Source organism: Somniosus microcephalus, chromosome 3 (genome assembly GCF_052327205.1).
Source record: "Somniosus microcephalus isolate GS21.2 chromosome 3, FLI_Smic_1.0, whole genome shotgun sequence".
Lineage (NCBI taxonomy): Eukaryota > Metazoa > Chordata > Chondrichthyes > Squaliformes > Somniosidae > Somniosus > Somniosus microcephalus.
In genome coordinates, this window is record NC_140989.1 from 253,152,797 (window position 1) to 253,296,975 (window position 144,179).

Sequence of the window (144,179 nt, forward strand, 5' to 3'; positions counted from 1 at the left end):
GCAAACAGTCTGGTTCAGCCTCAGACAGTTGCCAGGAAGAGGGACAGATGCGCTGGCTGGGGAACGGAGTTTGTGGTGGGGACAGAAGACAATGGCTTTAATCTTCCCAATATTCAGTTGGGCAAAATTTCTGCCCATCCAGTACTGGATGTTGGACAAGCAGACTGACAATTTAGAGAGAGTGGAGGGATCGAGAGATGTGGTGGTAAGGTACAGCTGGGTGTCGTCAGCGTACATGTGGAAACTGACCCTGTGTTTTTGGATGATGTCGCTGAGGGACAGCATATAGGTGAGAAATAGGAGGGTACCAAGGATAGATGTTTGGGGGACACCAGAGGTAACAGTGCAAGAGCAGAAAGAGGAGCCAATGCAAGCGATTCTCTGGCTATGACTGGACAGATAAGAATGGAACCAGACAAGTGCAGTCCTACCCACCTGACGCCGGTGGAGAGGCACTGGAGGAGGATGGTGTGGCCAAACTATATGTACGTTTAAACACAGGGATAAACAACTCTTGCCAAACAATGAATTAGGCATGGGCAATCTGACTGTAGGCACGGCAGCACAATTCAGGTTTCCTTTTATCTCTCGACTCCTCCACTGCCTATGATTCGCCACACTGCTTGTACGACATCCAGTATTGAATGAGCAGAAATTTCCTCCAATTAATTATCGGAAAGTTCAAAGTCATTGTCTTCAATCCCTGCCACAAACTCCGTTCCCTAGCCACCGACTCCATCCCTCTCCCTGGCCAGTCTCAGGTTGATCCAGACTGGTCACAACCTTGGCATCCTATTTGACCCTTGAGCTGTACTTATGACTCCATATCCTCTCTATCACCAAGACCGCCTCCTTCCACCTCCGTAACATTGCTCACATCCGCCCCTGTCACAGACCATCCGCTGCTGAAACCCTCATCCATGCCTTTGTTAGCTCAAGACTCAACTATTCCAACGCTCTCCTGGCCAGCCTTGCACCTTCCATAAATGTGAGCTCATCCAAAGCTCTGCTGCCCATATTCCAACTCGCAACAAGTACCGTTCAACCATCACTCCGATTCTCACTGACTTACGTTGGCTCTGGATCCAGCAATGCCTCGATTTAAAAATTCTCGTCCTTGTTTCCGAATCCCTCCATGACCTCGCTCCTCCCTATCGCTGTAACATAAGAACACAAGAACTAGGAGCAGGAGTAGACCATTCGACCCTTCGAGCCTGCTCCACCATTCGATAAGATCATGGCTGATCTTCTACCTCAACTCCACTTTCCCATATCCCTCGATTCCCTTAATATCCAAAAATCTATCGATCTTGGTCTTGAATATACTCAACGACTGAGCCTCCGCAGCCCTCTGGGGTAGAGAATTCCAAAGATTCACCACCCTCTGAGTGAAGATATTTCTCCTCATCTCAGTCCTAAAAGGCCGACCCCTTATTCTGAGACCGTGGCCTCTGGTTCTAGATTCCCCAGCCAGGGGAAATATCTTCTCTGCATCTACCCTGCCAAGCCCTGTAAACATTTTGTATGTTTCAATGGGATCACCTCTAATTCTTGTAAACTCCAGAGAATATAGGCCTAATCTACTCAATCTCTCCTCATAGGACAAACCCCCCATCCCAGGAACCAGTCTGGTGAATCTTCATTGCACTCCCTCTATGGCAAGTATATCCTTCCTTAGGTAAGGAGACCAAAACTGTACACAATTCTCCAGGTGTGGTCTCACCAAGGCCCTATCTAATTGCAGTAAGACGTCTTTACACTTATACTCAAATCCTCTTGTAATAAAGGCCATTTGCTTTCCTAATTGCTTGCTGTATCTGCATGTTAACTTTCAGTGATTCATGTACAAGGACACCCAGGTCCCTCTGAACACCAACATTTCCCAATCTCTCACCATTTAAAAAATACTCTGCTTTTCTATTTTTCCTACCAAAGTGGATAACTTCATATTTCTCCACATTATATTGCATTTGCCATGTTCTTGCCCACTCACTTAGCCTGTCTATATCCCCTTGAAGCCTCTTTGCATCCTCCTCACAACTTACATTCCAAACTAGCTTTGTATCATCAGCAAACTTGGATATATTACATTTGGTCCCCTCATCCAAATCATTGATTTAGATTGTGAATAGCTGAGGCCCAAGCACTGATCCTTGTGGTACCCCGCTAGTTACAGCCTGCCAACCCGAAAATGACCAGTCTATTCCTGATCTCTGTTTTCTGTCCGTTAACCAATCCTCAATCCATGCTAATATATTACCCCCAATCCCATGAGCCCTAATTTTGTTTAATAACCTCTTGTGTGGCACCTTATCGAATGCCTTCCGAAAATCCAAATACACATCCACTGCTTCCCCCTTACCTATTCTGCTAGTTATTACCTCAAAAAACTATAACAGATTTGTCAAACATAATTTCCCTTTCATAAATTTGTGTTGACTGCCCAATCCTATTATTATTTTCTAAGTGCCCTCTTACCACATCCTTAATAATAGATTCTAGCATTTTCCCTACTACGGATGTCAGACTAACTGGTCTGTAGTTCCCCGTTTTTGCTCTCCCTTCTTTCTTAAATAGTGCGGTTATATTTGCTACCTTCCACTCCGCGGAAACCGTTCTGGAATCTATGGAATTTTGGAAGATGACAACCGATACATCCACTATCTCTATAGCCACCTCTTAAAACCCTAGGATGTAGGCCATCAGGTCCAGGGGATTTATTGGCTTTCAGTCCCATTCATTTCTCCAGTACTTTTTTTTTTACTAATACTAACATCTTTCAGTACGTCATTCTCAATAGACCCTTGGTTCTCCACTATGTCCAGGAAGTTTTTTGCGTCTTCTTCCATATAGACAGACATAAAATATTTGTTTAATTTTTCCACCATTTCCTTATTCCCCATTATAATTTCTCCTGTCTCAGCCTGTAAGGGACCCACGTTTACTTTCGCTAATCTTTTCCTTTTTACTTACCTATAGAATCTTTTACAGTCTGTTTTTATGTCTCTCGCTAGTTTACTCTCACATTCAATTTTCCCTTTATCAATTTTTTGGTCCTTCTTTGCTGAATTCTAAAATCCTCCCAATCCTCAGGCTTACTACTCTTTTTGGCAATATTATAAGCCTCTTCCTTTGATCTAATATTATCTTTAACTTCTCTTCTTAGCCACGGTTGGACCACTTTTCCTGTGGGGTTTTTGTGCCTTAAAGAAATGTATATTTGTTGTAAATTATGTATTAATTCTTTAAATGTTAGCCAGGGGATTTGTCACCACTTAGTCCCATTAACTTCTCCAGTACCTTGTCTTTACTTAGACTGATTTCTTTAAGTTCTAGACCACTTTGTTCCCCATTATTGCCAGAATGTTTTTTGTGTCTTCTACCATGAAGACTGATACAAAGTTTCTTTTTAAATTCGTTTATGGGATCAGGGCGTCGCTGGCAATGGCAGCATTTAGTGCCCATCCCTAGTTGCCCATGAGAAGGTGGTGGTGAGCCACCTTCTTGAACCGCTGCAGTCCATGTGGTGATGATACTCCCACAGTGCTGTTAGGTAGGGAGTTCCAGGATTTTGTCCCAGCGACATACTTCTAAGTTAGGATGGTGTGTGACTTGGAGGGGAACTTGGAGGTGGTGGTGTTCCCATGCGCCTGCTGCCCCTGTCCTTCTAGGTGGAAGAGGTCACGGGTTTGGGAGGTGCTGCCGAAGAAGCTTTGGTGAGTTGCTGCAGTGCATCCTGTACATGGTAAACACTGCAGCCACGGTACGCCGGTGGTGGAGGGACTGAATGTTTAAGGTGGTGGATGGGGTGCCAATCAAGCGAGTTGCTTTGTCCTGGATGGTGTCGAGCTTCTTGAGTATTGTTGGAGCTGCACTCATCCAGACAAGTGGAGAGTTGATGCGCTATCGATTCTAATAAAAGGCTGAGTAGAGTTCAGAACAACAGGCTTTTATTAACTACTGAATGCAACTACAAACAGATCAGGACTATGCCTCTAGTGGACGACCGAATGGCAGAGAGCTGCCGTGCAGCCGTCCTTATACCAGGTAGCCAAGGGCGGAGTCAGCTGAGGCATAGTCAGGTATAACAGTGAAACAAGAGTGAACGACAACAACAACAAGTGAACACAGTGAACGACAGTGGTTTACCACATTCACCCCTCGTTTAAAATTAAGTCCGGCGGGGTGAAGTGTATCAAAAGTTCGAGTAGGTGAGTCTGTCGGGCGGCCTCGTTTGCCGTCGAGATCTTTGTGGCGACAGTTGAGATGGTACAGCTTCCAACGACGCGTCTTGAACGGGATCGAGCACTGGCGTATCGTCCCCTTTGGTGTTGGGTGGGCGAGTGGACTCCGGCGGGTCCTGGGGTCGCGGCATGCCGTCTACTGGGGTGGAATGGACAGGGGTGAGAATTGGGTCTACTGAATTTTGGGCCGTGTCGAAGGGGGTCGTGGTGGAGGGCAATGGTGACGGGTCAGTGGACCCCGAGGGTGCCAGATCTCTAATGGAAACTGTATCCTCCCGCCCGTCCGAGTATGCCACGTAGGCGTACTGGGGGTTGGCATGGAGGAGGTGAACCTTCTCTACCAGGGGAGCCGTTTTGTGGGACCTTACATGCTTCCTCAGCAGGACGGGCCCTGGGGACGTCAGCCAGTGTGGTAGTGAGGTACCGGATGTGGACCTCCAGGGAAAAACGAACATTCGCTCATGGGGGGTGGCGTTGGTGGCAGTACACAGCAGTGACTGGATGGAGTGGAGCACATCAGGTAGGACATCCTGCCAACGGGAGGTCGGAAGGCCCCTAGATTTTAAGGCTTGGAGGGCCGCCTTCCAGACCGTCGCGTTCTCTCTTTCAACCTGTCCGTTCCCCCGGGGGTTGTAGCTGGTGGTCCGGCTTGAGGCAATACCTCTCATGAGCAGGTACTGACGGAGTTCGTCGCTCATGAAGGACGAGCCCCGGTCGCTATGAATATAGCTGGGAAAACCGAACAAAGCAAAGAGGTTGTGCAGGCATTTAATGACCGTAGCGGTGGTCATGTCCGGGCAGGGGATGGCGAAAGGGAAACGGGAGTACTCATCAACTATGTTGAGGAAGTACACATTACGGTCAGAGGAGGGGAGGGGCCCTTTAAAGTCGACACTCAGGCGCTCAAAGGGGCGGGTGGCCTTGATCAGGTTTGCTCTGTCAGGCATATAGAAGCACAGCTTGCACTCTGCACAGACTGAGCAGCTCCTGGTCATGGTCCTGACCTCCTCGATGGAGTAAGGCAGGTTGCGGGCCTTGATGAAGTGGAAGAACCTGGTGACCCCCGGGTGGCAGAGGTCGTTGTGGAGGCCCCGTAGTCTATCGATCTGCGCGTTGGCGCATGTGCCTCGCGATAGAGCATCTGAGGGTTCGTTGAGCTTCCCGGGCCGGTACAAGATGTCGTAATTGTAGGTGGAAAGTTCAATTCTCCACCTCAAAATCTTGTCATTTTTGATTTTGCCCCTCTGCTTATTATTGAACATGAAAGCGACTGAACGCTGGTCAGTAAGCAGGGTAAATCGTTTTCCAGCCAGGTAGCGCCGCCAGTGGCGCACCGCCTCCACAATGGCCTGGGCCTCCTTTTCCACAGAGGAGTGTCTGAGTTCAGAGCCCTGGAGGGTTCGTGAAAAGAAGGCCACGGGTCTTCCCGCCTGGTTAAGGGTAGCGGCCAGGGCAAAGTCGGATGCATCGCTCTCCACCTGGAAGGGGATGGACTCGTCCACCGAGTGCATGGTGGCCTTGGCAATGTCATCTTTTATACGGTGAAAGGCTGAGCGGGCCTCCGCCGTCAGGGGAAAGGAAGTGGACTTGATAAGTAGACGGGCTTTGTCCGCATAATGAGGGACCCACTGGGCGTAATAGGAAAAGAAGCCCAGGCGCCTTTTGAGGGCCTTGAGACAGTGGGGCAGGGGAAGTTCCATCAGGGGGGCGCATCCGGTCAGGGTCAGGACCGATGACTCCGTGTTCCACCACGCAGCCAAGGATAGCGAGGCGGGTTGTGCGGAATATGCAATTTTCCTTGTTGTACGTGAGGTTTAGGAGTTGGGCCGTGCGAAGGAACTTATCAAGGTTGGCGTCATGGTCCTGCAGGTCATGGCCGCAGATGGTCACGTTGTCCAGGTAGGGAAACGTGGCCTGTAACGCATTCTCGTCGACCATCCGGTCCATCTCCCTCTGGAAGACGGAGACACCGTTGGTGACGCCGAAAGGAACCCTGAGGAAGTGAAAAAGACGGCCGTTTGCCTCGAAAGCTGTGTACTGGCGGTCCTCAGGGCGGATAGGGATTTGGTGGTATGCTGCCTTGAGGTCAATGGTCGAGAAAACGCGATATTGCGCTATCTTATTAACCATGTCGGCTATGCGGGGGAGAGTGTATGCGTCCAACTGGGTGTACTTGTTGATTGTCTGGCTGTAGTCGATGACCAGGCGCTGCTTGTTGCCGGTCTTAACGACTACCACCTGAGCTCGCCAGGGGCTGGTACTATCCTCAATAATCCCCTCCTTCAGGAGCCGCGTCACCTCAGATCTTATAAAGGATCTGTCCCCGGTGCTGTATCGCCTGCTCTTTGTGGCGATAGGCTTGCAGTCGCGGGTGAGGTTAGCGAACGGGGGGGAGGGGGGTGTGATTTTGAGGGTGGAGAGACTACAGGTGGGGCACGGTGGGCAATTTAAAAACTGCTGGTTGCGGACAGTGAGTGGGGGAAAAGGTCCACCGTATGTCAAGGTGACACTCTTAAAGTGACAATGAAAGTCCAACCCCAGCAGAACGGCAGCACAGAGATGTGGCAGGACGAAGAGCTTTACATTTTTTATAAACGGAGCCCCTCACCGAAAGGGTCACTACGCAGTAGCCGCCGACGTCTGCTGAGTGAGATTTTGAGGCCATGGAGATCCGATGGCGCGCTGGCAGGACCGAGAAGGAATAATGCCGTACCGTATCAGGGTGTATGAAGCTCTCCGTGCTCCCGGAATCAAAAAGGCAAGTTGTGGTGCGGCCATTTACCTGGATGTCCATCGTGGACCTGGCCTAGCTGATGGGGTCTGGATTGATCCAGCGTAATGGAGGCCGCTGTGGAGTCGGGAGCATCGCTGTAAAACCCCGGTGAGGCGGTGGGTGAGTCGGGGGCCCGTTGGCAAAATGGCAGACAAAATGGCGGCGTCGGAGAAGGACAAAATGGCGGCGCCCATGACGATCCCGATCCCCACGAGGCTGGAGGAAGGCAAGATGGCCGCTCCCACGAATCGCAAGCGGCGCTGCTGAAGGTAGGGGTCTTCTGACTTCTGCAGACGCCAGCGTAGTGTCCCTTCTTACCGCAGGCAGAGCAAACAGCGTTTTTCGCCGGGCAGCGCGCCCTGGGGTGTTTGGTTTGGCCACAGAAATAACATTTCTGGCTCGGGCGGGACATCGCTGCAGCAGTTGGGGCCGGGGGCGGCGCCACGTCCCAAGATGGCGGCGGCCGCGACATCCACGAGGCGGCCGCGCGGTCCGGGGAGTAGGCCTCCATGTTCCGATGGGCTACGTCCAATGAAAGGGTGAGTGAAATCGCCTTCTTCAGGTCGAGCTCGCTACTTTCCAGCAGTCGCTGCCGTGTGTGAGTGGACCTGAGGCCCGCAACGAGGGCGTCCCGGATGAGCTCCTCCGTATGTTCCGTGGCTGATACTTGCTTGCATTCGCAGGCTCGGCCGAGTTCCTTCAGCGCCCATATGTATGCTTCTGTGGGTTCCCCGGGCTGTTGTTTGCGGGACCCCAGGAGATGTCTTGCGTAAACATAGTTGACCGGGCGTGCATATTGTTCCTTTAAAATGTCGATAGCCCCCTGGTAGCTCGTAGCGTCCCGGATAAGGGCAAAAGCTCGGTGGTTTACTTTCGAATTCAGCACCCTGAGCTTGTCGGTGTCGGTGGCGACGGTCTCGCCGGATGCAGCCAGAAAAGACTCAAAACAGTTCAACCAGTGTGAGAACTTAGCAGGCGAGTCCGGTTCTTGCGGGTCGAGTTCCAGGCACTTGATCATAAGTATCTGCAGCATCGTTATTTTTTTTAATTTTTTTTGTCAGTAGTTAATAAAATTGATGCGCTATCGATTCTAATAAAAGGCTGAGTAGAGTTCAGAACAACAGGCTTTTATTAACTACTGAATGCAACTACAAACAGATCAGGACTATGCCTCTAGTGGACGACCGAATGGCAGAGAGCTGCCGTGCAGCCGTCCTTATACCAGGTAGCCAAGGGCGGAGTCAGCTGAGGCATAGTCAGGTATAACAGTGAAACAAGAGTGAACGACAACAACAACAACAATAGTGAACACAGTGAACGACAGTGGTTTACCACAAGAGTATTCCATCACGCTCCTTACTTGTGCCTTGTAGATGGTGGAAAGGCTTTGGGGAGTCAGGTGGTGAGACACGCGCTGCAGAATACCTAGTCTCTGACCTGCTCTTGTCACCACAGTATTTATGTGGCTGGTCCAGTTAAGTTTCTGGTTAATGGTGACCCCCAAGATGTTGATAGTGGGGGATTCGGCGATGGTAATGCCTTTGAATGTCATGGGGCTATGGTTAAACTCTCGCTTGTTGCAGATAGTCATTTCCTGGCACTTGTGTGGCGCGAATGTTACCGGCCACTTATCAGCCCAAGCCTAAACGTCGTCCAGGTCTTGTTGCATGCGGGCATGGACTGCTTCACAGAAGTATTTGTTTAATGCCTCTGCCATTTCCTTATTGCCCATTATAATTTCTCCTGTGTCTGCCTCTAATCTCTTCATATTTACATACCTAGAGAAACATTTACAATCTGGTTTTATGTCTCTTGCTAATTTACCCTCTCATTCTTTTTTCTCTTTCCTTATCAATTTCTAGGTCCTTCTTTGCTGAATTCTAAAATCCTCCCAATCCTCAGGCTTACTACTATTTTTGGCAACATTCTGAGCCTCTTCCTTTGATCGAATACTATCTTTAACTTCTCGTTAGCCACGGTTGGACCACTTTTCCTGTGGGGTTTTTGTGCCTTAAAGGAATGTATATTTGTTGTAAATTATGTATTAATTCTTTAAATGCTAGCCATTGCTTGTCTACCATCATATATTTTAACATAGTTAGCCAACTCACCCCCATACCTACATAGATTGCTTTGTTTAGATTTAAGACCCTAGTTTCAGATTTAACTAAATCACTTTCAAACTCAATATAAATACATATTATTACAAAAGCAAAATACTGCAGATGCTGGAAATCTGAAATAAAAACAGAAAATGCTGGAAATACTCAGGTCAGGCAGCATCTGTGGAGAGAGAAACAGAGTTAACGTTTCAGGTCGATGACCCTTCGTCAGAACTGGAAAAAGCTGGAGATGGAACAGGTTTTTAAGCAAGTGCAGGGGCAGGGAAAGGGGGGAGGGGAGGAAAGCACAAAAGGGAAGGTCTGGAGAGATTAAGAGACATTAAGAGATGGTGCAAGGCAAAAGGAGATGGTAATGGGACAAGTTAAGAAACAAAAGATGGCTCTAGATGAAATGTAAATGGCACTGGCAGAAAGACAGTTGCCATGTGGGAGGGAGAAAAAAAAATTAATGGAAAAAAAAAGATAGGGGCACAGGTTATGGTCTGAAATTGTTGAACTCTATGTTGAGTCCAGAAGGTTGTAAAGTGCCCAATCGAAAGATGAGGTGCTGATCCTCGAGCTTATGTTGCGCTTCATTGGAACAGTGTACGAGGGCGAAGACGGTGAGGTCTGAGTGGGAGTGGAGCGGAGAATTAAAGTGACAGGCGACCAGAAGCTCCGGGTCACCTTTACTACAAGGTTATTAATTAACCCCTTCTCATTGCACAATACTAGATCTAAAATAGCCTGTTCCCTCATTGGTTCCTCAACATACTGATCTAGAAAACTATCTTGTATTCATTCCATGAACTCGTCCTCCACACTATTACTGCAAATTTGGCTTGCCCAGCCTATATGTAGATTAAAGTCCCCCATGATTACCGTGTTACCCTTTTTACATGCACCTCTAATTTCCTGATTTATACTCTGCCCAACATTACAACTACTGTTTGGGGACTTAGAAACAACTCACACCAATGTGTTCTGCCCCTTGCTATTTCTTCTTCTTGATTTTCAGAGCTAAGATCCTTTCTCTCTACTGTCTTTATCCCATCCTTTATCAGGGCTACCTCTCCTCCTTTTCCATTTTGCCTATCTCTTCTAAAAGTTAAGTATCCTGGAATATTTAATACCCAACCTTGGCCACTTTGCAACCACATCTCCGTAATGGCTATTAGATCAAACCTATTAATTTCTATTTGCATTATTAATCTATCTATTTTGTTGTGAATGCTTCGTGCATTCCGATATAATGCCTTTAGCTTTAAGTTTTTTCTATTTTTCCCTGATGACACCTTTGTCACTGATGCCTTAATTATCTTTGTTACTCTCTCTGTCCCTTCTTGACCCACTCTACTTATTTTTAACCAAAACTCTACTCGGCTCTAGAGCCTTGACATTTCTCTTGCTGCCTTTAACTTTACTCTTTCCTGAATCCTCCCACCCCCACTTCATTAGTTTAACCGCCTCCAACCTCCAAGATCTCTGCGCTCCTCCAGTTCTGGCCTCTTGAACATTCCCAATTTTCATCGGTTCACCATTGCCGGCTGTGCCTTCAGAAAATCATTTAGCAGTGAAAGAATTCTCATCAGTTTATTTGCAATAGCCACTCATGACAGAATGATGCTGCCATTTCAACAGCACAACCTTGTATAATGGGGCAAATTGAACTCAGCTGGAGGCTTTGCATGCTATCAAAAACTCTCTTCTATCTTAGCTTTCCAATTTCCAGCATTAACAACAGAGGCACCAATGGGATTGAAGCAGCCCTGGGCTTATGGCATTTGCAGAAAACCCAAACTGCTTAGCAGCATAAAAACCTCTGTATCCGGTTGAATAAAAGTAATCGTTTTGGGAACTGGCTAACTGTAGGCACTGAATTCAAGACCATGTTTAACAATGAAATAATTCTTATTAACCACAGCACTGACTAAGATGCACAAAAATAATGCACTTGTAAGGCAATGTATAATCACATTTATTCACCTCCCCACCCAGATTTTTACCCCTTACCCCCCGCTATCTTCGGAAGACAGTGCACCATGCTAAGACAGGGGTGTCCAAATCTTTGGAGCAGTGGGCCAGGTCCTTGTGACGCCTCGTAAGTGGGCTGTGTCTGATTAAGGGCTGATTAATACTACAACTTCAATGCACAGAAGCTACAGTTATCATGTAAATGCACACTAAAATTGCTTATTCTCTTCTTTCACTTCATCCACGCTCTGTCTCTCTCTCTCCCCCACTCTCTCGGTGTCCGTTTGGTTCAGTGAGCAACCTCTAAATCAGTGGTTTCTGGGGTTCAAGCCCCACTGCAGACAAACAATTAATCTAGACTGACATTTCAGTGCAATATTCAGGGATTGCTGCATTGTCCTTCGAAGGAGATATTAAACAGAGGCAACACCTGCCTGTCTAGGAAGACGTAAAAGAAAAACCTCTGGTAAAAAAACCTCTGGCACTCCCAGTCCTCTGGCCAACATTCTTCTTGCAATCAACACCAACAACAAATTATCTGGTCATTCTTTCATTTGCTGTTTGTTAGACCTTACTGTGCTGCATTTGCAACAACAGTGACTGCATTTGGTTGCAAAGTTAGGAGGTCCCAAGAGTGTGATAAGGTGCTATATAAATGCAAGTTCTTGCTCTTTCCTCCTTCACTTCACTCTCTCCTCTTCCAGATTACCCTCTCTCTTGGCTCTCCTCCTCTACTTTACTCTCTCGCCCCTCCCCCCCCCGCTTCTCTTTACTCGCACTCTCTTCGACTTTACTCATTCTCTCTCCCTCACTTTATTCACGGTTTCCCACCTCTTCCACTTTACTCTCTTTCTCACACTCCTCCTCCACTCTCACACACTCTCCCTCTGTCTCTCTCTTTCTCAGTGTCAAGTTGGTTAGTTGGTAGCACCCTTGTCTCTGGGCTGGGTCAGAATGTTGAAGGTTCAAGCCCCATTAGAGATTGAGCACATATTGTACACTTCAGTGCACTACAGGGGGAGTGCTGCATTACAAGAGCTGCCAGCTTTCGTTAAATCGGGGCCCGACATGCCAGCTCGGATGTAAAAGATACAAGATGAGCAGCAAGTTCTCCCATGCGCTGGGCAATATTCTTCCCTCTACCAACATCAGCACAAACAGAATACAACTTGAGGGCAACACCACACTGCCAACATGCAGTGGCACCCATGGAAAATGAACTAGGTTTGGAGAACCACATGGTTTAATAATCTGTATTTAAAACCTCAAAATTAATAAGTTACTTCTTCAGTTTAGGTTGAGAATGTAGTTCTTAATTAAAATTTTATAGATGTAATGAGGCATTTAGAAACAAAATGGATTTAAAAAAATGGAAATGTAAGTCAGATTAAGGCATTTTACCTGTAGGTTCAATAAAAAGGAAAGCTGCTGTCAACGTGTGTGAGTGTGCGTGTGTGTTCAATTTTAGTATACTATAGAACACTGGCTGCCTGTTTTTTTTTAATCCTCAGGGACTTATTATTTGGGTTGATTGGTTGTGTCTTAAGTACATCGGTTCAGCAGGAGGTCTCATTGAGCCAGTGATATGGTCAGATGCCTGTAGTATCAATGCTGTATTAAGTGGGCCACAGGGGATTAAAGCCAAACAGCTGTTGTGTAACTGGGAATCTGAGAAACCGGTTAATCGTGGTACCTTTAACACAACAGTAGCAGAAAATGCTGGAAGTGCAGAGAATGCCAAATCGACTTCTGGACGAGAAAGCAAAGTTAACTTTTCAAGTGGAACTCAGCAGAACTGAGGAAGGGTCCCACCCAAAATGTTAACCTATCTTTCCCTTTCAGATGCCGATTGGCCTGCTGGGCAACTGCAGAAAATTCACCTGCTATTTTGTGAAAGTACTGGAGTTACTCGACTCAGTACCCCAGCTACAGGTTTTAATCTGCACTTTCTGTTCATTCGCACTTTTTATCTATTGCGTCTACTTTCTTGAATTATTTTTGGTTGAAAGTAATCTCCTATAAAGCAGGCAAATCCCGATTATCACCCTATGATCAGATTACGAAGAAATTAGGATCAGGATTGTGATACTTAAGATCAACTTTCTACGAGCTGCAGATGAAAACTGACAAATCTTTGCACCACAGCTGATTTGATTACTCATTCAGAAATCAAAAGAAACCAATTGAAACACTCCTTCACAAAAAAAAATTGACTTTTAAATCATGTCAGTGCGTGTGTGAGTGAAATGATAAAGTAGGCTGCACGGATTTAGTAGTCTGAGCATCAGAAAACTATACAGCAACAATAGGACTACTTTAATCAGAAATCTACATAATCAGTGTTACAATTGGATCAGGAGTTCTAGAACGAAGGAGGTAATAAACAGATTGGCACACTAATATTTTTAGTTGGGTTCAGTCATGGCTGCCGAATGATTTGTTGGCTACATAACATACTCTATAAATATGTCTTCAACTAGTAATTTGGTTTAAAAAACTTGGCCGACAGGCTGAACAGGTTACGCAGAGAAAGGGAATGTTGAATTCATCACTTGAAATCCGGCATCTGTAATTTCTTTGAACCAATAACAGACAGAAATTTCAGAAAACATCACCTTAAATCTTGCTAAATTGAGATGGATTTGCTCATTACATAAGCAGTGGTTTGGCAAGGAGGTTGGAACCAGCCAATATATTTCAGATTTAAAAGAGAGATGTGTTCACACTAACAATCCGAACAAAAGAGCCTATGATTCCATGCAGCAGAGGTGCACTTCTCCCCCTCAACAAAATTAGCAGGTTTGCTATACACACAGACACAGAAAACTGAAAGGCAGGAAAAGACCAGCATCAAGCCTGCCCCACACCCCATAATGGCTGGAGCTTCATGACCAGGCACCTCCCCATGTAATCTCCTTGGAGAGGCAAAAGAGACACATACATACACACACTCACTAATGGCTCTTGTAGAAAACTTCTTCCAAGTTAAGAAAAAAAAAATCACATTTTCTCAAAACATTCTGTTCTAGCAGAAACTCCAGGCAGCAAACTACAAAGATTTGAGATTTGTTTCCCAATTAATGTCCCACACAAGTGCTGCACTCCACCATACAAAAATTAATAGGATTTTACACTGATACACTTTAGGGCTCCAGTAGTAGTGATACTGAATTTAGAATCCAGACAAGCCACGTAGAGGGCACCAGGACAGATTGGTTGATGGTAAACAGAATTGTCACTGGTGTAATAGATGGTGCTCTTCAGTAGGGCTCGTTGGGGAGTTTAGAAAGATTTAAGCTGCATAATACCAATCTCGCCTAAATATCTACCCCCTCCATCACCAGTGTACAGTGGCTGCTGTGTGTACTATCTACAGGATGCACTGCAGCAACTCACCAAGGCTTCTTCAGCAGCACCTCCCAAACCCGTGACCTCATCCACCTAGAAGCACAAGGACAACAGGTGCATGGGAATACCAACACCTCCAAGATCCCCTCTAAGTCTCACACCATCCTATTGCTTGGACATACATCATCGTTCCTTCATCGTCGCTGGGTCAAAATCCTGGAACTCGCTGCCTAACAGCATTGTGGGAGTAACTTCACCGCACGGACTGCAGTGGTGCAATAAGGTGGCTCACAACCACTTTCTCAAGGGCAATTAGGGATGGGCAATAAATGCTGGCCATGCCAGCGACACCCACATCCTGAGAATGAAAAAAAATCAGTGCTTAGTATTTTGAATGGATAAGAAAAAAGATACTTTCTCCAGAACAACCATTCATCACTTTGCTGGGCAAAAAAAACCATAAAAATGACTGAATACAAATTTTTAAATTAGTGTTAGAGCCTTTCACATATGCCCCACCAAACAGTCAACAGTTCAATCATCCAACTATAAAAAGTTTCTAGATTTATAAATCAAACATAATGTGTTAAACTAGGCAGAGATTTATCTGTATCTTCTGAGGCAATCTATACTTCAGACCTCAAATCTGAAAATAGCCTTTGGATAAAATAAGACATTATTATTAAACATAAGAAACCCAGCGCTCTACTGGATCTGGTAAAATACATAAACAGTTCAATCATAGCACTGTCTGAGTAGCTATAAAACAAGCTATTCAAATTTTTAATAAGCCAAATAATTGTACAATGCAATATTTTAAAATGGACTAAGACAACCATATATACTCAGAGAAAAATAAAATAAAAAGCTCAAATGTCAAAAAATATGAAACGAAAAAATCTTCCACTAAATCTCAAATTTTCAGATGTTCACTGACCGGCTGAATATTTCATATATCTATGTTTAATATATTAAAAGTCTTGTCCTACACAAAATTCCTATTAGTACAGCATTTACTTCTATCAAACTTCTCATTCACCCTTCTTAGTCACTCTTAATCACAGTCAAATTTATTATAATTATACCCCAATTATATTCTAATATATGCACACTTATTTTACTTACCCATGTTTGGCCAATTCTAGTGCATGATTGACTGCAGACCCTAATCCATGCCTTTCACTTCCTCAGCAGCTATAGTACACCAAGTAAATTAAAACAAACTAAAACACAGTTGAACAGTTCTGAGAGCTAGGCATGGATGTATGAAAGTATAAATATTTTAAATAAGGTTAATTTTAACCCAACCCGCCTGTTTTATACACCACTCGATTTTACTTTCCACCGCCCTCAATGGAAAGTAAAATGGGGAGGGGGTGTAAATCCGGCGCCTGATCCAATCCCGTCAATTTCTCACTGAGCAGGTTAGGTTAAAATCACCCACAATGATTCTTATAATTAAGATAATTTATAATTGTGACCTCCTCCCTTCAGCTCCCTCTCTTTCAGATGCAAAGCATTCTTAAAATGCCATGTTTCAGCTTCCTCGGCTCCAGCTCGCCTTTTGACATGTCAAACAAACCAAGCCAAGGTTCTGACTTGCAGCCTTACCTGCACCCAACCCCTGCATTCATTTTGAGAACACAGATGGCTGAAAGTAGCACACACCTGCATTCTATTTAACAGGGCATAACGTTTCCATTCTGAAGAGAACAGCAATTCTACTCACAATGTAATCTGTGCCACACCAGATTCACTCATCTATAACTGAAACGGTACAATGTGTATACAATTCCTCTCCCTCATCTCTCACTTCCTGTGCCTCCAATTTACTGTAGGCAAATTTCTTGAAGCTGGTTGGTTCACATATGAATTTGTTCCAATAAGAAAGTAACATGCTGATGAATGCTGGGCTTTCTCCACAGTCCGCACTCTCAACATCTTAGGAACTGCAGACACTGGTTTAGTTCTTAACTCTTTTCAATTAACCGAGTGATAGTTCTAGGAAGAGTATTAACTCAACTCTCAGCTTTTCAGAGGCTTTATTTTAATCAAGTTATTGTGATAAATGTAGACTATTTAGATCTGTTATTATGTTACAAGCCTTATTTTCAATGTTATGATACTTCAGTTAGAACGGCTCAAAGGATTTTGAATTCTTTGAGTGATTTGATTGGTTCAGTCTCTGCTTTTTTTTTAAACTGGTAGATATATCAGATCTCTGATTTGTTGTTTTACAAACTCAAAGTTTAACCAATTATCTGCAAGAAGTTTGCATATAATTTGCCATGTTGACATCTGAAGTGTGACAGAAATTACACACAAATGCACAAATTTTACACTACTAGCAATCTCCCATAGCATTGCTCAGTGAGTCAGAGGGTACACTGAAAGCAACATGGGTATTGTGTCATGTAATTCACAATGCATTATCAGAGCCGCTGATTTACTGTGACTGAATATTCCAAATTCGATTTGTATTTCATGGTATTCTGGGATTTTACTCGTGTTTTGAGAATCAAATTGTGAAATTAGTTATTTTTCAATGAAAACTGCCTTGACTATTATATGTTCCTTTGCCTACATCATTTTTAATTTCATACTTTTTAAAGCCCAGGATACAGGGTAATTTCATAGGCAAGATGGAGCAGATTGAAAGTAGGTATCTGGCAATTATCAACACTCAGAAACGGGCACGGGTTTAGTAGCACTTTGAGGGGTTCTGTGCTTTGATTAACACTGGGAGGTGGGGTGGTCCTAGCACTTGGCAGCACTGTAATAGGTATCCTGGAGTTTAGCAACACATGGGATTTGGGAGCATTGAGGGGTTGCTCCAGGAGCTTACAGTGAGGGTCCCAAGACAGCCATCACGGGATTTGGTGCATAGGGTCTAGCAACACTGGTGAGGAGGACATGAGGGCAAGAGCACCCAGAGTTAGGCAGCACTGATGGAAAGGGGTACCAGGCAATGGCAGCAATGTGGAATAGGATGAGGGAAAGGGGTCCCAGGGTGTGGGAGCACTGGGGATATATATATCCACACATGCAGCAGCTGGGAATAAGGCAGGCTGAGAACCACTGTCCTGCCTCACATCAGTAAGTGTGGTAGTTGGGCAAACTGGGAGCCGTATAGCAGTTAGCTGTAACTGATGGAGCTGTGTATTCTTTACAACAACAACTTGCATTTATAGAACGCCTTTAACATAGTGAAACATCCCAAGGTGCTTCACAAGATTGTTATTAAACAAAAGTGAACACTGAATCACAAGGATATATTAGAACAGGTGACCAAAAGCTTGGTCAAAGAGGTAGGATTTAAGGAGATTCTTAAAGGAGGAGAGAGAGGTAGAGCGGTGGAGACACAGAGAGTTGGAGATGTTTAAGGAAGAAATTCCAGAGCTTAGGGCCTAGACAGCTGAAGGCATGACTGCCAATGGAGGGGTGAAGGAAATCGGGGATGCATAAGAGGCCAGAATTGGAGGAGCATCGAGTTCTCAGAGGGTTGTAGGGCTGGAGGAGATTATATAGAGAGGGGAGAGGCCATTGAGGGATTTGAAGGATGAGAATTTTAAATTTGAGGCAATACTGGACAAGGAGCCAATGTAGGTCAGTGAGCACAGGGGTGGTGAGTGAACGGGACTTGGTGCGAGTTAGGACACAGGCAGCAGAGCTTTGGACGAGCTGAAGTTTACAGAAAGTGCAAGGTGGGAGGCCGGCCAACAGAGCAGTGGAATAGTCAAATCTGGAGGTAACAAAAGCATGAATGAGGGTTTCAGCAGCAGATGGGCTGAGGCGGGGTGGAGGTGAGCGATATTACGGAGGTGGAAGTAGGCAGATTTGGTGATGGGGAGGATATGGGGTCGGCGTAGTGTCCGTGTGTTGATAGAGACACTGAAGACAGGAGTTGGTTCATAGGTGTTTACTAAGCAAAGTCTGCAGGGGTACTAACGGATATAACACAATATACAGGCTTATATAGCCCGAGTGGCCATTACCGGCATTACAGCACATATGGGGCTCTTAAAGGCACATACACGACAATTCCTCCCCTTTTAGCTAACCAGTACATCATATTTTAAGTATTACATGTTATAAGAAAAATAATATACACATTGTTGTAGTTAATTAATTATAAGTCAGTCTCTCTGGAGGCTTCCTGACTCGGTCCGGATAACGCCTCGGTGGTGTAGTAGTTTCTGGTGGTGTAGTAGGTTCTTTTGGCAAGGCTGATTCGGCTTGAATGCCAGTGTCGGGTTAATCGGGTTCCAGTATCACAGGATCGGAGGTAGATATGGGTATCTCTACTTCATCGTTCGGCGTATAGAGTTGTGGTGTAGGTTGTCCCTTTTCGGATGACTCTATGATTTGGTCAGCATGGCGCCTTATTATGCTTTCTCCGATGTCCACGGTATACATCAGTGGTCCTAGTCGTGTGCAGATAGTTCCAGGCTGCCATTTCTCGGTACGGTAGTCCCGGGCCAAAACTTGTTGACCTATCTGGAAGGTTCTCGTTGGCCTTTCATTCATGCCTTGAAACTGCCGGTTCTCCACGTCCCTTCTGATGTTGGGCTTGACCAAATCCAGCCGGCATCTTAGGTTTCTATTGAAGAACATCATGGTGGGAGTTTGGTTGGTAACCATATGTGTTGCATTCCTGTATGCGAACAAGAAGTTATCCACCTTGTGCTGAAGTTTTATGTCTTCATTACCCATGGCCTTTATGGCCTTCTTGAAGGTCTGGACAAACCTTTCAGCCAATCCATTGGTGGCGGGATGGTATGGGGCGGACGCGTAGTGCTTAACCCCATTGTTTTTTAAGAACTTCCTGAATTCTTCAGACACAAATTGCGGTCCATTATCAGAACAGGTCTGTTCCGGCAGCCCATTCCTGGCAAATATGGTCCTTAATACTGTGATGGTTTTTTCCGTGGTGGTGGAGGGCATCTTTATTACCTCCGGCCACTTGGAGTGTGCATCAACCGCGATTAAGAACATTGAGTCCATAAATGGACCAGCAAAGTCGATGTGTACCCTTTGCCAGGGAGATGAGGGCCACTCCCATGGATGTAGAGGGGCTTGTGGTGGAGCGTTTTGGACCTTCTGGCATCCTAGGCAGCTCTTGGTCATTTCTTCGATGTCTCCATCGATACCTGGCCACCATACAAACGCCCTGGCTAGGTTCTTCATTTTCACTCCACCCAGATGCCCCTCGTGAAGCTCCTTTAGCACTTTATCCTGGAGTTTGGGTGGAATCACCATTCTGGATCCACACATCAAGGTTCTTCGGCACACTGACGGCTGTTCTCTTCTTTGCGAGAATGCTGGCAACAGTGGTTCGCCATGTGCTGGCCATCCCTTCACTGTTAAATCGTAGACCCATGAAAGAGTCGGGTCATTTCTCGTTTCCCTTTCAATGGCAGAATTTGTTACTGGTAGACATTCCACTATGGTAGAGTGGAACATCTCCATTGGGTCTACTGTAGGTGCCTCTTCTACCGTTGGCAATGGTAGGCGCGATAAACCATCAGCATTCCCATGCTGTTTTGATCCTTTGTATTCTATGTTGTATTAGTGTGCCCCTAAAAAAAGGGACCACCTCTGTCGCCTTTGCGCTGTCATAATGGGAACACCCTTTTTAGGGTTGAATATGGAGATGAGGGGTTGATGGTCAGTCAACAAGGTAAATTTTTGTCCGTGTAGGTAATGGTTGAATTTCTTTACTCCCCATACCAGGCTGAGTGCTTCCCTGTCGATTTGGGCATAGTTACGCTCAGCTGAGTTCAATGAGCGCGACGCAAAAGCTTTCGGCCGTTCCGAGCCATCAGGGAATTTACGCGATAATACTGCTCCTATGCCATAAGGGGATGCATCGCATGCCAGTCTGATTGGCAGTGATGGGTTGTAATGAGCCAAAACTTCTTTGGATGTGATTAAGTCTTTGCATTTATGGAAGGCACGTTTGCAGTCTTCATTCCATTTCCAAATTACTCCTGTTTGTAGCAGTTCATTAAGAGGGTGTAGAAGAGTTGACAAGTTCGGTAAAAATTTATGATAGTAATTTATTAATCCCAGGAACGACCTTAATTGTGAAACATTTTCAGGTGCTGGGGCTTTTATGACAGCTTCAATTTTTTCAGGTGACTTATGCAACCCTTCCTTATTTATTATGTGGCCACAATATGATATTTGATTTCGGAAAAATTCGCACTTGGGGCGATTTGCTCGTAGGCCCCGTTCTCTCAGCCTAGGTGCTCGTTGTCGTTTTCTCCTGTTACAAGGATGTCGTCTAGGTAGCATTGAGTCCCCGGAATCCCTTGGAGGACTTGCTCCATAGCTCTTTGCCAGATAGCTGGAGCGGATGCTACTCCGAAAACCAGTCGATTGTACTGGTACAGACCTTTGTGTATTTATCGTGAGATATTTTTTTTTTTTTTTTTATAAAAAGAGGCCTCTTCAGCCTCCATCTGTAGATATGCCTGTGCCAAGTCAATTTTGGTGAAACGTTTCCCTCCAGATAGTGAGGCGAAAATATCTTCTATCCTTGGAAGAGGACACTGTACCGTGTGAAGGACCGGGTTTACAGTCACCTTGAAGTCCCCACAGATGCGAATTTTTCTCTGTTCTTCAGATTTATCATTCTTCAATGCTTTCTTCATGACTGGGACGATGGGTGTTGCCCACTCGCACCAATCTACTTTAGATAATACGCCTGCCTTTTCCAAATTCTCCAGCTCTGCCTCGACTGCTGGACGAATTGCGTATGGCACCGGTCTTGCCTTAAAAAACTTGGGAATTGCTGCATCTTCCACTTTTATTGAGGCGGTGATGCCTTTCAAGGTTCCTAGTTTCTCTTGAAACACATCCTTGGCGTTGGCCAAGATGTCTTTTAATCGTTCAGGTATGACGTCATCATCATTTTTTTCCTTACTGGTCACCGTCAGTGCCTGAATGGAGTGCCAGTCTAAACGTATTTTCCTGATCCATTCACGTCCCAACAGCGGTGGACCACCATCTTGTAGAACGTATAAATACAACTTCTGTATTTCCTTGCCGTTGTATGCAACAGGCACCCTTATTTTTCCTTTGGGGTATACTTTCTGCCCCGTATATGTTTTCAAGATAATGGATGTGTCTTTTAAAGGTATATGCGGAAATAGCTGCTCGTAATCCCGTCGATTTATGACGGTCAGAGCTGATCCTGTATCTAGCTCCATTTTAACTGGGGACCCTGCTATTGTGAGGGTAACCTAAATGGTCTGGTAATCTTCTTTGGCAATTACATTATGTAATTTGAGAGAGCTTAGTCTCTTGCTCCCGGAGTCGCTATCGCTCTTCTGGTCTTCGGAGCTACTGTCCGTCATCATTTGTACCTTTCTGTGCTTTTCCTCATTGATTATTTTCCTGTTAGTGGATTTTTTGTTTCCAGATCGGCACACACGTGTAACGTGTTCCATCTTTCCGCATTGCCTGCATGCTTTGTCCTTGAACCAGCAGTCCCTCTGGTCATGGGTGGATCTGCCGCAGCGATAACATCTCTCGAAACTCCGTGTCATTTCATGGGTGCCGAAGTCCTGTGGCCTTTGCTGTATCTCTGCAGCTCCTCTTGCACTGAAAGCCTTGTCCAGTGTTAAATCTTTCTCAGAAAATAGCCTTTTTTGTGTTCCTACACTTAGGAGACCGCAGACGAATTTGTCTCGCAGAGAATCTGCCAGTCCTGCCTCGAATTGGCAGTGTAGGGTATCAACAATCTCCTTAAAATTCTTGTCCATTGGTTCGGCTGGAGTGATTAAGTTTCGTAACAGCTTGTATGTCTTTGCGCCCATTAGATCCAGAAATACTGAAGCTTTTTTCTCATCTTCTATTCCATTTGCGGTGCAATATACCTCCACTCTTTCCACATGTGGTCCAATCCTCGATCTCGTTATCAAAAGCATCAATATTGCCAGAATTAGGCAATTTAGAAAAGATATGGCACTTCCCGCGCTTTTCTGCAGAAAAGATATGGCGCTTCCCGCGCTTTCCCGCCGCTGCTGCCGATGACAACGCTGTTTTCCCGCGGTTTCCGTTCTTTTATTTATTTATTTATTTATTTATTTACAGTTCGAGACTCGTTCCCGCCGGACTCTCTCTGTCGGTCTGAACGCCGACCTGCTTGCAGCCGCGGCCGTCTCCCGAGTGCTCCCTCCCCGTCTGTTACTGCTTGCCTCCGCTTTCGCTGCTTGGCCCAGCTGTAGAGCCAGCCGCTGGAGCCCCAGCCTGACGCCCAGGAAGGATTACCGCAGTACCTGCCACCAGCTTGGCCAGCTGGTGAAACAACAGCTTCTTTCACTTCTTGATTCTTCTGGACGCCAGAGGAATTGATGTCCTTGAGGTGCTGCCGAATTGTAGGTAAGTCCGTTTCCACTTCGTCGCCACTGTAGTGTCCGTGTGTTGATAGAGACACTGAAGACAGGAGTTGGTTCATAGGTGTTTACTAAGCAAAGTCTGGAGGGGTACTAACGGATATAACACAATATACAGGCTTATATAGCCAGAGTGGCCATTACCGGCATTACAGCACATATGGGGCTCTTAAGGCACATACACTACAGTCGGAAACTCAGCTCAGGGGTCAAACAAGATGCTGAGGTTGCGAAATGTCGGGTTCAGCCTCAGAGTGGCCAGGGAGGTTTAGCCACTTCAGTTGTGGTAGGCGCAGGATTGTGAGTGGCACAGACGTGAGCTATTAGCATGAAGCTCTCTGCCATTAAGTCAAGCAAGGTGAGGGGCACGGTGACATTTACAGAGGCAACAATAAATAAATCTTTGCGAATGTTGGGAAAGAGAGAGTGCGTAGATGGTGGTTACTGTAGTTGCCAGAATACTTTGATGTTAGTCACCAACTGGTGGTAGACCTCTCATTGCTGACACACTGGGGCAGTCGTTTCTGATGACACTATGTGCCGCCAATTGCTCACTATTAGAGACCTTAAGAGTTGAGAAGACAGAGGAGCGAAGTGTGAACATGTAGCAGGTGGGAAGTGAACAGAGAGCGCGGAGTACGGTAGCATAGTCGTTATGTTACTGGGCTAGTAATCCAGAGGCCTGGACTAATGATCCGGAGACGTGAGTTCACATCCCACCATGGCAGCTGGGGAATTTAAATTCAGTTCATTAAATAAATCTGGAATAAAAAGGAAATCTGCCATCCGTACCCGGTCTGGCCTATGTGACTCAACACCCACAGCCCTCTGAAATGGTCTAGCAAGCCATTCAGTTGTATAAGGTGGCTCACCACCACCTTCTCAAGGGCAATTAGGGAAGGGTAATAAATGCTGGCTTTTAGTTCAAACTCTATTTCGTTTTATTGATTGATTTTCGTTGTTCCCGATGCTTGATTTGTTGTAGCACTTTTATGTTCCGATTTATTAGCATTTTATGAATGCAAAAAATGAGCTAATCAAAAAGTAAGACAATTAAGAATAAGGCAATCAAAGTGTGTGACTTGAAATACAGGCAATGCATTTCTCACAGTAAGTGGAGTGATCTACTGATTTATAAGGACGGGGTGTTATATGATGCAATGCAATGTATTATTTAGGGCACATTGCAAATTGGACTGTGATTGAGAGCTAGACGCACACAGCATTTTATGATTGCTTTGCATCTATAAGCCAGTGTGATGCATTCATTCATACTATTTTAATATATCTCCCATGTCATCGCTCACAGTAAATTGGACTATATGCAGCTTTATAAGAGTACTATACCATGTAATGCACAATTTGTTGTTCTTCTGTTAAGGTGGAGTTATATGCCTTTAAGATCACAAGGTCAAGTATCTAAGTTAAGAGAGCCTCAGGTCATTTGGAGTTCAATTGTTGCTTGGTGAGGAAACTTTGCAAATTGAAAAGTGCCCATCAGTTGCAAGCTTCAGCTCAGAAGCACAATGCATTTTTAAAATGGTTTTGCCTCTGTAACATGGCGTGATAAATGTAGTGCGACTACAAAAAAAACTATTAAAAAAAACTAAATCTAACCAATTATCTATCTGGGAAGATCAATATATTCCAAATAACCAACCAACTGGGAATCTGAAAACTTAAGGTTTCTGGTCCTTCAACCTGACCAATTTTACACCAGCCGTGACAGTTAAGTCACAAAATCACAAGATAATTACAGATGAGAAACCCCATTCGGCCCATTTTAGTTCATCCATCCAGAAAGTATCGTATGTACCTCAAAAAATCACCTCTCAAACACCCCTTTTCCAAGCAGAAAAGCCCAAATTTCTTCAGTTTTTCTTCATAACTTAAACTTCTGACAATAGGCATAAGCCTCATGACTCCACTGCCACCAGTAACTGAATGTCTCTCTTGTGCCTCAGTGACCAGAACTGGACATGTCAACTCTAATGGTTCTCAGACATTAAGTACCGTTACCAACATGCTTTACAAGAAAGCAATAGATCACCAATTATACAGGTAATTTCTCACAGTACTTTTCTCATTCAAATTGTTAAAGGGAGGTTGTTACAAATTCGGGTCTGCCAGAGCTATTTTCTCAGGTTCAGAGACATCAGTTGCTCCTCTAAGTGGACCCCATGCCCTTTATATGCCAGAGTGAACCCACCCATACAACAGCGTAACCTAATGGTGCAATAATGATACCCCTTTGTGATCTGAACTGGTTATGTGTCATTCACACATGTCTCTCCAATCTTTTTGAAGGTGGATCGAGAAAATACTTGGCAAGACGAGGTCACATATGAATTGTTATGCTACTTTATTTCCAAGCAACATAACATACAGAGCAACAGCTATAGTCTGACTCACTTAATTCAATCAGTACAACATGGCTTTGCATAACAGTACAAAGACAATGGAAATGCTACACTTCTCCACATCAATGGGTCTTTTTGCTTGATTTAAAACAAAGTAACTCCTAATTACTCTCCTACATTCTTCTTTTGAGCCTGGACAAAGCTTACCCTTGCAGCTTTCTGTTTAAAACTTGACTATCAATTAGTGTTTGTTACTTTTTATCTTCATGTTTGTGGCCAGAATGGACAGCCTGCCAAACAGTCCCTGTCAAGTGCATAGGACTCCCAACATAATGAGTGTTAGGTGTTCACTGATTACCAAGACAGGCTAATGAATTGCTTACTGTTTACAGTTTTTGGGGAAAATAACTTCTAATCCATTACCATAGTAACAACCTTTCAGACAGAGCAATCGCAGTCAACTGATCCATGAATGTAAGCAGATGATAGCTGCAAACATTTTTATCATGGTTTCTCTCATGCCAATACTTGAAGGAAGCATTACTGCACTTGGGTAGGGGGTGGGTGCAGAAAGCATGTGGTCTAGCTAGTTCTGCCTGGGAACATCTTGCTGGGCAAAAAAATCCATAAATCTTTGGATGACGAAATTAGTGAACGTCTTAATCTAAATGTACACTCTCGGGAGCCGCAAGCCTACATTTCGTTGTACTGCACTTGTGCACTAACAATGACAATAAAGTTGATTATGATTATGATTATGATCTTAGTATTTAATATTTTTTAACATCACTGATGTGAAACATGTATTCAAGAACATGGAGAGAGAGGGACACACTAGATTTTGAAAAGTCAGTTAACACTTAGGCTGCACTGTTAACCACTTGGCAATGAAGCATGATTGTACACTGCAAATTGCTTAAGACTCTGTTTCAATTACATCAGAAAGAAAAGCAAGATCCCAGACAAGGCATCGAGAGAACATTTGTGTCAGCACATACTCCATTGTAGCAACAATGCAGAAGAGGTTTCAGGGAAAAGCAGGCTCCTCCATCTTTTGAGCCCACTTGAAAGCTACCCACTGAAGCGCTAACCTTCCTTTACACAGCTTCCTTGTGGCGAATGTTCTCAAGCTTTCACCTATTCTTTAAAATCTTTCACCTAGTTCTCTAAAACAGATTATCTGATCATTATCACGTTGCTGTTTGTGGGACCTTGCTGTGTGCAAATTGGCTGCAATGTTTCCTACATTGCAACAATTCAAAAGTACTACATTGGCCGTAAAACACTTTGGGACATCCTGAGGTTGTGAAAGGCACTATATAAATGCAAGTTCTTTCTTTCTTGCTTCATTGTTGGCTTGCAAAGTATTATTCATGCTTTGGCAGAAAAACAGAAATAATCCATGTAAATGGCATCGTAAAACCAATGTTCTATACCGTGGAGCCGATTTACAGGAACATACATTAATAGCTGACTAAACGCACCATTGGAGTTTGGTGTCAGAAATCTGCAGTATTTTGAAGTAACAGGAGCCACTGGGAAAGTTGTTCTCATTGCTCAGTAAACATAAAAAAAACCTGCACAAAAAAAATAATAAAACAAAGGAAAATATGGTAAGCAAGTTTTCCCAACCGCACCAAGACCTAAATAAAAGAGTTAAAGTTGAAGTCGAAGCAAATAGCATGGATGCTTTTAAGGGGAAGCTAGGTAAGTACATGAGGGAAAAAGGAATAGAGGGATATGTTGATAGAGTTAGATGAAGTAGGGTGGGAGGAGGCTCTCATGAAGTATAAACATTGGCATAGACCAGTTGTACCGAATGGCCTGTTTCTGTGCTGTAAATCAAGAACATAAGAATGTAAGAAACAGGAGCTAGAGTAGGCCATTTGGCTCTTCGAGCCTGCTCCGCCATTCAACAAGATCTTGGCTGATGATCTATCTCATCTCCACCTTCCCGCACTATCCCCATATCCCTTAATTCCCTCCGTTCCCAAAAATGTAATGACCTCTGTCTTGAATATACTCAACAACTGAGCATCTCTGGGGTAGAGAATTATAAAGATTCACATCCCTCCAAGTGAAGAAATTTCCCCTCATCTCAGTCCTAAATGGCCTACCCATTATTCTGTGACTGTGACCCCGTGTTCTAGATTCCCCAGCCAGGGGACATTTTCCCAGCATTAACCCTGTCAAGCCCCTTAAAAATTTTATATGTTTCAATTAAATCACCTCTCATTCTTCTAAACTGTAAGAAATATAGGCAGAGTCTACACAATCTCTCCTCATAGGGCAACCCCCTAATCCCAGGAACCAGTCCACTGAACCTTCACTGCACTCCCTCTAAGGCAAGTATGTCTTTCCTTAGGTAAAGAGACCAGAACTGTACACAGTACTCCAGGTGTGGCCTCACCAATGCCCTTTATAATTGTAAGTAAGACTTCTTTACTCTTATACAGGAAACTCTCGTTTAAACGGCACCTAAATATCCGGAATTCTCTATTAACTGGCAAAATTCTCGCTCCGAAAACACCACCTTAATAACCGGCAATGTTGCAGAGTCCGAGTCTCCCGCGGTGGCCGAGTTAGTCAGTGGGGGTAGTTCTCCAAACTGCCACTACTCGGCCTCTTGGCGCTATCGGAAGTCGGAGCACCTCAAAAACCCTGTATCAGGAGTCTGACTCTCCCACGCTGCCGGTAGTCTCTTCTGATCCGCCATTTTACAGGGGTACAGTACTGTGTGTCTCCCACGCTGCTGGTACTCATTGGATTGCATTATGGAAATCCCAAAAGTTGGTCCAAGCAAGAGAGTGGTGTTAACTTTAAAACAGAAAATCGATATATGCCAACGACTAGAAAGGGGAGAGAAGCGTATCAACATTATGAATGAATTCAAAATTGGTTCGTCGACAATCTACGACATCAATTCGCAAAAGGATAAGCTGCTCAAGTTTTATTCAAGCTCGGAGACATCTAAGAGTGTAGAGAAATGGCGTACGCTTCATAAGCCTAAGCTTGAAGAGCTGGATACCGTGCTTTGTGAGTGGTTTTCTCTTAAGCGTTCAGAGGGTGTTCCGATTTCCGGACCCATGCTAATCGAAAAAGCAAAGGATTTCTACGCAAAGATGGAGCTCACTGACAAGTGTGCTTTCTCTGAGGGATGGCTAACGTGCTTCAAGGTACGGCACGGGATACGACGACTCGATATTTCTGGGGAGAAGAAACCAGCTGATCACGGCGCCGCAGAAGAATACTGCGATTATTTCAATCGGATTGTGCAGCAACATGATTTGTCGCCAGCACAGCTATACAATGCCGATGAAACTGGCTTATTTTGGAGGTTTTTGCCAGAATCAATGCTTGCTGGGGCTAGTGAGGCTAATGCTTCAGGTTACAAGAAAAATAAAGATCGTGTAACCGTGCTAACATGTGCGAACGCTGCTGGATCACACCTGGTTAAACTTCTCGTCATTGGGAAGTATAGAAATCCCCGTGCATTTAAAAATGTGAGGCATTTGCCAGTTGAGTACAAAGCTCAAAGAAATGCTTGGATGGATAAGGAAATCTTTTCGAATTGGTTCCATCATATTTTTGTTCCATCTGTGAGGGAACATTTCCGTAGAATAGGGAATAGGGATATTCCTGATGAACCAGTTGGCTTGGAATAAGTGTACAGTCAACCACCGTACTTTATACTGTACTGTACAGTCGTTTATAAGTTTTGTTTTACTGTTAAGTAATTAAAGAGTTATATCCATGTCAGCTGGGTCATCAGGATCTTGCACTTCAACGGATTCTTCAGGCACTTCCACTGCTTCAACTCTTTTGGAAGTTTTCTTAAACATGTCCCGGATGTCTGCTTGCTTAGTGGACTCTTGCCTTCTTTGTAGAAAGGTGGAATGCAGAATATGGAGGTGCATAACTTCTTGGGCAGAATAGCAAGAATGGCTTTCAGCAAATTTAAGTAATGAAACAAAATCTTCTGCAACTTTAGCCCAAGAAATCTCATCCTCTTCAGTTTCCATCTCACTTTCCTTTTCTTTCTTTGGATTCAAAACATTCTCCATTATTTCATCATCACTTAGCATATGCACAACAGCAACTTCTCTATCTGCATCAACCCACTGCTCAATATCACGTTCACTGAGGTGACGTAGAGGGTTTGCTGGGCCTACATTTTTCACCATGTCAGCCATTTCCATTACTGTAGTCCTCTTGGGGCAAACACTGAACCCATGAAATTCCTCCTCTGAAGAAGCACCTTCAGCAAACATTACAGAAGGCCACAATTTGCGCCAGGCTTGTCTCAAAGTGTGACCTTTCACCAAGTTCCAGGAACATGCAGCATTAAAGATGGCATCTTTAAGATTGTATTCCTTCTGAAATGCGTGAATACCTGTATTGTCATCTTGGCTTATCAGTTTACGTAGGGAGTCTTTCTTGTAATGACACTTGAGATTTTGGATAACACCCTGGTCCATGGGTCGTATGAGAGAAGTTACATTTGGTGGCAAATAAATGGTGAAAATATTTCCCGAAACCAACTCGGATTCATGCGGATGGGCTCTACAATTATCCAGCAATAAAATGCATTTGCTATCTTCAGGTTTCCCTATTCTACGGAAAAGTTCCCTCACAGATGGAACAAAAATATGATGGAACCAATTCGAAAAGATTTCCTTATCCGTCCAAGCATTTCTTTGAGCTTTGTACTCAACAGGTAAGTGCCTCACATTTTTAAATGCACGGGGATTTTTATACTTCCCAATGACGAGAAGTTTAACCAGGTGTGATCCAGCAGCGTTCGCACATGTTAGCATGGTTACACGATCTTTATTTTTCTTGTAACCTGAAGCATTAGCCTCACGAGCCCCAGCAAGCGTTGATTCTGGCAAAAACCTCCAAAATAAGCCAGTTTCATCGGCATTGTATAGCTGTGTTGGCGACAAATCATGTTGCTGCACAATCCGATTGAAATAATCGCAGTATTCTTCTGCGGCGTCGTGATCAGCTGGTTTCTTCTCCCCAGAAATATCGAGTCGTCGTATCCCGTGCCGTACCTTGAAGCACGTTAGCCATCCCTCAGAGAAAGCACACTTGTCAGTGAGCTCCATCTTTGCATAGAAATCCTTTGCTTTTTCGATTAGCATGGGTCCGGAAATCGGAACACCCTCTGAACGCTCAAGAGAAAACCACTCAAAGCACAGTATCCAGCTCTTCAGGCTTAGGCTTACGAAGCGTACACCGTTTCTCTACACTCTTAGATGTCTCCGAGCTTGAATAAAACTTGAGCAGCTTATCCTTCTGCGATTTGATGTCGTAGATTGTTGACGAACCGATTTTGAATTCATTCATAATGTTGATACACTTCTCTCCCCTTTCCAGTCGTTGGCATATATCGATTTTCTGTTTTAAAGTTACCACTCTCTTCCTTTTGCTTGGACCAACTTTTGGGATTTCCATAATGCAATCCAATGAGTACCAGCAGCGTGGGAGACACACAGTACTGTACCCCTGTAAAATGGCAGATCAGGAGAGACTACCGGCAGCGTGGGAGAGTCAGACTCCTGATACAGGGTTTTTGAGGTGCTCCGACTTCCGATAGCGCCAAGAGGCTGAGTAGTGGCAGTTTGGAGAACTACCCCCACTGACTAACTCGGCTACCGCTGGAGACTCGGACTCGGCAACATTGCCGGTTATTGAGGTGTTGTTTTCGGAGCGAGAATTTTGCCGGTTAATAAGAGAATTCTGGATATTTAGGTGCCGTTTAAACGAGAGTTTCCTGTAGATTGTAAATAGCCGAGGCCCAAGCACTGATCCTTGCGGTACCCTGCTAGTTACAGCCTGCCAACCTGAAAAAGTCTTGTTTATTCCTACTCTGTTTTCTGTCCATTAACCAATCCTCAGTTCATGCTAATATGTTACCCCCAATACCATGAGTCCTAATTTTGTGTAATAACCTCTTGTGTGGCACCTTATCGAATGATTTTTCAAAATCCAAATACACTACATCCACTGGTTTCCCCATTATCCATCCAACTAGTTACTTCTTCAAAAAACTCTTAACAGATTTGTCAAACCCGATTTCCCTTTCATAAAACCAGGTTGACTCTGCCTAATGATATTGTGATTTTACTCTGTTACCACATCCCGAAGAATCGATTCCAGCATTTTGCCTGCTACTGATGTCAGGCTAACTGACCTATAGTTCCCCGTTTTTTCTCCTCTTTTCTTAAATAGCAGGGTTATGTTTGCTACCTTCCAATCCTTGGGGACTGTTATAGAATCTAGGGAATTCTGGAAAGTTAATACCAGTGCATCCACTATCTCTCAAGCTACCTCTTTTAAAACCCTAGGATGCAGGTCGTCGGGTCCAGGGGATTTGTCGCCACTTAGTCCCATTAATTTCTCCATCACTATGTCTTTACTTATACTGATTTCTTTAAGTTCCTCATTCTCTCTAGACCCTTGGTTCCCCATTATATCCAGAATGTTTTTTTGTGTCTTCTACCATGAAGACAGATACAAAGTATTTGTTTAATGCCTCTGCCATTTCCTTATTGCCAATTATAATTTCCCCTGTCTCTGCCTCTAATGGGCCCATGTCTACTTTAACTTATCTCTTCCTATTTACATATCTATAGAAACATTTACAATCTGTTTTAATGTCTCTTCCTAATTTACTCTCATATTCCTTTTCTCTTTCCTTATCAATTTCTTGATCCTCCTTTGCTGAATTCTAAAATCCTCCCAATCCCCAGGCTTACTACTCTTTTTGGCAACATTCTATGCCTCTTCCTTTGATCTAATACTATCTTTAACTTCTCTTGTTAGCCATGGTTGGACCACATTTCCTGTGGGGTTTTTGTGCTTTAAAAGGAATGTATATTTGTTGTAAATTATGTATTAATTATTTAAATGCTAGCCATTGCTTGTCTACCGTCTTACATTTTAATGTAGATTCCCAATCTACCTTAGCCAACTTGCCCCTCATACCTACGTAGTTTGCTTTGTTTAGATTTAAGACCCTAGTTTCGGACTTAACTAAATCACTTTCAAACTCAATATAAAATTCCATCATATTATGGTCACTCTTCCCTAAATGCCCCTTTACTACAATGTTATTAATTAACCCTTTCTCATTGCACAATATTAGATCTAAAATAGCCTGTTCCCTAGTTGGTTCCTCAACATACTGATCTAGAAAACTATCTTGTATACATTCCATGAACTCGTCCTCCACATTATTACTGCAAATTTGGTTTACCCAGCCTATATGTAGATTAAAGTCTCCCATGATTACTGTTTTACCCTGGTTACATGCGCCTCTAATTTCCTGATTTATACTCTGCCCTACATTACAACTACTGGTTGGGGGTCAATACACAACTCCCACCAATGTTTTCTGCCCCTTGCTCTCTCTTAGATCCACCCAAACTGATTCTACTTCTTGATTTTCCAAGCCAAGATCCTTTTTCTCTACTGTCTTTATCCCATCCTTTATTATCAGGACTACCCCTCTTCCTTTTCCATTTTGCCTATCTGTTCTAAAAGTTATGTATCTTGGAATATTTAGTTCCCAACCTTGGTCACTTTGCAACCAGATCTCCATAATGGCTATTAGATCAAACCTATTCATTTCTATCTGCGCTATTAATTCATCTATTTTGTTGCGAATGCTTCGCGCACTCAGATATCGTACCTTTAGCTTTGACTTTTTTCTAGTTTTCCCTGATGTCACCTTAGTCACTGATGCCCTATTGTCACTCTGTCCCTTCCTGACCCCACTCTGCTTATTTTTACCCAAAACTCTGCTCTGCTCTAAAGCCTTGACATTTCCCTTGCTGCTTTTAAAATTACTCTGACTCCTCCCACCCCACCTTCCCGACTCCTCCCACCCTGCCTTCATTAGTTTAAAGCCCTTTCTACTGCCCTAGTTATTCGATTCGCCAGGACACTGGTTCCAGCCTGGTTTAAGTGGAACCCGTCCCAATGGAACAGCTCCCTCTTTCCCCAGTGCTGGTGCCAGTGGCCCAAGAAGCGAAACCCCTACCTCCCACACCATTCCTTCAGCCATGCATTTAACCTTCTAATCTGCTTATCCTGATGCCAATTCTATATTTTCCATGTACAAAAGTACTTTTACCTTTCCAAATAATGTATTCATTGGCTAATAAAAGAGGTGTATGGCCATCAGATAAGTACTCATATTCCTATTGGTTTGAATGAGAGAGGTGTCATTACAATTTGCCTCCATGACTCAACCACCTGACAAAAAAAAATTCCCAGCCTAAAAAAAGTAATTTTACACACGCAATTCACCCATCACTTGCCTGTACAGAACATTCAACTGCATGCCCCCTAAAGACATTACTAACTAAATCCTCAGTGCTGAAACTGCACCTTGGTCAATAAACTGTTACTGGAAGTACTGTACTAGTTTCCTCTGAAGTCTTTTTTTGAACTCTATTTGTCCTTTCATTGTTCAATGGAAGTGCCATGTGGGGAAGGGCTATCAAAACAGTATCACGCAGGACTTAAACGCTCTAAGTTTCACGTAACTTTTTTTTGTTAGTACTTTGCCTAATTGATTATTCATATTCCTTGCCAGTTTTCCCCTTTTGCTCAGCTCTGCTGAAGGTATATGGTCCACCGGGATGTGGTTCTCTAGGTATTGGGCACCCTCTGCTTCTTGGTCCAAATGGCCATTACTCTGGTGAGCCCAGACTGTGAGTGTTGGCAGGCTCTTGGTAGAGGCGTTGAGAGATGAGCCCAATCCTGCACTCTCCCAACATTTACATGTGCACACTTCCAGCAGGACTCGCTGGATAGCAGTCCGAAGTGACGTTCCCTAAATTCGGGCCACTCAGACCAATCATAGCACTCCCAACTAGCACCCCATCTGAGATCAACTAACTCCACACAGACTGGACATCAAACCTGGGATCTTCCATGGCTGCAAGGCTGTGAAACCCACTAGGCCATTGGGAGCGACTTCACTTAGCTCTTTACGAAAATGTTTCTACAACTGCTTTTTATGCTTTGTATTTGCTTACTAACTTTTAACTTTGTACACTGATCAACAGATGGTTGTCTGAAACAAAAACAAAAATCACAATATAATTACACAATAGGCTACCTTTTTATTGGCAATGGGATAACACTAGGAGTTAAGATTTTTCTCCTCCCAATCAACCTCCTTATGTCTGAAATAATGCCCCCGGCAAGTCTAACATGCATCAAATCACCAGTAATTCTTTCTTTCCTCATAAGACCATGCACCCACTCCTCCTCAGGGCATAGGTGGGATGGATGGTTTGTTCCCTGAACACCCAACGTTCCACTGACAGGCTTTCAAGATGACTGGGAGAGGAGCCTGGTTCAGATTCTGCATCCAATAACCTGCCCTCCCCTCCCCTACAAGTATTAATATACTAAGCACTACATTTATTTAATCAGTCTGTTTCATGTTGAAATATTCCACGAGATTGTATAGATTTTTTTTAAATTGCAGTAACCGTTAGAAAGGAAAAGAACTTGCATTTATATATTGCCTATTGTCAGTCAGAAACCTTCCAAACCACTTCACGTACAAATTGTTTTGCAGTGCAGTCAACATTGCAGTGTCACCAAATGCAGAAGTCACTTTGCACACAACAATGTCCTACAAACAGCAAGGAGGTGAATGTCCATTTAATGTGTGCTGTGGATGTTGGTTAAGGGAAGAATATTGGCCATGAAATCAGGAAAATATCCCACTCTTCTTCAAATAGAGTCATGGGATTTTTACAGTCCAACTGTTGAACCGCCACAACATGCAGACGCCTCATCCAAAGACCGGAATCTCCAACAAGCCTCAGCACTGCACGGGAGCACCAGCCTAGACCATGTGCTGAAGTCCTAGTGTGTGCCTGAACCAACCATCTACAGACCTAGAGACAAGAGCTACTAACTGCGACAAGCAAATACACATTTCACCTCTATTTGGCATCTCTGACTGAGCTCAGAAACTCAATGGCGTATGAAAGTATGACACTGTCCATCAGTGATACAGCACAATGAGTCATTCAGGTGATCCAATACAAGTCAGTCTGACATTTTTATTAGGTATCTTTCCACTTTGATTACAGTTAACCGCATATGACACTAGCCCTCTCATGATCTGAGACTTTGGAAAAAGGAGGGACAAACACCAAAGACTTTGGTTTAGGTTATAAACTACAGTTTTATTCAACATAACAGACAAGACACAATGCAGCAGCTCCTTGCTCAAAAAATAATCAAAGACTCTACACTTAACAAAGCACACTGAAAATATTAAACCTGAACTAGTGTCTGTGCTGTAACTCTCATACATGGGGATTCATAATGGCCCAAAGAGCTTCCTGAAGGCACTCTACATAAATTGCACTGTACCAAGAGCCGACGAGCTGGGAACATAGCATTCAGGTTACACCCTTTGAAGATGAAAACTGGGATGCAAGAGAACAAAAGGTACCTTCCACAGTCATACCAAGTTTATCAAATTAACATGATGGCTTCCTGAGCTCCAGCAATTTTATGTTACCCAGTATTTCACCTTGATTTTACTAATTACAGGACAAAGTAAGCAGTAAATGTTTAAGGGTTTTTACTTGCTCTGCAATCAAAACATTTCTGTAGGAGTATAATGCCTCTGAAGTGGCATTTTGCATATCAAACAGCAATCTGCAACTGCTCCAGCATGTGTAAAAACAAGTTAGCAGAAACCAAATTTAATAGGACCAGGCAGATTTCACAAACAGATACCAAAACTATAAGGACTTTGTTTTGAATTCTCAGAATCACTTTTGACTGATTTTCATTGACAAAAAACTCAAAAATCCTTTTCATCAAAATGAAAAATGCAGGTTAAGGTCATGTTAAGGTCAGCAGCGTAATGCTAAAAGTCTCTCTTTACAAAGTTGCTCGGCCATCACCTGGGAGTTAGCACTGTTGCCTCACAGCGCCAGGGACCCGGGTTCAAATCCAGCCTCGGGTGACTGTCTGTGTGGAGTTTGCACATTCTCCCTGTGTCTGCGTGGGTTTCCTCCGGGTGCTCCGGTTTCCTCCCACAGTCCAAAGATGTGCGGGTTAGGTTGGTTTGGCTATGATAAATTGACCCTTAGTGTTAGGGGATTAAATACGTGGGGTTACGGGGATAGGGTGGGATATGTGTCGGTGCAGGCTCGATGGGCCGAAATGGTCTCTATCTGCACTGTAGATTCTGTGATTCTGTGAGTTATCTAGTCAGCCCGAGGAGAGCAGGTGGAATCATTACACCACTGGGCATCATTCACCATTCTCTATATAACAAGCAATTCAGTTTTATGCTAAGGTGCAACAAAAAGTAATAATCACCCAATAATCAACATACTTTTCTTCCACATTTAGCACAAATAACGTACAGTTGGCTTTCAATGAAAATATAAATATTTTGTAACTAGTACAACTGCAATAACCATCAGTAATCAGGTGTTGGGAGAAACACCCTCCAATTCTAACTGCTGCGTCTGGTACATATTTTCAAAGACAGCAATATCAGCGGTCAATCTCCAGGATTACTTGCACTGTCTCAACCTGGCAGGATGTCATAGGGAACCATGCACTTGAAGCAATAGAGCAAAAGCAGCATCTTGGCAGCTGATTAAAAGAGAGCAATGGGCGGTTAAAACCTGTCGCCAGCAGGAAAGGACAAATGTTTACATTTTGCTGCAAAATATTTAAAAGGAAAAGAGCTGAAGAGATTTTTAAAAAACCACAAACTTCACGTCAGATATCACATAGCAGCCCTAACAGTAATAAATAAATGGTTGGCTGCTCCCTCATAGCAGAGAAGCCACATAAAAACATCCTTTTTATATCATGCATGTCTTGTTAAAATAGGGTATTTAATGATTTCCAACCTTAGAGGCAAGGTCTAACACAGCATGAAAGCGGCAATATAGGTCTGGAAAACACTTCAAATACTGCACAGATCAATTATATATCATTAAAATAAAAACACACATCTTCAGCTCTATACATCTGCGTTATTCGCTAAATTTCCCACGAGTATTTTAGCTCGTTTCAATTCTGCTCTCGTTGCAAACAGTGCTAATGTAGTCCTAAGCAGTCAATGGTTAACACAGTCAAGACAGCCATTTTAATGCCCCTCAAGCCATCCTTGGTACATACCCCCAAAGACATCGCCATTTTGGTAGTTCTTGCCCTTCTGCGCTTCCTCCTCGTTTTGAACAGTAGAGACATGCTTGGCTGAGGCACAGCCCATAGTTCTACGCAAATGGCTTCAACGTGCACCGCCCACAGATCATCTCTAAGATGAAATCTCCTCCCTCCCCGTTAGATGGTTGCAACCTGCGGACAAATGAATTAAACAGTCTTAAAATCTCCATGTTAAACATGTTCTCCTTCCTTTTCCTCTTCGCTGGAATAGGACGATGGGCATCGCAACCTCTGCCCTGCCTTGCCCCACCTCCCCCTGCCTTGCCCTTATCCGAACGGCATTTTAAATGACATCACCATTTCAGTCTGCAGAAAGTTCTCCTGGAACAGACAGGAAACAGATGAGAGACCCTGGCTTCTAATGATCCATCAGTCAAGCCCAGTGACACTGTTAGTGATCTCAACCTGCTGCTCTCCACTGAGAGCTAATACAGCAGACGAGGTGGGCAGTACTGTGCAGAGAAACTCTTTCACAATAAAGGGAGAGAAGCAAAAGCTTGATTGTGGATCAAAAAGGCAGCATTAAAGAAACCGTAAAAGTAACAAATTAAGAATGCACAGATATTTCACATTTACAGATAGTGAGATATGAACAGCCAACTGTATAAGGATATATATACTGTAAAACATCTGGCCAACATAGGGGTTTGCTGTGCTGATGGCTTTTGTATCTGGCAAACATCTGGATACAAGTAGCTCATAGCTGTTTTGTTGTAGCCAGCTGACACTTAGGCTTACTTTTGGGCACTAGACAGGATGCATGTGTGATTGCTTCAGTGTATTTCTCATGTTTTGGCTTTGGACTAATGGTAGCATTGTCAGGGGAAACTCCAACATCATTAATGGCAATTATATTTTTTTTTATTACACACAAACTATATTGATAGTGATGCTTCACAATCAGTGACAAACCAGCCACACCAAAAATGGAATAACAAAATCTATTTAAACTACTGTAAAGTCACAATCAGTTGTTTGAAATACAAATTTTAAAAAGTACAACAGATCTCATTGTCTATTGTTATCCTTTTTTGATGGAGAAAGTAGTCAACATTTTAAATTCGAACAACAGAGCCAACACATTTCCCCCACTCCAGCCTCATCAATATTGCAGCACAGCTTAGAATGGATTAAATTTCAGTGAAACTCATCCGAGTAAATTGCAATACGTGCTTGGTGTATCAGACTTAACCTGCATATTTAACCCTTATCTCAACATGCAAACAGATTGGAGTGCTGAATGTAACTAGTGTACACATAAACCATTCCCAGATTTTGTCACTAACCCATTTTCAATACAGTAGACCTGCCTAAAGTGTTGTTTCTCATTACAATGTCTATGGAAATGCAGTGATTATGATTTGATTTGATTTGTGAAGTATATAAAAATGAAAAGATTGCACGATCAGGTTTTGTGCATGAGCCCACTCTTTGCCCCTCCTCCAAATCTTCTCTCCTTAATCTTACACTCCTGAAAGGAATACAACTTGAGCTAAGGTTCCACAAGCAGCAACCGCAGCCCGATACCTCACCCAACTGGTCATCTTAGCGTGTGAGCTCAGGCAGGGTAACTGACTGTCGGAGTTTGGGGCGGGGGGGGACACTGCCACCGAGCTCAATCCTGACCATAACCGAAGATGTAATGTGCATTTCCAGTTAGGAACTGGATAGTAATCAACAGCATGGACTGTGATCCATTCCCCTTCAATCCAAGGAATGAGACTAATTAACACAAGACTAACCAGGATCAAGCCTGGGGCCTCCCCATTCTATATACCTCAGTCTTATACCAGCTGGTGCTTTTGCCATTAGTGGGAGGGGTCTCACCCACACTTCATTTGACTGTGTTAAGATGTGTTAAAAAAAAATTAAAGCGTGGTAGTTAAAAGCTGATTAATCAGAAATGTTAACATACTCTTGAATTCCTTCTCCCTACATGGGCAATAGAAATGAAAAAGAATCAAAACTCCAGTGGTTTGAATATTCCCTTCACTGTCACATTAACTCTTTTCGGTCACTAAGAGCTTTCTGTTCACCATCAGGGTTGTGATCATCTTTTTTGACTGTGTATGTTACAGGTGTAATCAGGCACACAATGCGTGCGCCTCCTTCCCCATCCTAAAAAAGGATGCTTAAATGGTGTAGCGACACTTGGAACCCACTGCATCGGGGCTGTAGATGTAAAGCTCATGCTAGTGCATTGTTGATCTCAGCTGCACTGGAAAACTCCTTAACTGGCAACATATAACCACTTTTTATGTGTATTCTCTATTGTTGTGACCCAATTTGACATTTCTATTGCAGCCAAGCTGGGCTGTTCATAGATCTATCCACAATAACCTAGGTTTGTACAGTTGTTCCATTTAATAGCGTTCCTCTTTTGGTTAGTTCCTCCCATACTAATTACTTTACACTTACCTATATAGAATTGCATCTGCCAAATTGCCTACAAGCTCTAAATCCTTCTGAATCTAGTTATCTATTATTTCTCATGAATGGACAGCATCCTATTTTATAATTTGGTAACTTGGAGATTTGGTTACAATATCCTCAACCAAAACACTTGTTAAAACAGTGACTGTCCCAAAACTGGCCGCTAGATTGTCCTACACATAATGTCGCTCAGCCTGAAAAAGCGTTCATTTATGGGTACCCTCTGTTTCCTGTTCCTAAGCTACGTATTTATCCAGTGCCATACTTTAATCCTTATCACATGACTATTTACCATAGCTATTGATAATCAATGCTGAACTTCAACAAAAGCTTTCAGAAAATCCAAGTACATAATAGGGTACATAATGTGCTACCCTTGCCCACTGGGTCAGTTACATCTTTGAAAATACTGCCAGGTTATTTAAGCAGCTCCTTCCTTTACCACCGAACCTATGCCGGCTGAACTGGTTTATGTTTTTCCATGTTCATTCATAAGAATCTTTCAAATTCATTCGTAAATTTGTCTATGGTTTCTGCAGGCTACATATCCCAGACCAGCTGATGTATATACACCTCAGGACTGAAGAGAAAATAAGCTTAGTTCAGGAAAGTCTTAATAGGCATGAATCAATTGCTGCCAATATCCTTGGATGGATGCCTGTCGAAAAGGGTTTGGGTGTGATCAATTGGTCAGGCTGTTCCAATCAATCACCAGCATCCTTTTGTGTTTTACACTCTAGGTTTCGCTGGCAGCTGTATTTGTGCGGGCAAATGCAGATTTCAATCTTGTGAATGGCTGGCCATCTAATGTAGTTAAGAGAAATACAGTTTTTAATTCCTGTTGTTCTGGGATATTCTGCCTGTCTGACAGCCAGACAGCAGTCAGTTTGAATCCAGCAAAGATAAGGGATGGATCATGGCTCAGTATTCCGCAGATTCAGTAAGGGGACTACATGGTAATATACAGTTATGTTAAAACAAACCGTGTTTCAAGGATTAGCACAGAGGCAAGCAAGTGAACATCTTTGTTGCTTTTGACATTAAGTTTATAATTATTGTAAATATACTGAGCGTTGTTCATTATTTAATGTTCAATACATTTGACCAGTGGTGTATAGCCTGAGCTGTGATCTGATAGATTGTACTTTCTTCCACCTACCAGTTTATAACAAAATGAAAATGAGTGTTATAAAGTAGTCTCCAAATGTCACTACGCATCATCACTTAGCACATTATAAACAGGTCACTGTGTTCTTACAGCTAATCGATGTACAAAGTTGCCAAGTTTATGGAGCGGTAACAATGAAACAAATAAACACCTCCTGCACACGGAATAGTCAACAGGCCAAGATGTGTGCGACTCTGCAGCATTAAGATAATACTGCACTCATCCTTCCTGTAACAGTATACAATACATCTGAAGACTTCCCACAATTAAGTTTTTTGGGGGATGAATTTCTGAACCATCAAAGTTCTGGGGAATGGGGTCACTTTCTAGTTTGAGCACCTCGAGTCAGCATTAAGCAATCCCACTTAGATACAGAGCAAAACCCCATAAGATTCTACACTCCCAAAACAGGCTTTATATTATGGTGCACAGAAGAGTATGCTCTAATGCACCAGTGTGAAGTTTCCATTTCTCCCATTGGGGCATCTTTACAATCTTCGAGTAAAAATGCCAATTTCGTGTCAATCCGTAGCAAATTTGGACGTTTTATATGCAGGGGTCCATACCTACTGAGAACTGGTTAAGCTCCGAAACCTTTACACCTGACACATTCATTCCACAAGTTTGGACAGGATTCACACTCAGGTCCCAGAAGTTAACCCATTATGACATCCAACCCCCAAATTATCCAAAGACTTGTCATTACTGCAATCATACTAGACATTTTCAGCAGTAGACTATTATAAGCTGTGGCGGCTTCATCTGAATCTCAGAGAATATTTGTATCTGGATTTCCTTTGAGCAACCGGCATGCAAAAGAAGCTTCCTGAGTGCCCCCTTCTGTCATACTGAACTCAGGCACGAGGGTTTCCCAAATGACCTTGGAGTGGTTCTGGATCATAGTCTCACATACCGTCAACATCTGATGAAAACCACAGCTAAGATAAAGACTAGGATCGACTTAATCCACAAATTATCTGGGAGCAGCTGGGGGAGCAGATGCTCACGCCCTGCAGACAGCCACCTTGGCTCCTGTTTTCTCAGTACTGATTATGGAGCACCATTATGGAGAGGAAGTACATGTTCAACTGTACTACGATAATCATCACAGGAGTGCTGAAACAGTCTCCCTGTCCTCGCACATATCTTGGCACCAGCTCTCAGAAGTGAAGCAGCAACAATCGGAGAATACAATCGGGTCCTAGCCAACTCAGATCTGCCCGTTAATGAAGATCTCCAAAAGCTGCGAGCTGCCGCCTTAAGTTCAGGAACCCCTTCCAGTTAGTGGCCAAATCTCTCAAAACCTTGGACATCTGACCTAAAGACAAGTGATGGAGGATGTGGGAATCTAAAGGCGAGGGTAGAATCAGGACCAGATCATGGACCACTTGGATCAACCGCCTAGCTTCCCCGCACCACGTAAAATATATGTCACTGCAAACCGCGTCAGAACTTCACATGGATGCTGCAGCCACCAGCTACATGAATGGAAGATGAAGGATGGCCCAATGCGCAACTGTGGAGACTACCCAAACCACAGAGCATCTTGTGAACCAATCCCTGGCGAAATAGCTTCTAGTCACTCTGTATCACCAAAGACCATTGAGTGGATGGCCAACTTGGAACTCGGCATTGAATGTTGCTTTTCAAGCTGTCATACAAAAGAAGATTGCTGTCAGATACCATCTACTCAATCACAACAAAACCACTAGTGCTCAAGAGGCTATTGTGGTCTATGTACACTAGAAATGAACGCCATGACCATCCAGAAGTAATCGAATCATTCTGGGGTTTGGGTGAAAGGAAGAAAAAAGCCTCTATGGTTTATCATCATCTGAATCTCTTTGGCTGTGGGATAACCAGCAGCACATTCCAGCCTATCATATACACAAGAGATTTTATTTTCCCCTTATTCCTGTATTTAAAGCTGTGTAGCAATTCCTCCAGGAGGTTTTGATGTACTGCCTCAAGCCCGCAAATGCTTCTTAATGCTTTTCAATATCTGCCGCCAGACGTTAACATTCCCGAGTGTGGCAGCGTTTGTTTCTGACATAGACCTTTAATTATCTGGTTTAATTGTACATGCATTGCCGGCACCAGATTAGATAACATTGCTTTGGTATTGGAGTGGAGGCCTGTGGTTGCTGCTTTTGAATGAGCTGTTTGTTCATTGTTCTTTTGTACAGATTACCTTAACAGAAGGATGAATGGTCGCCTCCTTGTTAGCCCTTGGCGGTGCTGCAAGTGGTCTAAATATGAAGCTAATACAATTTGTTTTGATTTCTTATCTCTATTTAACTGTGGATTTTCTTTCCCTTGTTTTGTACACCTTTACACTAAAATAAACATGATGAAAGAATGTCCAGAACGGTTTCTGACGTTGGCAGGGTGAACTGGGGTCCTTTTTCTTCATTGCCCTTTGGTCCAAGTCTTTGAGAACTGTTATTCATGCTTATTCATGCTGTTAGTGACAGGCAGCTGCTTTACTGGCCAGATTTTTGGTGATGCATATGGAGGGCATTAATCACAACTTTCTTTTCCACCACCAAAACATTTCCCACTGGAGTGTCAGCCTGATAATTAAAGGTCTGTGTCAGAAACGAACGCTGCCACACTCCTGGCGGCAGATATTGAAAATCATGAAGAAGCATTTGCTGGCTTGAGGCAGAACGTCAAAAGATCGTGGAGGAATTGCTACACAGCTGTGGAAGTCTCCTGAGTGGGATTTGAACCCACAACCTTCTGATTCAGAGGCAAGTGTGCTACCAAGCTATGCAGTTGATATTAAGATAGTGGACCTTCTACCACTCCAGTGGAGATCAGCTATTTCAGCACAGACCAAGGATCAAACTCGGTTAGTTCCCTACTGCGGTGAAAGCACTGCCCTCTAATTGCAAATGCACAGCAATGAGCTGTTCACAACACGTAGTAGATTATGTAACCAATGTCACGTCTTTTAATGTTACCCTTTCAAAACCCACAGACGTGTCCACTGGTGTCATGCGATCAGGACACTGCCCCTTCCTCCACAGTCAACACCCAGATGATGTCATCACACAGCAGCGAGACCTCTGATCAGTAGATGTGTATATGTTGCAATTAGTTCGGTTTCAGTTATTCCAACTCTTGTTAGGATTGAAAAAGCAAACTGCAAAGGTTTGAAAATCCAGCACCAAAGCAGTTAATAACTTTTATTCAAAGAAAAACAACTTTTGTGTTTCTTATCAATTTACATGCAGTAGAATGAAGCAATAAAGTACTTTCTTACATTACAACAGTGACTACATTTCAAAAGTACTTCATTGGCTGTAAAGCACTCTGTTGTCCCGAGGTGGTGAAAGGCACTATATAAATGCAACTACTTTCTTTATTGAAGCCCAAGAAGAAGTTGTTTTTCCATCCATTTGACTGAAGATTCTTGGTAGAGGCTTGAAAGTCAAGCAAAGAATAAGCCAACAAGAAGTATTCCTGTAGGTAGTGCATGAGCAGTCAAAATCTCTCCCGCATGTAATGCATCGTGATTCACCAGCATGTGTCTGTATTTCATGGTAGATTTTTTTTCCTGGAGAAAGGAATAGAGAAAAAATGTGTGCGGGACAGAGAGAAAGAATAAGGGGAAAAAGAATGAAGGGCAAGCGAGAGAGAGGGAGTGAGAGAACTGGGGGATGCGAGAGAGAAGGGGGAGCGGGGGGTGCGAAAGAGAAAGAAGGGGGGAGCGGGTGATGCGAGAGAGAAGGGGGGAAGCAGCGGGATCAGAGAGAGAGAGAACGGGTAGCGGGGGGACAAGAGAGAGAGGGAAGGGGGAGCGGGGGGAACGAGAGAGAGAGAAGGGGGAGCGGGGGACGAGAGAGAGAGAGAGAAAGGGGGGAGCGGGGGATGAGAGAGAGAGAGAGAGAAGGGGGAGCGGGGGGACGAGAGAGAGAGAAGGGAGAGCGGGGGGGGATGAGAGAGAGAGAGAAGGGGGAGCGGGGGGAGGAGAGAGAGAGAAGGGGGAGCGGGGGGATGAGAGAGAGAGAAGGGGGAGCGGGGGGAGGAGAGAGAGAGAAGGGGGAGCGGGGGGGGACGAGAGAGAGAGAAGGGGGAGCGGTGGACGAGAGAGAAGGGGGAGCGGGGGGAGGAGAGAGAGAGAAGGGAGAGCGGGGGGAGGAGAGAGAGAGAAGGGAGAGCGGGGGGGACGAGAGAGAAGGGGGAGCGGTGGACGAGAGAGAGAGAGAAGGGGGAGCGGGGGGAGGAGAGAGAGAGAAGGGGGAGCGGGGGACGAGAGAGAGAGAGAGAGAAGGGGGAGCGGAGGGACGAGAGAGAGAGAAGGGGGAGCGGAGAGAGAGAGAGAAGGGGGAGCGGGGGGGACAAGAGAGAGAGAAGGGGGAGCGGTGGACGAGAGAGAGAGAAGGGGGAGCGGGGGGAGGAGAGAGAGAGAAGGGAGAGCGGGGGGAGGAGAGAGAGAGAAGGGAGAGCGGGGGGGAGGAGAGAGAGAGAAGGGGGAGCGGGGGGACGAGAGAGAGAGAAGGGGGAGCGGGGGGACGAGAGAGAGAGAAGGGGGAGCGGGGGGACGAGAGAGAGAGAAGGGGGAGCGGGGGGACGAGAGAGAGAGAGAGAAGGGGGAGCGGGGGGAGGAGAGAGAGAGAGAGAAGGGGGAGCGGGGGACGAGAGAGAGAAGGGGGAGCGGGGGGACGAGAGAGAGAGAGAAGGGGGAGTGGGGGGACGAGAGAGAGAGAAGGGGGAGCGGGGGGACGAGAGAGAGAGAAGGGGGAGCGGGGGGACGAGAGAGAGAAGGGGGAGCGGGGGGAGGAGAGAGAGAAGGGGGAGCGGGGGGACGAGAGAGAGAAGGGGGAGCGGGGGGACGAGAGAGAGAGAGAAGGGGGAGCGGGGGGACGAGAGAGAGAGAGAAGGGGGAGCGGGGGGACAAGAGAGAGAGAGAAGGGGGAGCGGGGGGACGAGAGAGAGAGAGAAGGGGGAGCGGGGGGACGAGAGAGAGAGAGAAGGGGGAGCGGGGGGACGCGAGAGAGAGAAGGGGGAGCGGGGGGACGCGAGAGAGAGAAGGGGGAGCAGGGGGAGGAGAGAGAGAGAGAGAGAGAAGGGGGAGCGGGGGGACGAGAGAGAGGGAAGGGGGAGCGGGGGGACGAAAGAGAGAGAGAAGGGGGAGCGGGGGGGACGAGAGAGAGAGAGAGAGAAGGGGGAGCGGGGGGAGGAGAGAGAGAGAAGGGGGGAGCGGGGGGAGGAGAGAGAAGGGGGAGCGGGGGGAGGAGAGAGAGAGAGAGAGAGAAGGGGGAGCGGGGGGATGAGAGAGAGAGAAGGGGGAGCGGGGGGACGAGAGAGAGGGAAGGGGGAGCGGGGGGACGAGAGAGAGAGAAGGGGGAGCGGGGGGACGAGAGAGAGAGAAGGGGGAGCAGGGGGACGAGAGAGAGAGAGAGAAGGGGGAGCGGGGGGAGGAGAGAGAGAGAAGGGGGAGCGGGGGGACGAGAGAGAGAGAAGGGGGAGCGGGGGGACGAGAGAGAGAAGGGGGAGCGGGGGGACGAGAGAGAGAGAAGGGGGAGCGGGGGGACGAGAGAGAGAAAAGGGGGAGCGGGGGGGACGAGAGAGAAGGGGGAGCGGGGGTACGAGAGAGAGAGAAGGGGGAGCGGGGGGACGAGAGAGAGAGAAGGGGGAGCGGGGGGACGAGAGAGAGAAGGGGGAGCGGGGGGACGAGAGAGAGAGAGAAGGGGGAGCGGGGGGACGAGAGAGAGAGAAGGGGGAGCGGGGGGACGAGAGAAGGGGGAGCGGGGGGACGAGAGAGAGAGAAGGGGGAGCGGGGGGACGAGAGAGAGAGAGAAGGGGGAGCGGGGGGACGAGAGAGAGAGAGAAGGGGGAGCGGGGGGACGAGAGAGAGAGAAGGGGGAGCGGGGGGACGAGAGAGAGAAGGGGGAGCGGGGGGACGAGAGAGAGAGAAGGGGGAGCGGGGGGACGAGAGAGAAGGGGGAGCGGGGGGACGAGAGAGAGAGAAGGGGAGCGGGGGGACGAGAGAGAGAGAAGGGGGAGCGGGGGGACGAGAGAGAGAGAAGGGGGAGCGGGGGGACGAGAGAGAGAGAAGGGGGAGCAGGGGGACGAGAGAGAGAGAAGGGGGAGCGGGGGACGAGAGAGAGAAGGGGGAGCGGGGGGACGAGAGAGAGAGAAGGGGGAGCGGGGGGACGAGAGAGAGAAGGGGGAGCAGGGGGACGAGAGAGAGAAGGGGGAGCAGGGGGACGAGAGAGAGAAGGGGGAGCGGGGGGACGAGAGAGAGAGAAGGGGGAGCGGGGGGACGAGAGAGAGAGAAGGGGGAGCGGGGGGACGAGAGAGAGAGAAGGGGGAGCGGGGGGACGAGAGAGAGAGAAGGGGGAGCGGGGGGACGAGAGAGAGAGAAGGGGGAGCGGGGGGACGAGAGAGAGAGAAGGGGGAGCGGGGGGGACGAGAGAGAGAAGGGGGAGCGGGGGGATGCGAGAGAGAGAGAGAAGGGGGAGCGGGGGGGGCGAGAGAGCGAGAAGGGGGAGCGGGGGGACGAGAGAGAAGGGGGAGCGGGGGACGAGAGAGAAGGGGGAGCGGGGGGACGTGAGAGAGAGAAGGGGGAGCGGGGGGAGGAGAGAGAAGGGGGGAGCGGGGGGGAGGAGGAGAGAGAGGGAGAAGGGGGAGCGGGGGGATGCGAGAGAGAGAAGGGGGAGCGGGGGGATGCGAGAGAGAGAAGGGGGAGCGGGGGGATGCGAGAGAGGGACAAGGGGGAGCGAGGGAGTGAGAGGGGGTGGGCGCATGCAGAATTCTCGTTCCAACTGGACCCCTCCCTTTGGCTTCTTACCCTATCTAGATCGTGGCGTGGCATCGATCGTCTCAATTTCTCTGCACCCCTCACTCACTCTAACCTACCTTCCTCTGAACTTGCAGCACGCTCAGATTTAAGCCTAATATTGTCATTAAACCTGCTGACAAGTGTGACGCTGTTGTTGTTTGGCGAATCAGCCACTACCTTGTGGAGGCTGAACTGCAAATCTCTGACCCCTCCTCCTCCCTTCCCTGAACCGTGACCTCACCACTGAACATCAAGCCATCATTTCCAAGACTGTCACTGAGCTCAGTTTTTTTCGTTCCTGGTATGTGGTCGTCGCTGACAAGGCCAGCATTTATTGCCCATCTTGAATTGCCCTCGAGAAGGTGGTGGTGAGCCTCCTTCTTGAACCGCTGCAGTCCATGTGGTGAAGGTACCCCCAACAGTGCTGTTAGGGAGTTCCAAAATTTGGCCCAGCGACGATGAAGAAACGGCGATATATTTCTAAGTCAGGATGGTGTGTGACTTGGAGAAGAACTTACAGGTGATGGTGTTCCCATGCGCCTGCTGTCCTTGTCCTTCTAGGTGTAAGAGGTCGCAGGTTTGGGAGGAGCTGTTGAAGAAACCTTGGAACGTTGCTGCAGTGCATCTTGTAGATTATACACACTGCAGCCACGGTGCGCCGGTGGTGGAGGGAGTGAATGTTTTTTTTAAAAAGGTGGTGGCTGGGTTGCCTATCAAGTAGGCTGCTTTGTCTTGGATGGTGTTGAGCTACTTGAGTGTTGTTGGAGCTGCACTCATCCAGGCAAGTGGAGAGTATTCCATCACACTCCTGACTTGTGCCTTGTAAATGATGGAAAGGCTTTGGGGAGTCAGGAAGAGAGACACTCCCCACAGAATACCCAGCATCTGACCTGCTCTTATAGCCACGATATTTATGTGGCTGGTCCAGTTAAGTTTCTGTTCAATCGTGACCCCCAGGATGTTGATGTTGGGAGATTCGGTGATGGCAATGCTGTTCAATGCCAAGGGGTGGTAGTTAAACACTCTTTTGTTGGAGATAGTCATTGCCTGGCACTTATGTGGCGCGAATGTTACTTGCCAATTATCAGCCCAAGCCGGAATGTTGTCCAGGTCTTGTTGCATGCGGGCATAGACTCATTTATTATCTGAGGCATTGTGAATGGAACTGAACACTGTGCAACCATCAGCAAACATCCCCACTTCTGACCTTATGTTGGAGGGAAGGTCATTGAAGAAGTAGCTGAAGATGGTTGGGCCTAGGACACTGCCCTGAGGAACTCCTGCAGCGATGTCCTGGGGCTGAGATGATTGGCCTCCAACAACCACAATCATCTTCCTTTGTGCTAGGTATGACTCCAGCCAGTGGCGAGTTTCCCCCCCCCCGATTCCCAATGACTTCAATCTTACTAGGGCTCCTTGATGCCAGGCTTGGTCAAATGCTGCTTTGATGTCAAGGGCACTCACTCTCACTTCACCTCTGGAATTCAGCTTTGTTGTCCATGTCTGGACCTAGGCTGTAACGAGGTCTGGAACCAAGTGGTCCTGGTGGAACCCAAACTTAGCATGAATGAGGTTATTGGTGAGTAAGTGCCACTTGATAGCACTGTCGACGACACCCACTTGATAGCACTGTCGACGACACCTTCCATCATTTTACTGATGACTGGATTGGATTTGTCCTGTTTTTTGTGGACAGGACATACCTGGCCAGTTTTCCACATTGTCGGGTAGATGCCAGTGTTGCAGCGGTACTGGAACAGCTTAGCTAGATGCGCGGCTAGTTCTGGAGCACAAGTCTTCAACACTACAGCCGGGATATCGTCAGGGCACACAGACTTTGCTGTATCCAGTGTGCTCAGTCGTTTCTTGATATCACATGGAGATGGATATCCACTTCGCACTTCTGACTGAAGATGGTTGCAAACGCTTCAGCCTTGTCTTTTGCACTTGCGTGCTGGGCTCCACCATCATTGATGATTGGGATGTTCATGGAGCCTCCTCCTCCCATTTGGTCCACCATCATTCACAACTAGATGTGGCAGAATTGCAGAGCTTTGATCTGATCCATTGCTTGTGGGATCGCTTAGCTCTGTCCATAGCATGCTGCTTCCACTGTTTAGCATGCATGTAGTCCTGTGTTGCAGCTTCCCCAGGTTGGCACCTCATTTTTTAGGTATGCTTGGTGCTGCTCCTCGCAAGCTCTTCTACACTCCTCATTGAACCAGGGTTGGTCGCCTGGCTTGATGATAATGGTAGAGTGAGGGATATGCCAGGCCATGAGGTTAGATTGTGATGGAATACAATTCTGCTGCTGCTGATGGCTCATAGCGCCTCATGGATGCCCAGTTTTGAGCTGCTAGATCTGTTCTGAACCTATCCCCTTTAGCAAGGTGGTAGTGCACACAAGATAGAGGGTGTCCTCAGTGTGAAGACGGGACTTCGTCTCCACAAGGACTGTGCAGTGGTCACTGCTACCAATACGGTCATGTACAGATGCATATGTGACAGGTAGATTGGTGAGGACGAGGTCAAGTAGGTTTTTCCCTCATGTTGGTTCGCTCACCACCTGTCGCAGGCCCAGTCTGGCAGTTATGTCCTTCAGGACTCTGCCAGCTCGGTCAGTAGTGATGATACCAAGCCACTCTTGGTGATGGACATTGACGTCCCCCACCCAGAGTACGTTCTGTGCCCTTGTTATGCTCAGTGCTTCTTCCAAGTCGTGTTCAACATGGCGGAGTACTGATTCATCATCTGAGGGAGGGCGGTAGGTGGTAATCAGGAGGTTTCCTTGTCCATGCTTGACCTGAAATCATGAGACTTCATGGGGTCCAGAGTCAATGTTGAGGACTCCCAGGGCCACTCCCTCCCGACTGTATACCACTGTGCCGCCACCTCTGGTGGGTGTGTCCTGCTGGCAGGACAGGACATACCAAGGGATGGTGATGGAGGAGTTTGGGGCATTGGCTGAAAGGTATGATTCTGTGAGTATGACTCTGTCAGGCTGTTGCTTGACTAGTCTGTGGGACAGCTCTCCCAATTTTGGCACAAGTCCCCAGATGTTAGTGAGCAGAACTTTGCAGGATCGATTGGGCTGGGTGTGCCATTGTTGTGTCTGAAGCCAGTGCCGAGGTCCATGCCATGTGGTCCGTCCGGTTTTATTCTTATTATTGTTTTTTGTAGCAGTTTGTTCCAACTGAGTGGCTTGCTGGCCATTTCAGAGGGCAGTTAAGAGTCAACCACATTGCTGTGGGTCTGGAGTCACATACAAGCCAGGCAAGGGCGGCAGATTTCCTTCCCTAATGGGCAGGAGCAAACGAGTTGGGTTCTTATGACAATCCGGTAGTTTCAGGGTCACCATTACGGATACTAGCTTTTTATTCCATATTTATTCAATTAACTAAATTGAAATTCCACAGCTGCCCTGGTGGGATTTGGTCTCATGTCTCCAGATTATGAATCCAGGCCTCTCCAGGATTACTAGTCCAATAACAGAACCACAATGCTACCGTACCCTGGAGATCTTTGTTGTGTCCGTCAGTAGTAAGACACAGACTGCGGAGAACGGTACAACAGGTGTTTACTCAACGTGGCTCACATTGGAACTGAACTGTACAGATTACTACTCAGTGCTACATACAGGTGTGGTCACTGCCGGTGCTACAGTATACATGAGCTGTAAAAAGTGGTTCCCCCCTTAAAGGTATATACATTACAATTCCTCCCCTTTTAGATTAACAGTACCATAACACTCATTTAACAATTAAATATCAAACTAATTACAATTAACACTTTTAACATGCAACATTAGCTGAAAATAGTCTATTTATTAATTCAGTCTTTGGGGAGGCTTCCTGATCCTTTCTGGATAGCGCCTTTCCCGAGTGTCTTGCTCTTGGTGCGGAGGCGATTCTGGCCCCCTGTCGTCGGTTGGTTCATCAGCTTCCGATGCTACTGTTTCTGGGGTAGATGCGACTTGTACGTCGGGTTCATCACCAGGTACGTATGGGCGAGGCACGGGGTTGTCTTGTTCCTGTGACTCTAGGATCTGGTCAGCATGGCGTCTCACGATGCTCTCCCCAACGTCCACTGTGTACATTAGTGGGCCCTGCCATGTGCATATCGTTCCTGGCTGCCATTTTTCTGTTCGGTAGTCGTGGGCCAAGACTGGTTGCCCTACATTGAAGCTCCTTGTTGGCTTCTCATGGATGTGCTGGAATTGCTTACTCTCAACATCTCTTCGTACGTTTGGTCTGAGCAAATCCAGGCAAGATCTTAACCTTCGGTTAAAGAACATCATGGCTGGGGCCTGGTTGGTGACTGCATGTGTCGCATTCCGGTAGGCAAACAGGAAATTGTCCACCTTGTGCTGCAGCGGAATGTTGTCATTGCACATAGCCTTTATTGCCTTCTTAAAGGTTTGTACGAACCTCTCAGCCAATCCATTTGTGGCTGGATGATACGGGGTGGATGTGTAATGCCTTACCCCATTCTTTTTCAAGAACCTCCGGAACTCTTCGGACACAAACTGTGGTCCGTTGTCGGAGCAAATCTGTTCTGGCAAGCCATTCCTGGCAAAAATGGTCCGTAGGACTGCAATAGTTTTCTCCGTGGTGGTGGAGGACATTTTGATGACCTCAGGCCATTTCGAGTGCGCATCCACGGCTATTAAAAACATTGAGTCCATGAATGGACCAGCAAAATCAATATGCACCCGTTGCCATGGAGATGAGGGCCACTCCCGTGGGTGTAGAGGGGCCTGCGGTGGTGCATTTTGGACTTTCTGGCATCCTGAGCAGCTCTTGGTCAGGTCCTCGATTTGTTTATCGATTCCCGGCCACCACACATAAGCCCTGGCTAGGCTTTTCATTTTTACCCCTCCCAGATGACCCTCATGAAGCTAATTGAGCACTCTATCCCTTAACTTTGGTGGAATTACCACTCGGGATCCACACATCAAGGTCCCCTGGCACACTGACAGCTGTTCTCTCCTTGTCGAGAATGCTGGCAACAGTGAGTCGCCACGTGCTGGCCATCCCTTCACCGTCAAATCATATACCCGAGACAGTGTCGGGTCATTTCGGGTTTCCTTTTCGATACAAGCCTTAGTTACCGGTAGGTATTCAACTATAGTCGAATGGAATATTTCGACAGGATCCACTGCTGGTGCTTCCTCCGCAGCAGGCAGTGGCAGGCATGATAGCCCATCAGCATTTCCATGTTGTTTCGTGCCCTTATATTCAATCTCATAGTGGTGCGCCCCTAGAAAAAGTGACCATCATTGTAGTCGTTGCGCAGTCATCACCGGAACGCCCTTCTTCGGATTAAAAATGGAGACAAGAGGCTGGTGATCAGTCAGCAAGGTGAATTTCTGCCCGTGCAGATAGTGATTGAACTTTTTCACTCTCCACACTAGGCTGAGGGCCTCCGTGTCAATGTGGGTGTAGTGACGCTCGGCTGAGGTTAGTGATCGTGACGCAAAGGCTATTGGCCTCTCTGAGCCGTCCGAGAATTTGTGCGACAGCACCGCTCCAATGCCGTAGGGTGACGCATCACATGCCAACCGAATTAGTAATGCTGGGTTGTAATGGGCCAATACCTCTTTCGATGTGATTAGTGTTTTGCTCTTCTGGAAAGCTCGTCTACATTTGTCACTCCACTTCCATGGCACCCCAGCTTGCAGTAGGGTGTTCAGTGGGTGTAGTATTGTAGACAAATTTGGCAAGAACTTATGGTAGTAGTTTACCAGCCCGAGGAACGACCTCAGTTGTGACACATTTTCCAGTGCTGGAGCCTGGACTACTGCCTCAATCTTCTCTGGGGACTTATGTAACCCCTCTTTATCAATACAGGTAGACTACCCTTTATCCGGACTTCCGAAAACCGAAACCCTCAAAAAACCGAAGGTTTTTTCGTTCAGCGTAAGTCGTGCGTACGACTTACGCTGAACGAAAAAACCTTCGGTTTTTAGAGGGTTCCGGTTGCGGAAGTTCGGATAAAGGGTAAGTCGTGCGCACGACCCCCCGCCGACCCCCCCCGCCAGCCCCGACAACCGCCGACCCCGCCAGCCCCCGACCCCCCCCGCGGACCCAACAACCGCCGACCCCCGCCAACCCCGACAACCCCGCGGACCCCGCCAGCCCCGACAACCGCCGGCCCCCCCCGCGGACCCCGCCAGCCCCGACAACCGCCGACCCCACCAGCCGCCGACCCCCCCGCGGACCCCGCCGGCCCCGACAACCGCCGACCCCGACAACCGCCGACCCCCCCCCCCCCGCGTACCCCGCCGGCCCCGACCCCGACTGACTTACGCTGAGCGTCAGCGTAAGTCGTGCGCACGACCCCCCGCCGACCCCCCCGCGGACCCACCTTCCGAAATCCGAAATTCTCCTTTATCCGAAACTCGGCTGGTCCCGAGGTTTTCGGATAAAGGATAGTCTACCTGTAACGTGGCCACAATACGAGATCTGTTTTCTAAAAAACTCGCATTTGGGGCGGTTAGCTCGGAGCCCATATTCCTGCAATCTAGTAAGCACCTGCTCCAGGTTGGCAAGGTGATCACTGTCATTTTCGCCCGTGACCAGGATGTCGTCCAAATAACACTAGGTCCCTGGGATCCCTTGCAGGACTTGTTCCATTGCCCTCTGCCAAATAGCCGGAGTTGATGCTACCCCAAATGCCAGCCGGTTGTATTGGTCGAGACCTTTATGGGTGTTGATTGTGAGTTATTTTTTTGATGCTTCTTCTACCTCCATTTGCAGATACGCCTGGGCCAGATCAATCTTAGTGAAGCGTTTCCCTCCAGATAGCGAGGTGAAAATATCTTCAATCCGCAGAAGTGGATATTGTACGGTGTGAAGGACCGGGTTCACTGTTACCTTAAAGTCCCCACAGATGCGAACCTTCCTTGGTTCCCCAGGCGTGCTGCTCAACGACTTTTTCATCACAGGGACGATGGGTGTAGCCCACTCGCTCCAGTCTACCTTGGACAGTACACCTGAACGTTCCAGACTCTCCAGCTCTGCTTCAACGGCTGGGCGGATCGCATAAGGTACCGGTCTGGCCTGGCCTTAAAAAATTTTGGCCTTGCGTTTTCTTCAATTTTAATCGTCGCTGTCATGCCTTTTAGTGTTCCGAGTCCTTGCTGGAAAACTTCTTTCGCGTCGGTTAGGATCTTTGACAGTCGCCCAGGTGTGACGTCGTCATCCTCTTTGTCAGCCACAGTCAGTGCCTGTATGGAATGCCAATCCAGTTGTATTTTCCGGATCCATTCACGTCCCAGTAATGGTGGTCCTCCATCTTGCAATAAATACAGGTCTAGTTTTGGTGTTTCCTTACCGTTATATATAACGGTCACCCTTATTTTTCCTTTGGGGTAGACTTTTTGCCCCGTGTACATCTTCAAAATAATTTTTGTGTCTCTCAAGGGTATGTGAGAGAATAGCCGCTCGTAGTCCCGTCGGTTTATGACTGTTAGGGCTGATCCTGTGTCCAATTCTATCTTTACCTGGACTCCTGCTATCTTGAGAATGACCCAAATGGTTCGGTGATCCTCCGTTGTGATCACATTGTGTAGTTTCAGACAACTCAGTTCCCTGCTTTCGGAGTCGTTATCACTCTTTTGTTCGCCTGAACTATTCTCCGTCATCTTATGTACCTTCTTGTACTTTCCTTTGGTAGGTTTCTTATTGCTGGTTTTCTTTCCCGACCTGCAGACTCGTGCTATGTGTCCTACTTTTCCACACTGTCTGCACACTTTGTCTTTGAACCAGCAATCATTGTGGTTGTGTTGCTCTGCCGCAGCGATAGCACTTCTCTGTTCCATATGACATTTCGTTTGTGCCATATTCTTGCGGTCTCTGTTGTATCTCTGCAGCGCCCCGTGCTGCTGCTTCATATGATACTGCAATGCTGAAAGCCTTTTCCAGCGTAAGGTCCTTTTCAGATAAAAGCCGTTTCTGGGTTCCTTCACTTTGAAGCCCACACACAAACTTGTCCCTTAAGGTATCTGCCAGTCCTGCTCCAAACTGGCAGTGTTTCGATAGTTTGCGCAGTTCTGTTAAATAATCAGCATTGCTTTCATCCTTATGCTGGTTCCGTTTGTGAAACTTGAATCTTTCTGCTATCAGCAGCGGTGTGGGGTTTAAATGTTCCTGTAGTATCGTTACTAAGTCTTCAAAACTTTTCCCCGTTGGCTTCGTTGGGGTTACTAGATTTCGTAATAAACCATACGTCTTTGCACCCATTAAATTTAACAATACCGATGCTTTCTTGTCATCACACCTCATTTGCCTTGCAGTACACCTCTATTCGTTCGACATATGTAGTCCAATCTTCGACGTCATTGTCAAACGCGGTGATACTGCCACTCTTCGGCATTTTGGGTGTGGTTTAAAATGGCATCTCCCAATGGCTTAAAATGGCGTCTCCCGCGCTTTCCTTCCTCCCCCGTTGCTGCCAACGCCACTCCCGGCGGTTCTCGTGGCAATGGCGGTGCCCTGTAGGTTTCGCGCGCTTCTCCTGCGCTGCTGCCAACGCCGCTCTCGGCGGTCCTCGTGGCAATGGCGGCGCCTCGCGGGTTTCTACGCGTCTCTCTCTCCCTCTCTTCGACGCTGCTCAGCCCCTGAACACTGGCTGCGCCCTGTGCACTCTGCCCTCTCTCCCCCCGTCGACGCTGCTCGGCCCTTTGCTGTGCCGCTCAGTCGGGCTCTAGCCCGCCGCTGTCAGGGAAGGGTCTGCGCACTACCTGTTGCCAGCCCGTTTCGCTGGACCACCTCGACTGGAAAGCCAAGCCTGGCTCTCGACAGCCTCCCGCGCAATTCTCGAGTCTCTGCTGGATGACTGGGCGGTTGCCCGTGGTCGACGCCCGAGTCTCTGGCCTTCACCTCCAATCCACTGATCTCCAGGAACGAATCCCCGGGAGGTGATGCAGAGTTGCAGGTAGGTTCGAACTTGCCTTGTCGCCAATGTTGTGCCTGTGACACAGACTGCAGGAGAACGGTACAACAGGTGTTTACTCAACGTGGCTCACATTGGAACTGATCTGTACAGATTACTACTCAGTGCTATATACAGGTGTGGTCACTGCCGGTACTACAGTATACATGAGCTGTAAAAAGTAGTTCCCCCCTTAAAGGTATATACATTACAATCTTCCCTTCACGACCTCCAACCTCATAGATCCCAACCCCACACAGCCTACTTCTATCTCTTGCCCAAGATCCCCAAGCCCTGGTAGACCCATCGTTTCAGCCGATTCTTGCCCCATGGAACTAAATCCTTCCTACCTCAACACTAGTTTTTCTCCCCTTGTCCAGTCTCTCGCCACCTACATCCACCACTCTTCTGATGCCCTCTGCCACTTTAGCAGTTTCCAGTTTTCTGGCCCTAAGCATCTCCTTTTCACCATAGACGTCCAATCCCTCTACACACCCCTCCCCCACCAGGACAGCCTGTGGGCCCTCCGCTTCTTCCTTGAACGGAGGCCTAACCAGTCCCCATCCAACACCATGCTCTTTCACCTGGCTGAACTTGTTCTCACATTGAACTACTTCTCCTTTGACTCCACTCACTTCCTCCAAATAAAAGGTGTTGCTATGGGAACCCGCATGGGCCCCAGCTATGCCTGCCTTTTGCTGGGATATGTGGAATATTCTTTGTTCCAGTCCTACACTGGTCCCCTCCCTCATCTCTTTTTCCAATACATCGATGGCTGTTTCAGTGCCGTTTCCTGCTCTTGCCCTGAACTGGAAAATGTAATTCGCTTTGATTCCAATTTCCACCCTTCCCTCGTCTTCACATCTCTGACTCTTTCCTTCCCTTCCATGACTTCTGTCTCCATTTCTGGGGATAGGCCGTCGACCAATATCTACTGTAAGCCCACTGACTCCCACAGCTACACTTCCTCCCATTCCGCTTCCTGTAAGGTGTTTATTCCACTCTCCCAGTTTCTCCGTCGCATCTGTTCTAACGATGCCACCTTCTATACCAGTGCTTCCGATATGTCTTCCTTTTTCTTCAACCGATGATTCCCCTCCACCATGGTTGACACGGCCCTCAACTGTGTCCATTCCATTTTCCGCACTTCTGTCCTCACCCCTTCACCTCCCTCCCAGAATTACGATAGGGTTCCCCTTGTCCTCACCTTCCACCCCACCAGCCTTCACATTCAACGAATGATACGCCGCCATTTCCGTCACCTCCAACGTGATCCCACCACCAAACACATCTTCCCCTCCCCTCCATTTTCAGCATTCTGAAGAGACCGTTCCCTCCGCGACACCCTGGCCCACTCCTCAATCACCAACACCTCCTCCCATCCCCACGGCACCTTCCCATGCAAGCGCAGGAGGTGCAACACCTGCCCTTTCACTTCCTTCCTTCCCACCGTCCAGAGCCCCAAACACTCCTTCCAGGCGAAACGACGATTTACTTGTACTTTTTTCAATTGAGTATACTGTATTTGCTGCTCACGATGCGGTCTCCTCTACTTTGGAGAGACCAAACGCAGATTTGGTGACCGCTTTGCAGAACACCTCAGTTCAGTCCGCAAGCATGCCCGAGCTTCCGGTCGCTTGTCATTTTAATTCTCCACCCCACTCCCACTCTGACCTCTCTGTCCTTGGCTTCTTACACTGTTCCAATGAAGCTCAATGGAAACTCGAGGAACAGCGCCTCATCTTTCGATTAGGCACTTTACATCAGACTCAACATCGAGTTCAACAATTTCAGATCATAACTTCTACCCCCATTTTTTCCCAGATGGCAGCTGTTGTTGATGATTCTGCTATTCCCGTTTACATCTCCTCTAGACCCATCTTTTGTTTCTTTACTTGTCCCATTACGATCTCATTTGCTTTGCATCAACATCCATTTCGTCATTCAATCTCTCCTGCCTTCCACCCCATCACAAACCTTCCCTTTTGTTCTTTCCTCCCCTCCACCGCCCCGCCTTTCCCAGCCTCTGTACTTGCTTAAAACCTGTTACATCTTTAACTTTTTCCAGTTCTGGCGAAAGGTCATCAACCTGAAATGCTAATTCGGTTTCTCTCTCCCCAGAGATGCTGCCTGACCTGCTGAGTATTTCCAGCATTTTCTGTTTTTATTAATGAATAACAATTTGGAATGAAAACCCCGACTGCTTTTTCCCCTCTGGCCCTGGGACTAATTAGCAACCTACCTCCCACTTCCTGATCTAAGACCAGCTGTAACTTCTGCAGAGAGCTGGGAGCAAACCCGGGACCTAGCTCAGACCTCAAACTGCACGACCAAGTTGTATGGAGGTAATAATGGGCAGCCACCTCATTATATACTCCTAAATATAAAAGTTATATAAGACAGCAAAAGTTCACAGTAGCAAAATCAAACTTGCCTGTAAACATTGAACAGTCTGATATAACCTGCCAAGCTTCTGAACATCTCGAACACTAGCTGTATTCTCTGCTCTCTTGCTCCCCCCCAACATACTTCACAATTCTTACCTGGCCAGCTAACTCCTCACATTAGGAAATCCAAAGAAACAGCTTTGATATAAACAAACAACATTGCAGGTGTCGATTTGCAGTGTAACAAAAAATACAATTTTGCCACTCTGCTGTTAAAAAAAAACTAGTAATCCCACAGGCCACCACACAGGACTCCAATACATGTGCAAAAGATCTAGCTTCTTTCTTCATATAACCAACAACAGACCCAGTGTGCACAGGCACAGGAGTGGGTCTCCAATGAATGATTCATCCCACCAGTGTTGCAACCCAGGGAACAAGAAAAGACAAGGACCCAGAGAGGGGAAGGTGAGAAAGCGTAAAAGGTGTGCCAGAGTGTGCACGCACATCTGCACATGCGTGTGTATGTCTGCACGCATATGAGAGCGAGCAAGGGCGGGGCGGGTAGAGAGAATGACCCGGACTTTGCAGTCAGTGGCAAACAAACGGCGCTAGCTGTTCACTTACACTTGCCCACAGACTATCTATGGGCTTTTGCACTGGAACTTGCGGTTATCAGAGATCCAAAACAGTGCTGCACCCTTTACAGGGGCTCTCTTTAAGGTGTCTCCTTAACCAATCAGATTGAAGAATCCTTATTGAGACATGCAGCGTCTAAATCAGGAAGTGTCAGTTAGAATGGCAAATTCAATGTCAAATCATAGAATCATAGAACAGTACAACACAGAATGAGGCCATTCAGACCATCGAGTCTGCACTGCCTCTTTCAAAGAGCGATCCAGTTAGTCCCACTCCTTCGCTCTTTCCCCACATTGCTGCAATTTTTTCTCCTTCAAGTATTTATCCAATTCCCTTTTGAAGGTTATTATTGAATCTGTACCCACCACCCTATCCGGCAGGGCATTCCAAATCCTAACCACTCGTTGCTTAAAAAAGGTTTTCCTCATGCCGCCTCTGGGTCTTTTGCCAATCACTTTATACTGCTTTCTGTACATGATGACAGATTTAAAGAGTGGGAAAGAAAGATTGGATTAAGAGAGAAAGGTTAAAGAGAAAAAAAGTTTAATCTCCCACAATAATTAAAATCTGAAGTAATGAGACTCCACATTTGTAAAAGTTAATTTTCAGTGCTAGAGGTGTTGTTTGGCTGTAATTAAGACTTATCACGCCATTAAAAATTCACTTACACCTGAATGGACAAGCACTAACATTTTATGGTGTGTTTAGTGGATATCTATCACGTAAGTACCGCAACTTCATGCCCTTCCATGTGCTTGAATGTTGAGTCTCTCACCGAGATACTGTTATAGCGAAGCTTCTGGAGGAGGAGCGCAACTCGGACAGCAACTTCCGGATTTCCATGTTTAACTGCGCATATGCGGACGCCGGAAGTTGCTGTCCAATTTACTCTTTAATAAGTGAGCGCTGATAGTCTCACTGTTATTTCTATCGCAAAATCCGAGCCAATGTGAATGAATGAAACTCCTCCACTTCACCATGAGCAATGCAACAGGATATCCACCAATTCAGTTTTAAAAACACATTTACACTATTTTTAGAATTTTGGGGTGGTTCGTGTATCATTTTTCAGATCAATTTAAATCTCAGTTTACCAAGCAGAAGACATAGAATCTCAAACAAATTTCTATCAAAGGCCAACTACCTTCATGAAAAATGTCAAATGTCTATTTGTTTGCCAAACACAGGCTACAAATGTAGCAAATTGTGCCATGTACACCACAGCAGACTGCCCCAACTGCTCTGATTGATATATCACTGTCCCCAAGACATGCAAACCAATTACATTTCAGTTTGAGCAAAAGAAACGGGGTAGGATTGGCCTCAGCTGTGATGTTCTCCCCGGTCAGAGTCATCGAAGACTCGCGGTCAATGCTCACACATGAAAAATGGCCACTTGGGGGAGGGGGAAGGGGAGTGACACCCATAGAATGATACTTGGAGAGAGAAATAAAAATACACCTTTGGGAAATAATCACCACTTATGTAAAACATTGCAACAAAATAACAATGTGTGTCTCTCCTTCCCGATCAATGATACAAAGTTTCTCTCCAAGATTCTCACTGACAAAATAACTTTTAGTGCTGGAGCGCTAAATGTAATACGGCTACATTGTTATCAAAAGAATAATGAAGTGTTCCAATTAATCCTAGTTAAAGATGTAAACTACACTTCAATGCCATTATGCATCATTTCAATATCTCATCTTTTTCTGTAATTAAATGGCTAAAGGCATGCAACTTATCCATACCCACCAGTAGAATGTCAATTAAAAATTAACCAGGCATTCACCCATTGAGCCATCAGAGGGGCATCTGCTTGCTACTGAGCCACACGGACTTGGATCCACCGTTTAAGTAAGTGGCAGGAGCTTGATGATTCCACTGCACTGTACTCGGGCTGAAACTTTTCTTTCTCCCTACCCCCAAGTTCTCACTTTTGATCAAAATCCACGGAGTCCTGCTAGAGGACAGGGTCGGGTTTGCCCATGATGTGCCCTCTTCCACAGTCAAATGGCCTGCTGTGTAGGCCCACATATGAAGAACTGCCACTTGGGCAAGCTACCAGAGTTACCAGCACCCAAGGAACTAGAGCCCAGAACAAATTGTTCATTCAGGTGAAAAGCAAGTAAACTTGTTCTATGGTGGCAGTGGGAGGGGGAAAGAGAATTATATTGTACTGGCCTGATTCAGCATCATCCTTAAAGCTTCAACACCTTCTATGGATTCTCTTGCTCAGCTCAGAGTTGCTGGTCAAGTCTGACTCAACAGAAATGGGCAATATAAATGTAATTAATGTTGACTTTCCACTGAAAAATTATTTATTTTAAAGCAAAATTGAAGTCCAATGGGGAGTTGCAAATACACACACACACAATATATTGCTGTAGATCTTTTAAAACCCAACCATCTTCCTCTTTTACCTCCCTTCATTGATAATCTTGCCCTTGATCTCTAGAATTCCTCTGCTTCAAATTAGTATTACGCTAACACAGTGGGCAACAATTGCAAAATTACTTTGTTCAATAATCTATTGCATGGTGCTGTAAATGTAACCTGGACTGGTGGGAGTGACAACATATTCTACAAGACAGCAAGGCAAGATGATAGGAATGGGGAAGAATGACTAACGCAACACTTGCCCATACGTAATGTTGCATTCTTAAATTCTTTTTACTTTTTCTGAGCTTTGTTTTATAAAGGCTTCAACTGTAATTCAACCAGTTTTGAAAGTTATTTATGGGACAGATTCCCAGCCTTTACTGTAAGATCCAGATTACAAAATCACATTGTGTTGAAGTTGCTCTTTTTACTTTGGAAACTGCAATTTGGTACAACATTTAAAATCTATCCACGATTCAAAGTGCTGCACCTAAAAATGTTGAGAAGTACTGTTATAAAGAATGTATAACTGATCAATGCTAAGCAAGTTATTGATGATATACATAGCATGGATCAATCAAATCCAGCCTACTCGCTGCCTTGTTCAACTGTGCTCCCAGGCCAGTCATGCCCCCTTTCTTGGCCAGAAAGGTCTCACTCAGCCTTTGCCTGCAACTCCTCAGTCTAAGAGTATAGCCTCAGGACATATACTGGTAAATACAATTATAAGATTATAAGCTAAACAGTTATGTAGTGTTCCATTTAAGGTGCTTTTGTGTATCCTCAAGTTAGTCCAATACAACCATCTCTGCACTGTTGCAGCAGAGTGCTAAATTAGTTGAGAGCAGAAGGGATCTACCGAGGAGTATGAATTACACAAGGGAGTACTTCAAATTGAAGCTCTGATGAACTGTTCAGTACACTTCACAGGCAAACGCAAACACCTCAACTAAATGTGCAACAAGTGCTCAGTAAATGACTTATGCAAATCTCAAAGCTCTTTCTCGATCATTATATCTCTGACTAAATTATCCAGTGGAACCCTAGCAATCCAACCATACACAGCTGAACACTTGAGAATCGACATTACATTATACTGCAGACTAAAATATTACAGTATGGGCTACTGACTTAATACAATAACTTCAATCCTCAGTCAACAATTCAGGCCATTCTGTTCTCAATGCTATGCACCACATGTACTGAGGCTAAATAATGGCCCATATTTTCCGATCCCTATGGGTGTGTACGAGCTGTGTACACACCCAGAGATATCGGAAGTGCCAGTTTCAGGCATGCGAAGCACATGCGCCGAAAACCGGCATTTCCGATCTGTCATGAATCTTCTTGACAGATCAGATGCCTGCCCTGGAGAAGGGCCTCTGCAGGGGAGAGAACCTCTACCTGCTGAAATCCCTTAAAAGTCGTACGCCTGGTAAAAGCAGGAATAAGGCCTGCTTTTACCAGCATAAGAGTTTTAAAAAAAAGTTTTTTAAAAATTCCACTCATTTATAATTTTAAAAATACTTTTTTTTAAAGTTTATTTTTAGCCACGTAAAAAAAAAAATCAATTTTTTTTTTTTTAATATTGAATTTAATGTAATTTTAACTAATTAAAAAAACATATTTAATGTTTTGATGGGTATTTGGAGTGATTTCCATTCATACTTCTGACAGGTCTAAGCTGTCAAAAGTATGAAGTGAGATTCCCTTCTCCCATTGGCTCCCCATGGTCCACGTGATCCCGGGGACACTTGCAAACCGCCTGCGCCCCTGGGATACGTGGGCCCTGCGTATTTTGTCATGGAGAGGCCCAGGATCGGAAATGGCTGGACCTCTGGAGCCCTCAGGTAAGGGCGTAGATTTTTTCCACATCGGAGGCCGCCGCACACAGGAAGCCTCCGATCAGAAAATACAGGCCAATATTTTTTGCAAGGCATGTAATCAATGTATCACAAATAGCTAAGAAAAGCTTGGCTCCATATAGATTTGCATATATAAATAAAGTGCACAAAGACATTTACATATATACAAAAATGTGTTTCAGAGAACTTTCTGTGCGGCTACTTCAACAACCTGTTATATTTAGTGGGAGCAATTTAAAATGGAATTATTATAAATGATTTGGATATAGGTATGGAAAAAATAACACATTTACTGACCAGGGTAAATTAAGGGGATGACAGAGTGAGGAAAAGTGCAGGAGACTGCAAGGGGTTGTGTGAGGGGCCAACTATGTGGTAAATGCAGTTCATTGGGGAACAAATGTGAATTTGTACAATTTGGGAAACAGAACAGGAGAATGGAAACATCCCCTAAACAACATAAATCTCAATGAACTGGAAAAACAAAGAGGGGCAAATACACAGATATTTAGAGGCAGATTACAGACATTAAAAAGGGAAAATACATATTAGGATGTACATTTATTAGATAGACAGATCTTCAGTATCGTTGGACATCAAGACAGAGTATCGTCCTAAAATGAAGCGGGATTAGAGGATGAGGATAATTGGACCAGAGCATGGAGATGTAATTCAGTCACTATTTTAAAGTCATACATTCTGCCCTCATTTTTATATTTGCCATTGGAAATTCCTACGTCCACATTTATAACGGTAACCGCCTATGTAAATTTGTAATTATATCCTTCTATCAGTGGGTTGCACTCTCACCTCACGAGGCCTTGGACAACGCGGACCACTTTTCATACCTCGGGAGCCTACTGTCAACAAAGGCAGACATCGATGACGAAGTCCAACGCCACCTTCAGTGTGCCAGTGCAGCCTTCAGTCGCCTGAGGAAGAGAGTGTTTGAAGACCAGGACCTCAAACCCAGCACCAAGCTCATGGTCTACATAGCAGTAGTGATGCCCGCCCTCCTGTATGCTTCAGAGACATGGACAATGTACAGCAGGCACCTCAAAGCACTGGAGAGGTACCACCAACACTGCCTCCGCAAAATCCTGCAAATCCATTGGCAGGATAGGCGCACCAACGTCAGTGTTCTTGCTCAGGCCAATATCCCCAGCATCAAAGCTTTGACCACGCTCGATCAGCTCCGATGGATGGGTCACATTGTCCGCATGCCCGATACGAGACTCCCAAAGCAAGCGTTCTACTCGGAGCTCCAACACGGCAAGCGAGCCCTATGTGGGCAGAGGAAATGCTTCAAGGACACCCTCAAAGCCTCCTTGAAAAAGTGCAACATCCCCACCGACACTTGGAAATCCCTTGCCCAAGACCGCACAAAGTGGAGGAGAAGCATCCGGGAAGGCGCCGAACACCTTGAGTTTCTTCGCCGGGAGCAAGCGGAAGCCAAGCGCAAACAGCGGAAGGAGTGCACGTCAACCCAAGAACCTCACCCAACTGCCCCACCTGTGACAGAGACTGTAGGTCCCGCATTGGACTCATCAGTCACCTGAAAACTCATTTTTAGTGCGGAAGCAAGTCATCCTCGGTTCCGAGGGACTGCCTAAGAAGAAACACTTTCACCTCTCAGTCAGAAGGTTGTAGGTTTAAGATCCACTCGAGACTTGAGCACAAAATCTAGGCTGACACTCCAGAGCAGCACTGAGGGAGTGCTGCACTGTCAGAGATGTTTTCGGATGGGACGTTAAACCAAGGCCCCGTCCGCTATCTCAAGCACACCTAAAAGATCCCGTGCCACAAATTTGAAGAAGAGCAAGGGAGTTCTCCTCAGTGTCCTGGCCAATATTTATCCCTCAATCAACATCACTAAAACAGATGATCTGGTCATTATCACTGTGCGCAAATTGGCTTCCGCATTTCCTATATTACAACGGTGACTACCGATGTTCCCTTTAAGCTGCATAGCCGCGCAGTCGGCTCACCGTCTTTTAAATAGTATTTTGAATGGGCCGCGCACCCAAAATAAAATTTAAAGGAACATTGGTGACTACACTTCAAAAAATACTCCATTGGCTGTAAAGCACTTTGGGATGTCCTGAGGTTGTGTAAGGTGCTAAATAAATGCACATTTTTTCTTTCTTTTTAAATACAATATGGAGCTAGCACAGACATAATGGGCCAAATGATATCTTAATGTGGTTAAATGTCTACAGTTAGAATTTTACTGTGACAGATAGAGGTACACTATTCTGGAATGTTGGTTATAAAATCAAAATACCAATGGACCTCAGTCTGCATGGATTTATGGAAGTGCAGGATTTAAAGATTCACATGGGCTCATCTATATCCATGTAGGCCATTTGTGTTTTTAATGAGCACACAAGCAAACATACACTCTCAAACTTCTCCTATGGTCAGGCAACTCACTCAGAGGGTTGTGAACCCTTGGAATTCTCTGCCCCAGAGGGCTGTGGATGCTCAGTCTTTGCGTATATTCAAGGCTGAGATTGATAATTTTTTGGACTCTAGGGGAATCAAGGGATGTGGGGATCAGGCGGGAAAGTAGAGTTGAGGTCAAAGATCAGCCATGATCTTAATGAATGGCGGAGCAGGCTCGAGGGGCCGTATGGCCTACTCTTGCTCCTAATTCTTATGTTCTTATTAACTCCCATTCCATTAAAATTTGAACAAAACTGCATTATCGCTGGTTCCAGGGATGGGCGTGGGAGACTCAGCCTTAAGGCTGGTAATGGCCATATCTTTCTGTTTTAGAGATCTTTGCTTTTCCTCCTCCCCTCCACAGCCAGCTTTCAAAGAAGCTTCTTGGGACTATTTAACAGGAAAGAATAAATCAAAGTCAAATTCAGTCTGAAAGCTTCCTGATTGCAAATCAAAGAGCATCAACCGGAACAGTTGTACCAATACCAATTGACAAACATTACAAAGTATGGAATCACCTGGACAGTGGAATCCTTTCCTTTCAATGGACCATGTACAATTTGCAGTGTGTAAACTAACAGTCATAATTTCCTCAAGTCTGGAATTGGTTTCCATTAGATTTGCTTCAACAGATCCATTGTAAATTTGGCTATACTTTGCCAATGATTCATCATGATTCAGCTAATGATCATCACCATCTGCATCTCTGAAGTATATATTCTATGCTCCACTGTAGACAGACATCAATCTTGATTCTCTAGTTACAGGAGCCAAACACTTATAGGAACATAATGAACAGGAGTAGGTCATTCACCCTCACAAGCCTGCTCTGCCATTCAGCTCCATCTATTCGCCTTTGCTCCATATCCCTCGATACCCTTACCTAACAAAAATGGGCCAGATTTTGCTGAATGGGGGAATCTTGTGGCATGCCCCATTAGTTGGACTTACAATTGAACATTTAGGTTTTAAGATTTTTGTGCCCACAAACTTGCTGGAAGTGTGAGCTGAAAGCAGCACGGCGAGGGCAACAGGACACCTGGGACCTTGGTGAACAACGGGACAAACAGGGTATCTCCTTAGCCAAGAACACTTAAAGATTGAGAAATAAACAGGATGAATTAGAGTCAAATCAGGTACAGAAAAAGAAATAAAGTGAGGAAAGAAAGATTGCATTAAGGGAGAGAAAGAGACAGGAAAAGTATGAAAGGCATTTAAAAATGAAAAATGTGACATTTTTAGAATTTCCTAAAACAATTCACAATCTGAAGGAATGAGACTCCACACTTATAAATTGTTTACTTTCTGGGTAAGAGAGGTTGATTGGCAGTCATTAACAATTATCATTGTTACAAGGATACTTAAGCTGTTAATTACTAGCCTTAACTTTCTGTGGCGAGTTTAACGGGCAATTAATGTGCAAATGCAGCAACTTCATGAAAATCACGGGGAGGTTAAGCACAAGATGCCATTTTCGTGAAGCTAACGGCGGAGTGGCGCAAATCAGCAAGAGACTTGTGGCGATTCGCAATTCACGGGGTATCTCTTCCTCGCCACAAGTTGCTGGTCGATTTGCACATTAATAACAGAGTGCGTCGTTCAGACGCCGTTATTTTTCAGCAAAACCTATCGATCTGTCTTGAAAGCTCTAATTTGTCCCAGTATCCACAGCCTTTTGAAGAGGAGTTCCAGGTTTCTACTACCTTTCGTCTGGAATAAATGCTTCCAGATTTCACTCCTAAATGGCCGAGCTCTCATTTTAAAATTACGTCCCCTTGTTCTTGATTCGCCCACCAGAGAAAATAGTTTCTATGTACCTACCCTATCAAAGCCTTGTAACATCTTAAACACCTCGATTAGATCACCCCTCAACCTTCTATACTCAAGGGAATACAAGCCAAGTTGATGCAATCTGCCCTCGCAATTTAACCCTCTAAGCCCCTGTAGCATTCTGGTGAATCTGCACTGTACCCTCTTTAAAGCCAATATATCCTTCCCAAGGTGCGATGCCCAAAACTGAACGCAGTACTCCAGATGGAGTCTGACCAATGCTCTGTACAACTGAAGAATAACTCATCAGTTACACAGACTGAAACCTAGATAGGATGTTTTAGAAAAACAGGATAATTCAAGAGAGTATAATTCAAGATGAAGAGAACTTTGGGTGAGACGTAGCATACCAAATCTATGTGTGGATTGGATTCTACAGATTCCAAAAATGTGCCATTTTCCCGTTCCACACACAGATTATTTTATTATTGCAGCCATTTAAAAAAAAAATACTTTGAATAGCTTTCAAAAAGCTCAGATGGTTAAGTGAGGACTTCAAACTACAAAACTAAATAGACACAGATTTACAGTTTATTCATCTAACCCTGCATTTAGAAAACCTTTTATGATTCTTCCCAAGTTAAATGCTGGAGCATTTATTTTAATGAAAACCAATCTTCTTCAAGCTTTGAAAATGTCTTTGCCCTTGACACCAAAGGAAAAGGCAAGTTACTTTGCACTTATTCTGCAGCATTCAAATTCAATTCAGCTTTATAATATCCAACATTAGAAACTTATTTTAGGGTGCACATGATAGAAAACACATTTTGTAATGCTACAGGAGATATTTGGTTGATATATGGGGCACACACCAGAATCCAGACCAGCAAGCTTTAATGGTGAGTAGCATCTTGCACATCCCCCATTTTCATCACTCCACCATTGGTGGCCGTGCCTTTAGCTACCAAGGCCCTAAGCTCTGGAATCGCCCCTCTAAACCTCTCTAGCTTTCTCTCCTCCTTTAAGGCGCTCCTTAAAAACTACCTCTTTGACCAAATGCCCTAATATCTCGTGTGGCTCGGTGTCAAATTTTGTCTGATTATCGCTGCTGTGAAGCACCTTGGGGTGTTTTTACTACGTTAAAGGTGCCATAGAAATACAAGTTGTTGTTGTAGCAGGCTTTCAAATAGACTGTCAATTTTAACTAGTCACCGCTTCATGACAGGAAGTAAAAGACACAGCAATCTGAAGTCAGTGCAGGTCAGCAACAGTGTCAATGTGGAACTGGCAAACATCAGCGGGAGATGAATACATACTGAACGGTAATGCTGCGAATGAACTTCAGGACAAGCGACTGAGAATGAAATCTATAGAACAATAGATAAATAGATGCTTGAAACTAAGCTGACAGTACGCTGTGTGAGCTTAAAGGACAGATTTAGTAAACTTGTGACCAGGACTGGCAACACCACTCGTGAACTTCTACCAGTTAAAAAAAAAGCCCCTAAAGTCCTCATTTGGCAACTCGATGCTAAATTATACAGTAGCTTATTTTAAGCCAGTATATGGGTCCTGAGCAATGCAACTGCTTAAATAAAAGGGGCACAACAGCTTTACTGTTCAACACATGATTTATTCATATCTACCACAGAATTATGTTTGTTAACATGCTGTAACTACACACTTTTAGATCAGCGAAATGTGCCAAGGGTTTTAACCTTTCATTACCACAACCGCATATTTAAGTTCAAGAAGTTGAATCTTCTGAAATTAACATTATAAAAAAAAAAAAATGCCAACTCCAACACAGCTAGGGTGCGGGGTCAAATGATACCCAATTTACTGCAGCAAGCAGGAGCTGAATTTTTCAATGTACAATTCAGCTCCTGAAAATATTTTAATTTTTGTTTTCAAAAGCCACTTTTCAGGATGTTGACTGCCAGTAATAGGGCAGTATTGACTTTTTGCCTTACTGTGATTATGAACCATGGGGTTATAAAAAGTGAAGCGCACTCCAACCAAAAGACATGGCTATTGCCAGACCAACAGCCTCCGTACTTCCGCGAGCATTCCCCACTCCTGTACTGAACGCAACTAAAATGATTTTAGGAGGACTTCCTGGCACTGGACTCTTTGTGCCAGCAGTGAGCATGCCCTTGATTTTAAAAAAGTTTGCAAAATTATACTTGTGCTGACATGCAGTGCGCAGGCACAGCAGTTGGTGGTGGTTTATTTATTTATTTATTTTTTTTAAGTGATTTCCATAAATAGACAGAGCAGCCATAGTCCCCTAAAAATGCTTCATCTCTGGTAAGAGCAGGAGAGCTTAAGGGGGAGGGAAGGCAGTCAAGTCAGGTTGCTAACAGATAAACAAAAAAGTCACCACTGTGAGCATCTTTTTCTCTTCGAAGCTGGTATGTTATCCACCTGGTGGTGTTTTCCTCATTAGAACGGGAAATCCTTGCAGGGGAGCCACAACATCAGTTGAGAACACTTTGCAGCTCTTACAGGGGCATTTTGTGAACTCTAGACAAATTGGCAAGTCGTGGAATCGTGTTTTGGCGACAATAATTTAATGTAATGATCCTGAGTGCCAGAAATCATGAATGAACTACTGTATTATACACTGTATTTAAATCCTTTGGCAGATGTTCATGTTGATATAATAACCAACTATGGAGGCACCAGTCTGTTTAGACACAGGCAAAGTGATTCATGGACAGTGCCAAAGGGCATATTGTACAACCAGAAGTAGCACACTAACTGTGCTGAGTTAAACATTTCATTTTACACCTTAACCCTTTTTATGTTGAGTCTCAGGTTTGTTACCATATTACCTCAAGAGCATAGCTTTTCTTTTTATTTGTACGTGGCAGCCAAACTGCGCACAGCAAGCTCTCACAAACAGCAATGTCATAAAAGACTAGATCATCTGCTTTAAGTGTTGGTTAAGGAATAAATATATTGGGCAGGACACCAGGCAGGACTCACATGCTCTTCTTCAAATAGTGCCATGGGACCGTTAACTTTCAACTGAGAGGGGTAGTCAGGGCCTTGGTTTAACGTCTTATCTGAAAAATGGCACATCCAACAGTGCAGCACTCACTCAGCACTGCACTGAATAAAAACTTACTTATACATTATACCTTTTAACAGGGTCTCCCAGCTCCGGCTCCAAGGCTGGTGGACCTGTTCTCCACAGCTCTGCCGCCTCAGACCTATTAAAATGATGAAGCATGTGACCCAACGGTGTCCCATGCCCCGAGCTGCCTTTTCCCCCTCTTCGCTTTTTCCTCCTTCCAATGCCGCTACCCGCGCACCCCTTTTCCTCCTGGTTTTGCAAAAAGAGAGCAGTCTTTTCAACTGTGACTGAGAACAGGCTTTTAAGTTGTTTTTAATGCCTTCAGCTGAACTTTCCCATTGGAATATATGCGTGTTTAGTAACAGTGCTGGAAATTCTGGAAAGGAGGAGAATTGACGAAGGCTTGCAGTTTTAAATCCCCACTAAAGAATTTGTGTCCGTGACCTGGGAATGAGCTACAAACATATCACATAGCACACTGCCTCCCCATTGTCCCCACCCATTGCTATTACCATGCCAGTGCTCTCACACTTCCAGACTACCTTCACAGTCACCATTACCACAACCCAGGCACCACTTCCATATTCCCACCACACCATTCCTAGTACTCCTAGACATCAGGATTCCATGCCACTACTCCATCGACCAAGAATCCTCCTCCCTAACACTCCAACACCCCTCTTCTCCTCGCCCTTCCACTGTCTTCTACATCCCTATACCATCCTTTGAACACTAATAACGTATTGCCCATCCCCCTCCTCAACTACTTTGATACACCTCCAACTTATATTGAACCTGCAGCATCTTCCCTATCATCTTCCTCTTTATTCTGAACTTTAAAAGGTTAAGACATAAAATTAAGTACATAGCTAAACAAACAAATAATAATAAAGAATTTGAACCACCCAAAAATACCATTAACAATTCCATAATGCTTTGTGATAAAATCACCATAAATAAGTTGCCCTAATAAATTCTACATTACATTGCATAAAACAGCATATCCTTCAATTCAATGTAAGCAACACTACGTGCAATCTGCTCGCATTCGATTTTTTTAGTCGAAGCTTTTCTATTTCTTTTGCTCGAATTTTCTTCCTTCATTTCCTCATGCAGGAATCCAATTCCACAAGCGCCGACAACGGTCCAGTACCATCTCGAGTAGCCATTCTTTACGCAAGAGCCCGGGCAGGAAACGCTGTTGGGACGATCTGACTTTGGGCACCACAGCCAAATCCAATTGGGCCCACACCCAATGCATGCAACACATTCACTTTCCAACAGGGCTGACTGGACGGCAAATAGGACCAAGACCTTCCTCAGCAAAGGGAAGGCGAGGCCAGCTGTAGTGGCCCACCACCACCAGAGTCAGCTCAGATCAGATGGCTCAGCACAAAATGAGGGTCAGATGTGGGACCTTCCTGCGCTGTATGGCTCAGTGCCACACCACTCCGTGCCCATTTACCCACTGAATCACCAGTAGAGCTCTTTTACACATTTAGTTTTCACTATGTGGCAAATACCAATAGCACTCATGAGGCAACTTTTATTGTAACCTCAGCATACAGAGTTGGCTGGCGTGACAAGGCCCTTCAATGCAAACCAAATCGTTTGCGCAAATGAAACCTTGACTTTTAAGCAGTTCAGTAAGATATACATCTCTTATTTTACTTTATTAAGAGCATTATTAGATAGCAGATATTTGTCTCATGGAATCATACATCAGAGAAGGAGGCCATTCGGCCCATCATCTCCGTGCCAGCTCTTTTGAAAGAGCTATCCAATTCGTCCCACTCCCCTGCTCTTGCCTCATAGCCTTACAATTTTTTTCTTTTCATGCATATGTCCAATTCCCTTTTGAAAGTTACTATCGAATCGGCCTCCACCACCCTTTCAGGTGGTGCATTCTCAATCATAACAACTTGCTGCTTAAAAAAAAAATTACTCCTCATCTCCTCAGGTTTTTTTGCCAATTATCTTAAATCTGTGTCCTCTGGTTACCGCCCCTCCTGCCAGTAGAATCAGTTTCTCCTTATTTACTTTATCAAAGCTGGTCATCATTTTGAACACCTCTATTAAATCTTCTGTTAACCTTCTCTGCTCTTGAGAGAACAACCATAGCTTCTTTAGTCTCTCCACGTAACGGAAGCCCCTCAGCCCTGGTATCATTGTGGTAAATCTCCTCTGCACCCTCGCCAAAGCCTTGACATCTTCCTAAACTGCGGCGCTCAGAACTGCACATAATACTCCAGCTGGGGGGCCTAGCCAGGTTTAACATAACTTCCCTTGCTTTTGTACTCTATGCCTCTGTTTATAAAGACAAGGATCCCATATGCTTTTTTTTTATATAAACAGCCTCATCAACTTTTCCTGCCACCTTCAAAGATTTGTGCAAGTGAACCTCCAGGTTTGTTCCTGCACCCCCTTTAAAATTGTACCATATACATATTTCCTTCTCAATAAGGGTGGAAAATTTGGAAGCTCAGTTAGTAAATTCCAGTAGGGCGGTGGCTGGCCACCCTGAAAGCCCTCGCAGAGAACACGTCTTTACAGGCAGCTCACTGCTACCAGTCTCAGCAACATGTGGTTTGGGATAGAGGAATTAAAACTACCAATTACCAGCCCCGACAGGAATGCCCTTCTTCCAGGTTGAATATAAAGGAGGAAAAGCTTTAAAAAAAACGCTCAACTACAGTTCTGATTGAAGATTTACATGCTGTCAGTACGTGAAGCTCAGTTGTGATGTCTTCCACAGATCAGTAATCTGACACTACTTGCTGGGATCGCGTATAAAGAATTGCCACTTGGGAGAGGTGCCGTAGGGCAGCTGATGAATGTGGAACAGTGGCCCAGCAAAGACTCAGTGTCTTCAGGAGAGATGGGGGCTGATGCGATAGAAGAGCCACGGACATTAGGAACATAGGAACAGGAGTAGGCCATTCAGCCCCTTGAGCCTGTCCCACCATTCAGTTAGATCATGGCTGACCTGTATCTCAACTCCATCCACCCGCCTTGGTTCCGTAACCCTTAATACCCTTGCCTAACAAAAAAAATCAATTTTTTCCTTTCCAAGTTCAATTTTGGGTTCCACACTTTAGGAAGGATGTCAAGGCCTTGGAGAGGATGCAGAAGAGATTTACCAGAAGGTTGTCAGGGATGAGGGACTTCAGACATGTGGAAAGATTGCAGAAGCTGGAGTTGTTCTCCATAGAGCAGAAAAGGTTAAGGGGAGATTTAATATAGGTGTTCAAAATCATGAATGGTTTTGATAGAATAAATAAGGAGAAACAGTTTCCAGTGGCAGAAGGGTCAGTAACCAGAGGACTCAGATTTAAGGTGATTGGCAAAAGAACCAGAGGCGACATGAGGAAACATTTTTTTTTTTTTTTTTACACAGCGAGTTGTTGTGATCTGGAATGCACTGCCTGAAAGGGTGGTGGAAGCAGATTCAATAATAACTTTCAAAAGGGAATTGGATAAATACTTGAAGGGAAAGCATTTACAGGGCTATGGGGAAAGAGCAGGGGAGTGGGACTAATTGGATAGCTCTATCGAAGAGCCGGCATAGGTACAATGGGCCGAATAACCTCCTCTGTGCTGTATCACTCTCTGATTCCAAGTAATTATCCAATTCCCTTCTGAAAGATACTATTGAATCGGCTTCTACCACCCTTTCTAAAAACTATAATTTAAAAAATGTATACACCTATATTGCACACAGAATAAATTATTGTGGGAAGCAGCTTACCACAAAATAAACCACCGCGCAAAATCAACCCATAGAACCCACAGGTCTAGAAATCCAACGTTCTTCCATTCCAATAATTCAATGCTGATGTGTTCACCTTATCCGTAGTCTACTCCTGTTCATTTAAAGTGGTGCTTTGCACAAAAAAAGGGAATGATCTAGTTATTCAAATTAAGTTGTTTAAATAAACAGAAAAGGGCATTTCGATCCTCAAAAAAAATGAATCGAAAGATAATTCTAACTAAGTGACTTCAAATGAACTCTCTGTAGAACTTTAGATAAAAAAACAAAATCCTTTTGTGTCACATGACCCATTGTAAGAAATCATGGATTGAAAGAAATAATAGTCTGTTACGGGTTCCCTAGATCAGCAGTTTGCCCAAGTTGATGACACAGAAAGATTCCAGTCATGTCAGAAAAATAGCTGTACAAAGAGCTGAATTACGAGGTCAGAACACAAAAACAGGCCTTCGAGTGGGCATAGCTAGGTAAGAGATGCAGTAAGGAGCTGTAGGATAAACAAGCTGTCTATGAGAGGGGCAACAAGACCTTTAGAACAGAGATGAGGAGGAAAATTACCTCATGAAGCTGGGAGGGGGCTGTCATCGGTAGCCTCTCCCTTGTAATTGGACAATAGGATGGGGAACAAATGACTGACACCAGGTAATCACCTGCCCACCGAAGTAACTATAAATATAGACGACCGAGGGAGGAAATCAGGCAGTTAGGGGCGAAGGCTTCCCCGAGGTGGCTACGGCCTAACACCTTGGTCAAGTTTATCCTCCGAGGTGGCCGACGGCCTAACACCTCCAACAGCTCAAGGGATGACCCAACGGAAGTGACCGCTGCAGCAGACTGCAGGAATCCACCCAATCCGAGACCACCCTCATTGCCTCACTGTCCATCCAGTTGTTTCATTCCGTTCCAGGGTCGTAGATCGCCCTCATCAGTCACGGGTTGTAGGTCTACTGTATCTATTTCAATCGCATGTAGTAATATCTGATTATGCTTTAAACTGTAGTTCTTTAATAAAAAGCCTTACAACGCCCAAGACCCTTTGGGTAATGTGTGTGTGACCTGTGATCCAAATTTTACACCATTTTGAACACAATTATGGTCCATTAATAGAAGACCAAGTGAACACACAATAAGAGGGTGGAGACATAGGTCCATATCGGGGCACAAGCCATGTAAATTGTCAGGGAGGAAAAAGCACAGACCAACAGCTGATGGACTAGACAGACATGAATAAGCAAAAGTAACAGCATCAAAAATCACACATATTGTGAATAAGCTATGAACAGCAACACCTGCTGTATCTACCGCATCACTACCGACTTACACCTCGAGTGATTATTCGGTAAACTCCCAATGACAACACTGCAACTGTGGATTATACATTGAGGATACACCCAACACCATCTCATCACCGCTCCTCTGCATTTTTACTCTCCTATCACTGAGAGTGCTGTTGAGTAAGCCCATTGATAGCCTCTGTGTCTGTCTCTCTTGCCATTCTCCATCGGGTCCATTGTGGCATCTGTCGCTATCTCCTTACAAGCAGCAACCCCAAGCTGTCCCATCCACCTCTCTCGCCAGCATGCCGCTGGGATCTAACCGTACCAACCAACGTAATAAAAAAAGATTATTTGGTCATTTTCACACTGCTGTTTGTGGGAGCTTGCTGTGCGCAAATTGGCTGCCGCATTTCCCACATTACAACAGTGACTACACTTCAAAAGTACTTCAGTGGTTGTAAAGCGCTTTGAGGCATCTGGTGGTCGTGAAAGGCGCTATATAAATGCAAGTCTTTCTTTACCAACCTCTTCCTTGTCCCGTTCAGCCCACCCACCACTGCCAGACTGGACTTCACGGTCAGATCAATAGTCACCTCCCCTCCCTGCATTTCCCTCCAGAAAGTCCTTTAATTGCAAACGAGGCCATTTCCATCCATGACCTTAGTGTTGACATCCTGGCTTGGGTAAAAATTGGCTGTGGGGTGCATTCTGAGAAGATGAACTGAAACTCCCAACGTCTAGCATCAGGTCAGCTGTGGCTCAGTTGGTAACACTCCCACCTCGGAGTCAGAAGGTTGTGGGTTCAAATCCCACTCTAGTGACTTGAGCACAAAATCTAGGCCGACACTCCTGTGAGGGAGTGCTGCACTAGCAGAGGTGCCGTCTTTTGGATGACAATTATGGTCCATTAATAGAAGACCAAGTGAACACACAATAAGAGGGTGGGGACATAGGTTCATATCGGGGCACAAGCCATGTAAATTGTCAGGGAGGAAAAAGCACAGACCAACAGCTGATGGGCATTAAAGAAGAGCAGGGGGGTTATCCCCGGTGTCCTAGGCCAATATTTATCCCTCAACCAACATCACTAAAACAGATTATCTGGTCATTTTCACACTGCTGTTTGTGGGAGCTTGCTGTGCACAAATTGGCTGCTGCATTTCCTACATTACAACAGGGACTACACTTCAAAAGTACTTCAGTGGCTGTAAAGCACTTTGGGACGTCCTGAGGCCGTGAAAGGCGCTATATAAATGCAAGTCTTTCTTTCTTGAGCACACTACCACCCTGCTTCTCGTGCATTTTAATAATCCCCATTAAAATAAAATACAATTAATTTAAGCACAAACAGCCCAGTGTCTAAATAGATGGGGAAACAGTGCACTAAATCAGTTTTGTTCACTTAAGAATTAATCAGCAGTCAATTATTAGGTCTTTCTCGTTCTTAAGGGATATATCCTACTGCTACTTAAAAGAACCTACATTTTTTGTCAAAATATTTTCAACTTCCATTAGAATTATTTTAGATAAACATGTCGGTTAAAACAACTATTTTCCTTTGAGGTTTAAGGTGTGTTGTCAGACAGTAGGTAGTCCGCTTATCGGTTTATTAAGCTTGAGCGCCTCAGATGGTTCAGTTGGTAGAGTCACTGTTTGGTGGGGTTGCACCTACGCAGACCAGTAAGGTCCTAGGTTTGACTCTTGGTTTGTACAGAGTTACCCGGTTTCAGCTGCAGTGGTAGTAAGCATGCTAGAATTAGTCGGGGCATCCCAGGGCCAGGCACTGAGGAAAATTATCCAGGATTGCCACTCGTAATTGTTCCCCGTTGGCCACTTCCTGGAAAGTGCACGCGAGTGTGAGGTGAGTGCAGGGTTTAGCTTGGCCGCGATATCACCGGGGTCCAATGGCTTGCTGACATGCACTTGTGAGGGCAAGGATCGGTCCTAGGACCCCAGCTGTTCACAATATATATTAATGATCTGGACGAGGGAATTGGATGTAAGGGGCTGGATTTTCCTAAGCCCCTGGAGTCGGGTTGGAGGCGTGCGGGCGATAAAAATCGGAGATCCGGGGGTCCCGACCCCATCCCACCTCCAACCCGCCTCCATGTCAATTTCATAGGAGTCGGGTTGCCGACAAGTGCTGGAACCCGACTCCCAGAGGCGGGAAGGGATTAAAGGCAATTAAACTGCCTGTTAACAGGTAGCTAACAGGTAGTTTTTTGCCTATTCGCGATTTTTATTGCTGGTTTGTGGGTTTCCCGACAGCTCCAAACCACGAAAAGTTTTCGAGGCGGGACGTGGGTCTGAGGTCTTGGAGGGGTCGAGATGCCCAGTGTTCAGGTGAGTGAGGGGTGCAGGAGTGCAAAGGTAAGTGTTTTGCAAGTGTTTAAAGTGTTTAAATAAGTTTAACTTACTTTTACTTACCTTTACAGGAGTCCTGCATTCCGGTGTCGGGAGTCGGCTGCAAGAACCACAGAAGCTCCGATTTTTAAAAAAAAAATCAGCTTCTTGGTTTCTGCAGCAAAATGATTTTAAAGTTATCCTGAGAAAGGACTGAGGCTGAATTAGCAGTTTTTCAGTGCTTGACAGCTTCAAACAGCTGCTAAACACTGATATTTCATCTGCCAAAAGCTTTCGACAGATGAAATGTCAATCTCTGACGTCACCTGTTGCCGGGTGGCCCTTAATTGGCCTGCTGAGCCCACAGGGCGGGCTCAACAAGGTCAATCAGAGGAAAATCCAGTGGGTTGGCCACATCTCCATGGAGGCGGGACAACAAGCCCGAATGTGGGTTTCCCACCTCCAACCCGCCCCCGTAGCAAAATCCAGCCCAATATCTCCAAATTTGCAGACGACACAAATCTGGGTGGGAGGGTAAGCTGTGAGGAGGATGTCGTGAAACTCCAGTACGATTTGGACAGGTTGGGTGATTGGGCAGAAACATGGCAAATGCACTATAAACATGGCAAATGCACTATAATGTGGATAAATGTGAGGTTATCCACTTTGGTGGCAAAAACAGGAAGGCAGATTATTATTTGAATGGCAATAGATTGGGAGAAGGGGAAGTGCAAAGAGACCTGGGTGTCCTTGTGCACCAGTCGCTGAAGGTAAGCATGCAGGTGCAGCAGGCGGTTAAGAAGGCAAATGGTATGTTGGCCTTCAGAGCGAGAGGGTTCGAGTACAGGAACAAGGATGTCTTGCTACAGTTGTACAGGGCCTTGGTGAGGCCGCACCTTGAGTATTGTGTGCAGTTTTGGTCGCCTTATCTGAGGAAGGACGTTCTTGCCATGGAGGGAGTGCAGCGAAGATTCACCAGGCTGATACCTGGGATGGCAGGAACGACGTATGAGGAGAGATTGTGTCGATTGGGCTTATACTCGCTGGAGTTTAGAAGATTGAGAGGGGATCTCATCGAAACCTATAAAATTCTGTCAGGCCTGGACAGACTAGATGCAGGAAGGATGTTTCTGATGGCCGGGGAGTCCAGAACCAGGGGTCATAGTCTAAGGATAAGGGGTAAGCCATTTAGGACTGAAATGAGGAGAAATTTCTTCACCCAGAGAGTGGTGAACCTGTAGAATTCTCTACCAGAGGGCGGTGGAGGCCAGTTCATTCAATATATTCAAGAAAGAGTTGGATATATTTCTTGAGGCTAAAGGGATCAAGGGATATGGGGAGAAGGCAAGGACAGGGTACTGAATTTGGATGATCAGCCATGATCTCATTGAATGGCAGAGCAGGCTCTAAGGGCCGAATGGCCTACTCCTGCTCCTATCTTCTTTGTTTCTATGTTAAGAACGTTAACTTGGCATAACTACTGGAGGCTGGTCGGCTCCTGTGGAACCACACACCTCAGCACAAATTAAGTCCGTCCAGGAGAAACCCAAATATAAATTAGAGGAAAAATGTGTTTATCTCTGCAGTTTAAGACCTGTACAGTTTATTATTTATTTTAATTTGCTGCTCTACTTCCCTCCTGCTTTTCCTAAAGGCACTCACTCCTTGCTGGAGTACAGTCCCATCTGCATTAGTTGCCCTCTGGTACCTCATTCAGGTGGCCATCCTTCATACGCGAAGCTAGACAGTGTGTGTCAGCAGGCTATTCAACCAAGGAGAGGGGCATCAGCGCTGAACTAGGTCCAGTCCTCACCAGTGAGCCACTGGATAGCAAAGAGGAACTGGGAAAAGAAAAGAAAAATGCATTTGTACAGTGCCTGATCCCACCTCTCAAAGATCCCAAAGCACTTTGCATGAGTTACCTTTAACTGTTGCGTGGGTAAATGCAGCAGTCGTGTTGCACATAGCAAGTTCCTACAAATGGCTATGAGCTGAAGTACTGAAGAATCTTTTGATGGCGTTGATTAAGAAAAGAATGGACATTGGGAGAACTCCCTGCTATTTTCTGAAATAATGCCACAGGGTCTTCAATGTCCATCTCGGCAAGCTCAAGTCTCTGGAGTGGAACCCATGGCCTTCGAACACGGAGGCGAGAGTGCTACCACTGAGCCACAGCTAACACCAGTTGTAACAGCCCAATTGAGATCAACTCAGCAGCGACCAGGGATCTACGTTCCTGGCCTGGACAACACACCTACTCATTTGCTACTTTACTCAAAACCATGCACAAAATGTAATCATTCTTCACAAATGGGAGAAGAAACAAAAACTGACAACAAAAAATATTCTACTCAAGTGGAATCACTCAAAATGAAAGCGGGAGGGAGGGATGGAGCGAGAGGGGAAGGAGGGGGTGAGAGGGGAGGGAGGGGAGAGGAGAGGGAGGGAGCATGAGAAAGAGGAGCGAGAGAAAGAGCGGGAGCAAACTGGCATCTATATAGTACCTTTCACAACCTCAGGATGTCCCAAAGCGCTTTACAGGCAATGAAGTACGTTTGAAGTGGAGTCACTGTTGTAATGTAGGAAACTATGTAGAAATTTAGAAAATAGGACCATGTCTATATATAAACACAATTTAACATTCCAGTAAAAAAAAAGTTTTCCTGGGAAAAGAAATAAACTTGTACATGTTAGACTTGCATTATTTTAAATTTCCAGTTCACGTGAATCCCAAAACTCTACCCGCACCTCCCTAGACTCCCGCTACTGTATACAGAGTGGGGGAGCGACTGAACAGTGCGAGCAGGACACGACAGTGACAAGTGCAAAACAACTGTTTCCATAACAGAACACCTCTTTCATTTAAGGCCATCTGTGGTCATTTCAAACCCAGCTTTTTGTAACGGCAACACTCCAACACGAGCATCTGAAGCTCAGCATTTATCCAGCAGTTGTCTTTTTTAAGTGACTTGGGTTAAAAACTATGAATAATCTGTGCGCAACAGTAATCCAAATGGAATGCACTTTTAGCTGATAAAGGGCGAGGACGTTTTTTTCCATTCATATATTTGACGTGATGACACTATTATGAAAGCAGCTGCAGAAGCTAATAGCTAAAATTGCAAGGCCACCAACCTATATTAAGATACAAAGGAAAATACTCCCTTGACAGAAGGTGCAGGCTACACCACTGAAAAAAGCAACACCATCGACAATAAAAAGTGCTAAAAAGAATGATTCTTATTTTATAATTTCCTCCCTCCCCAACAACAGTATCTTACTCTCCTGAACGGGCTGGCTTCAGTGATACACAGAGGGAATGCTGCACTGTCAGAGGTGCATCTTTCAGATGAGCTGCTAATCTCAGTTGGAGGCAAGATCACACGGCACTATTTCAAGTAAGAGCAGGGGGGAGTTCTTCCTAGTGTCGTGGCCAATATTTATCCCTCAACAAACATCACTGAAAACCGATTATCTGGTCATTTATCACATTGCTGTTTGTGGGGGCTTGCTGTGCACAAATTGGCTGCCGCTTTTCCGATATTACAACAGTGGCCACACTTCAAAAAGTGCTTCATTGGCTGTGAAGCGCTTTGGGATGTCCTGAGCCCGTGAAAGGCGCTATATAAATGCAAGTTCTCTCTTTATGGTCGAGTATGGTTCCATGTGAGCTGGCAGCCCTCTAGCACGCCAACCAAGGAGCCATTTTTCAGTTGAGGGACAATACAGTAAGCATTGGCAGGTTATTCAACACTGGAATGAATCACTGCTGAGCTCATCTTGACGTCCCCACATGTACACGTGCATGCTTTGTAACAGGAGTCACTGGGCAGCAATCAGGAGCAGGAACCTTGGCTGATTTTTCATCCCTATAGCCCAGAGTTGCTGAGGCCAATTGTAGAGCCCCTACTGTTGTCCCAGGTATCGCACCCTGGAACTATCCTGTTCTGTATGCCTCAGCTCCACTCCAGGTGATGCACTCACCCACTATGCCATTAAAGAAATTTTTGAAAACAAAAAAAAGTATCACTTGAACAGTAAGTGATGAGAATGTCATTGAGTATTCGCTTGTGGTCATTGAATCAGCATCAGCAAAGGTACAATAATTAGCCCCGGGTACTTCAAACATTGTGTGGGAAGTTAATTCATGTCCTTGAACTGCTAGAGAGACTCCCTCTTTCAGAACCGGTTTAATCAATGTCCAACTTTACTGAAGAATCGCCGTGCTGGGAGTTGGGGGAAGAAATGCAAGGTTTGATCCCATGCTGCTGAGTTACCAATCTCAGCCACACAGCAGAGAGAATGACCATTGCGTGTCCCGTAGGGTCATATTTGGCTCAATCGGTTACACTCTCACCTGAGCCAGAAGGTTGGAGGTTCAAGGTCCACTCCAGCACTTGAGCACATAACCCAGGTTGATACTTCAGTGCATTGTCGCAGGTGCCATCTTTCAGATGAGGCATCAAACCATCTGCCTGTTCAGGTGGAAATAAAAGTTTCCATGGCACTAATGAAAGAGGAGCTCTCCTAGTGTTCTGGCCAATCTAACTGCCTCAACCAACACCACCAAAAACAGCTTACCAAGTCATTCTTCCATTTGTTGTTTGTGGGATCTTGCTGTGTGCAAACTGACTACTGCCTTTGCCTACAATAGCAACAGATACTACCCTTTAAAAAGTATCCATTGCTTATGAAGCGCATTGGGACATCCTGTGAACTTGAAAGTCGCAATATAAATACAAGTTCTTCCATTTTCTTTCATAAGACTTGCATTTATATAGCGCCTTTCATGACCTCAGGACATCGTTGGCTGTAAAGCGCTTTGCGAAGTATTTCTGAAGTTTAGTCACTGTTGTAATGTCGGGCATATTGGCCAACTCGCGGTACACTGACAGAGCTCAGGAACCAAGTTGCCAGCCTTTCTTGACTGTTAGGAATTGTACAGCCCAGGAGAGACCAAGGGAACTAGGGAGAAAACAGAGGGATTTACACCAACAGAAAATGACCTTTTTAAAAGACTATTTGTTCTTACGTGTGTGTGTCTCAGCTGCTCAGTAATTAAAGAGTTTCAGTACCATGTCCTGGACTAGCAATCACTCTTTAGTAGGTAATCTAATTGAACCGAGAAGTCAAGTTGGCAAAAGACCACCCATTACTAACATGGTAAACCTGTTTTTGAAATCCCTATTGTTTCCACAGAAAAGGCATGCAGGTAATCTGTAGGACACATCAAAAATGTGCATACCTGCCCTGTAGCATGTTGTGTGGGAGGAAAAATAACACCTGCAGCTTGCTGACAATATTTTCTTCAGAAATTACTGTCTCAGTCTGGAGTGCACAAGTTTCTAAATTTACAGAATACAAATAATACCAATAATAAACTCACATAACCCAGCAGAAACCACTCAAATACACACCTATCCAGGCACCAAGGTGCACTATCATATTAATTTCATTGTAATATGCTTTCTTGCTGAAAAAAAGGCAAGAAACCAGTATTGAAATATGTATTCTGGAACCTCCATAGAAAGCCCTACAATAAATGGCCATGAAACTTCTACAGCATAAAAAGAAAGTCTTGCATTTATATAGTGTCTTTCACAATCACAGGATGTCCCAACGCGCTTTACAGCCAGTTAAGTACTTTTGAAGTACTATTGTAATGTAGGAAACGCAGCAGCCAATTTGCGCACAGCAAGGTCCCACAGTGTGATAATGACCAGATAATCCGTTTTAGTGATGTTGGTTGAGGGATAAATGTTGGCCAGGACACCAGGGAGAACTCCCCTGCTCATCTTCAAAATAGTGCCACAGGATCTTTTACGTCCACCTGAGAGGGTAGACAGGGCCTCGGTTTAACAATTCATTGGAAAAATGGCACCTCTGACAGTGCAGCACTCCCTCAGCACGGCACTGGAGTGTCATCCTAGGTTATCTGCTCAAGTCTCTGGAGTGGGACTTGAACCCACAACCTTTTGAATGAGAGGCAAGAGTGTTACCCACTGAGCCAAGGCTGACACGTGTAAGTATAAGGAACACGAGATAGTTTGATGCACTCAGGCTGCCACCTGCCATGCTTTTGGCCATCTTTTAACCCACCACCCCCCCACCAACCCCTCTCCCCACCACTGCTGAAGCTGCCCTGCACTGTAAAACTGGATAGATTTGCCCGCAGGAGGGCAACACTTCAAATTTACAGACCAGCTTCCAAAAGTGACATTGTAATACAGACCATTAGTCTACAAGGTGAGTAGAAGCTTATGGTCATCTCGTTTCCATAGCACAGCTTTGGATACTTGAATTTTGTCCAGTGAGATATTTATCTGTTAACAAGGTTACACTATTCTAAAAAAAATGGCTTCAGTGCCAATTGGCATCCATTTTGGGAACAATTATTGGAAGTAAAAAATCTAACTCTGGCTGTGTCATTTTTTACTTTTCTGAAATTTTCTATTTACAATGGAACCTCCATTATAATGGAAGAGGTCCCCTCCCGGTAGGTAAAGTACATCAGTAGATCATTTTGGTCTTATTCACTTGGTGCACTAGTACCATGAATGAAGGCTTGTACAATAGAAATAGATAAAATAAATATTATGCAGTTTAATTCAAGCGGAAAAAAAGAGATGAAATACAAAGGAAGCCAACTTGCACAAGACTTTGTGCCTGCTAAAATTCTGGTGGATAATCAAGACGGGTAATAGAGAGTCTGCTGTGCTCTGCAAGGACTATCCTAAGGAAAGGCCTCCCTCCTCAGTATTTTCCTGAATAATGCACCTCCTTAATAACAGATATTTCCTAAGAGGCAAAAAACTGTAAATCTCACTCCGAAGGAGGCTAGACATTGGACAGAATGGGAGACTGAGCAGAAAGACAGAGCAAAGGGGAATGGCAGACCAGGAATAGGGCACAAAAATCCTTCATAAAAACAAATCACGACGGACAATTTTAACAAAACGTATTAAAAAAATTTAAAGATTATTTCTGTCCGTTTTTCTTTGCGAGAGAGAATGAGAGTCAGAGATGCAGACAAGAGAAACTGAATGAAAGGGAGAGGTAGAAAGAGTGTAAAACAGAACACATTATATAGTGGGAGAGAAACAGAAATCTGGTTACAGGAAGAGATGATTCCTTTTAAACTTTTGTCAATGAGTTACACCACTGAGGAGGGGCAACATCTCTATATACATTAAAATCTTGCAGCGAGTGCACACTTCCCGTTATGATTTTGGATTATGCTTTTCTTTCAACATTAACCACTGTAAATTGCTTTATCAACATTCCCATTCAATTTTTCATGTCAACTGTCAGCCTGTAAATACCCCTAAGGGGCAAGAGCTCTACTTGTGTAATTCAACAATCTTGGTCAACAAAAGAGGCGAGAGATAGTATAAAACTAAAAGGGCTTACACAAATGCAGAGAATAGTGGAGATCCCACAGCCTGGGAGAGATATAAAGAGCATCAAAGGGAAACAATAAAAAATGTAGTAAGAGCTGCAAAAAGGGAACACGAGAAAAACCTTAACAGATATATCAAGGAGAACACTAAAAGGTTTTATAAATAAATTAAGAGAAAAAGGGTGGCCAAGGGTAATGTGGGCCCCTTAAAGATAGACGCGGGTGACACTGTAATGAAAATAAGGAAATGGCAGATTGGTAAATGATTACTTTATATTGGTCTTCACAGTAGGGGAAGAGTATACCAGAGATACGAGGAAAATTAACAATAAATCAAGGGGAGATTTAGTACAAGTAAAAGATGGTAATGGAGAAAATAATGAGACTGAAGATACGACAGATCCCCAGGGCCTGATAGTTTCCACCCCAGGAAATTAAAAGTAGGTGAGGAAATTGCAGATGCTTTAGTCATGATCTTCCAAAGATCTCTTGATTCAGGAACTGTTCCCTTGGATTGGAAAATTGCAATGTCAATTAGTTATTTAAAGAAGGGTAAGAGAGAGAAACCAGGAAATTATAGACCTATTATTCTAATGTCTGTTGTGGGGAAGTTATTTGAATGTCATTAGCGACTAAGCATTTGGACAAATATGAGTTGATCAGAGAGAGCCAGCATTGATTTGTAAATGGTAATGATATGTAACTAACTGAGTTGATTTTTTTGAGGAGGTCACTAACATGGTAGATATGGGAGTGTCTATGGATGTTATTTATATGGACTTCCAAAAGGCATTCAATAAGGTTCTGCACAAGAGACTGTCAGCAAAAACAAAAATGCATGGAATTGGAGGCAACCTATTGACATGGGTAGGGAATTGGTTAGGAAGCAGGAGACAGAGTAGGGATAATGGGTATGCACTCCAATTGGTGGGATGTGACAAGTGGTGTCCTCCAGGGATTTGTACTGGGGCCTCAGCTTTATTATATTTATCAATGGCTTGGATGAATGAAGAGAACCGTAGATCCAAGTTTGCTGACAACATTAAGTTAGGTGGCACAGTAAGTAGTGTAGAGGGGAGCAGAAAGTTGCAAAGGGACATGGATAGATTCCTATATTACAACAGTGACTAAACTTCAAAAGTACTTCATTGGCTGTAAAGCACTTGAAGATGTCCTGAGGTTGTGAAAGGCACTATATAAATGCAAGTCTTTCTTTCTTTGAGTGGGCAAAACTGTGGGAGATGGAGTTGAGTTTGGTGAACTGTGAGGGCAAAACTGTGGCAGATGAAGTTCAGTTTGAGGAACCGTGAGGTCATCCTAAGAAAGATAGATCAGAGTTTTTTGTAAATGGTGAGAAGCTACAAATTGTGGAGGAGCAGAGATTTAGGAGTCTATGTACAGAAATCACTAAAAGCTAGTGGACAGCTACAAAAAAAAAAATCAAAAAGGCTCTGGTCATGAGGTGGACTCTGTGGTGTATGTGCCTTTAAGAGCAATTGTGGTGTATGTGCCTTTAAGAGCCCCAGGTGTGCAGAATGCCGGTAATTGCCACTTGGGCTATATAAGCCTGTGTATTGTGTATATCCTTTAGAACCCCCCCCCAGACTTGCTTAGTAAATACCTATGAACCAACTCCTGTCTTCAGTGTCTTTATCTACACCCAGACACTACAGTGGCGACGAAGTGGAAACGGACTTACCTGCAATTCGGCAGCACCTCAAGGACATCGATTCCTCCAGCGTCCAGAAGACTCAAGGAAGTAAGAGAAACTGTGGTTTCACCAGCTGGCCAAGCTGGTGGCAGGTACTGCGCTAATCCTTCCTGGGCGTCAGACTGGAGCTCCAGCGGCGGGCTCTACAGCTGAGACAGGCAGCGAAATCGGAGGCAAGCAATAACGGACTGGGAGGGTGCACTCGGGAGACGGCCAGCACGGCAAGCAGGTCGGCGTTTAGACCTCCGTCGGGAACGAGTCTCCAACAGTGAATAAACAGAAACCACAGTAAAACAGCGTTGTTATCGGTAGCAGCGGCGGGAAAGCGCGGGAAGCGCCATATCATTGCTACAGAGAAGAAAAAAAAGCGCGGGAAGCGCCATATCTTTTCTGAAATGCCTAAATCTGGTAATATTGAGGCTTTTGATGGCGAAATAGAAGATTGGACCACATACGTGGAAAGAGTAGAGGTTTATTGCACTGCAAATGGAATAGCAGATGAAAAAAAAGCTTCAGTACTTCTGAACTTAATGGGCGCGAAGACATACGGGCTGTTACGAAACTTAATCACTCCAGCCAAACCAAAGGACAAGAATTTTAAAGAAATTGTTGATACCCTGCAGGAGCATTTAAACCCAACACCGCTGCTGATAGCGGAGCGATTCAAGTTCTTCAAGAGAAATCAACACAAGAACGAAAGTAACGCTGATTACCTAACCGAATTAAGGAAGCTATCAAAGTACTGCCAATTCGGAGCAGGACTATCGGATTATCTTCGAGACAAATTTGTTTGCGGTCTCTTAAGTGAAGGAACACAAAAAAGACTGCTTTCTGAAAAAGATTTAACATTGGACAAAGCTTTCAGTATGGCTGTATCATACGAAGCAGCAGCAAAAGGAGCTGCAGAGATACAACAAGAGACACAGGACTTCGGCACCCATGAAATGACACAGGAGTTCGGAAGATGTTATCGCTGCGGCAGATCCACCCATAACCAGAGGGACTGCTGGTTCAAGGGCAAAGCATGCAGGCAATGCGGTAAGATTGGACACATTGCACGGGTATGCCAATCTGGACAAAATAAATCCACTGACAGAAAACAAAAAATCAATAAAGAAAAGTACAGGAAGGTACAAATGATGACGGACAATAGCTCCGAAGACCAGAATAGCGATAGCGACTCCGGAAACAAGAGACTAAGCTGTCTCAAATTACATAATGTACTTGCCAAAGAGGATTACCAAACCATTTGGATTACCCTCACAATAGCAGGGTCCCCAGTTAAAATGGAGCTAGATACAGGATCAGCTCTAACCGTAATAAATCGACGAGATTACGAGAGGCTATTTTCGCATATGCCTCTAAAAGACACATCCATTATCTTAAAAACATATACGGGGCAGAAAGTCTACCCCAAAGGAAAAATAAGGGTGCCTGTGGTATACAACGGCAAAGAAATACAAAAATTGTATTTATACATTCTACAAGATGGTGGTCCACCGTTATTGGGACGTGAATGGATAAGGAAGATACGTTTAGACTGGCACTCCATTCAGGCACTGACGGTGACCAGTAAGGAAAAAAACAATGATGACATCATACCTGGACGATTAAAAGACATCTTGGCCAACGCCAAAGAAGTGTTTCAAGAGAAACTAGGAACCTTGAAAGGCATCACCGCCTCAATAAAAGTGGAAGATGCAGCAATGCCAAAAATTTTTAAGGCAAGACCGGTGCCATACGCAATACGTCCGGCAGTCGAGGCAGAGCTGGAGAATTTGGAAAAGGCAGGCGTATTATCCAAAATAGATTGGAGCGAATGGGCAACACCCATCGTTCCAGTCATGAAAAAAGCATTGAAAAATAACTCTGAGGAACAGAGAAAAATTCGCATCTATGGGGACTTTAAGGTGACTGTAAACCCGGTCCTTCACACGGTACAGAAGATATTTTCGCCTCACTATCCGGAGGGAAACGTTTCACAAAAATTGACTTGGCACAGGCATATCTACAGATGGAGGTTGAGGAGACCTCTAAAAAGTATCTCACAATAAACACACACAAAGGCCTGTACCAGTACAATCGACTGGTTTTTGGAGTAGCATCAGCTCCAGCTATCTGGCAAAGAGCTATGGAGCAAGTCCTGCAAGGGATTCCGGGGACTCAATGCTACCTGGACGACATCCTTATAACAGGAGAAAACGACAACGAGCACCTTGCCAATTTGGAGCCGGTGCTCACTAGGCTGAAAGAACGGGGCCTACGAGCAAATCGCCCCAAGTGCGAATTTTTCCAAAATCAGATATCATATTGTGGCCACATAATTAATAAGGAAGGGTTGCATAAGTCACCTGAAAAAATTGAAGCAGTTATAAAAGCCCCAGCACCTGAAAATGTTTCACAATTAAGGTCATTCCTGGGATTAATAAATTACTATCATAAATTTTTACCGAACTTATCAACTATTCTACACCCTCTTAATGATCTTCTACAGACAGGAGTGATTTGGAAATGGAACGAAGACTGTAAACGTGCCTTCCATAAATGTAAAGACTTAATCACATCCGAGAAAGTTTTGGCTCATTACAACCCATCACTACCAATCAGACTGGCGTGCGATGCATCCCCTTACGGCATAGGAGCGGTATTGTCCCATAGATTCCCTGATGGCTCGGAACGGCCGATAGCTTTTGCGTCACGCTCATTGAACTCAGCTGAGCGTAACTATGCCCAGATAGACAGGGAAGCACTCAGCCTGGTATGGGGAGTTAAGAAATTCAACCATTACCTACACGGACAAAAATTTACCTTGCTGATTGACCATCAACCCCTCATCTCCATATTCAACCCTAAAAAAGGTGTCCCCATTATGACGGCACAAAGACTACAGAGGTGGTCCCTTTTTCTAGGGGCACATCAATACAACATTGAATACAAAGGGTCAAAACAGCATGGGAATGCTGACGGTTTATCGCGCCTACCGTTGCCAACGATAGAAGAGGCACCTACAGTAGACCCAGTAGAGATATTCCACTCTACCATAGTGGAATGTCTACCGGTGACAAATTCTGCCATTGAAAGGGAGACAAGAAATGACCCGACTCTCTCACGGGTCTACGATTTAACAGTGAAGGGATGGCCAGCACATGGCGAACCACTGTTGCCAGCATTCTCGCAAAGAAGAGAACAGCTGTCAGTGTGCCGAGGAACCTTGATGTGTGGATCCAGAGTGGTGATTCCACCCAAACTCCAGGATAAAGTGCTAAAGGAGCTTCACGAGGGGCATCTGGGTGGAGTGAAAATGAAGAACCTAGCTAGGGCATTTGTATGGTGGCCAGGTATCGATGGAGACATCGAAGACATGACCAAGAGCTGCCTAGGATGCCAGAAGGTCCAAAATGCTCCGCCACAGGCCCCTCTACATCCATGGGAGTGGCCCTCATCTCCCTGGCAAAGGGTGCACATCGACTTTGCTGGTCCATTTATGGACTCAATGTTCTTAATCGCAGTTGATGCACACTCCAAGTGGCCGGAGGTAATAAAGATGTCCTCCACCACCACGGAAAAAACCATCACAGTATTAAGGACCATATTTGCCAGGAATGGGCTGCCGGAACAGATATGTTCTGATAATGGACCGCAATTTGTGTCCGAAGAATTCAGAAAGTTCTTAAAGAACAATGGGGTAAAGCACTACACGTCCGCCCCATACCATCCCGCCACCAATGGATTGGCTGAAAGGTTTGTCCAGACCTTCAAGGCGGCCATAAAGGCCATGGGTAATGAAGACATAAAACTTCAGCACAAGGTGGATAACTTCTTATTTGCATATAGGAATGCAACACATATGGTTACCAACCAAACTCCCGCCATGATGTTCTACAATAGAAACCTAAGATGCCGGCTGGATTTGGTCAAGCCCAACATCCGAAGGGACGTGGAGAACCGGCAGTTTCAGGGCATGAATGAAAGGCCAACTAGGGCCTTCCAGATAGGCCAACCGGTTTTGGCCCGGGACTACCGTACCGAGAAATGGCAGCCTGGAACTATCTGCACACGACTAGGACCACTGATGTATACCGTGGACATCGGAGAAAGCATAATAAGACGCCATGCTGACCAAATCATCAAGTCATCCGAAAAGGGACAACCTACACCACCACTCTATACATCTAACGATGAAGTAGAGATACCCATATCTACCTCCAATCCGGTGATACTGGAACCCGATGAACCCGACACTGGCCTTCAAGCCGAATCAGCCTTGCCAGAAGAACCTACTACACCACCAGAAACTACTACACCCCCGAGGCGTTATCCGGACCGAGTCAGGAAGCCTCCTGAGAGACTAACTTATAATTAATTAATACAGCAATGTATATTATTTTGCATATAACATGTAATTAATAATTACTTAAAATATGATGTACTAGTTAGCTAGAAGGGGAGGAATTGTGGTGTATGTGCCTTTAAGAGCCCCAGGTGTGCGGAATGCCGGTAATTGCCACTTGGGCTATATAAGCCTGTGTATTGTGTATATCCTTTAGAACCCCCCCCTAGACTTGCTTAGTAAATACCTATGAACCAACTCCTGTCTTCAGTGTCTTTATCTACACCCGGACACTACAGACTCTGCTGCCATCTTGTATATAAAAAATCACTATCCTCAACTGACAATGGGCAAAATATACTGGAACAGATAGTAGCCATGTGACAGAAACAGTAACAAGATCACAAGAGAAAACAGTGAGACAGACCAGAGCATAACAAGGCAGCACACACAAAACAGAAGATAACCAACAAAGAACACCAATACAACAGCACATGAAACAAAAGCATAATTTTTGTTATAAATATATTCTTGTTCCAACTCTGCATTGTGGTAGGGTAGCAGCAGGTTGTGTACCATTTCTCGCTCGAGTGGTTTGAGACTTATTGCACTGAGGTTAGCACAGTCATGCAGCCATCACCTTCTTCCCTCCCAGGCTGCCACAACAAAGTGCAGCGGCAATGCACTATGACCATGGAGCAATAGGCCACAGGCATCTAACAACACTTCACATGGTGTGTGTGTTTCAGTCTCTCAGCGCCGGGATTGTGGGAGGTGCCGAGTGCAGGCCAGACCCTTTCCCCCTGGGAGCGGAAAAACACGCAATATCAAAAGTCACCCATGCCGTTCTCAAGACACCTCCCGACAGCCAGTTGTAGAGCTGCATTGGAGGTGATCTCAGAGCAAGTCTTCTAGCCATCTTCTTTGCCAGCAGCTGCACTTCAAAGAAAAAGACAGCAAAGAAAACTAGAGGAGGAAACAAAAGCACTGATAACTCTGTTGGGTTTCCTTTCCACTTCTGTGGTAAGGAATACTAAAAGATTTGGAACAGATACAGACCACAAGAGGAACTGTGTGAATGAGAAAGAGTGAAAGGCATCTAGGTCACTCATGATGCACTGAAGCAGGTTACCTAGCTCAGCTTACTTATTCCATGGGTTTTTTGGTCCATGTTATTGGGATCTGGAACGCTCTACTTGAAAAGGTGGTGGAAGCCGATTCCATAAATAATTTTAAAAGGGAGTTGGGCAGGTACATGAGGATGAGGAACTTCCAGGGTTACGGACAAAAAAAGCACGACTACTCTTTCAAAGAGCCAGCACAGGCACGACAGGTCAAATGGCCTCCTTCTGTGCTGTAAATTTCTATGATGTTTGTTGCTACAGCAGCAACTACAAGCTCTTACATTTTGACTGTAGACTTCATATAGAGGAACATATCTCAGAGCATAGAAAAAAAAGCAGAGTATAAGCAGGAAGGCAACAAGAGGAAACTCAAATTTGGGGGCAGGGTGACAAAACAGAAGTGGGTTGGCAACTCTCCACTTGGGTAGGCCAATGGCCAAATGGGAAATGACGGAGGAATGGGAAGAGAAGAAATGTGCAACCAGAATTCCTGGCCTGTCTCGGAAAGGATCAACACCTTTCATGCCACCCACCTGTTAAAAAAAAAACCCACATTATTTATATATAGATTTCAATGTTAACAATTTCTACTACAACCAGATTACAGGAATCAAAGGTTAAAGCTGGTCATCTGAGCAGAATTAAAGATTTAAATTAAAAAACTGAATTAAAAAAAACTACATTATTAATCTTACTCCTAAAAGTTGATTATTTTTGCTTGGAACGAATTGCTCAAATATTCCGACTTGAAAATGAATACAAAATGCAACATACCAGATCAGGACTCTCCACACAAGTTACTGCAGGTTTCAAGGAGCCAGCAGATAATGACAATATTTGGCAACAAAAATGGTGGCCAAATTGAGGCCTCTTAGACAGAGATAGAGGATTCTCAAGAAATTGGTTAATAAACTCATTGGCCCAGATTTTGCTGGAGCGGGGCATCTCGCGTTGTGCCCCCTTTAGTCAGGCTTATTCCCTCACCCATCAGCTTGAAAATGTTTTGCCCTGCAAGTTGCTTTACATGCGAGCTGACAACAGCACGAGGGCAGCGGAGCATCTGGGACCTCGGTGAACCATGGGACCAATGATCTATCTCCTTAAATCAACAAGAGTTATGGATTGAGAAAGAAACAGAAGAACAGAGATAGAAATTGGGTGAAACTAGAGTCAAATTCTGAACGATTTACATGTTAATACCAGCAAGCGCCAGTAAACTCGCCATTATTTTGACAGCAAAATCTGGGCCACTGTTTAGTCAGGGAGAAGAGGCAGGCCTCAGCTTTCTCTTACTCCTAAAAGTTGATTATTTTTGCTTGGAACGAATTGCTCAAATATTCCCCCCCCCCCAAAAAGAAAATTTAAGCGTCCTTGTTGGGATGCTCTGTGAAATTTCCTGAACAATTCTACGAGGGAGATTTGGGCTGAGACCACAAACCACTTCACAAATTATGCCACAAACATATATATTTGTATGATGAATACATCTTCAATTAAGGATAGAGAACAAATGGGGAATGATAGTGCACAGAAGCAACAAAATAGCTTTCGTGCAATTGCTACAAATTTAATAACATTAATATATTTAAATAGGGAATTACACAAATGGCAACTAGATAACAAAAGCAGAACTTGGTGATAATATGCTTTCTGAAACTCAGGGTAGTTTTCCAAGATCAGAATGTTTCCCATCAGCAAACAATTACAGATCAGGAGCGCAATCCACTCAGTGAGTTACAATATGAACATCTGCTGTACAGCATGATTTCAAACATTATGAATAAACTAGCAGACACATCTGACGCAATACTGAATTTACATTTACCCACACAACACATGGGTGTATAGTGAGGTGTCATAAATTTGCCTAGAATTTGTTATGAGTAAGACTTGTACAACCCACTCAACCATTAAACTTAAGTCGGTGCCCCTCACTCAGACATAAATTAAGTTTTCCAGTTCTCCATGGAGACCTGTGTACACCGCACATCCAAATACACCCCATCACTCAGGTCATTTCTGCAGTAGTCTATTTGTTTCACGTAGTAAAGACTGAACTTCCTAATATTATGGCATACAAATTAGTGAAAATCTGAAAAACGTGCAGTGGAAATAATCAATGTTTTATGAATTTTCACATGTGCATTTGCATTGCTCCCCAATTACATTAATGAACTAAACATTAAGTGGAGCTCTGTGAACCTATCTCTTTTTTGTAGCTTAAAAGGACCAGGGACCTAGTGTTCTGGTTCTGTGCTCATTTTACCAGGAATCTCACCAACTACATAGCAATTTACTCCCAGAGGCCTGTTAAGGACAGCCCCACAGGAAACCACTCGTCATAAGCTCTCTAAAGAATCATATTCTCCCACATAAACACTGCATGGAAATGTTATGACCTGTGCATTAACGCACTTAAAATCACTGATAATCTCTTATCATACTTCCGATGCTGTACTAACGCTGCGTGCAAATCAAGACATTAACCATGATTTTTTTTGTCACAAATAAACCATTTTCCTTTTTTTTTACTCTGCCAGGAAACGATTTTGCAATTGCAGTTTAAAGGAATCACTTGGCGTTCGACTCAATCAGAACATTTTTCCCCCCACATATTTTAAAAGCATGATGAATACGTCTTGGATTGAGGAAAGAAGATGATGGAAGGATTTTACACAGAAGCGACAAAGTAGATCGTCCTCAATTGTTGCAAATGCATTTATAAAAGAAATCTCCTAAATAGTGGAACCACCTCAACCCCAGCTGCAAAAAAAGCAGCTTCCCAACATAGGACAAAGGAGTTAAAGATTTTTTTTTTTAATTAGTAAAAAGGACTCACCGTTCGCTGCTTTTAGTCTTTTGCAAAAAAAATAGAAGCAGGATGTTTGTATTGTGCTGTTTCGCAGAGGTTGCTGTCTGTGTGTGAGTGCAATATGTGTGTGTGTCCCGGGCTGCGTCTCGCTCGGTCTGAGGCTGGCTCGCGGCAACAGCGCCCGGCGGGCGGGAGACAAGCAGCAGACCTGAGCAACCGACAGCAGAGACACCAATCACAGGCGGGCGGGGGGAATGCCATGAAACCATGGAGACAAAAGCCAGAACTTACTGTACCCCGCAACCAAAATTAACGTGTGGCCCTTTTCAAATCTCAGCTACTTATTTATATATATATTTTTTAATCTTGGGAAATATTTTACAACACTTCATAATTTTTCCCCCCAAATCCTCGTTTTGGACCAACAGGGCATAAATTGGTCCTCTCTGTTTGACACTGCTTGCTTGCAAAAATACAGCAATACAGAAAAAAAAAGGCTGAAGACTCCAGTTAGTGGAGCGACACCAACCAAGGCAAAACACTCAGGCTAATTGCAGTATAAGTTCCTTCAAATGCAAGAACCCCTGGGAATTGTGATCCTTCAGTGCTATAATTATTTGGTTGAGAGAGATGGTTTGGCCATCGTAATTGCAATCTATTCTTCAAATGTGAACAATGGCATATATTTTTCAACTGGTTTGGACAAAATATATAACACAATTGCTTATTCCGGCAGGAGCTTTGCGTCAGCTGTCTTAGCTTCCAAGTCAGCAGGTGTCAAAGAGGCCTTGGACTTTGGGAACAGTGTTTACTAGAATGTAATGTGTTATATTGGATTCTTTAGCAGTGTAATATAGCAAAAGAAACAGTCCAAAATGCTCCGAACTTGTGCTGAAAGCAAGTCATTTGACAACAGAAATGTTGCAAAAAAAGTGTATTTGTTTAGAGACACTGCCAAAGTGATTGACATTTTGATTCCAATTCTGGACTCTTGTGCACCCTCAATTTCCTTCGCCCCTCCATTGTCTGCTGTGCCTTCAGCTGTCTAGGCCTTAAAACTCTGGAATTCCCTCCCTAAGCCTCTCCACCCCTCTTTCTTCCTATTAAGATGCTCCTTAAAACCTACCTCTTGTCCTACTATCTCCTTAAGTGGCTCGGTGTCAGATTTTGTCTGATAACGCTCCTGTGAAGAGCCTTGGGACGTTTCACTACATTAACAGTGCTGTATACATGCAAGTTGTTGTTGTGAAGATGTTACAAGAGAATGCATTACGATTCAGAAACTGTCCTACAGTTGGAAGAAAGCAGCTCTAGCCTGAAAAATATTTTTCTTGTGTTTTTTTTTTTAATTTTCAAATGGAAGAGATACACACCATATGCTTGCTATTAATCAAATTATCAAAACATTATGAACACATCAAGAAAGTGGGAGGAATCAAAACAAAAATGTATTGACCAGGGCTACAGCTCCTAAGTTTCTGCTGATAACAATGGCGGGATAACAGCTCAGCATCGCCACCACTAGCAACTTAGCAGTACTGCAGCTGTTCTGCAAACTATTAAAACCATAAGAATCCATTTATTTTAATTTACACAAGGTTAAATGTAACAGTTCTGGAAATTAAAGGCCTTACTATATTTCCCCTCCGTTTGCTTTTCAAAGTTTGAACCCTTGTTGTGCTCAGTAGCGACACTATTGGTCAGTCTGAGCATTGCTTCCTTCTCCAAGGGAATTCCTGTTTTTCACGTGACTTGCCATGTAACAATGGATACAGCCAAGGAAATGCTGAGATCATCCAGGAATTTCCAGTACTCATTAAACTATAAAAGTGCCCTCTAAAATTTCAAACAATATACGTATGTGAGGGCATGTTTTCTCTGAGACTCAGTCATTTTCTTGCAGCGTGGGCACATAGAATATACAGCACAGAACAGGACATTCGACTCAACTAGTCTGTGCTGGTGTTTATACCCCATACGAGTCTCCTCCCATTCCATCTGTCTCATCTTAGCCTTTCAGCATAGCTTTCGATTCCCTTGTCTCTCAGGTTTCTTTTGAAAGCATCTAAGCTATTTGCCTCAACCACTTCCTGTGGTAGCAAGTTCCACATTTTAACCACTCTCCAAGTAAAGGAATTTCTCCTTATTTCCCTATTAGATTTATTAGTAAATATCTTGCATTTATGGCCCCTAGTTTTGGATTCTCCCACAAGTGGAAACATTCTCTCCACATCTACCCTGTCCAACCCATTCATAATTTAAAGACCTCTTTCAGGTCACCTCTAACTCTTCTCTTTTCTAAAGAAAAAAGCTCCAACCTGTTCAATCTTTCCCAAAAGCTGTAATCTCTCAGTTCTGGTACCATTTTTGTATATATTTTTTGCACTTAATCCAGTGCTTCTATGTCCTTTTTATAGTATGGAGACCAGAAATATGCACAGTGATCCAAGTGCAGCCTGACCAGAGTCCTATACAAGTTTAACATAATTTCACAACTTTTGAATTCTATACTCCTAGAAATAAATCCCAGTGGTTTGTTATCATTTTTAATTGCTATGCTGACCTGTGGTGCTGCTTTTAATGATTTGTTCACCTGTATTCCTAGATCCCTTTGTTCTACTACCCCATTCAGTTTCTTATTTTCTAAGGTGTAGGTGATGTTTCTATTTTTCCTACCAAAGTGCGTAGCCTCACATTTATCTCTGTTAAAGTTCATTTGCCACTTAACTGCCCAGTCTGGAAGTTTTCTAATGTCTTTTTGTATTATGTTGCATTCTTCCGCAGTGTTAGCTATACACCCCCAGTTTGGTCTCATATGCAGAGTTACTTGTTCCTAAGTCCAAATCATTAATGTAAATTGTGAACAAGAGTGATCCCAGCATTGATCCTTGTGGAACACTGCTTTCTACTTTCCTCCAATCTGAATAACTACCCTTTACCCATACTCTCTGCTTTCTATTTTTTAGCCAATTTGCTATCCATTCAGCTATTTGTCCCTGGACTCCACGTGCCCTAACCTTTGTTGTGAGCCTACCGTGTGGTACCTTATAAAAACATAGAAACATAGAAGATAGGAGCAGGAGTCGGCCATTCGGCCCTTCGAGCCTGCTCCGCCATTCAAGGAGATCATGGCTGATCATCCAAATTCAGTACCCGGTCCCTGCCTTCTCCCCATATCCCTTGATCCCTTTAGCCTTAAGAAATACATCCAACTCTTTCTTGAATATACTTAATGACCTGGCCTCCACCGCCCTCTGTGGCAGAGAATTCCACAGGTTCACCACTCTCTGGGTGAAGAAATTCCTCCTCATTTCAGTCCGAAATGGCTTACCCCTTATCCTTAGACTATGACCCCTGGTTCTGGACTCCCCGGAACATCCTTCCTGCATCTAGTCTGTCCAGGCCTGACAGAATTTTATAGGTTTCGATGAGATCCCCGCTCAATCTTCTAAACTCCAGTGAGTAAAAGCCCAATCGACACAATCTCTCCTCATACGTCATTCCTGCCATCCCAGGTATCAGCCTGGTGAATCTTCGCTGCACTCCTTCCATGGCAAGAACGTCCTTCCTCAGGTAAGGCGACCAAAACTGCACACAATACTCAAGGTGTGGTCTCACCAAGGCCCTGTACAACTGCAGCAAGACATCCTTGTTCTTGTACTCGAACCCTCTTGCTACAAAGGCCAACATACCATTTGCCTTCTTAACCGCCTGCTGCACCTGCATGCTTACCTTCAGCGACTGGTGTACAAGAACACCCAGGTCTCTTTGCACTTCCCCTTCTCCCAATCTGTTGCCATTCAAATAATAATCTGCCTTCCTGTTTTTGCCACCAAAGTGGATAACCTCACATTTATCCACATTATAGTGCATTTGCCATGTTTCTGCCCAATCATCCAACCTGTCCAAATCGTGCTGGAGTTTCACGACATCCTCCTCACAGCATACCCTCCCACCCAGCTTTGTGTCGTCTGCAAATTTGGAGATATTACATCCAATTCCCTCGTCCAGATCATTAATATATATTGTGAACAGCTGGGGTCCTAGGACCGATCCTTGCGGTACCCCACTAGTCACTGCCTGCCACTCGGAAAACGACCCGTTTATTCACTGTATCGAAGGCCTTTAGAAAATACTTTTTTTTTCATACTTTCAATATTTGGGAAGACAGTTTAAAAAAGGTGAAGAATGGAGGGGAAGATACAGTGAAACAAGCAAAGAGTGAGAAAGGAAGAAATTAAAGAGAAACGACAGCACAGCAAGCCAAAAAACCCAGAACCAGAAGAGAGCCAAAAAAAAAGGGGAGGATAAGTGTCGAAAAAATAAAACTAACAATGGAGAAACAAAGATGGGAAAAGAAGTAACATGAGAGCCAACAGGAAGTTAGAAACATAGCAGAATCAATTTTTTTAATCCTGCATGTACATGAATGCAATCACAAATAAGAGTATAGAAAATTGTTCAATTGGCGCGGTACTTGATGCATTTATATAAATTTAAATTGCAAACAGAATGAAAATATAGGAAAGTGTGACATATCACCCAAGTTCCGCCATTCTTAGTAGAGTCTATGTTCTATCTATCCTACCGTTGCAGCCTTGCTTCCCTTTGAGAGGGCAAGAGGTACCTCACTCAAAGGGCCCTTCCAATGGCTCTCTACTTGGCTACTAGAAGATTCATTAGAATGGCACAAATCCTGATTACACTCTTCTGGTATTGTTTTATTCATTCATGGGAGGTGGGCATCACTGGCATCCATTACTCATTCCTAGTTGCCCTGGTTTGATACAACAGAGTGGCTTGCTAGGCCACTTCAGAGGGCAGTTAAGAGTCAACAACATTGGTGTGGAACTGAGTTCACATACAGAATTAAGATATCACGGACTGCATTAGTATTGTTTCTATATTGCTACATTCCTTGATCACCCATTCCCTTCAATCTGGATTTTCTATTCTTGATTACAGGAGCCTTATAGTGTGCCATTCCTGTTGCTAGGAATATATTATTACTTTTCTAAATGTAATTAGAATTAATTTTTTCATGTCTGTTTAACTGCCTTTTTCTGCAAAGAACTGTTCTGCTAATGAGAACAAGAGCAAAGGAAAGTGCAGAATTTCCATAATGATACAAGTTGTGTGTATTTTTAACACTGCTGGTCAGAATTTGGCACGTATACAAAAAGTTGTGATGGCAACATTAGCGAGGCAACAGGCTTTTTTTTAGAAAGAGGTAATCAGTATAAGTGTAATTCAAGAATAATTGGAATGAAACTATCAGTAATACAGCAGAAGAACAGGAGTAACACACAAGTTAATCAAAGAGCTAAGTACTTCAGATAATTGACAAAAGAACCAGATGGGAGATGAGGAGAATCTTTTTTACACAGTGAGTTGTGATCTGGAATGCACTGCCTGAAAGGGTGATGGAAGCAGATTCAACAGTAACTTTCAAAAAGAAATTGGATATATGCTTGAAAAGGAAACATTTGCAGGGCTATGAGGAAAAGAGCAGCGAGGGGGACTAATTGGATCGCTCTTTCAAAGAGCCGGCACAGACACGATGGGCCGAATGGCCGCCTTCTGTGCTGTATGACTCTATGGCCATGATTTTCTCGATCGATGGGGCTTGGGAGCAGGTCAGATGGCTTCCAGGTTCCAGTCCCGTCCCCAACTACATCCGGCCCACAGACATGATTTTACATCAATTGGCCTTAAGCCCGCCCTGCAAGCTTGCCGGCCAATTAAGACAAAGCCGGTCAGATGACATCATTTGATGACGCATCATCTGCCAGTTTTCTTAAAGGGACCATGCACAATTTTTTTTTTGACAGCTGACTTCTCAGTGTTTGACAGCATTGAGGTGCTGCAAACACTGACAATCACTGTACAAAGGTGAGCTCTTGCACACAGGCTCTCCAGTGACTCCCTCCTTAGGCTAGAACAGATGGCAGCTGCAGGTGAGGTTACAGAAGCAATCTGTCACTGGTGAGAGAGGTTCTCCCAAAGAGGTGGGACTAGGCATACAATTCAAAACTTGTTACCTACAGAAAAGTCTACATGCATTAAAAATTAATTTCCCAATATTTTCTTACCTCTGAAACTCACCAGTGCACCATTGGCTCCTTCACACCACTTCTGCAACTGTCATCAATGCAGAAACATTATAGCAGACTCCACAACATGCCACACTTACCTGGCGTGGTGTCCGGACATCGGGAAGCCTGAAGTAGAAGTGTCAAAATTGAAAAAGAGCCTGTTAACTGCCTGTTAACAACCTTTAACAGGCAGTTAAGTGACTATAATCCTCTTCCTGCCGCTAGGTGTCGGGTCCATGCGCAAATCGGGGACCCGACACTTGGGAAGATTGATTGGAGGCGGGTTGACTGCGGGTTTCCTGTCCGCTGTCAATCTTTGCGATTTTGCCGGATGTCCAGTCTCCAAACCCGCCCCCTGAGCGCCAGCAAAATTCCGGCCTATGAATCTATGAAGTAGACACAGAAACAGGTGAATAGGCAAAACAGTGGAGTGTCCAAGATGACACAATTTGTTAGGGGGAATAAAAAATGTAACATAACAAAGAAATTAAATGCCACTTACTGCATTTACTGCATTCTAATTCTGCCCTCTTGAGGATCCCTGATTATAATCACTCAGCTTTGGTGGCCGTGCCTTCTGTTGCCTAGGCCCTAAGCTCTGGAATTCCCTGCCTAAACCTGTCCGCCTCGCTACCTGTCTTTCCTCCTTTAAGACGCTCTTTAAACCTACCTCTTTGACCAAGCTTTTGGTCACCTGCCCTAATTTATCCTTATGTGGATCGGTATCAAATTTTTTAAAATCTTAAAATACTCCTGTGCAGTGCCTTGGGATGTTTTACTATGTTAAAGGTGCTATATAAATACAAGTTGTTGTTGTTGTACTGTGATTTTAAGGTAATTTCTACAGTTCAGAGTTACAACATTAAATTCTTAAACCTATAAAATATAGTTAATATTTTATTAAAGGCAAAAATTACTTGAAGAAACAAAAGGACTTGTTCATATCTATCATTTTTCTTCTACAGCATTGAAAACCCTGCAGTTGACCACAAAGGATCGAATACACTGTTAATCAAGTCTACTGTTACTGCATTAGCCCATTTTCGGAGACTGATTATGTGACATATCTACTATCGAAAGAATAGACAAAACCTAAATTCATTATTGGACTTTTCATTTTAAATCTGACTATCATGTCCTTTAGCGTTATGCTCTGAATCCAGTTCAATAAAGGTTGTTACTTTTATCCAGTTCCTTTCATGAATTTAAATAATTGCATTGTCTCCCCTCCCAAACCTTCTTTGTTATAATGAGAACAACTAAGCTCCTTCAATCTATCTTTGCAACTTATGAACTTTATCTCTGAAGTAATCATAATTACTCAACTCTGCATTCCCTAGAGCAAATATGTCCTTCTGTAAGTACAATGATAAAAATCACACGCAAGTGTAGTAATGTATATATTTAGGATTATTTTCTTTGTCTTATAATCAAGACTTCCTAAAATCTGTTTTTAATTGTGCATTGCACTGCTAGGAAGTGTTCGATGCTCTGTTAGCGATAACTTGTAGATCCTTTCCATATTGTACTTGCTGCAAGGGTTCAAAATTAGTATTACTGGATCAGTCATATAACCTTACATTTTTGAACATTAAAATAAAATACCAATCTCTGACTTTCCAGATCTCCCTGTAAAATAATGGATTCCTCATGAGAGTTAGCCTTCCTATATAATATATTATCTGCAAATATTTTAAATGATAAATCATCACCTCACCCAGATCAATAAAGATTAAGAATGGTAGGGAACTCAGTACTGGCTATGGGGAAAAGAGCAGGGGAGTGGGGATAATTGGATAGTTCTTTCAAAGAGCTGGCGCAGACATGATGCGCCGAGATGCCTCTTTTTTGCTGTATGATTCTATGATGCCCTGACTCCTGAGATCCTCCAACATCACCCTTCTCCAGCTGTAACCAATTTTTCACTTAGGCCTTTTGCATTTCAGCTTTAATCTTCTAAGCACTTTTGTATTGAATTGGCTACCGCATCCTAAATTTCACATTCCCTGTATTCTTGACAAATTTCCTGTGAAGTTTTTATCACCATTTTTTGGGGGAAATCAAAATGTACAACACACACAACATTTCTGTCTTGGGTTCATGTGATCTCCTCAAATCAATTCTATTTTAAAGTCATGACGTACCTTCTCCAGATCCCAGTGTCTGTCATTGAGTCTTTGAGTGCTCCAGCATTGATTTTCCCGCAGAGAGAATGGAGAGGTGCTCATCAAGGACAGAGAGACAGTCAGTGCCCGTTGGAAGGAGAACTTCGAAGATCTCCTTAACCGAGACTCTGTCTTCGACGCGAGTGTCCTCAACTCCATCCTGTAGCATGCTACTAGACACCGCCTCAGCACATCCCCAGCCCGGCATGAGGCTGAAAAGGCCATCCAACAACTGAAGAACATCAAGGCCTCAGGAGCAGATGGAATCCCCGCCGAGGCGCTTAAACATGGTGGAGAAGCACTATTGGTGTGAATACATGAACTCATTTCTCTTATTTGGAAGGAGGAGAGCATGCCAGGGATCTCAGAGATGCCGTAATCATGACCATCTTCAAGAAAGGTGACAAGACCGATTGCGGTAATTACAGAGGAGTCTCCCTGCTGTCTGCCACAGGGAAAGTCATCGCAAGAATCCTCCTCAATTGCTTTCTCCCAGTGGCTGAAGAGCTCCTCCCAGAGTCGCAATGCGGATTCCGCTCACTAAGGGGCACAATGGACATGATCTTCACTGTGCATCAACTACAAGAGAAATGCAGGGAACAGCACCAACCACTATACATGGACTTCTTTGACCACACAAAGGCCTTCGACACCGTCAACTGTGAAGGATTATGGAGTGTCCTCCTCAAATTCGGCTGCCTTCAAAAGTTTGTCACCATCCTCTGCCTGCTTCATGACGACATGCAAGCCGTGATCCTGACCACAGACCTAATTCACAAATGCACCGGGGTCAAGCAAGGCTGTGTCAATACACCAACATTCTTCACGATCTTCCTGGCTGCAATGCTCCATCTCACCCTCAGTAAGCTCCCCGCTGGAGTGGAGCTAATCTACAGAACAGATGGGAAACTGTTCAACCTCCTTCGCCTCCAGCCCAGACCCAAGGTCATCCCATCCTCTGTCATTGAATTACAGTATGCAGACGACACTTGCATCTGCGCACACTCAGAGGTCGAACTCCAAACCATCGTCAACACCTCCACCAAAGCGTACGAGAGCATGGGCCTTACACTAAACATCCGTAAGGCAAAGGTCCTCTGCCAACCTGCCCACGCCACACAGTACTGCGCCCCGATTGTCAAAATCCATGACGAGGCCTTGGACAACGTGGACCACTTTCCATGCCTCGGGAGCCTACTGTCAACAAGCGCAGATGTCAATGACCAAGTCCAACACCGCCTTCAGTGTGCCAGTGCAGCCTTCGGTTGCCTGAGGAAGAGAGTGTTTGAAGACCAGGACCTCAAACCCAGCACCAAGCTCATGGTCTACAGAGCAGTAGTGATACCCACCCTGCTGTATGCTTCAGAGACATGGACCATGTACAGCAGGCACCTCAAAGCACTGGAGAGGTACCACCAATGCTGCCTCCGCAAGATCCTGCAAATCCATTGGCAGGAGCTCCAACACGGCAAGAGAGCCCCAGGTGGGCAGAAGAAACGCTTCAAGGACACCCTCAAAGCCTCCTTGAAAAAGTGCAACTTCCCCATCGACACCTGGGAATCCCTGGCCCAAGACTGCGCAAAGTGGAGGAGAAGCATCCGGGAAGGCGCCAAACACCTCGAGTCTCTTCGCCGGTAGCAAGCGGAAGCCAAGCGCAAATAGTGGAAGGAGCGCACGTCAACCTAAGCACTCCACCTACCTGCCCCTTCAACCACCGTCTGCCCCACCTGTGACAGAGACTGTAGATCCCGCATTGGACTCATCAGTCACCTGAGAACTCATTTTTAGTGTGGAAGCAAGCCATCCTCGGTTCCGAGGGACTGCCTAAGAAGAAGAAGAAGGAGAACAGCACAGAAACAGGCCATTCAACCCAACTGGTCTATGCTGACATTTATGCTCCATATGAGCTTCCTCCCAACCCTCATCAACTAACACTATCAACATATTCTTCTAAAAATTCTTCTCTTAGTAGAATAAACTTAAAAATGAATCCTTACAGTAAAATAGTGCTGTAGTGCAGGGAACAGCAATTGTTGTTGCGTTGTCACAATAGGGGCAGGTACAATATTGTAACTGTGTTGGTGACTAGAGCCCAAGACAACATGGCTCTAGGATCCATCAGAACCAAGCCTTAGAGGAAGAATTGTGGGACCTGGAGAAAGGCAGCTTTAACGAGGTTTTAAAAGCCTATAGATTATAAGAGGTAAGGAAGACTGCGAGAGGTGAGAAGTTTCACAGTTTTGAGATCCTGTAAAACAATGAGTTAGAGAAAGAGGCAGTGTAGTGAATCTAAAAGCAACTGTGTTCCAAAATACTGCATACTAACTACATATATATTAACCAGTGAAATAACCTCCTGATTTACATACCTAATGCACAGAACAATGATACAAAAGCAAAATAATGTGGATGCTGGAAACCTGGAAAAAAAACCTGGAAATACTCAGCAGGTCAGGCAGCATCTGTGGAGAGAGTAACAGAGTTAACGTTTCGAAAGGTCATCGACCTGAAACGCTAATTCTGATTCTCTCTCCACCGATGCTGCCTGACACACAGAACAATGAGATGTTCTCCGCAGAATATTCTCCGTGCATGAAAAAAAATTATAGCATCTGGTGGTACAGAAGGATGTGGGCGTCAGGAGTAGCAGCTTTACATTGTATCACCTTTTATGGTTTCTCCTCTCACATACAATGTCATAAATGAGATAAATGATTTGCAAGTATACAAAATATAAAATACCTGATAAAGTCAAGAAGCATTTGTTATGGATATTCAAGTGTTTGTCTATAGTTTACTGATAATACAAAAAACCTGGGTTTTTTTGCGTTAAATATTTAATTTATCCAATGCTTTGAATTAAGCAATGTAAACAGCACAGCAAATATAATGATGTCTTTTTTACTTCAGATTTTCAGTAGAATAAAAATTCAAAATCATGAAGAGTTTTGATAGAGTAAATAAAGAGAGGGGCTGAATGGCCTCCTACTGTGCTGTAAGATTCTCTGATTCTATAATTCAACTAATTTTTGATCTGATTTTATGAAATTCATTGTTCATTCGTGCCATCTGCTTATCAATAATGTCCAGACAATTTTATGAAATGTTTCCATTTTTTTGGCACTTCGGGTTAATTTAGGATAGTCAGTATCAAGCAACATTTATAGTGATTAAATAGAAAAATCTCAAATACTGGAAATCCTGAATCGGAGCAGGGCGGACACATGGGATTAGAACAACTGTTCATATGGAGGGTCAACATCAACACAGACTGGTTGGGCCCAATAGCCTGCTTCGCCCTTTAATTTCTATGTAATTCTAGAATAGAAGATGCCAGCAAGTTTGAGCAGCATGTGAAAGAAAAAATATAGGTTAAAGCTATACAACAACTTCAAATTTGCACAGCACCTTTAACGAAGTAAAACGTCCCAAGGGGCTTCACAGGAGCATTATCAAACAACATTTGACACCAAGCCATATAAAGGAGATATTAATGGCCCCGAAATTCCGTTCCCTATGGGTGTGTACGCGTTGTGTACTCACCTGTAGGGCCAACGGAAATGCCGGTTTCATGCATGCACAGCGCATGCGCAGGAAACCGGAACTTCCGTTCTCTGAAGAAAGGGCTTCACAGGTCAAACGCCTCCGCCGGAGAGGCAGCGCGTACGCCTGGAACTTCCGTTTTTTTCGAGGTTGATGCAGCCCAGGTAAGTTGGCAGCAGCTGTGCCTGGAAAAACAGGCGCAAGGCCTGCTTTTAATAAGAGGTGATATCAGTAAAATAATTTTTTTTAACACTTATTTATCATTTTAAAATACTTTAAAGAAAGGTAAGTTTATTTTTAGCCCCGTTAAAAACTTTAATTATTTTTTCCAAAAATTTAAATTTTTGTTTAAAATAGTTAATTTATGTAATTTATAGTCATTTTAAAAATGTGATTTTTTAAAAATGTATTTGAAGTTTTACTTATGTTTTGAGGGTTATCTCTATCTTCCTGTCAAATCTATGAATGGAGATTCCCTGCTCCGATTGGCTCCCCATGGCCCACGTGATCTCAGGAACGCTGCGAACTAGCTGCGTCCCTGGGATACGCGTGCCCTGCACAACAGCAGTTTGAGGAGGCACATCAATGGAATTCTATGCCGGCCCAGAGCATTACGGTTGGCACGGTTCGTTTGTGCAGGTCGGGGGCTTACGCCCGCGGGAATTTCTGGGCAGGTAAGAGGCGGGTTTTGAGGAGTCTCTGGAAAGGAGGAGAAAGAAGTAGAGAGGCAGAGAGGTTTAGGGAGGGAATTCCAGAGCTTTGGGCCCACGCAGTTGAAGGTACGCCACCGAAGGTGGAGCGATTAAAATTGGGGTACTGCATTAGACGTGGTGTAAAATATTCTGTCATGTACAGCACTTCACACACCTTTCCAGCATTTTAAAATCTAATCACAGGCTAACCACAAAGTAGCTAGCATACTTCAGATCTGGACCTCCAGCCTGACTGGTGGAAAGGCCAACTCAAAACGTTAATCCATGTTACTCTTCAAATGATGACTGCCCTGCTATACATTTCCAGCAGTTTCTCTTTTTATTTTGGTTAAGCAACCATGGTTTGGGAGAATAGCGATTATCAAATCATGTTAATTAAAATGCTGGAAATACTCAGTAGATCAGGCAGCATCTGTGGAGCGAGAAAGAGTTAATGGCCGGAATTTTCTTTACCTGGGTGGGTTGGGTGTGGGGGGTAGGCCTGGCGAATCAGGACCCCGTTTTTCTTTCCACCCCGTTCCTCAGAGCGACTTTCCCTCAATGGCGCCTATTAATCAGGGGGGAAAATGCTCCGCTGGCTGGAGTCACACCTAGCACAAAGGAAGATGGTTGTGGTGATTGAAGGTCAATCATCACAGCCCCAGGACATTGCGGCAGGAGTTCCTCAGGGCAGTGTCCTTGGCCCAACCATCTTCAGCTGTTTCATCAATGACCTACCCTCCAACATAAGGTCAGAAATGGGGATGTTCGCTGATGACTGCACAGTGTTCAGCGCCATTCACAACTCCTCAGATAATGGAGCAGTCCATGCCCGCATGCAACAAGACCTGGACGACGTTCAGGCTTGGGCTGATAAGTGGCAGGTAACATTTGCGCCACAGAAGTGCCAGGCAATGACTATCTCCAACAAGCGAGAGTCTAACCACTGCCCCTTGACATTCAATGGCATTACCATCGCCGAATCCCCCACCATCAATATCCTGGGGGTCACCATTGACCAGAAACTTAACTGGACCAGTCACATAAATACTGTGGCAACAAGAGCAGGTCAGAGGCTAGGTATTCTGCGGCGAGTGTCTCACCTCCTGACTCCCCAAAGCCTTTCCACCATCTACAAGGAACAAGTAAGGAAGTAAGGTGTGTGATGGAATACTCTCCATTTGCCTGGATGAGTGCAGCTGCAACAACACTCAAGAAGCTCGACACCATCCAGGACAAAGCAGCCCGTTTGATTGGCACCAATCCACCACCTTAAACATACACTTCCTCCACCACCAGCGTACTGTGGCTGCAGTGTGTACCATCTACAAGATGCACCGCAGCAACTCGCCAAGGCTTCTTCGGCAGCATCTCCAAAACCCGCGACCTCTTCCACCTAGAAGGACAAGGGCAGCAGGCGCATGGGAACACCACCACCGCCAAGTTCCCCTCCAAGTCACACACTATCCTGACTTAGAAGTATATCGCCGATCCTTCATCGTCGCTGGATCAAAATCCTGGAACTCCCTACCTAACAGCACTGTGAGAGTACCTTCACCACACGGACTGCAGCGGTTCAAGAAAGCAGCTCACCACCACCTTCTCAAGGGCAACTAGGGATGGGCAATAAATGCTGGTCCTGCCAGCGACGCCAAGATCCCATAAGCGAATAAAAAAAATAATTAAGGCAGGCCTGCGCGTTTCCCGGCCCTATTAAATGGTGCAGTCTGATGGCATCGTCGATGACTCGTTTCCAGCCAGGATATTTAAAGGAACCATGGCCTCATTGCATTTGAAGGTTCATCTAGGAGTGTGCAGGCTGTACATTTCAGCATCTGCTTACTGCTCAGCCTTGCACACAGGGCTTCACAGAGGCAGAGGGCTGCACCCAGGTTTTCCGATGACTCCCTACATATTCTTGTGGAGGGAGTCAGAGCACAGAGGGAGGTCCTCTTCCCTTCTGATGGGTGCAAGAGCTCTCCCAGGTGACCAAAAAAGCCTGGCTGGCGATAGCAGAGGAGGTCAACAGCAGGGATGTGGTGAGGAGGACCTGGATGCAGTGCCAGAAGCACTTCAATGATCTCATGAGATCAGGGAAGGTGAGTGTGGCTTTGCATGTGTCTGTCACCACATCCCCATCACTCTGCCTTCCCAACCCTGCTCCTGCACATCATTACTCACACCAACATACCTTGCACATCCACCCATCCCTCTCTCTCTCTATCTACATACTCACATCCCCCTCTGACTAACCACCCCTCACAGTCACCCTCATCCTAATGCAATCATACCAACTGACAACATACAAGGAGGCCACTTAGCATTGGCACTTTCGCGTTGGCACCACACTCCCTCATAGTCACCCTCTAAAGATGTAACCTAAACATTCATTACACTCATGCCATCACTCTCACTTAAACATCTCTTCTTACCTTCCTTGCAGAAGAGAGCCCACAATAAGAGGGAGAGGGAGAGAACCAGAGGTGGCCCTCCATCATTCGCCACGTTGACTCCAGCAGAGGAGGTCACCCTGGAGGTCTCAGGAGATTCAGAGCAACTGGCAGTGGGAGTCAGAGAGAGGGGGACATGTCATCAACTTGGTGACAGAATTACATCTCATACAGCCACATGGCATACAGCAGTCACTCATATGGGGACTGATGTCAGCAGCCAGTGAATGTCCATGTGCATAATGGTATCTGTACCCATTCTTGATACGACATATTTGACTCATCTCTTTACTCTCTCACAGGTCCATCAAGAGCCACACCCACCCGCACCCCATTGTCCAGGAGGAAGAGGACAACTCCTCAGAGGAGCCTCCAGCCTCTGAGGGTGCACTGTCACCAGACCTAAGCGCACCCAGCAGATACGTGCACTTCAGTGGGTCCTACGCCAGATAGTGTAATGTTGTCACCTGGTGTCTCAAGTCACAAGTGAGCAAGAGGAGATGATGGAGACAGGGACAGCAGTGGAGAGTCTTCACCAGAGGGCGCAGGACGCTCCACCTCTGCTCAGCTGAATGCAAACGTTCAGCATCGGGGGCCATCAAGAAAGAGGGCGACCCTGGAGGTGCAGCAAGAAGTGCCGGGGGCTCTGACAGGTTTTGCGACCGCGATGTTTGCAAATGTGCGGAAAATGGAGGAGCCCATCTCCAACATGAGCACCACTGTGTCGCAGGCGATGGCATCTGTAGGCTGTTCCATGGGAAGGATGGCCACCTGCATGGAGCAGCTAATGCGCCACTCACATGAGCATATGTTATCTATGGAGAACAGATGGCAAAGGCTCATAGACCTCCTCTCTAGGAGAGATGTCAATGTAGACTTGGGTCCTTATGGTCCCACTGCTGTGCAGCAAGGTGCTCTCCAGCTCCTTGCTAGCAGCGAAGTGCGGGTGGCCCATGAGAGAGATGATGGTGAGAGGGGACATGGAAGTGAGGGCTCCTCTCAAAGAGCTCACACTTCTCCCCCGTTGCCTCCCCCTCAGTCAGAGCCCCACATGCCTCCTGGGATCGCGATGGCCAAGTCTGTCCCTGCACAGTTGCAAGAGGAGCAGACTTTGCCGGGGCCATCAGAGGCTCCAAAGCCCAGAGGATGTCCACCAAAAGTGTCTACACAGTCGCGGCAGGGAAGTGAGCAGGGTGCCTCTACCTCTGCTGAAGCCACAGGGGTTGCACCTCATAAAAGCACGCGTAAAAGGAAAATGACACACAAGCATGGTGGCATAGTGGTTAGCACTGTTGCCTCACAGCGCCAGAGACCCGGGTTCGAATCCGGCCTCGGGCGACTGTCTGTGTGGAGTTTGCACATTCTCCCCGTGTTTGCGTGGGTTTTCTCCGGGTGCTCTGGTTTCCTCCCACAGTCCAAAGATGTGTGGGTTAGGTTGATTGGCTATGATAAATTGACCCTTAGTGTTAGGGGGATTAAATACGTGGGGTTACAGGGATAGGGTGGGATATGTGTTGGTGTAGGGGTTACGGGGATCGGGTGGGATATGTGTTGGTGCAGGCTCGATGGACCGAAATGGCCTCTATCTGCACTGTGGGGTTTCTGTGATTCTGTGAAGTAGTCACAAGGGTAAGCACATGGGTGTTGAAAGAAGTATTTTTGTTAAGGTTCCATTACCGTTATGTCACAGGTAAAATTATTTATTTTCACCACTTTCCAGTCATGTCCATCTTTGTCTGCTACTTTGGAAGTGGCTTAGTGAGTTGGAATGAATGGTCAGACATAATGTTACCTACAGCAATGGGGGTCAGTATGAAAGGAATGATTTGGTCATTGCAGGGATGCTTTATGTTGTTGTTGGACTGGGGAGGGTCAAACCTGTCACACAGCATGTAGCAGCCATATGGGTGTATTGCAGGAAGTTAAGTAAATCTGGCCATGATGATGCCATCCCTGGCCTCCCAGGCAGCAATGTGCTTGTGTGCTGGTGGGATCTGAACCTCCTGCTCCTCCTCCTCATCTTCCAGTTGATGCTCATCCTCCTGCTGCTTCTCCTCATCTTCCAGTTGATACTCATCCTCCTGCTCCTCTACTCTGAAGAGGCAGTGCACTCAGCGCCTTGCTCCTCATGCAGCGCTAACCCTCATTGTTGTGCTATGTTGTGCAGCATACAGCAGACGACCACGATTCTGGACATCATGGCTGGTGCGTACTGAAGTGCTCCTCCAGATATGCGAAGGCATCTGAAACGCATTTTCAGCATGCCTATTGTTTGCTCTATGACACATCTGGTGGAGATGTGGCTCTCATTATAATGCTCCTCGGCCTCAGTACGTGGCCTCCTCAAGGATGTCATGAGCCATGTCTTCAGTGGATAGCCCTTGTCACCAAGCAGCCAGCCGGAAAGTCTGTTTGGAGGTGCTAAGAGCTGAGGGAGGGTGGACTGGCGATGGACAAAAGAGTCATAACAGCTGCTAGATAATTTGGTGCACACATGCATGATGATCTTCCTATGGTTGCAGACGAGCTGCACATTGAGGGAGTGGAAGCCCTTGCGGTTGACAAACACCCTTGGGTTATGATGGGTGCTTTCATGGCCACATGTGTGCAGTCGATGATGCCCTGCACCCATGGGAAGCCAGCCAGAGCAGCAAAGCCCAGCGCCCGCTCAGTAACACTGGCTTCATCAGTGCCAAAGTTGATATAATTGGCTGACTTGTCAAACATGGCATCAGTGACCTGTGTGATGCATCTGTGGGTGCCCGACTGGGAGATGCCATAAATGTCTGCTACAGATCCCTGGAAGGAGCCTGAGGCAAAGAAGTTGAGGGTGATGGTGACTTTGACAGCTACTGGTAAGGTGTGTCCACGTCTGGGCTGCAGGCCTTGTTCCAGCAAGCTGCAAATGTCTGCGACAACCTGAGCCTCCTTTGGCACTGCTGCTCAGTCATGTTGTGGAAGCTCATCCCCTGCCTGTATACCCTGTGTTGGGGGTATTGCCTACGGTGCAGTGCAGCCCTGTGCTGATGTGCTTTGTCCTGTGGAGCATCAGGTCATTGAGGAGAAGGTTGGTGTGTTGTTGTTGCTGCTGCTGGTGTGCCTGCTGCTGTTGGGGCTCATCGTGGTCTGATTCTGAAGACCAAGGTGAGACAGTATAAATGGCACCCATGCTGATGTAATAGATGGCAGGTCAAGTAGAGATCAGTGAAGCAATCTGTCAATGGTGTGATAGGTGGTAGCAATGAGGTGAGAGTGGTTTCCGACTTCGCAAAAAAGACTTGCAAACTCGAGACACCCAAATCTATGCTGAAAATGCACTCAGCAACAACATTTCCCTTAGGAAAGTAAGCAGGTGTCAGGTGGCAGTATTTATTGTGCTTTCCATGCTCTGCAGTAATGACCTCGATCAATGGCCACTGAACTTCCGCCACAACTTGACAAATATGGTTCCTGAGCTGCGTGATTCCCGTGGTCATGCAGTAAATTTCAAAAGTCTGGTTAAAAACACGGTTAAGGGTCTAACGACAAGGTAATAATGATTTAAATTAGGTCGCCCACCTCTGCCATTCGGGTCTGTGCCGTGCTGCCAAACACGCCCAAGTTAAAGGCGCGAGGAGGCGGGGTGACGGCGGGTTCCCGGGGCTCTCCACTTTTATTTATTTCCACTTTTATTCCCGACCCGCCTCCAATCCCGCACGCATGGCAGCATGAAAATTCCGGCCAACGTTTCAGGTCGATGACCTTTCATCAGAGCTGGAAAAAATTAGATATTTAACAGTTTTTAAGCAAGTACAGAGGCAAGGAAAAAGGGGGGAAAGGAAAGAACAAAGGGGAAGGTCTGTGATAGGGTGGAGAGCAGGAGTGAGTAAATGACAAAAGGGATGATGGTGCAAGGCAAAAGCGGGTGGTAACGGGACAATAAAGAAACAAAAGATGGGTCCAGGGAAGGTGTGAATAGTAACAGCAGAACCATTACCAGCAACTGCTGGCCGAGAAAATGGGAGCAGTGGTTATGATCTGAAGTTGTTGAACTCAATGTCGAGGTCGGAAAGTTGTAAAGTGTCTAATCAAAAGATGAGGTGCTGTTCCTCGAGTGGGGAGAGTAGTGGTTCAAGGAATGCAGAATATCATGGAGATAGCTGTAATCAAATTATATTGATTGATTTTGTTTTCTCTGTTCCATTTTTCATTTCTGTTCCTTTTTTTGCGAAGTGCATCTCTACTTAGGTGAATTGTAGGCTGCACCATTTGGGAAAGGGTTTGTAGGGATTAAAGGACAAACTATAGAAAAGAGGTACTGCAAATGAAGAGATAGTAGAGAACATGTGGGATTGAAGGAGTAACATTAATGTCAGCAGTGGGATGTGAGGGATGCTATTCTGCTGCACAAGCATTTTCAGCATTCAAATAAACCAAGCAAGTTATTGTTTGGTTTAGTAGGTCAGGTTATTCCAGATTAGAGAAAGAAAGAAAGAAAGAAAGAAATTCAGATTAGAGATCTACTGTTACTCCTCTCAGAAAAGGAACCATAAGGGCACTCACAATGGATTGTGACCTCCTAAACTGGAGGGTGAGGGGCACGTTAAATATAGATTTTTTCTTAGTTTTAAAAACTGTTGCAAGAAAACTCATCTTTTGAGTTGCTTTGCTTAGTTCTGAGTGGCTTTATTTATTATTTGTGCAGGGAACATAATTGTGGCTTATATCTGCCATGTCAAATTGTATATAATATTTGCTATTTGATAAGTTAAAAGTTTAGTTTTCTTACTGGGGTCTTTCAGTCTCTGACAAAGTTTTATTGCCATTGGACCCATTTAAAAAAAAATCTTGCCAATCAAGTGAAAAATTAAAATATTACCCATTTTGCTTGGAGCTCATCAATCCTCTACCCCTCCACGCCCCGCCCCTTGGTGTTACAACTGACTTTTACCGTACCCAACTGACTTGTACCGTACCGCTCACCCTCCCATTATAATGTGACACTTGTGACCAACATCCTTTCAGAAAAGTGATTGACTCACAAATCTCCTTGACGGCAACAAAATCTTATTCCGTCCCTACCCCACCATGATCTGCCTCCACATACCTTTGCGATTGTTACCTCACTGTAGACAACATGCAGTAATGTCATAAAGTGTCTTGGGTGATTAGTGGTTTCAAATTATTTAATTAATACAACACGCAATGTGCTTGTGGGACTCATTCACACTAGCACACACAAAATAAGCCCTATGGGCCGACTTCTGTTTATGTTTTCCTGTCATTAAATTGTCCACAATTTACTGTCAGGCAAAGGCAAACCCAATATGCTGATTTCTTAATGCTCCCAGATCCCATCATCCCTTTGCCCCTCCCACAGACCACCAGTGCCCTCCCAGAACTCCCATACCCATGACTAACCTCCCAACAATATCAAACCACATGATGGTTCTCAAGAAGACAGTTCACCACCACTTTCAAGGGCAACTAGGGATGGGTAATAAATGCTGGCCTTGCCAGCGACACCCTGATCCCACAAATGAATAAAAGAAAAGGCAGTCCCTCGGAACCGAGGATGACTCGCTTCCACACAAAAAATAAGTTCTCAGGTGACTGATGAGTCCAATGCGGGACCTACAGTCTCTGTCACAGGTGGGGCAGACGGCGGGTGGGTGGGGTGCTTGGGTTGACGTGCGCTCCTTGCACTGCCTGCGCTTGGCTTCCACTTGCTCCCGGCGAAGAGACTTGAGGTGTTCGGCACCTTTCCGGATGCTTTTCCTTCACTTTGTGCGGTCTTGGGCCAGGGATTCCCAGGTGTTGGTGGGGATGTTGCACTTTTTCAAGGAGGCTTTGAAGGTGTCCTTGAAGCATTTCCTCTGTCCACCTGGGGCTCTCTTGCCGTGTTGGAGCTCCGAGTAGAGCGCTTGTTTTGGGAGTCTCGTATCAGGCATGCGGACAATGTGGCCCGTCCATCGGAGCTGATAGCGCGTGATCAAAGCTTCAATGCTGGGGATGTTGGCCTGAGTGAGAACACTGATGTTGGTGTGCCTATCCTGCCACTGGATTTGCAGGATCTTGCAGAGGCAGTGTTGGTGGTACCTCTCCAGTGCTTTGAGGTGCCTGCTGTACATGGTCCATGTCTCTGAGGCATACAGCAGGGCAGGTATCACTGCTGCTCTGTAGACCATGAGCTTGGTGCCGGGTTTGAGCTCCTGGTCTTCAAACACTCTCTCCCTCAGGCAACCAAAGGCTGCACTGGTACACTGAAGGCGGTGTTGGACTTTGTCATCGACATCTGCCCTTGTTGACAGTAGGCTCCCAAGGTATGGAAAGTGGTCCACGTTGTCCAAGGCCTCGTCATGGATTTTGATAATCGGGGAGCAGTACTGTGTGGCGGGGGCTGGTTGGTAGAGCACCTTTGTTTTACGGATGTTTAGTGTAAGGCCCATGCTCTCATATGCTTCGGTGAAGGTGTTGACGATGGTTTGGAGTTCGACCTCAGAGTGTGCGCAGACGCAAGCGTCGTCTGCATACTGTAATTCGATGACAGAGGATGGGGTGACCTTCGTTCTGGACTGGAGGCGGCGGAGGTTGAACTGTTTCCCGTTTGTTCTGTAGATGAGCTCCACTCCAGTGGGGAGCTTACTGAGGGTGAGATGGAGCATTACAGCCAGGAAGATAGAGAAGAGCATTGGTGCGATGACACAGCCTTGCTTGACCCTGTCCATACGTGAATTGGGTCTGTGGTGGATCCATTGGTCAGGATCACGGCTTGCATGTCGTCGTGAAGCAGGTGGAGGGTGGTGACAAACTTTTGAGGGCAGCCGAATTTGAGGAGGGCACTCCATAATCCCTCATGGTTGACGGTGTCGAAGGCCTTTATGAGGTCAAAAAAGACCATGTACAGCGGTTGGTGCTGTTCCCTGCATTTCCTTTGTAGTTGACGCGTGGTAGTAAATATGTGAAACTTGACCCCATCCCACCGCAAACGCACCTACTTCCAGTTTAACCGTGGAAGGTTTGGGGCATCCAAATATATGGTTCTGGAGGGGTGCGTCTGCCATTATGATATGTTAATGAAGCTCTGTTCCTCAGATTTTGACAACCATTTAAATTAATGGCTGCAGGGTTGGGAAAACCTGGTAGCTAAAGGGTGGGGGAACTGCTGGATCCAGCAGATAAGTGCTTTTTAGAGCACTGCTTGTGGGCCATTAGGAGCAGGAGTGCTTCCACCGGCCCGTCGGGAAAATCTTTTGCCGTAATCTGCCAACCCCCCATGATCTGCCGCACCCCCCGCCCCCCACTATGACCTGATTTTTTCCAATTGCTGGGCAACTCTCTACCCCAGAGGGTTGTGGATGCTTAGTCATTGAGCATATTCAAAACTGATATCAGTAGATTTTTGGACACTAAGGGAATCAAGGGATATGGGGATACGGGCTGAGGGGCCGTATGGCCTACTGCTGTTCCTATTTCTTATGTTACTGTCCTCCTCATTGTTTACTACATTTCCTAGTTTTGTGTCAACAGCAAACTTTGAAATTATGCCCTGTGTACCCAAGTCCAGGTTATAAATATATACCAAAAAGAGCAGTGGTCCCAACACTGACCCCTGGGGGACACCACTGCACCCTTACTTCCAGTCTGAAAAACAATTGTTCATTACTACTCTCAGCTTTCTGTCCCTTAGCCAATTTCGTATCCATGCAGCCACTGTCCCTTTAATTTTGGTAACAAGTTTATTACTTGGTACTTAATCAAATGCCTTTTGAAAGTTCATATACACAACATCAACCACACTACCCTCATCAACCCTCTCCATTACACACCTGTTGTAGATATTTTATGTTCTATAAACATGTTATGCTGAAAAGAGAGAGAAAAGTTACATTTTGAAAGAAACTGTAAGATTCTATCACTTCTATTTTGTTGGCAGTTTGAAAATGTTAGCATTCTTATTACTGACATATATGAAACAAAGAGAGACACACACAGATTGAGCGAAAGGTCAGACAGACAAATTGTCTTTCCTCATCCTAATTTGAATTATTTTTAGAAAGCAAATAACGCCTCTTCGAAGGAAATAGATGGGTTTGTTGGGAGGAGGTAAACAGGATAAGATTGAGGGGGCTTCCGGCCTCTTGGCTATCCAAGAAAGAAAGAGTGAAACAGCAACACAAAAACAAAGGAGGCAAGTGAAAGACCATGAACTCTAACTTACCATGCGCAAATCCGTGGGCAATCCAATAGTATATTAAGAGTATGCATGTGTACACTCCCTGTTAGTGTTACATTCACAATTTTCACTCACCCTTCACTCATAATAAATTTGATGATAATTAAAATGATCCTCTAATTTATTCTAATGTATCCAAATTTCTTTTCAGTACTTCTGATTGGTTCGTACTAAGAAGATTGACACTCAGACTTTTCTTCCACTTTCTCTGCAGTTGCAGCAAGGCATGTGCAACTAACTCAAAACACAACTGAACTGCTCCACACTAGGCGTAAATGTAGGAAGTTTCAAATATTATTCTTATGATTAGGATAAATACACTTTCTGTCTTTTGCATTCAGCTTGCTTTCTCAGAAGTGTAAAGCAATCTTAAAATACTATTTTTCATCTCTCCCTCTCCAAGAAGATGCTGATTTCACATTTATCTTTAAATTATTAATTGACCCATCAGGCAAACAAACTCATCATTCTCATCTGTAACCTAATCTGTAAATTAGCTCACTCTTCAGTTCACGTAATTGCTTCAGGAATACAGAGTAATTACACACTCTAGCCTTAAAGTGACACAACGTACACCTTTCTTTACCTAGGACAATGCTCCTGCAATTGTAACACAACATATCTTCTTATCTACCATGAACAGGGCCATGGGCAATTCCCGAGTAACATTTGAAAAATGCTACAATAGTGTGCACTTCCTGTTAGTCGCATCACACTTCCTGTGTTGGGTTTCAACATCACACTTTTTGATTTATTTGCACTTGGACATCACACTTTGTGATTGCATCAAGTTTTAGAATCAACAGATCTTAACTGAATAGCTGAGAAATGCAGCCAAAATCTATCAATTAGGCAAAGCAGAACCGAAACCACTGAAACCACTCAAAAAAACAAAATTCCAAATCCGTTCAGCCTCCATCAATCAGAACTCAGTAACTGCAAGAGTGAGCACAATTCAACAATTAAAAAGCACTGAAATTGAAGCAACCAAAACACCCAAATTGCTTTTGTATTTTTTTCACCTCAGCCTGCTTACTGCTACACCAAGTAAAAAGAATACAACTTAGAATATAACAAATATGTAAAAGAAAAATTAAAAATGAGTTTAACAATAAGGTTTCCACACCTATCACTCAGGGTACAAACTCTGGTTGGAGCTATTCATGGCAGTTTGGTCGGCCACATGACATTCTGTGAAGGAATAAGCAGTATACCTATTCAAAAAAATACACCATTCTATGAAAAAATTCTGGCTTTATTAAAACATGACAAATTAGGTCTGGAAATCTGGAAGCCTCAACAATGGAAAAGCTGTGAACAGCATTCAGGCTATTGAGATAAGATAAGTTGTTGACACTGAATCAATAGCCTTGTTGAAACAGAAGGTTAAAGGTTGCTGACGTCTGAATCTTTGGAAAGAAGACAATGGTACACCCTGTTAAGGTGTTCTAAAGTACACTTTGTAAACAGGCACATAAAAGAAGAAGAAAAATATGCCTTCATAAAAATGACATTAAGTAAAAAAAACACCTGCTGTCAAATCGTTTTTATGTTAAACTTAGAATACCTACGGAGGGGAGACATGAGTCTGTGTTACAACAAGCTGAGATGATTAAGAATTGCATAGATCTTCCTAGTTAAGGTGTTCTAAATACAAAAGACACAAACAGAAGACCTTGGTAAAAATGACATCAAATAGATGCACCTGCTGTTACATTGTTTTTTATGGTGAGCTTAAGACACCTACACAGGAGACATGATTCTTAATGCTGAACTGACTGTAAGAATAGCAGGGGTCAGCAGAAAAATGACTAGAGATAATTAGCTTACATCAGCAGAAAACTTCAAAGGAAATACCACTAAAAAGGATATAAATATTGAACTTTCAAATGGGATGATAGACTCGCTGTAAAGGGGCAAAGTGATTTGCCGCTTCAGTGGCAGGCTCTGTAAGTCTACAACTCTTTGTATCTTGGGGATCAAAGGTATCAAAGGTATTTGATTTTGGTGGATATCCTGAAATAATACTAAGGCCTAGAAATTCGGTGGGCTGCACCACCAGTTAGCGCCTAAAGAGGGCACTCAGTGGCTTTAGCGCCATTGGCCACGCCTCCCGCGATATTTAGCTGGGGCGCTAATGGCAGCGTTAGCCTGTTGCGCTGCACCGCCACCGATGACGTCATCGGTGTGCGCAGCACCCCGCTACCGCCCCGATCTTGATATTCGGTAGCGCCTGCCTCTGTAGCGCCATTCGCAACTCGCGCCCGGTTCACAGGGCCTACCTGTGGCGGCAGTGGCGCAAATTAAGGTGGAGGTGCGGGGCGGCCGTTTTTTCAGCAGCCGCCTGCCAGCACCTCCGTCCCCGGCCCCCTGTTCTCCCCCCGCGGCAGTGCCGGCTGTTTTCCGAGAGCCCGGCACTTCTCCTCAGTGCCGGGCTCTTTTGCCGGCACTCGCGATCTCCGATCGTGCTAGTGCAGGCCCCTCCCCCTTAAGAATGGGAGGAAGGCCTGCAGTACCGCAGCGCACCGTGCCGCAGCGTGTGGCGCTGCGACACGTTGCGCTGCGATATTCAGTTTCAGCACCCTAAGAGGGACGCGGAGCGCCTCGAGCCTCGCCCCGTGTCCCTCTTGGGGCGTTCAAGCTGAATTTCTGGCGGTCGCAACTACTCCGATCGCTGCAATAATTCCGGCGCCCAGTCGAGCTTGCCGCCCCGTTTGCGGCTCCACCAAATTTCTCCCCCTAAGAACTGTAAAACTGTAGAGAAGTTAAGATCTCTAATAAGAATTGTAAAGCTTATTCTTTTTGGAACTGTTAATGTTGCGATTGAAACACCTACTGTAATTACATGTCGGTTCTTTAATAAATCTATATATTTTTAGAATTGTCTCACATAATACTTCTGCATCAAACTCGCAAACTCAATCTCTGTACGCTCCCTGGAGAGGAGTTGCAGAATTCTGAGGGAGTTTTCTGGACCCTCATAATATCCGGAACATTACACTCTAGCTAAACTTATTAAAAGTGCTATCTGGAGGATGGTAACATCGTTAGGCTATTCCTTTCCTTTAGGGAGAGATAATCTGGACCTTTAGACCCAATTAAGCGTCTTTAGGATTCGGCTACCTCAAACTTTAGTTGAAAGTGAACGTCTGGGGAATACGCCTGATCTGGGGTAGCCCTAAAGGGGCTAGGACTAGTAATTATCCCTTCAATTCAGTCACGTGACATTTGTTGCTTGATAGCTGTGCTTTGGTGAGGGCACCAATGACTGCCATTGAAGGCTATCATTTTAAAGGACTGACCTGTGTAAGCTGGTACTGAAATTGAGGTTCAAGTTTGGTAATGAACTATCTGTTACATTGGTACCCCAAGAATCTAATACTTATCTTGCAAATTCATTGTCGCTGGACTCGCCATCAGAGATGGAGACCGCGTGTCCTCCTGGTCACTCGGCTCCTCCACCAGGAACTGCTTCTGCCGGTTCCTGCTGATAAAACAATCGAGGCAGGCTGCAGCAGGCCCAGCAAGCTTCCTCGTGGCTGGTCCCACTCCTCCGCCATAACTTCATGGGAAGTGTGGTGCGCCGCCTCTCTGCAAACTTGGGGACAGAATCATCATTGGCCAGCCACGAGGGATATTCCAGTGGGGGGATCGCTCCAATCTGGCGATGGACAGAGTCTCCAGCTCCACCGAGGCAGGTAAGGATGGTGCGGGGAGGGGAATTGACAGATTGGGGTGGGGGTTGATGGTTCGGGCCGTCGGAGGCACACAGGAGCAAACTTGGAATCCGGAAGTACGTTTCTCATGGGTTGCGAGCAGCAGCACCCAGGAGATCGATCATCCATTCCGAAAGACTCTGTACAATCTGGGAGCATTGGCAATCCGACCTGTCACAAACACATCTACGTGTATTACGTTTTACATGCAGTCTACAAATGCAGCATTAGTGCGTATAGCTCTGGAAGCCATCTTTAAGTTGGCAATGGGTTGAAGGGTCAAGGAATAGGTTGGGGGGCTAGATAAATGCAGCATCAGGTTCAGCAGTGGCATTGAAGGGACAGGGTGGGGGGTGGGGGTAACGATTCTTGGCCTGCCTCTCCCAAGTGCTACCAGGGCCCAGCACCCGTCTCTACACCAAAAAACCCACCTCCCAGTCCTCCCAAACTCTGAGGTCTCTCACAGATCCTGAGATCCACTATCCAGCGCTCCACAATCCTAGGACCCCTCCTGTGCTTCCAGGATCTCATGTTACATTCACACCCCAGGAACAGTTCCCCATAAAGACCTCCCCAGTGCTCCAGACCAGATCATCTCCCAGTGCTGTCAAACCCCAGGACCCTCTGCCCCTACAACTGACAGACTTCAGTACTTCCCTCCAGTGTTCCTCATTGCTGCCATACCCTGGAAGCTACTGCTACCAGCCCTAACACATTCCCCAGTGGTGCCAGATTTTCAGATCATCCCATCCCGTTCTGAACCCTTCCAGTCCTGACACGCCTTAGAACTCCCTCAATGCTGCCAATTCTGGAACTATATCCAGCCCTGCAAACTCGTGGGACACTCTGTTCCGGGCACTGACAGCAACCTCCAATGCTCCCAAACCCCATTCAAAGAACAAAAATCAAGGCTGCCAATTTAGTGTGCATGGAAAACTTGACAGAATCACAGAATTTGATCCCAAAAATCAGCGTAAATCAGTGACCCTGTTAAAAACGTAATGTGTCACATCTCCATGGTGATGAAACTACATATCCTCTGACTCACCATGCCAGATCCATAGATCTATAAAGGCCCAGAAATTCGGGTCCCAACGTGTGAGTACGCACGGGGTACTCACACGTGGACCCAATGGAAGTGCCGGTTTCTTGCGTGCACTGCGCATGCGCGGGAAACCGGCACTTCCGTTCCTCTGAACGAAGGGGTTCAGAGGTCGAACGCGTGCGCGCGGGAGTCTGCGCGTGCGCTTTGAACTTATTTTTTTTTACAGGTTTTTCCGTGAGGGTAAGTCTTTAGATTTTAGAAATGTAAAAACCAGGCGTAAGGCCTGCATTTTAAAAGGTAAGTGGTCAATTAATTAAAATTAAAACATTTTTTCCCAGGTTTATTATTTTTAAATACTTTAAAGCAAGGTAAGTTTATTTTTAGCCCCGTTTTTTTATAAAATTATATTTTTCAAAAATTTAAATTATTGTTTTAAATAGTTATTTAATGTAATTTATAGTTTATTTAAAAAGTGTGATTTAAAAAAAAATTATTTGAAGGTTTACTGTTATTTTGGGGCCCGTATATTCATAAGTTTAGACAGGTCTTTCTGTCAATCTTATGAATGGGCTTTTCCCTCCTCTGATTGGAGCCCCTGGCTCACGTGATCCCAGGGGACGCATCGCACTAACTACGCCCCTGGGACACGCAAGCACAGCGCGCTGGGAGTTGGAGCAGGCCCCGGAGCGGAATTCCACGGGAGCCCAGATCTCAACTGCCGGCGCGCAAGGTAAGTGTAGGTCGGGGGCTTGCACCTGCGGGAAGCCCCTGACCCGAATTTCTGGGCCATTTTTTGAAATATTGATACAGTAATAATCTTGGCCCAGATATTCTGATCCCTATGGGTGAGTTCGCATTGTGTACCCACCCGTAGGGACATTGGAAATGCCGGTTTTAGGCATGCACTGCGCATGCGCTGGAAACCGGCATTTCCGATCTGTCAAGAATGCTCTTGACAGATCCTTCGGCTGCCCGGGAGAAGGGCCTCTGCGGGCGGATAGTTTCGCTTTTTGGAGACCCTCCGCCCGCAGAAAACGCTTACGATTCTTGTGCTTGGTAAAAGCAGGTGTAGGGCCTGCTTTTACCAGGATAAGAGTTGAAAAAAGTTTTTAAAAAAAATTTCCACTGATTTATCATTTAAAAATACTTTAAAGAAAGGTAAGTTTATTTTAGCCCCATTAAAAACTTTAATTATTTTTTTCAAAAATTTAAATTTTTGTTTAAAATAGTTAATTTATGTAATTTCAAGTCATTTTAAAAATGTGATTTTTTAAAAATGTATTTGAAGTTTTACTATGTTTTTGGGGTGATCTCCATTCATATAATTGACAGGTCTTCCTGTCAAATGTATGAAGGGAGATTCCCTTCTCTGATTGGCTCCCCATGGCCCACGTGATCCCAGGGACGCTGTGAACTACATGCACCTCTGGGATACGTGGGCCCTGCGTTTCGGCAGTTTGGAGAGGCCCAGCATTGGAATCGTGCACGTCCCGGGAGCCCTCAGGTAAGGGTGCAGATTTTTCCAGATCGCAGCCCTCCGCCCACGGGAGGCCTGCGATTGGAATATCTGGGCCCTTATGTCTGGTCTACCAAAACCTTCCTTCCATTTGTGGTCACTTTTTCCATTATAAAGTGTTACACCCACATTTACAGTGGAAACTGCCTGTGTAAACTTGTCACGCTGCAACTAGACTTCTTCCCCCACCAGTGGCGGCACTCTGATGCCTCAGTTTTGTGTCTCCCAGCTCCTTAGCCTTTACTCCTGTGTACAATCAATTCTACTTCTGCACTTCCCAAATTGCCTTAAAGTTTTGCTATTTGCCATAAATAATAAAATCAAATATATAAAAATAATGAATGTATGACTTTAAAATGGAGACAGAATCACATCTGTATGCCCTGGTTCAATTATCCCTCCTCTCATTAACCTTGCTTCACTTGTAGTTTACACTTTATCTTGCGCAATGCCACAAGAGATTGATTAATATATAAAATTCCTTTTAGAAGAAGTTAGACTTCTAACTGGGAGAAATCATGTGACTGGACAGAATTTAAAGTGTGCCATAATAAATGCTATTATCAAACTTAAAACAAATAAACATTGTATCAAATGGCCCTCTACTGAAATTATGGTGAGTAAATCTCTTTTATTACCAGGAACTTGAAACTGAATTGCACATTTGTGGTTTTAATAAAAACAAGTTTTATTGTTCACCACTGTATAGAGTTTGGATTTTGGTTCATAATCACACTGCATTTTTATTAAAAAATCTAGTTCCAGCTTGTTCTCTTCCACTTGAATGTACCTGTGACACATTTCACATTCCCCTTCCATTAGCGGGATATCTTGAAGTAGTTTCAAGAGAAAAGAGCTGATTAGGATCAGTGCAGTATCTGAGGTGCCACCGCCACTTATAAAAGTAATAAACAGTGCATTATCCTTGATCCCTCTGCTTCAGGTGATATCTACTCCACTATTTCAGAACCATACAGAAGCGGCAAGCTCGTACTGAAAACCACACCCCAACTCTGATGGATCAAGAATCGTGATCAGCGTTTTAATATTTTTCAGCTGTTATGATCTGCGTGTTATGATCTGGAATGCACTGCCTGAAAGGGTGGTGGAAGCAGATTCAATTGTAACTTTCAACAGGGAATTGGATAAATACTTGAAAAGGAAAAAAATTGCAGTGCTGTGGGAAAAGAGCAAGGGAGTGGGACTAAATTGGATAGCTCTTTCAAAGAGCCAGCACAGATACAATCAGCCAAATGGCCTCCTAAGATTCTATGGGGGAAAAATTCGGTGGCGCCCCCTTTGGAGCGCTAGCTTCGTCGGGGCGCTACTTGTAGTGCCCCAAAAAAGTTACCGCCCCGCACCGTAAATTCAGTGGTAGTGCCCAAGCAGGAGGTGGGGCGCTACTGGAAGCGCACCTCCTCCTTCCTGGGGTGCTACCATTGAATATCGCAGCGCTATGTGCAACAGCGCCATGCGTGTCGGCACATAGTGCTGCAATATTGCAAGCCTCCCTCCCCTGATTAAAGGTGAGGGGCCAAGCGCTGCATGCACCGGGGGCCTGCTGGCCCACCGGGGAGCGGGGTGCCGGGAAAATAGCCCGGCACGCGAGAGAAGTGCCGGGCTGACCGATCGCGGCCGGCACCCCGTATAAAAAAACCGAAGGAGGCAGGTGCTGGCAGGTGGCCAAAAGAAAAAATGGCCGCCCGGCACCTGCCCTTTAGTTAGCGCCGCCACGGCCGCAAAAACAACACCCTGACCCTGTCGGAAATAGCATCCGGCGATAGTTCAGGGGCGTGACTGAAGTTTGCGGCTGGGGCGCGAGTGGGGCGCTGCGCATGGCAACGACGTCATCGCTGGAGGTGCAGCGCCACGGGGCGCTACCGGCTATCGCCACCGCTAACCTCCTGCTACATTTCGCGGGAGGCGTTAGCAGCGCTGCGCCCAGGCACTAGGGGCTTTCCGCCTCATTAGTGCCCCCCAGGGGCGCTAACAGGAGGCGCAAAGCAACCCAATTTTTCTCCCTATGATTCTAACTACTGTACATTTTAAAATTGTTACCGGATACAAAATGCCTTTTTTGCTTTACCTCTGGAATATAAAACCCACTTCATCTCCCATGCACAGAAATCATTCTCGAAGGCCAGTGCAAACGCACTCTAGAAATTCATGCTAAATTATTAGGAGGCTGCTATCAGTTTACTGGAGGCGACACACAAAAGGTTTGCCACATAAATGGGGGTAATTTTCATCTTCACCGCTTGTGTGGCAAAATGGCGGAGCGGATCCCCGCCCTATGTGGAGCTGCCCGCTCTTCATTCTATTGATTTCAGTGGAAATTAAAATCGGGTGGGTTCTATAATGGCCGTGGGAAGCACTCTTGCCTTTAATATCAGAAGGTTGTGGATTCAAATCCCACTCCAGTGACTTGAAGAAAAAATCTAGGCTGACACTCTAGTGCAGTACTGAGGGAGGACTGCACTGTCAAAGGTGCCGTCTTTTGGATGAGACGTTAAACCAAGGCCCCATCTGCCCTCTCAGGGGGATGTAAAAGGTCCCATGGCACTGTTCGAAGAAGAGAAGGGGAGTTCTCCCTGGTGTCCTGGCCAATATTTTTCCCTCAGCCAACATCACTAAAACAGATTATGTGGTCGTCATCACATTGCTGGTTGTGGGACCTTGCTGTGTGTAAATTGGTTGCCGCATTTCCTACATTACAACAGCGACTACACTTCAAAAGTACTTCACTGGCTTTAAAACGCTTTGGAACATCCTGAGGTCATGAAAGGCGCTACATAAATACAAGTCTTTCTTTTACTGTAATTATGCTGATTACAAAGCTGGGTTGAACATTGACTTTACTACTTTCAGACCTCAGCTAGAAGAATCATAGAACCATAGAAATTTATGGCACCAAAGGAGGCCATTTGGTCCATCGTGTCTGTGCCGGCTAAAAAAGAGCTATCCAACCTAATTTCACTTTCCAGATCTTGGTCCGTAGCCTTGTAGGTTACAGCACTTCAAGTGCATATCCAAGTACTTTTTAAATACACCCTTTCAGGCCGTGAGTTCCAGACCCCCAATCATTCTACCAATCACTTTAAATCTACGCTCCCTGGTTATTGACCTCACTGCTAAGGGAAATAGGTCCTTCCTAGCCACTCTATCTAGGCCCTCATAATTTTATACACCTCAATCAAGTCTCCCCTCAGCCTCCTCTGTTACAAAGAAAACAGACCCAGCCTATCCAATCTTTCCTCATAGCTAAAATTCTCCAGTCCTGGCAACATCCTTGTAAATCTATCGGTTGGGGATCTGCACTCTAGGTTTGGTCTGTCTTTTTTCTCCTTGATCCAATGTGCAGAAGTAATTCTAGAATGTCTGTGTTAAAGCACTCCAGAAACTATTCTTGTATTATCAGGAGGCAGCGATCGAATAAAGCAGGCAGTTCTCTGGAGGCGACACACAAATGTGTGCCAAATAAATGGGGATAATTTTCACCTTCACAGGCTGTAAAATGGCAGAACGGATCACTTGTTCCTTTATAGAACCTACCCGAATTTCATTTCCATAGTTTGCGTTTCCAGCACTTTCTGTTTTTATTTCAGGTTTCTAGTTGCAGTTATTTTTAAGCCCTTTTGTTCTTTTAATGTCTCTTCATGGCCTCAATGAGACGCTCTCCACCAGCATGTACCTCTTCACAGCTTTTCAATAAAACCTGAAAGAACGCATACCTGAAACATTAGCGGGTCCTCTCTATTTTCAGGTGCTGATAGACTCACTGTGTATTTCCGTTTTTATTTCAATGTTGTTTGCCAGCAGACCATTGTGTTGTATTGGTCTTCAACAAGTTGTAACAGGGTTATATAAAGATGTAATAACAACAGAAAATGCTGGAAATACTCAGCAGGCCAGGCAGCATCCGTGGAGAGAAACAGAGTTAACGTTTCAGGTCTGGGACCCTTCATCAGAACTGGAAAAAGCTGGAGATGTAACAGATATTAAGCAGGTGCAGAGACAGGGGGTGGGGTTAGGGGGGGAGGAAGGAATAGAAAGAACTGATGTGCCTCAATAATTCCGAGATTCGATGTTAGCGAAACAAAACAAGGCTTTTATTAACTTAGAAGGTAACACACAGTGGAGAGAGGTATCTTCCATCCGGAGGTCTGCAGTACTGGATATGAGGCAGGCTGAGCTTGCTTAGATAGGGGCCAGGTATGGGCGGAGCCCTACACACAATACATTACAATATACAATACAATGGTGAGGAAACGGAACTGGGGTAAGGGAAATGAAACCGAAACTAAACCACAGTCACAGGCAGAGAAATGCTGATTGAGTGATGAATGGCATATTTCATCACATTCACCCTTTCTATAGATTTAGTCTGTTCGGGGGTTTGATAGTCCTTTGTGACCGACGTGGCTGTTGCGGTGCCGCGGGTGTCGGCTGGGTGTCCCCGGTGGCCTCCTGGGTCTCTGCCGGGGGTGCCGCCAGGGTTGTTGAAGGGGTAGTTGGTGGGGGTACCGTCGGTCGATGTTCTTCCGGGGGTGATGAAAGAGTAGTGGGTGGGTAAGAGTAGCCGTGATCGTTGTTGCTGCTGTTGTCGTGGCTGTTGTCGTTACCGGCTGGGGTGACATCTCTTATGGACACGGTGTCCTCCCTACCGTCGGCGTGCCGGACATACGCGTATTGGGGGTTGGCGTGGAGTAGGTGCACTGACTCCACGAGAGGGTCCGTCTTGTGGCCCCTCACATGCCTTCGCACGAATACCGGACCTGGGGTGGAGAGCCATGACGGCATGGATACGCCTGAGGTGGATTTCCGGGGAAAAACAAACATTCGTTCATGAGGCGTGGCATTAGTGGCAGTACACAACAGCAACCGTATCGAATGGAGCACATCTGGGAGGACTTCCTGCCAGCGGGAGATAGGGAGCCCTTTGGTCCTTAGAGCTAGAGTGACTGCTTCCCATACTGTCCCGTTCTCTCGCTCCACTTGACCGTTACCCCGGGGGTTGTAGCTGGTGGTACGGCTCGTGGCGATCCCCCTGGACAGCATGTACTGGCGTAGCTCTTCACTCATGAAGGACGCCCCCCTATCCGTATGGATGTAGCTCGGCATACCGAACAGGCAGAACAGGCTGTTGAGGCATTTAATGACCGTGGCGCTGGTCATGTCTGGGCAGGGGAAGGCGAATGGGAACCGGGAGTATTCGTCCACAATGTTCAGGAAGTAAACATTGCGGTCGACGGACGGGAGGGGGCCCTTGAAATCTAAGCTGAGCCGCTCAAAGGGCCGTGTAGCTTTGATTAAGTGGGCTCTATCTGGGCGGTAGAACCGAGGCTTGCACTCAGCGCAAGTGCGGCAGTTCCTGGTCAGAGACCGAACTTCCTCAATCGAGTAGGGTAAGTTGCGGGACTTTATGAAGTGGAACAGCCGTGTGACCCCTGGGTGGCAGAGGTAGTTGTGGAGGGTCTGTAGCCGATCCCCGGTGGCGCTGGCACACATCCCTCGTGAGAGGGCGTTGGGGCATTTGTTAAGGGCCCCTGGCCGGTAAATGATGTCATAATCGAAGGTGGAGAGTTCGATCCGCCACCTAAGAATCTTATCATTTTTAATCTTCCCCCTCTGTTTATTATTGAACATAAACGCTACCGACCACTGGTCGGTAAGTAGGGTGAAGCGTTTGCCGGCTAGGTAGTGGCGCCAGTGGCGCACTGCCTCCACGATGGCTTGGGCCTCCTTTTCCACGGAGGAGTGTCTGATCTCGGGCCCTTGGAGGGTCCTCGAGAAGAAAGCTACGGGCCGCCCCGCCTGGTTGAGGGTGGCCGCCAAGGCAAAGTCAGACGCATCACTTTCCACTTGAAATGGGGTGTTCTCGTCCACTGCCTGTAGCGTGGCCCGCTCAATATCCTGCTTAATGCTTTTGAAGGCGGCGTGGGCCTCAGCAGAGAGCGGAAAAGAGGATGCTTTCAAGAGGGGGCGGGCTTTGTCGGAGTAGTTGGGGACCCATTGGGAGTAATAAGAAAATAACCCCAGGCACCTTTTCAGGGCTTTGGGAGTGTTGGGCAGGGGCAGCTCCCGTAGGGGGCGCAATCGGTTGGGGTCTGGTCCGATTTCCCCATTCTCCACCACACTGCCTAGTATGCAGAGGCGCGTGGTGTTGAAAACGCACTTGTCCTCGTTGTAGGTGAGGTTGAGTTTTTGTGCGGTTTTGAGGAACCTCTCGAGGTTCGAGTCGTGTTCCTGCTGGTTGTGACCGCAGATGGTGACGTTGTCGAGGTAGGGGAAGGTTGCCTGCAAGTGGTGGTCATCGACCATGCGGTCCATCTCCCTCTGGAAGACCGAGACCCCATTCGTCACCCCAAAGGGGACTCTGAGGAATTGGTAGAGGCGTCCGTTCGCCTCGAAGGCGGTGTACGGGCGGTCCTCTGGTCTGATAGGGAGCTGGTGGTACGCTGACTTGAGGTCGATGGTGGAGAACACCCGGTATTGGGCGATTTGGTTCACCATTTCTGATATGCGGGGTAGCGGGTAGGCGTCTAGTTGGGTGTACCTGTTGATCGTTTGGCTATCGTCGATCACCATCCGTTTCTTCTCGCTACCCCTTACCACTACCACTTGGGCGCGCCACGGGCTGTTGCTGCGTTCAATAATGCGCTCTTTCAGGAGCCTGTCTACCTCGGTCGCGATAAACCGCCTGTCCTCCCAGCTGTACCTCCTGCTTTTGGTCGCTATTGGCCGGCAGTTAGGGGTAAGGTTCGCGAATAGCGAAGGCGGCTTTACCTTCAGGGTAGTCAGACCGCACACTGTGAGGGGTGGCTGGGACCCACCGTACTTGAGCGTGATGCTTTGGTGGTTGCACTGGAAATCTAGGCCCAAGATCACGCTCGCACATAGATTTTTCATGATTAATACTTTAAAATTATCGTATACAGTTCCGTTAACGGACAATTGTACCGTGTAGTAACCCATGATGGTCGATGTCTGGGTTTTATCAGCCATAGAGATGGTACCCCGAGTAGGGACCACCTTTAGGGAGAGTTGTTGTGCCAGTTCAGGGTGGATAAAACTCTTCATGCTTCCACTGTCAATTAAACATTTAACCCCGCACCCGTTTACCTCGATGTCCACCATTGATTTGGATAGCGGGTGCGGCCTGGTCTGGTCCACTGTGACCGATGCCACTGTAGGGCCCTGATCCAGACACGATGGCGTCCACGCTGTCTGCTCACAAGATGGCGGACCCCACGAGGTCGGGCAAGATGGCGTCCAAGATGGCCGCTCCCACGGCGCACACGCGGCGGTGGCGGGTTTTCCGGCGGGGTTCCCTCTGCACACCTTCCCGAAGTGCCCCTTCTTACCGCACTTAAAGCAGGTGGTGCCTTTCGCCGGGCACAGGTTTCTGGTGTGCTTCGGCTGCCCGCAGAAGTAGCAGTTGGGTCCCCGACGCGTCGCGGCTGTCGTAGGGCTTCTGGGGGGAGAGCGGGGCCCCAACGGTGTCGGGCTGCCGGGCGGGGAAGGTGCCTTCCAAGATGGCGGCGCCCTTGGTGCACACGTGGCGGCGTGGACGGCGCGGGCTGAAGAGTAGGCGTCCGAGTTTCTCTGGGCCACATCCAGGGATCGCGCTGTGTCCGCAGCCTGTTTCAGGTCCAATCCCGTTTCTTCCAGCAATCTCTGCCGGATGTAAGTGGAGCTGAGGCCTGTGATAAAGGCATCGCGAACAAGCTCGTCAGTGTACACTGCAGCTTTTACATCTCGGCACTTGCAGTCTTTGCCAAGCATTTTCAGGGTGCCTAGGAACTCCTCCACCGATTCCCCCGGTCGCTGTGCGCGAGTAGCGAGCAGATGCCTAGCATACACCTCATTCATAGGCTGCTGGTAATGCGCCTTTAAGATGTCGCAGGCGGCCAGGTACGTGTCGGCGTCTTGGATGAGGGGGTAAACCCGGTGGCTTACCCAATTCCGCAGAATTCCGAGTTTCATACTCGCAGCGTCCGTAGCGTCTTTGACGGCTGCGGAATTGTCCAGGAAGAATCCCATACACATAAACCAGTGTCCGAAGCGTGCTGATGCGTCTGGAGCATGCTGGTCCAAATCCAAACGTTCGGGTTTCAGGAGTTGATCCATTGTGTTGAAAATTAAGTTAATAAAATTGATGTGCCTCAATAATTCCGAGATTCGATGTTAGCGAAACAAAACAAGGCTTTTATTAACTTAGAAGGTAACACACAGTGGAGAGAGGTATCTTCCATCCGGAGGTCTGCAGTACTGGATATGAGGCAGGCTGAGCTTGCTTACATAGGGGCCAGGTATGGGCGGAGCCCTACACACAATACATTACAATATACAATACAATGGTGAGGAAACGGAACTGGGGTAAGGGAAATGAAACCAAAACTGAACCACAGTCACAGGCAGAGAAATACTGATTGAGTGATGAATGGCATATTTCATCACAAGAACACCCTGTGCTTTTGTAAGAGGGAGGAAAGATAAAATGTTGCAAATGGGAATGACAAAAATCATACTGCATGAAAAATGGGGGCAGGGATAATTATCTGAAATTGTTAAACTCAATGTTGAGTCCGGCAGGCTGTAAAGTGCCCAATCGAAAGAGGAGGTGCTGTTCCTCGAGCTTACATTGAGCTTCATTGGAACACTGTAAGAGGCCGAGGACAGAGAGATCAGAGTGGGAGTGAAGCGGTGAATTAAAGTGACAGGCGACCGGAAGCTCAGGGTCACCCTTACGGACTGAACGGAGGTGTTCCGCAAAGCGGTCACCCAATCTGCGTTTGGTCTCCCCAATGTAGAGGAGACCACATCGTGAGCAGCGAATACAGTATACTAGATTGCAAGAAGTACAAGTAAATCGCTGTTTCACCTGGAAGGGGTGTTTGGGGCCCTGGACAGTGGGAAGGAAGGAGGTAAAAGGGCATGTGTTGCATCTCCTGCGCTTGCACGGGAAGGTGCCAGGTGAAGGAGAAGGGCTGTTGGGGGTGATTGAGGAGTGGACCAGGGTGTCGGGGAGGGAGCGGTCCCTTCGGAATGCTGAAAGGGGAGGTGAGGGGAAGATGTGTTTGGTGGTGGGATCACGTTGGAGGTGGCGGAAACCGCGGAGGATGATCCGTGAGGACAAGGGGAACTCTATCGTGGTTCCGGGAGGGAGGGGCAGGGGTGAGGGCAGAAGTGTGGGAAATAGAACGGACACGGTCAAGGGCCATGTCAACCACGGTAGAGGGGAATCCTCGGTTGAGGAAAAAGGAAGACATGTCAGAAGCATTAGTATGGAAGGTGGCATCGTCAGAACAGACGCGGCGGAGACGGAGAAACTGGGACAATGGAATAGAGTCCTTACAGGAAGCGGGGTGGGAGGAAGTGTAGTCCAGGTAGCTGTGGGAGTCGGTGGGCTTGTAGTGGATGTTTGTTGAAAACCGATCGCCAGAAATGGAGACGGAGAAGTCAAGGAAGGGAAGGGAAGAGTCGGAGATGGACCATGTGAAGGTGAGGGAAGGGTGGAAATTGGAAGTAAAGTGAATGAACTTATCTAGTTCAGGGCGAGAGCAGGAAACAGCACCAATACAGTCAGCGATGTACCAGAAAAAGAGGTGAGGGAGGGGACCTGAGAAGGACTGGAACAAAGAATGTTCCACATATCCCATGAACAGGCAGGCATAGCTAGGGCCCATGCGGGTTCCCATAGCAACACCTTTAATTTGGAGGAAGTGAGTGGGGTCAAAGGAGAAGTTGTTCAATGTGAGAACAAGCTCAGCCAGACGGAGGAGGGTGGTGGTGGATGGTGACTGGTTGGGCCTCTGTTCAAGGAAGAAACGGAGCGCCCGAAGGCCATCCTGGTGGGGGATGGAGGTGTAGAGGGATTGGACGTCCATGGTGAAAAGGAGACGGTTGGGGCCAGGAAACTGGAAACTGTTAAAGTGACGGAGGGCATCGGAAGAGTCGCGAATGTAAGTGGGAAGAGACTGGACAAGGGGAGAAAAAATAGAGTCGAGATAGGAAGAGATAAGTTCCATGGGGCAAGAACAGGCTGAAACGATGGGTCTACCAGGGCAGTCCTGTTTGTGGATCTTGGGAAGGAGGTAGAAGCGGGCTGTGCAGGGTTGGGAGACTATGAGGTTAGCGGCCATGGAGGGAAGATCTCCAGAGGAGCTTCATCAACTCGTGGACACCAATGCCCCCCCAGAACCTTCTTCCCTGTTACATTCCTCTGATCCCATCCCTTCTTCCAATCTCACCCCCTGCCGTGTTTTCACTATCCCCCCTGATCTTCCCCTCTCTGACCCCGAACGATCAGTCCTCAGCAAAGGCCTCAGCTTCATCCCCTTACGCCCCCATCTTAATGAATTTCGAGCTTGGCACGATGCTGAGCTCTTCTTCCATCGCCTTTGTCTCCGTGCCCACTTCTCTGGCCAGGAGTCTTCCCCCTGCACGGCTGATCCTTTCTCCCACTTTCTAAATTCTCGTTCTACTTGGACCCCTCCCTCTGGCCTCTTACCCTCTCTAGATCTTTTCATTGCCAACTGCCGACGTGACATCGGCCATCTCCATTTCTCTGCTCCCCTCACTCACTCCAACCTACCTCCCTCTGAACTTGCAGCACTCCGTTCTCTCCGATCCAACCCTAACATTATCATTAAACCTGCTGATAAGGGTGGTGCTGTTGTTGTTTGGCAAACCGACCTCTACCGTGCGGAAGCTGAACGCCAACTCTCCAACACCTCCTCTTACCTCCGCCTGGACAATGACCCCACTAGCAAACATCAAGCCATTGTTTCCGAGTGTGTCACTGACCTCATCTCCTCTGGAGATCTTCCCTCCATGGCCGCCAACCTCATAGTCCTCCAACCCCGCACAGCCCGCTTCTACCTCCTTCCCAAGATCCACAAACAGGACTGCCCTGGTAGACCCATCGTTTCAGCCTGTTCTTGCCCCACGGAACTTATCTCTTCCTATCTTGACTCTATTTTTTCTCCCCTTGTCCAGTCTCTTCCCACCTACATTCGCGACTCTTCCGATGCCCTCCGTCACTTTAACAGTTTCCAGTTTCCTGGCCCCAACCGTCTCCTTTTCACCATGGACGTCCAATCCCTCTACACCTCCATCCCCCACCAGGACGGCCTTCGGGCGCTCCGTTTCTTCCTTGAACAGAGGCCCAACCAGTCCCCATCCACCACCACCCTCCTCCGCCTGGCTGAACTTGTTCTCACATTGAACAACTTCTCCTTTGACTCCACTCACTTCCTCCAAATTAAAGGTGTTGCTATGGGAACCCGCATGGGCCCTAGCTATGCCTGCCTGTTCATGGGATATGTGTAACATTCTTTGTTCCAGTTCTACTCAGGTCCCCTCCCTCACCTCTTTTTCCGGTACATCGATGACTGTATTGGTGCCGTTTCCTGCTCTCGCCCTGAGCTAGATAAGTTCATTCACTTTACTTCCAATTTCCACCCTTCCCTCACCTTCACATGGTCCATCTCCGACTCTTCCCTTCCCTTCCTTGACTTCTCCGTCTCCATTTCTGGCGATCGGCTTTCAACAAACATCCACTACAAGCCCACCGACTCCCACAGCTACCTGGACTACACTTCCTCCCACCCCGCTTCCTGTAAGGACTCTATTCCATTGTCCCAGTTTCTCCGTCTCCGCCGCGTCTGTTCTGACGATGCCACCTTCCATACTAGTGCTTCTGACATGTCTTCCTTTTTCCTCAGCCGAGGATTCCCCTCTACCGTGGTTGACACGGCCCTTGACCGTGTCCGTTCTATTTCCCACACTTCTGCCCTCACCCCTGCCCCTCCCTCCCGGAACCACGATAGAGTTCCCCTTGTCCTCACCTTTCACCCCACCAGCCTCCACATTCAACGGATCATCCGCCGCCATTTCCGCCACCTCCAACGTGATCCCACCACCAAACACATCTTCCCCTAACCTCCCCTTTCAGCATTCCGAAGGGACCGCTCCCTCCGCGACACCCTGGTCCACTCCTCAATCACCCCCAACAGCCCTTCTCCTTCACCTGGCACCTTCCCGTGCAAGCGCAGGAGATGCAACACATGCCCTTTTACCTCCTCCCTTCCCACTGTCCAGGGCCCCAAACACCCCTTCCAGGTGAAACAGCGATTTACTTGTACTTCTTGCAATTTAATATACTGTACTCGCTGCTCACGATGCAGTCTCCTCTACATTGGGGAGACCAAACGCAGATTGGGTGACCGCTTTGCGGAACACCTCCGTTCAGTCCGTAAGGGTGACCCTGAGCTTCCGGTCGCCTGTCACTTTAATTCACCGCTTCACTCCCACTCTGATCTCTCTGTCCTCGGGCTATTGCATTGCTGCAATGAAGCTCAACGTAAGCTCGAGGAACAGCACCTCATCTTTCGATTGGGCACTTTGCAGCCTGCCGGACTCAACATTGAGTTTAACAATTTCAGATAATTATCCCTGCCCCCATTTTTCATGCAGTATGATTTTTGTCATTCCCATTTGCAACATTTTATCTTTCCTGCCTCTTACAAAAGCACAGGGTGTTCTTTCTATTCCTTCCTCCCTCCCTAAACCCACCCTCCCCACTGTCTCTGCACCTGCTTAATATCTGTTACATCTCCAGCTTTTTCCAGTTCTGATGAAGGGTCCCAGACCTGAAACGTTAACTCTGTTTCTCTCTCCACGGATGCTGCCTGGCCTGCTGAGTATTTCCAGCATTTTCTGTTGTTATTTCAGATTTCCAGCATCCGCAGTATTTTGCTATTATATAAAGGTGTGCTCATTTCACTATATTGCCTGCAAGTCTGCTCGATCATTTGAAAGAATAATATTTGCCTTTTGTCACAAATGTAGTGTTTTACAGCCAAATACTTTTTTTTTCGTTCCTGGGATGTGGGTGTCGCTGGCAAGGCCAGCATTTATTGCCCATCCCTAATTGCCCTTGAGAAGGTGGTGTTGAGCCACCTTCTTGAGCCACTGCAGTCCATGTGGTGAATGTACTCCCACAGTGCTGTTAGGGAGGGAGTTCCAGGATTTTGACCGGCGAAGGATCAACGATATATTTCCAAGTCAGGATGGTGTGTGACTTGGAGGGGAACTTGGAGGTGGTGGTGTTCCCATGCACCTGCTGCTCTTGTCCTTCTAGGTGGTAGAGGTCGCGGGTTTGGGAGGTGCTGCCGAAAAAGCCTTGGCGAGTTGCTGCAGTGCATCTTGAAGATGGTACACACTGCACCGAATTGTGTTGCTGTCATGCAATATATTTTCTAAACATCTACATGTGCGCACAGTGGATTGCTAGAGTTATTCTTTAAGTCGTATATCAATGCTATTCTAAGCTGAGGATGAGTTCATAAATCTACATGTTCATGAAGCGCCTGGGGACGATTTACCACATTAGAGGCGCTATATAAATGCAAGTAGCTGTTGTGTATACATAATAATGTTTAAACTTGGTGGAAGTGATCTGTGATTGATTACAAAACCCTTCCTGAATCTGCTGCTGTTACCATTCAGATGCCAAATTAGTCTCCTAAAGTCAGTCACTCCCTGGTTAAGGATTCAGACCTGTGTTGTGGGCGTCCGTCAAAGCCTCTGTGTTACAGGTTTGGTAGGTAAAATAAAAAAAGTGGCTTTCAAAAAAAAAATTTGCAAATCATCAATTTAATTGTTACAAGATACAAGCTCACTGCTTCAAGGAGCTATTGCTCTAAATTATTTTAATCGCAAGCTAATATTCATTCAGGAGGTTCTTAAAGGGTTTGCTTCTGAAACAAATGTTGATGTTTTTGTACAGCACCTACCAGTGGAATCTGGGGTCAGTTAACATCTCACACTGGTTGAAATGATTGCGGAGGGCTGGGCAAGGCATAGACACACTGACCTAGATTCCCCTTCAGCCAGACTGATGAGATAAACATCTCCTCTCTGCCTGCCAGCTGTAAAGGTCCTTTATGAAGTTTGGCAGTCTCAGTCTAGTTCCGAGTGCACAAAACTGCTCCTGACTTGGCAGAAAATTGGCACAGGATGGCTGCTGTGGCATATGGGGAAATGTCACATTAATGAAGTGCGGGGCGCTCTTCTAAAATTGGGGAAGAATTAAGGGAGCCTTACTCTGCTTCAGACGTTGAGATACCTGCTTGATGTTGACATTGGGTGCCCAAAATGGAAAGTTTTCCATTCCCCAGCACTAACACCTCTTGCTTTGATGAGCACAGAATTTAAATGAATCATTCAGGTAATTAGAGATGAACAGCATTTCCTTTCCAGCTAAATCTAGGCAGCTAAGAGTGAAGTTCTGATTCTTCAATATGTGTATTTCTATCTCCACAATATTACTGTTGGGGCCTTTTGTTCTGATCAGCTAATTTTCTATCTCAGATCCTATTCTTTCTTTTAAAATTGAATATCATTTTGAGTTTGAGTATGTTACTAACTTGCTCATTAAACAAAAGCAATTTTCTATCAGTGTTATTACTTTTACCTTCAGTCTCATTAGTTCTGGAACTGATCCAAGTTAATCATTGTCTTGTTGGGATCTTGGATTGTTATTTTTATTATCCTCCGCTCCGCTCCCATGTACATCTGCTGCTTTTGATTCTGTTGTGCCACTTTTATATTTCTCGCTGCCTGTTAAATTGCATTCCACTTTGCTTCACATATCCTGTATTGGCTTTAGTACCTGAGCTCTTATGATTTTTAAACATTGCTGCAAATAATATCCAGTTTATCTACTCTTGGCCTTGGGTATTTATGAATTTTTCAATCTTTATAGTTTTTTTTGTGTATGTATGAATTTCCTTTCTGATTTATCTGTGCTGAGCATGTATTATTGTTCAGTTGGTTAACACGGTGCAATCAGTTCCAAGAATCACATTCTACAACAAACACTGAAAGCTTAAGTAAGTTCAAATAACACAGTGTGGGGGAAAAATTCAGTTGGTTTATGTTACGTCCGTGTAATAATAAGAAAAGGATTGCAGAGAACGGTACAACAGGTGTTTACTCAACGTGGTTCAAACTGCAACTGAAACAACAGATTACTACTCAGCGTTATATACAGGTGTGGTCACTGCCGGTACTACAGTATACATGAGCTGTAGAAAGTAATTCCCCCCTTAAAGGTACATACATTACAATTCCTCCCCTTTTACATTAACAGTACCATAACACTCATTTAACAATTAAATATCAAACTAATTACAATTAACACTTTTAACATGCAACATTAGCTGAAAATAGTCTATTTATAAATTCAGTCTTTGGGGAGGCTTCCTGATCCTTTCTGGATAGCGCCTTTCCCGAGTGTCTTGCTCTTGGTGCGGAGGCGATTCTGGCCCCCTGTCGTCGGTTGGTTCATCAGCTTCCGATGCTACTGTTTCTGGGGTAGATGCTACCTGTACGTCGGGTTCATCACCAGGTACGTATGGGCGAGGCATGGGGTTGACTCGTTCCTGTGACTCTAGGATCTGGTCAGCATGGTGTCTCACGATGCTCTCCCCAACGTCCACTGTGTACATTAGTGGCCCCTGCCGTGTGCATATCGTTCCTGGTTGCCATTTCTCTGTTCGGTAGTCGCGGGCCAAGACTGGTTGCCCTACATTGAAGCTCCTTGTCGGCTTCTCATTGATGTGCTGGAATTGCTTACTCTCAACATCTCTTCGTACATTTGGTCTGAGCAAATCCAGACGAGATCTCAACCTTCGGTTAAAGAACATCATGGCTGGGGCCTGGTTGGTGACTGCATGTGTCGCATTTCTGTAGGCTAACAGGAAATTGTCCACCTTAGGCTGCAGTGGAATGTCGTCATCGCACATGGCCTTTACTGCTTTTTTAAAGGTTTGTACGAACCTCTCAGCCAATCCATTTGTGGCTGGATGATACGGGGTGGATGTATAATGCCTTACCCCATTCCTTTTCATAAATCTTCGAAACTCTTCGGACACAAACTGTGGTCCGTTATCAGAGCAAATCTGCTCTGGCAAGCCGTTCCTGGCAAAAATGGTCCGTAAGACTGCAATACTTTTCTCTGTGGTGGTGGAGGACATTTTGATCACCTCAGGCCATTTCGAGTGCGCATCCACGGCTATTAAAAACATTGAGTCCATGAATGGACCAGCAAAGTCAATATGCACCCATTGCCATGGAGATGAGGGCCACTCCCATGGGTGTAGAGGGGCATGTGGTGGTGCATTTTGGACCTTCTGGCATCCTGAGCAGCTCTTTGTCAGGTCCTCGATTTGCTGATCGATCCCCAGCCACCACACATAAGCCCTAGCAAGGCTTTTCATTTTCACCCCTCCCAGATGACCTTCGTGAAGCTCATTGAGCACTCTTTCCCTTAACTTGGGTGGAATTACCACTCGGGATCCACACATCAAGGTCCCCTGGCATACTGACAGCTGTTCTCTTCTGGATGAGAATGCTGGCAACAGTGAGTCGCCATGTGCTGGCCATCCCTTCACCGTCAAATCATATACCCGAGACAGTGTCGGGTCATTTCGGGTCTCCTTCTCTATACCAGCGTTAGTTACTGGCAAGCATTCAATTATAGTCGAATGAAATATTTCGACAGGATCCACTGCTGGTGCTTCCTCCGCAGTAGGCAGTGGCAGGCGTGATAGCCCATCAGCGTTTCTATGCTGTTTCGTGCCCTTATACTCGATTTCATATTGGTGCGCCCCTAGAAAAACAGATCATCTTTGTAGTCGTTGTGCAGTCATCACCGGAACGCCCTTCTTTGGATTAAAGATGGAGACAAGTGGTTGGTGGTCAGTCAGCAAGGTGAACTTCTGCTCGTGCAGATAGTGATTGAATTTTTTCACTCCCCACACTTGGCTGAGGGCCTCCCTGTCAATCTGGGCGTAGTTACGCTCGGCTGAGGTTAGTGACTGAGACGCAAAGGTTACTGGCCTCTCCGAGCCGTCCGGGAATTTGTGCGACAGCACCGCTCCAATGCCATAGGGTGATGCATCACACGCCAACCGAATTGGTAGTGCTGGGTTGAAATGAGCCAACACCTCTTTTGATGTGATCAATGCTTTGCTCTTCTGGAAAGCTCGTTTACATTCGTCACTCCACTTCCATGATACCCCCGTTTGCAGTAGGGTGTTCAGTGGGTGTAGTACGGTAGACAAATTCGGCAAGAACTTATGGTAGTAGTTCACCAGCCCGAGGAACGACCTCAGTTGTGACACATTTTCCGGTGCTGGAGCCTTGACTACTGCCTCAATCTTTTCAGGGGACTTATGTAACCCCTCTTCATCAATAACGTGGCCACAATACGAGATCTGCTTCTGGAAAAACTCGCATTTGTGGCGATTAGCTCGGAGCCCATATTCCTTCAATCTAGTGAGCACCTGCTCCAGGTTGGCGAGGTGATCACTGTCATTTTCGCCCGTGACCAGGATGTCGTCCAAATAACACTGGGTCCCTAGAATCCCTTGCAGGACTTGTTCCATTGCCCTTTGCCAAATAGCCGGAGCTGATGCTACCCCGAACACAAGCCGGTTGTATTGGTAGAGACCTTTATGAGTGTTGATCGTGAGGTACTGTTTCGAGGCTTCTTCTACCTCCATTTGCAGGTACGCCTGGGCCAGATCAATTTTTGTGAAGCGTTTCCCTCCAGATAGCAAGGCGAAAATATCTTCAATCCGTGGAAGCGGATATTGTACAGTGTGAAGGACTGGGTTCACTGTCACCTTAAAGTCCCCACAGATGCAAACCTTCTTTGGTTCCCCAGGCGTATTACTCAACGACCTCTTCATTACAGGAACGATGGGTGTAGCCCACTCGCTCCAGTCCACTTTGGACAGTACTCCTGAACGTTCCAAACCTTCCGGCTCTGCTTCGACTGCTGGGCGGATCGCATAAGGTACTGGTCTGGCCTTAAAAAACTTTGGGCTTGCATTTTCCTCTATTTTGATCATCGCTGTTATGCCTTTTAGTGTTCTGAGTCCCTGCTGGAACACTTCTTGTGCATCAGTTAGCATTTTTGACAGTCGTCCAGGTGTGACGTCGTCATCCTTTTTGGCATCTACAGTCAGTGCTTGTATGGAATGCCAATCTAGCTGTATCTTCCGGATCCATTCACGTCCTAATAGTGGTGGTCCTCCATCTGGCAATACATATAGGTCCATTTTTGGTGTTTCCTTGCCGTTATATATAACGTTCACCCTTATTTTTCCTTTGGGGTAGACTTTTTGCCCCGTGTGCGTCTTCAAGACAATCTTTGTATCTCTCAAGGGTATATGTGAGAAGAGCCGCTTGTAGTCCCTTCGGTTTATGACTGTTAGGGCTGATCCTGTGTCCAATTCCATTTTCACTTGGACTCCTGCTATCTTGAGCGTGACCCAGATAGTTTGGTAATCCTCCGTTTTGATCACATTATGTAGTTTCAGACAACCCAGCTCCTTGCTTCCGGAGTCTGTATCACTCTTCTGTTCGTCTGAACTACTCTCTGTCACCTTATGTACCTTCTTGTACTTCTCCTGTGGAGATTTCTTGCTGCTGGTTTTCTTTCCCGACCTGCAGACTCTTGCTATGTGTCCTACTTTTCCACACTGTCTGCACACTTTGTCCTTGAACCAGCAATCATTATGTTCGTGTGTTGTTCTGCCGCAGCGATAGCACTTCACT

At 45.6% G+C, this 144,179-nt stretch overlaps 1 long non-coding RNA gene across 2 annotated transcripts; it reads right to left on the reverse strand.

Annotated features, from left to right (window-relative positions):
• Positions 1-15,551: 15,551 nt before the first annotated feature.
• On the reverse strand, positions 15,552-96,340 carry LOC147121842 (uncharacterized). 2 transcript variants are annotated; one of them, XR_015077627.1, is made up of 3 exons: positions 96,134-96,340; positions 37,396-37,575; positions 15,552-15,635 (listed from the first exon to the last, which is right to left on the reverse strand). It is a non-coding gene; the product is annotated as an uncharacterized LOC147121842 (long non-coding RNA). The 2 variants fall into 2 exon arrangements; XR_015077628.1 differs by lacking the exon at positions 15,552-15,635 and adding an exon at positions 34,759-36,861.
• Between the last annotated feature and the right edge of the window lie 47,839 nt (positions 96,341-144,179).